Here is a 113,488-nt window from a genome sequence, read left to right as displayed (position 1 = left end):
GTATTTTTTACTTTACTTTTATGTACTGTATATCTTATTTTTCCCCTGCTGAACTGACATCCTGTTTGCTGCTGAAATCACGTTTGTTCACTGATGGTAAGAGCAGACAAATGCTGCCCTCTGCAGGCTAAAATCAACAAATTGTAGACTTTAGTACATATTGCAACGGCAAGGACAACACAAAAACTTCAAAATCTTGTGTTTCTTGGTGTTTCTGATTTACACTGTTAGTAATTCCAAGACCAGACCAGTCACAGCAAGTCAAACTCCTGTTGGAAGTTGGTGTGCGTCAGTGAGTTTGATCCGTATGGTTCATTTACACAACCAGCAGCCCATGACAACATGATCAACTCAAATAAATTAGGTGTCAGTTCTTGATATAATCAATTAAAGCCTTGATGCTTTGATTTTCCTCTTTGGAAGACAAATGTCTCACTGTCCAAATTCACTGTAATATTACAAAGCAAGCTCTGTTTCAAACGTTTGTTACATTTGTTCATGTTATCAACACGGTGGCATGCAAAAGAGTGAGACTGTCACCTGTTCTAAGTGTGTGGCTGCCTGGGTGTGTATGTGGGTCAGACACAAAGAGAAAAGAGAGAAGCAGCTATATAAAGGAGATCACATCCAGGACACAGCTCCATCTCCATTATCCAGTAATGATGGCAGGGCCCCCCAGGGTGGCACAGAGAGTTGACTCACTTCCAGGTAGACAGACATAGAGGAGGCAGCGAGTTAAAGCTTCAACTGGAAAACATTACCTCACCTCACTCACTATCAGAATCTTTCTTGTATTAAAATGTGTTTTAGAGGGGCAGAGTGAACAAACTCTCTCTCTCTCTCTCTCTCTCTCTCTCTCTCTCTCTCTCTCTCTCTCTCTCTCTCTCTCTCTCTCTCTCTCTCTCTCTCTCTCTCTCTCTCTCTCTCTCTCTCTCTCTCTCTCTCTCTCTCTCTCTCTCTCTCTCTCTCTCTCTCTGCCCTTCATCAGCCAAACCTTTCATCCATTCCTGTTAGAGTCAGCCTCACCATTGACCCCCAGGGGCCTCACTGTGACTGTGTATGCATGAGTTTGAAGTAAATAACAGGACTAATCCACAAGTTAATGACTAGTGTTGAGCAGTTGTACCCTGCTATGCATTAAAACATGCTTGTCGAGCAGGCTATATCCAAGGCTGGTGATGGAATGGAAGAAAAACAGAATGAACAGAGAATGACATGAGTGAACACAAGATTAAAGAGGCACTACGCAGCAATTACAACAGGAGGCCCAATAAACAGTGGCCTTTTAAAACGGCTCAGTAAATTAACTAAATTAACTCAAAACTCATCTAACGAATGCTGGGCTTTTTAATCCAGCGGGAAACACTGAATATTTCATCAACAACAGGGGGAAAACTTTTTATGCTGAGTTGAATCAGTTCCGTGTAAATACACACAAGAATGTGTTTGTTCTGTAAATTAGTGGAAGGACTTCCATCTGTTTGATTTAACAAATGTATTTACACAGCGTAAGTTAGTAAGTTGTGGTATTATAAACAGTCAGAATAGTGGAAAAAAAGGGTTATGTTCACTCAGTTTACCAAAGGAGATGCTTTACCAACATCTTTTTTTTTTATCAAAAGAGGCCTGGCCTAGAAGGCCTGATCCACCAGCATCCTCAGACTTTGCTCTCCTCAAACTGAGAAGCACCTGATTCAGCTGCAAGCCTCAGACTAATCACAGCTCTCAAAATTATATCAAACACATTTGATCTTTATGACTTGAATCTAGATATGTCTGAATAACATCCTGTAGCCTGTGATGGTGGACAATGTACCGTGCAGTTAGCTTGTCTTCAGTGAAAGTGTTAGCAGTTGTACCTGGGAGGCTGTGTCCTCGGTCTTTTCATTTTGTGTTGGTTTTCTTTTAGACTGAACTTAGAAATGTGAGATTGAAAACTTTATGTAGTATTTCTTACATTTACAATAATATTAAATATTCCAACTGCTCAGACGTGACACACTTCCCAGAAACATGTGATCCGACTGACATTCCTGATCTGGCCCCTGCAGAGGCAACATTACAATCAATGGCTGTGAATTCCTAAACGAGGTGTTAGTTTTGTTCGGGGGGACAGCAGATCATGATGGAACTTTTTCTTTGCCTGGCCCTAATCATTGGACACACAGGCTAATCCTGTATGAACAAAGTAAAACTACCATGAAGGAGGAAAACCTCGCTCTCATTTGGACCTGAATAACAAGCCTTGAGGCTGAAGCAGGGGGGCTCATTATTACTGTTACAGAACAATCCAAACGCATGCAGGTGATTGAATGGAATTCAACTGGAGAGTCCAAAGAGAGTAATAACAAAAACCTTTTAACACAAGAACCCAAAACTTATTTACACTTCATTCTCCTACATCATTTCTACATAATCTGCACCACTTTATTTTCCCCCGTTGACCTTATTACTTGACCTACAAGCCAGCGATGCCTTCTGTTAAAGGATAACTTTCGTTTTTTACAACCTGGACCTTATTTGTAGCATTAAATACGCCCATTTACTCACCCAGACAACTTTGGTGGCATTTGGAGTCATTTTGAAGAAATTAGCCCCAGAGGAGCGGCGCGTATATCCGTATAATGCGAGTACTCGGGGCATCCATGCGCAGCCTCTATATAACGCATAATCTGCGGCGACACTCGTTCATATTCCAATATTTTGTTCTGATATGCTGGTGCTATTCCCCTCACCGGGATTCGGCTAGTTTAGCTGTAGTTTGGCACAGCTATGGTTCGTTATTGCGTATTCGTAGCCGACCGCCGCAGAGTCAGCCGTGTTGTGGCTGGCTGCTCACAGCGCCCGGCGTTCGGTAATGACATCATCCACGTCAGAGGTAGTTGCCTAGAGACGCCGGATATCGATAACATGCCACCACGGGCTCAGAGGGGAATAGCAGCAGCATATCACAACAAAATATCGGAATATGAACAAGTTTCGCCGCAGATTATGCGTTATATAGAGGCTGTGCATGGATGCCCCGAGTACTCGCATTATACGGATATACACGCCACTCCTCTGGGGCTAATTTCTTCAAAACGACTCCAAATGCCACCAAAGTTGTCTGGGTGAGTAAACGGGCGTATTTAATGCTACAAATAAGGTCCAGGTTGTAAAAACAAAAGTACTGCTCAGTTTTTCATCAGTTAAAAAAACATCCATTAGATTGGGTGAACATAAACAAAAATACATTGCTGAATTCTCACAAGCTTTCACTTCATTTCTGACTGCATAGTGGAAAAGTTTAAACTAAACCTTTTGACAAGTTAAATTCATGAATTTAAAAACTAATTGCTTCTATATACAGTAGTTGAACATAGATGTACACAATATTCTAAGCTCAGGTACGTGGTACATGGTACATTTTTTGAGTTGCATACATGTGACCGAACAAAATAAATCCTTTGCATAGGAGCTATAGTGAGAACAGTGAGCTACATTATCTTATATGCTCCATTCTCACGGCCACTAAGCAGGACAAAAGGGTGAGCTTACATCAGCTGAAGCTGAGAAATACAGCATCCTCTCTACAAATATTGTTTCAGAAAGTCCAGGCACTTAAATGAGCTATCATTGGGTTTTACCTTGTGAGCTTCTTCACTGCTTCTGTCTATCATAACTGCAGCAGCAGAACAGTCCAAACATGGCCAGCTCTGCAATGACAGAGCAACAACACCCAATCAGGCTTCAGAATCATCCACCTGACTGGAGGACCAGAACTTCAGCCAAAGGATATCGCCGACACAACAGCTTACTAGACGATTTCAAATGGAAACAGTGTAGAAATTATTCAGCTAATGAAAGTCCACTGATTCCCTATTTCACAATTAAACAATGTTCATCACTCAGATTTTGAAGAAAATCTATCTGCTGAATTGATTTAGATATGAACCCATTTGATAATTAATTTATGATGTAGAAGAACACAAGCTCTGTGCTGATGGTGTTTTGTTTCAGCCGGGCTCACAGCCAACCAGGGAGCATGTTAACAGGCAGGAGGCGGCAGGCTCACCTTTCCTTCATAGAAACACTGGCAGAGCGTCATCGCTGCATCACATTACACTGCATCACATTACGGTAACACACACTAATACAGAGCTGCTATCACTGCACACACATTTCTAAAATCAGACAACCAACATGACACACACATAGGAATAATGTCACAAGCACTGAGAGCAAGAGAGAGCAATACACACGTGTTGCTAAAACAGAAGTGTATGGAGGGCAGCAGTCCTATTAGCCTACTGCATCACAAACACAAAGGACACCTCCAATTCAGCAGCAGTGGTTGCCATAGAAATAAACAGACTGCTTAGTCATTGTATGAAAAGTTAAATGCAACTGTGTGACTTAATAACCAGCTTGTGTCAATCTGCCATTAGGATTTGTGTATATTAACATTGGGTGAGGTCATAACAGGACATGTGACACTGGTGACAGGGTGTGTGTGTGTCTGTGTGTTCAGAACAGACACACACACACACACACACAGAGCTGGATGGGCTGGCTACCAGTCCAATCAGGACTGATCCTGAGGTTATGCAGCGTAGTGTGGATTGAGCGGTTACATAAGCAGCAAGCTCTGCAGCTCTGACACCACAACTATCTTAACAGATCAATACCTGGATACATGATCGTCCATGAGGATTAATTTGCATTGCGTTGCATTGCCTAATTAGCGGTGATATACTACAGTGGTAAATATACCGTACAAGAGGATGTGTAAAGTAGTACAGCATTTATTTCTACCTAGAATATAAACAAAAATTGCGCATTTCCAATACAGCATAGTAGAAAAAGAGAGTGAAGACGGGTAAGTCATTCTCCATGTCCCTGATTATTATGTCACATCACTAACTAGTGAAGGGAATAAAGTGTTTTCCATCACTGAAATACAGGACCTGTACCTCTGATCTCTCCATCTATGGTTAATAATGTTGACAAATTCTAAGATATACAATGGTTTTACTTTGTAAACCACAGTTCCTGAAAAAAGCAGCAATGTACCGGGGAACTCACTCAACCCCTCTGCTCAACCTCAACCGGCAGTTCTGTTTTACCAAGTGATACAGTTGGTGGGTGTAGTGAGGATGTGGAGTTTTTTGTCTCATAACATTACAAGAGCTCATCATGACTACCATCCATCGACTACCTCACCAACAGGCCACAGTATGTGAGGCTTCAGGACTGTGTGTCGGATTTGGCAGTTTGCAGCACCAGGGCTCCGCAGGGTACTGTGCTCTCTCCTTTCCACTTCACCCTCTACACATCAGACTTCAGACACAACACAACCAGCTGCCACCTCCAGAAGTTCCATTCCAAGCCAATGTTGGATGTGTATCACAGGGGAACGATTTGGAATACAGGGAAGTCATCGCTAACTTTGTCGACTGGTGTGGCCTAAACCACCTGCACATCAATGCTGGCAAGACCAAGGAGATGGTGATAGACTTCTGCAGGAAAGCACCACAGACTACACCGTGAACATCCAGGGTTTGGACATTGATCGTGAAGGAGTACAAATACCTGGGTGTACACCTCAACAATAAACTTGACTGGTCCACTAGCACTGATGCCCTGTACAGGAAGGGCCAAAGTTGTCTTCATCTGCTGAGAAGACTGAGGTCCTTTGGAGTATGTAGGACATTACTGAGGACTTTCTATGGCTCTGTGGTTGCATCTGCAGTCTTTTATGCAATGGTCTGCTGGGGCTGTGGAAGCTCTGAGAGGGACAGAAAGAGACTCAATAAACTGGTCAGGAGAGCTGGCTCTGTCCTGGACTGCCCTCTGGACACCACTGAGGATGTAGGTGAGAGGAGGATGTTAGCCAAGCTGACAGTGATCATGGACAACCCCTCCAACTCCTGCATGACACAATGGGGGCCCTTAGCAGCTCCTTTAGTAACAGACTGCTGCATCCAGTGTGTAAGAAGGAACGCTACCGCAGGTCCTTCATTCCATCAGATGTCAGATTATTCAACTCCAGCATCACATAAGACTGTGTTGATGTTGTCTCCCATACATATCTGTTGTTTTTTTTGTAATTTATGCCAACATACACTCATATCCTTTACATAGTGTGCATTTTTTTACTGTTTTGTATTTTTCTTCTTCTGTGCAATTCTGTGCAGTATTAGTATCTGAAGGCAGCATACAGTTTGTACTCTTGTGGCAGCAGCATTCTCATACTCTTTGTATAGAATGTGCATACACATAGCTGACTGTCTATTCTATTATTATTCAATTATTCTGTATACCTTTTGGTCTTCCTATGCCTATATTTTATTGTTTGCTGAATGTAACAATTTAATTTCTTTATAAAGTTTTTTTTTTATCTTATCTTATCTTATCATCCATCATAGGTCTCATAAGTTTCATACAGTCACATGATAAAACTTAAAAACATTCCATTTTAAATGCATGTCTATCAGCTATATAAGCAAATGAAATGGCTTCAACATTAAAATGCATTTTATTGTTGTTGGGACCTCACCAACTGGATGAACTAAGAAAGGCCACATGTAAAACTAAAAGCCTGGACAAAGAACTCAGGACAGAGAACAAAGAAATAGTGGCAATAACCTGTCAGGCCTTGCAAATCCCACCTGAGTCTTAGTGCTAGTTTGAATCCAAATCCTGGTTCCCCATTGCACGAGACTCACTGGAAGTCAGAGGAATCCCACCCGACACATAGTGCCGTGCCCCACTCCACCTCGCCTTTCCACTGCGACATGAAGTTGTACTTTAAGCAGCCTAGGCAACAGTCCTGTGTAGGAAGCAATCAGACTTTGACTGCAGAAAAAGTTTCAGAGTTATTGTACTGCCAACGTAAGATGACTCTCGGCTGTTTCCTCTGCTGCCTATGGGGACCAGCCTGGCACTAAACCACCGAGCGATACAACGAAGAAACATCACCAGACCCATCAGATGGACTGAAATGCATGTTAATCAGTCCCAAAGGCTTCTCAAGTCAGAGGGTATTGTCTGGGCAGAGTCAGGTTAATGATGTGTTACTGTAAGCTTCATTGTTGCATAAGCTTTACTGTATTGTTGTGAAATTAACAGACCCTGAGTCCTGTCGGTGCTGGTTGAGATACATCATCATCACTGGCATTATCTTGTTATTCTTCAAATAAAAACCCAATTACGGTTTTGTTATTATGATAAAATGTACAGGAATTTGTCCTGGACTTAACATTAACTTGGAGGATTCTCAGCACATACTGAAACATGGCAAGTCTATGCTATAGGCGAAGGTTTGAATACTTACAAAAAAGACCCCTAAATGTAGTCACATTTACAACACTGATTGATTATAAATGAAATTAGTTGCATATAATAATAAATAAAGCCCCCTGGCTGGAAAGGATCTACCATGAGTAGTTAATGTTAAGCGATTTGTTCTGCATGAGCCAACATCTCAAACTGCACGGACCATTTGCTCTCCAAAAGACCTATGGCCCAGAATGTGCACGCACACACACACACACACACGCCGAAAACACAAATGAAGTGGAAAACACACACAAAGGGCCTACACACAGAGATCTTGTGCATAACTGTTGCCATAGCCATAACTTACTCTTCTGTTTCCTTCTCAGGCTCACAAAAGGCACATCCAGCCAAAGAAATTGTGCTCGCTCAGCTCGCTCACACTCCTCGCTTCAGACCGGCATTCACTTAGCTGGCTGTCCTCACACATTCGATCCTCCTCCTCACACACAGCCCTTGCTGTACTGCACTGCACGTTTATGTGTCGTATCCTATCCCACCACTGCTGTGTGTAAGTGTGTGTTAGCACAAGTGAGGGAGCACTACGCAGGCTGTGACGGTGGTTGAGAGAGGGAGGGAGGAGATGGGGAGAGGAAGGGGGGGAGAGAGAGCGAGAGAGAGAAAAAGGGAGATACACCTTCCCTTTTTGGTTCTGAAACACAAGCATGCTGCTCAGTGCTGCAGTAACAAGGAACTGTGTGTGTGTCAGACTTAGTCAACGGCAAAAAGGAAACAACATTCCTCAACTAAATCACACACACCTCCGTCAAGGTCTAATATGGGAGGGAATAGTCAGCCCCATGTCTGTTTACAGAGAGCTGCAATGTGTGTGATGGCCTGTCAGGTAACCTTACCCTGGTCAGCCAAAAGAGTTGGCTGCTGCTAAGCTGCGTCGGGCCGCCTCCCTGTTACTGGCTGCAGGAGTCTGAAGGGAGAACACGGTGTGAGGTTTTGGACCGAAGACGAAAGAGGCAGTGAGAGTAATGGAAAAGCAACCCATGTTGGACAGCAGGAGGCGAAGGAAGAGCTGAAAAGGCACTGCTGAGCCAATAACAGAACAATCCAAGTAAGATTACAAACTGGCCTTGCATGTCCTGCCAATAGACTGAATAATAACAAAACAAGTGAATTAGCAAAGGCATTGATCCAAGAACTACAGTGCTACTGGTGCTTTTTTCATGCACATATTCTGCATTTTACAGCTCTTCAATTTTATGGCCTCAAACTCAGGTTTTCACAAGGACGAAGGAAATATTGTCATGCACTCACACACAGACTCACACTGGCCCTGATTCCTGTACTAATTCTGTCACTCTAATAGTGTGAGGAGCTGTAACCATTCTGCAGAGAAGAAGTGCAGTCATAAATAAACCTATTGACCTTTGACAAGGCTGTGGGCATAACGTTGGAATTATTATTATTATTATATATTAAACTGGACAGGATGGATCAGTTTGGCTCCATTTTGGGGCAATTTTATGTGACATCTGAAATGTCAATATATCAACCGGACACACTTTTGTTAGTTTGGTTAGCTTACTGTATTAGCCTTCCTGAAGAAAAAAAGTGGCAACCGGTAAATGACACCACTTGCATTAACTGGCCGGTGTACAACGCAAAAACATTTTGATTTACAACTACTACATTTTTTTCAACAGGAAAAAATGCTTCTTGCTTGTTTTCTGGTCTTTGTAGCTATAAAGTGATAGATTGGTTGTCTGTAGCACCAACCTCCATCACTGAGGATTTCAAAAGTTTAGTGTGGGTGGAGGAGGAGTTGAAAGAAGTCTTGAGACTCCAGTGGGTGGGGTGTTTTTGTTCCACACCAGGGTGCAGGCTGGAACTTAAGCAATAAAAGCCCCAGTTGTCTGGACAAGATAAGGTTGAGTCACTCCTATGATCAATTATGAAATATTATGACAATATGGTCATTTCATTTTATGGGGTGGTGAAGAGTCCAAGAAGCTCTGTTCTATTGATGTCACTACTCCCCAAATCTCAGGGATCATGTTTGAGAGTAAAGTTTTATCACATTTAATAGAAGTGATGGACAAAATACTAATACCCACAACCAGACAAGAATAAGATCTGAGTTGTAAAACAAAAGTTATTTCCTTTAATGATAAAGAACAGTATCATAACATCCAAACATTACACTATAATTACACTTGTATACATAAGAAATTACTGAAGTGGCAGCAGATCACCAACTTAGATGAGTATGTCCCTCCCTACTAACAGTCAAACTGCATATTTCACCTGGGCATTCATGCCACTGAGACTCTGAAGCCAAAACTCTGGTTTGAAAATGACCATATCCAACCTGATTGAACAGTCCACTGGTCCAGTAAAGCTAATATGATGACTTCAGGTCATTCAGCCTGATTTGTGAAGGAAAGAATGACGCAGACTAAAAAATGATCAATTTGGTGGAGTAATGCAGTAATATGACCAACAGTAGCTGATGATAACTCACCCTAAAAACCACTTCCTGAAACATTTTTCTAATGGATGCGACTTATTTGGATGTTGCGAGTTGATTCAATTACTGCAAATCATCTGTACTTTACAAGGTAAACTTGTTTTAAATGCTAGTTTGATGCTAACACTTAACAAAGCCACTCTGCATAATGTCAACGGGTTACTAATTGTGCTGAAATGATTAAGAATTGTTTTTAATGTTACACCACATTTACTGCATAGTTCTCTGCAGTGGTGGAAGAAGTGCTCATATCCTACTTAAATACAAGTAACAACATGACAGTGTAGAAACACTCGGTCACAAGTGAACGTCTTGTGAAAGCATTACCAGAAAAATGAATTTAAAGTAAAAGTACTCACTACTTATTATTCTGGCAATGGACTTAAACTGGTCATTATGAAGTAAATGTCTACTGCATGATGTAATGGCTACAGCGTAATGACACCATCAGCATTTAGATGGTTCCCTGAGCCTCGTTTTCACTCTGCAAATGTTGTCTGCCAATAGAATTCAATTGAAAGCTGCTTGGTCATCCAGGCCAACTGGCACTGCTTCTGGCTGCTTTCATGACCATTTTCTCGCAATGTTTTCTTCTACTCCCCCTGCACCCCAATGCCAACCCCTGCTGTAGTTACTCATAAGAGTAAAACAATAATCAACCTAAATTATCACTCAATATAAAATTATGCCATTTTCACTTAACATCATTTCAGTAAACATGCTTCTTGCAGTGTATCCTGTGTTTTTGGTAGCTGCTGGGCTCGGAGGAAAACGTACAGCGACCCACTTGTCTATTTCCACTTTAAGATCATTTGTACACACAAATTGTTATCGGGTGCTACAAGTTGAAAATATTTTTTTTCCAGGATTTCAGGCCTTCACCTGTTTGCCTCCACAGTTTTCCAACCTGTGAAGGATGCATCAGCATCATAATTAAAAACACCTGCGAGGTTATGTAATCTAAAATGATGTCTCATATTTAATTAGTTGATCATTAGCTTTGTATGAAAAAAATAATCAACATAACTGGAGCAGTTAAGTAAATGTAGTGAAATTAAATGTACACCATTTCCCTCTGTAATGTAGTGCAGTATAAGTATATAGTAGCATTCATACAACCTACTTAGGTACATTTTTGAGGTACTTAATTTCCACCTTAGTCTCAAAGCTCCCATAAAAACTGTGGGTTAAATTTTCCATTGACAAACCCCTGTGCACCCTGCATGCTAAGCTGCTTAGCACCAAACAGCAGACAAACTTAGCAACAAGTAGTTTGTAAATGAAACATGATCCAAAATGAATGTTAAAGTTGCTCTGTGGCTGCTGGATGTGACTGGAAGCTAACACATTTCCCATAACAGAGTCATATCTATGTTGCCTGGGTCTCTCAGTATGTTCTCCACACTTGTATATATGGCACATAATGGGAACACAACAAAGCGTTTGATGGGTTAGGTTTAGAGTTAGGGTTTTGACCTGAACATAATAGGAGGGTTAATGTGTGCTAGCAGAAAATGGGGGGAACAGAAGACCCTGGGAACATCGGCACGCTCCCAGCCATAACTGTATTAAGAGATGAGGTTGGATTGGATTAACGCAGCTTTAGAATTCAGTTGAACAGAAAAATAGTTCAGAGAAATAAAATAATGAGATGAAAAGCTATAAGGGCTGCAGTTTGGATCATCGTTTGGCTAATGAGCCACAGCCGGTGTCAGGTATAGTACATACACACCAACAGTACTCATTAATGGTGACAGAGATACCAACCCTACTGCGGATTCATTTAAAGGGTCATAAATAATTCTGAATTGGATGCACAGGGTTCATGAAAGCTGGTGTACGTAATTGTGTCTAAGATTATTTGGCTTGGCATAAAACGGCTTCACATCACATCATGCTCCAGTGGTGGCCCAAACCAGCCATCTTTCTTGACCTGGAAATACGACAGTTTTACAGAGCTGCTCACTGAGTTATACTGCATCATAATATCTTACTGTCATTTATTTTTTCAATAGGCCATTGAAGCAACAAGCACAACAAACATCTGTGAGGACTCATGAACAATAGAGAATATTGAGGTGAGTTAAATCCCAGCAATCATGTTACATCTTAATGAAGAAAACTGTGAAAACCTTTAACTTCACTGTGCATGTGAGCAGACAGCAGCTGGGTAGGCTTAATCACGTGCACAAGCCATGCAGGTTCCATGTGACTTTACATTATGAATATATAAATGTCTCAGCATTTTCTCAGAGAGCAGAGCACAGGAATGAATTAACAACAGAATAATGTGATTAACTTCTGATCTTCACAAAAGGCCTTGAAGTGCTCTACAAGGGAAGCTGACAAGGTCACATGAGCTGAATTTTTAAGCTTTCAAAGCATGCAAAGGCTCAGGGGACAATACATATGTGTATACGTAGCCATGCAGCACACAAACATTTAGCAGATTAGGTTGAGAATGGGAATATTCTACAGTCTGACATAGCTAAGGTCATCCTTTGTTCAAGTAGACTGCTGCCAGACCAGCCTAACATCACTGAAAAACTAACTTCAACACAGGTCAGTTCCGCATGGACAACAAGGGCAGAGAAGCAGACTTGGTTTGGGAGTTTCAGGTGAACTCATGGAAGCCATTGCTGTATGTTAGGTGCGTGGTCATGACAGAGGTTACAGAGTGGACCTCGGGTTGAAAAAAAAAATCAGAAGAATGTCACTGAAAAACATTAAAATATTTAAAAAATCTAAATAAAATAAGTTTTAATGTCTCTGTTTTAATTTTCATTTTTTCAGTGCCAGTACTTGCTACTAAAGAATGTAAATAAAAAGATCTCTGACCTTAAGGAGGATATCTGACAGCTTTGTGATGAACTGCAGAAGAATTACTCTTACTTACTTCAACCAGTTTCTTGGGCATGGCTTCTGGGTAGTCCAAAACTGATTGCAAAACTGATTTTCCACACCTTACTGCTGTCCAGGTCTCCTGCTCAACACCAAACCATCAGTCATCCTGGGCCACAGCGGTGGTCCGTGGTTGCGAAGTCCGTGGTTTAGTACCTGTGAACGTTTTTATTCCTGGTCCTGCACTGGATGTGGGGCAGGGGTTTCAGCAGAATCCTCAGTCTCCATACCTGGCTCCAGTCTACCTGCACTCACAATATGTTTTTTAATTGATAATTTTAATCTGTTTTGAGATTGTTTTTCCCTCTTAAAGACTGATGGAGTCCACCCCAACAGGCTGGGGAGCCTTATGTTAGCAGCTAACTTGCAGCATGCTGTACAGTCCTCTCCATGTGACTGACTGTTTACATCCCACATTCCCTCAGTGGAATCTCCACCTCCACCTATAGTGGCTCCTCAGACTACTGTTTTAACCACTCGCCTACCCAACTGACTCATCTGTCATTTACCCTCTCACTGGGAATTTTCCCCATGCAGACCGTCATCAGGTACAGGACCTCCTGTTAGTAAATGGCACGTAGAGTATAATGTACTAAGTCCACTTGCAAAATCAGCTGTAAAGACAAACACAACCTTTCATACAAACACATACAACACCCGATCTATCAAATCCATCCGATCAACGACTTCACCACAGACCACAAACTGGACTATTTAGGTCTGATGGAAACCTGGCAGCCAGAGAATGACTTTCTGCAGCTAAATTTAGCAGCTCCACCACAATTTCTTTACATGTACAAACACTGCTCTTTGGACAGGGGAGGCCTAATCCATAATCAGGAACATTCATTCCTTTAACACAGCCACTCACTGCTCCTCTGAAGCCATGGTCCTTGTGGGAGTGTAAAGCTAATACCACTCTCTCTGCTGTCTGTTAAGCTCTGTGGACCTTCACCCTCTGTTATTGCTGTTTTAACCACCCATAGTGCACTGTCTCCTACTATGATCCTAAAGGGGGAATTTAAAATTCATTTTGATAACACTGACAACAACTAACATCATGACAACTTCAGAACCCACACCAATGGCCATATCCTTAGCTTGCTGTTAGCATCTCATCATTATAACGTCATCTATGCTGAACTACTCATCTGAAACCATAAAGCTGTGTTTTCCAACACCAACCCACCGCTCGTTAAATGAAGGGTTCATTACAGAATATAGTCCCGCAATCTCAGACATGTTAAACCAGAAGAGCTCATCAGCTTAATTACCTCAACACCGTTCCTGCTCCTACCCCCACACTCATGGACTACTACAGTAACAGTAATCTATTGCACTTGATACTGAACCCCCTTTAAAAAACACAGGTTGTCTTATTTGTCCATTCTGCTCCTTGGTACACACCTGAACTATGTCAGCTCAAGACTTTAGGTTCTTTACCAAGACTGGACCAACTGTTCATAAACAAAAATATTGTGATCATGGACTCCAGTAGAATCCTACAACTCTTTCTCCACTGTGAAAAGGCTGCTCAAACAACGGGCCAACATCACACAGACCACTTGTGGGGGACTTCAGTCTTCCAACAGAAAATAACATTTTTAAACTTGTTTTTTTAAACACCTCTACATGTCACCTGCAACCAATTCTCACAACGCTAGTTAAGACATACTTGTCTTCTCATCATTTCCCTGATAACTTCCATTACCAACTCCTCTCTGTTCACTAGTATAATTCCCTATTCACTGAAAACCTGTCACAACATGGTGAGGTTTGTCTCGTCTTGGCTTTTCTGTCTTCTCATTTGCTGTTTTATTTTGAAAGACTAACTCTCCTCTCGTTTCAGAGCACTTGCCCTTCCCCATGTGTCACTCGTGCATCTGCCCTGATTACCTGTTGTCTCCACCTGTTCCCCATTACCCTCCATGTGTTAAATAGTCTTGTCTCCCTTGTCTTGTGCCAGAGTGTCTTTGTCTGTTGGTCGAGTCACCTGAGCCTCAGGTTGGGGTAGTGGTGTCTTTTATAGTACCGTTTTTGTGTCTTAGATTTGAACATATTAATCCTAATTCAGTTTAACAGAAAATATTATTCTTTAATTGTTGTTTCTGTGAGTAATCATATTGAGTGGCATCATACCAGTTCATAGTATCTGATCCCATTTTCATGGTAAAAACTCAGAAAACAGATTTTTTCTCATTAAGACCATTTAGTTATCCAAGTTTGATAAGATTCTAAGGGCTTCATAATGCTCGGATGGAAAATTTCATCCTACACTTAGAGTAATTCTTATATCTTTCTTTAAAGTTTCTTATTCATTGACATCAAACTACCAGTCTGACCTGTGAAGACAAGCAGTATTATCAGCAGCAGCAGCAAGAAGTAATGCAAGACATACAAGCCTCTATAGGTGAACAAGGAACTGCTACAGTAGAGTATCATATTAATACTGAGACGTATATCACCATGCTAAATACTATAAAGATAGAATCTACTTTGTCATTTGGGATATAAATTACTATTCAACATAGGGCAGGTACATCCTCATAAGATACACAAAGCACTCTACCATGCCAAGGGGAAACACTGAGTCTGTATTTAATCCTAGGCAGCCCTGCAGGATGATGAGGACAACCTGTTATGTAACCCTCAGAATGCTGCTGCAGCAGAAATGTCCATTACACACCGACACACTTTACTGCATGGACACTCACAATGGACACACAATGCCACAAGCAGTACCGTGGACATACCTTCACAATGCCATTCATAAATGGCAGCAGACTTCCATCTACATTTGTGCTTGTCCTGAACAGCCACACAGAAACATACATTTACAGTGCACAGCCTGTGATGCAATTGCACTTGTTAAATTAAAGAGCCATCATATACAGTCCACCTGTACACACAACTGCAGCCTGCATGCACACACAGATATGCTCTCCCGAAGGACACAACACATAATCTACAATCCCTGACAGATCTGTTACTGACAGTATAATGTTTACATGAATAGCAACATAAAGACATATTCCAATCTCAAGTAAGATCTTCTTGACATTATAGAGGGAGTGTGACTCTGCTGCCTGAGATTAAAACCCCACTTTCTTGCTGAAACCTTTAAGAAGAAAATGTTTACTCCCAAAGCTTGTTATTTAAAAAAAAAAAGTAAAAAAAAAAAAAAAAAAATCGTATCAGATTCGTGCCAACTTGATGCCCGGTTATAGAAGAAAACCGCAGGAGTCACCTTTCCTCAAAATACGGTAATTTGCTGCAATGGCCAGGAAGTGACGCCAAACTCCGTTCATAAATGTCTCAGTTTAATATGGTTTTCCCTGCAGAGATAATATATGGTAGAACACCGGATTTAAGATACTCTACAACACTAAGAGCTCCGTCTCTGTTTCATCCTGCAGCCAACAGAATAAAGCACCACTTATTGCGATGAAATCTTAATTTTTTAAGATTTTAAACCTTGCCACACTGCTGCTGCAGTGCCACGGCAGGCAATATCAAGCAACACGAATACATCTAAAAGTTGAAACTGTGATACTTCTTGTATCATATGTATGCCGAATTTGCCATCAGAGTCTGTCGACTTCAGTGAAGTGTTCAGTCACCTTTAATGAGATACCTTCCTCCCCGGCGAATGAGCCAACATTACACTGTCACATTTTTAATGGAGTTCGTCTCTACCTACCATCGGACAAAACAGCATATTTCAGGCTAGTAAAGCACTCGTCGTTCATATACCAGGACAGATAGGGTATCAAACAGTATAAAGTCACATGCACAAAACTGTAAGTAATAATAGTATCTACTATCTGTCACTTCACCTACCGTCGCAGCCCTGCGCAGGGTATGAGCAATCTGCTGTCTGCAGCTGTCACCTGGGTACAGCCCGACCACACCATGCATGCATTTATATCCATCGCAGACTGACCAATTTCCACTTCCAATTCCGTCTTCCTCTGTGGTCGGAAGTGCAATGGTCCAACTGTGTCCCTTTTACATGATCAATGAGCGCAGCAGTCCTCGAGTCTGATCAGCTGAGTCACGAGTGAGCCTCCCCCCTACACACACACACACACTCACACACACACTTGTGGATTATCAGTTAAGGGATCATATTAATAATCACACCTCCAGCCTCCTCACATGTTCAGGGACTAAACTGGTAGGCGGTGGAATAACGTTTCGTAAAAAGAAGTTTTCTCAGACATTGCAGTGGTGATACTTTCTTTTAATGTAAGCAGTGAGTCATTCAGCCCCATGCTTGTTGTTATCCTCTGCAAACATTTTAGGCATTATGCTTGTCCGATTATATCCTTTTGCATTCCATCATTTAATTCATTTTTTTTAATAGATGCCAAACTTCCGCGTTGTGCTACATTTTACTGCAGGTAAAGAAACAAACAGCACAGATCAACTCACCTGCCTTGAAAATGGACACTTTCATTTCTAACGCTGGCATGGCCAAATTCAGATACCAGATAAGTGGAAATAATGGAACAGGAACAGTTTCAGATTGAAATAATTTAAAATATAATTTACCAACTTATCAGGATTATCTCTCATCTCTATGCATAACATATTTGCTATGTTGTATCACATACATACATAGATACATACGCATACATATATAACAATCTGTATGTGTACTGTTCTCCACTGCACTGTACATACTGTAAGGTATGTAAAATTACTTATGCTGTAGTAAGAACTTATGCCTGCACCTATCTGTAAATAATACTATCCTTTTTGCGATTCTGGTTAGATGCTAACTGCATGTCATTGGCTTTGTATCTGTACTCAATGACAATAAAGTTGAATCTAACCTGATCTAAACACGCATACATATGAAATGATACATATGTCAGATACTGAGTCTGTCCAAGTAAACACCTTTGCAATGTTAAGAAACTTAATTTAGAAATATTTTGATAAAGTGCCTCACTGCCAATAAAGTGTAAAGTATATATTTATAAAACAGTGAAAAACTAATAAGTGAACACCAACATGACACAAAGTATGAAACGAGACACAACCGTCAAAAAGTTAGTTTATCACAGAGTTTTAAGATGTGATGTACAGTAGGAAATGAAATGGCAAAATCAAAATTCTGATTCTCATGCATGTACCTGTGCAGAGGTATATATGATGTGTAAGTGCGTTCAAAGACAAGTCAGAGAGAGTGGAACTGCGCACGTGCAGTTGCAGGTGATCCTTGGAGCTCACTGGCACGCTCTTGGCACGAGCTGTAAACCAGTATCAAGTGTGCGAAAATAAATGATTTGACGTTAAGTCCTAATTTTCAAAATAAAGAAAACGTTTTAAATTGATACAGGATATTAGTAACAAAATATTAGAATATTCTGTTTTTACGTAAAAACGTTCTGAGCAGTTGGCTGTGGTTAGCCATATACACGCTTGTGAAAATGGGGCTTTAGTTATGACATGTAACATATCGGAATTCCATTTCTGTTAAGGCTCAAGAACATTTCCCTCCCAATGCACTAGGTTTTATTTTGAAAGGTACATCCGGAGGCCGTGTGTTTTACTACCATTAACTTGATAGTGGTGTACGCAGCACCGCAACTGTTAACGGCGTCACCATCACCCGGGGACAGAGGGAGCTCGGCCGCCGTTCATGACTGGCAGTGGTGCTGTTGAGTCCTTTCCTTTCACTTTACCCAAACAAAGCCGGGAAACAGGGGCACGGACATCATGGAAAATATTCCAGGGCAGATCCGGAACAGCAACCACGAAGAATACACCTCATTTGCTGACGTGAAACAAGGAATATAACCGCTGACGGTAAAAACCACAAACCACGTCGGGCTCCTCTTTCTTCATCTCCACCATTTTGGTTGTCAGTGATGGAGCACATCCGGACGCCCAAGGTAACGTGAACAACAGCCTGCATTTCCATGTGCATCTCTGCATCCCACCTCTGTCTGTGCCCGTTACTCGCCACAGTTTGGATCCACGTATGTGAGGCATCTGTGAGGAAGACGCTCTTTGATATCACTGACATCGGACATCATGTTAGCAGTATGTGGCGGGCAGGCAGTGCCGGCCAGTTTGTCTTTTGATGGACAAAAACTTGTCCAATTTATTCAAGAAACATAAAACCTCTGAAGCTAACGTCATGTCTTCGATAGTAGATCCCTGATAGTCTACGAACACACCTGTGCACGAGGCAGTAAGATGCTCATGTGCTCCATAGACGTTCAGTTATTATTTTTTAATTACAAATGAAATGTTAATACTGGTGTGTAATATAATCGAGATATTCTGCCCTTTCACATCTGCCCAACCATGACGTAGCATTGTGCTGGTAACCACCATTTTCCTCCTGTCTGCCAGGGCTCACAGGCCTCACATGGACCCAGTCCTCATTTCCTCATCATCCTCATCTGGTCTGAGATAATAGGACATGAAGAGTATCTAGAGTCTATAATGATGCATGCATTACAGTAACAGATCCTCATGGCCTTCGCTTACGTGCAAACACTTGACAGAAGCATACACGCTTGTTGTTCCATACAAACACATCCCATACAGGAGCATTAGTTGCTGAGTGACCTTGATGTTCAGACACACTTTAATTTGAGCTCAGTGAACAATGTAATCTGTTGAGTCATGCCAGAGGATATTGTGAGCTGTTATGGCAATTAAATAATCTGTGTTGTGTTTACGTGCATGTGTTGCAGAGTGAAGAACATGCTGTATGTTATCTTCCGACGTCTTTGTCATGTTTGATCTGTGTATTTTTCCTACTCTGATATTTTGTCTGTGACACCGGTAGGTGGAAAATGTGCGTCTTCTGGACCGCTCGTCAGGCCAGAGAAAGGCCAGCATTGGGACTCTCTACCTTTCTGCCACGCACACCATCTTTGTAGAGAACAATCCTGAGACACGCAAGGAGACGTGGGTAAGCTGTGTTTTGGTTACCTTAGAACGAGCGCTTTGTATTTATGGAGGAGCGACTCCACTTCCATGGACCCTGACATGTTGCACTGTCGTGTTTCTACAGTAGTCCAGAATGGACAAACCAAACACTGGCTCTCGAGAGGGCCTTTTGGAGAGGGGTGAGGCAAGGGGTATTCAGTTGGGTGCATTGTGCAACCTCACCACTAGATACCAAATGCTAGACCATGTCCTTTAATTAATGGTTTTCTCCTGCTTGAGATCTCGAATAGCTTCCCCTCTAGTGAAGCTTGGCTTTTTTCTCGATTTGCTAACTAATACTACTAATAATACTAACACTAACACCCCAGTGTTACTCTTGATTGTTGTTCCTATGACACTGAATAACCTGCTTTCCAATATTCTCCAGCCATATATCTACCAGAAACAGAATATCTGCCTATTTCTTGACATACTCATAAATGTTTTAAACAGGACAGGACAAAATACATTTTTACCTTACATTTAGTGATGTGCACCAACAGCAGTATCTCCTAAGGCTGCAAAGCAGAGACTGTAGACCAGGCATATCTGGCTGCAGGCTGCAGGTTTTCATTCCAACCAAGGAGGAGCACAGCAGGCTGGACTCAGCTGATAGTTAGGTGACCTCTTGACTGGTTGGAACAAAACCTGCAGCCACACAGCCCTTCATGGAATAGATTGGACGTGCCTGCTATAGACCCATAATCCTGCTCCATCTGGAGTGTGTTGACACTATTGGTCCAATACTGACCCAAATGGCTGGGTCAATCTTGCACAAATCCCCCATTTTTTTAACTCCCAAAGAACAACAAAGTATAGGGAGCAGATCATTGTGCATTAATGGTTCAAGCACAGGCCTTTCCTTGGGAGCCAGGGCTTCATGTCCCATGTAGAACCTACTGTTATGTTGTTGACTTATGATTTTCAGTTTTCTATTGCAGTTTGGTTTTTCTATTGCAGCAGTGCATCAGTATCAAATTGTGCCAAAACTGGGGCCATGAAATATACCAGTCACCTCACTAATGGTTAAAAGTATAAACCAGCATAAAAATGACAGATACTAACATAAACCACCATGTTGTCAACAGATTAGATTAGATAAAACGTTTTAATGTCACAATGGAGAAATTCACTAGACTAGACAGAGACGTTACAAACACTAACAAAAAACAAGGCAGTATGGGAAATGAGGCCCATCACTAACACAAGGTATCCATGCCTGTCCTGAAGGTGATGACCATGTCTCTGTGGTCCTACTATCTTCCCCTATACTATACCCCCCACCCCGACCCTGTCTACCTCTATCTCTGCTTTCCATATACCAAGCATGATGATGGCAGCGATGAACAACTTCCTTTTACCAGCCAGAAACCTTGAGCAGAACCAGACTGTAGGTACAGTATACCCTTGTTTTTCACGTGGGTTACATTCCAAAAAGAACCCGTGATAGGCAAAATCTGTGAAGTAGAAACCTTTATTTTTTTTACAATTATTATACAATTAAATACTCTATTATACATTGAAAAGAAAGAACAAACCATTTTACAGGCTCAAGCATTTGTTTCACAAATAAAAGTACTTTAGAAACGTTTTTTTCAACAAATAACTTCTGTACTGTACTGTCAAATAATAATTTTAATCATCGATGTGAACAGAAGGCTTCAAATTGTGGAGATTAGCACCGCCCACCGCGACCCGAGTAATTGGATTAAACGGGAGAAAATTAAAAATGATTATGAAAAAAATACAAAGTACAGTCGGACAAATAGTGACTCAGGTGTATTTCACTGCTCTTCAGACTGAGCCGCTGCATCCTGACTCCGCTCTGCAGTGTTTTCTTCTTTGGAAGCCCGCGGTGCAGGTGTGTTTGTTCGGGAGAAGAGATAGGCAAAACTCGAAATTGCAAGAGAATTTGCACGTACGTAATGTAAATTTGGCAAGCTGTTTTACGTACGTGTACATATTAAACTGCAACGTTATTGACGCACAGGTAGAGAAGAAGCGGAGTGACTTTTTAGCCAATCAGAATGCAGAACACAATGCATGATGCAAATCCGTGAAGTAGCGAAACCGTGAAAAGTAAACTGTGTTATAGCGAGGGATCACTGTATATGATAGTATAAGTAAATATTAATTTACAGGCTGTTTTAGACCACCAAGAAAGTTGGGGAAGGTTCATTTTTTTATGTTGAAAGAAAAGATTAGATAAAAGCTTATTAATCCCCAGTCGGGAAAATTCGGGTGTTACAGGCAGCAGGCAGTAGAAGTAGGAAACATAACAACAGAGTAGAAAACACAAAATACAAAATAAAAGTTGACTATATGTACATTTTATACAAAAAATGAAGACTATAAATTAAAAAATATATATATATATATATATATATAAGTAGTATATTGCCACAAAAGAATTATAAGAGCTATTGCCATAAAAATATCCTGCCAAAAATTTAAGGAGATTTGCAGAGTTTGGAGAGAAATTACACATGGATTGAAACTGCACATGGTGGGTTTGGATTAAGTACAGTGTTTACTCTATTGCACAGCACAGTAGAATAAAAATATATATGCATAGGTTGAGTTTTTAAAGAGAGTGAGAATGTAATATTGCACAAGGTATTTCATGTATGTGATAGCAGGCTAAAGTAAACAAAAAAACACATTAGTGCAAAAACAGTCTGAATATCTTCCCAGTAAATGGACTGTGTTTATATAGCGCTTTTTCTAATCTGACAAACACACAAGGCACTTCTACAGCACAAGCCTGCGTTCACCCATTTACGCAACGGGTGCTAGGCCATCGGCCCATTGAGGGCATTAACACACTCACACAGGGGTTCAGTATCCCAAGGAGGATGGCCCCCCTTTCATGCAGGAGGTGGTGGAGGACACTGCTTCATCCTTCTTGACCTGACAAGATAAAACAGACGTCCAGGGCTGTCAGATTACACCCAAGAGACTGGATTTACAGGAAGAAAGAACAATTAACGTCTACTTCTCCTTCACCACAACCACACAGCATGTGTTATGAGAGGAGCTCAGGAGCTTCCCCATAAAGTGATGTTGACATCCCTTCCTGTATATTTGAAATCACAAGGCAAGTTACACAATATGACACATGGTAATGCTGGTTTTGGTTTTTAATTGCCAACTTCTGCACTTGCACTATGATTTAATGGAAAATGGAGCATTGTGTGTGTTTTGTGTGTTCAGTTCAGGTTGGATAAAGAATACCCAAAGTCTCTTATTAATAATTTTTTTTACTCTTCACTTGTACTGAAAGTCGTTCTGGTCAACATCTTGCTGACAGTCCCAAAGCTCTTATTTCACTCTGAGAGATCTCTTGAGGAGCCATGAGTGAGGATACACATGGCTGACACACCCCCCACACCCCTTAGTTATTGATTGGACGCTGCAGCTGATTGAACTGATCTGATACATCACGACATCACTGGAGTTTCATACCAAAGTGAAGACCGATAACTAAAACTCACATGTATCTCTCCAAAGTTTTCATTTTTTATTTTTTTTCTGATTCACCATCTAGTTACAAATCTGTTGCTAAGATAAGATAAAACTTTATTGATCCCCTGCCGGGGACATTTGGGTGTTACAGGCAGCAGGCAATAGTTGTAGGAATAAAAACAGAATAAAAAATATAAAATAAAAGTTGACTACACACACACACACTCACTGGCCACTTTATTAGGTACACCTTGCTAGTACTGGGGTGGACCCCCTTTTGCCTTCAAAACTGCCTTAATCCCTCACGGCATAGATTCAACAAGGTACTGGAAACATTCCTCAGAGAGTTTGGTCCATATTGACATGACAGCATCACGCAGTTGCTGCAGATTTGTCGGCTGCACATCCATGATGCGAATCTCCCGTTCCACCACATCCCAAAGGTGCTCTATTGGATTGATATCTAGTGACTGTGGACTCATTGTCATGTTCAAGAAACCAATCTGAGATGATTCGAGCTTTATGACATGGTGTGTTATCCTGCTGGAAGTAGCCATCAGAAGATGGTTCACTGTGGTCACAAAGGGATGGACATGGTCAACAACAATACTCAGGTCGGCTGTGGCATTGAAACAATGCTCAATTGGTACTAAAGGGCACAAAGTGTGCCAAGAAAACATCCCCCACACCATTACACCACCATCACCAGCCTGAACCGCTGATACAAGGCAGGATGGATCCATGCTTTCATGTTGTTGACGCCAAATTCTGAGCCTACCATCTGAGTGTCGCAGCAGAAATGGAGACTCATCAGACCAGGCCACGTTTTTACGTTGTACATCTTCTATTGTCCAATTTTGGTGAACCTGTGTGAATTGTAGCCTCAGTTTCCTGTTCTTAGCTGACAGGAGTGGCACGCGGTGTGGTCTTCTGCTGCTGTAGCCCATTTGCCTCAAGGTTGGACGTGTTGTGTGTTCAGAGATGCTCTTCTGCAGACCTCGGTTGTAACGAGTGGTTATTTGAGTTACTGTTGCCTTTCTATCAGCTCGAATCAGTCTGGCCATTCTCCTCTGACCTCTGGCATCAACAAGGCATTTTCACCTACAGAACTGCCGCTCACTAGATATTTTCTCTTTTTCGGACCATTCTCTGTAAACCCTAGAGGTGGTTGTGCATGAAAATCCCAGTAGATCAGACCAGCCTGTCACAACCATGCCACGTTCAAAGTCATTTAAATCACCTTTCTTCCCCATTCTGATGCTCAGTTTGATCTGCAGTAGGTGCATTGAGTTGCTGCCATGTGATTGGCTGATTAGAAATTTGTGTTAACGAGCAGTTGGACAGGTGTACCTAATAAAGTGGCCAGTAAGTGTATATGTACATTTTGTACAAAAGAACTATGAAAAATATTGCCATAAAAAATATACTGCCAAAAAATTGAGGAGAATTGCAGTTTGAGAGAAATTGCACATGGTGGGTACGGATCCATTTTTTAAATTTTGGCCCTTCCCTGGATGTTCACCTGTGTAGTTTGTGGTCCTTTCACTTTCACTTTTCACCATCTCCTTAGTCTTGCTGGCAATAATGTGCAGGTGGTTTAGTCCACACCAGTCAACAAAGGTAATGATGACTACCCTGTATTCCAAATCGTTGCCCTGTGATGCACATCCAACGATGGCTGTATCGTAAAAAAACATAAACCTCACAGTGCTGTCCAGGTGGGAAAGAGTGATCGAGCAGGTAGATGACTGCATCTTCCACACCAATGCGAGGTCGATATGCGAACTGTAGGGGGGCCAGCTCGCTGCTCTCCAGGTGACAAAGATGGTTAGGTATAATCCTCTCCAGGGTCTTCATCAGGTGGGAACTTAAGGCTACCGACCTGAAGTGGTTGGGCTCTCTAGGATGCACAGTATTTGGCACTGGAACCACACAGGAAGTTTTCCAAAGGGCAGGAACTCTCTCCAGGCTGAGGCTCATGTTGAAGACGTGCTGAACAACTCCACAGAGCTGATCTGCACAGTCCCTGAGCAGTCTGGCGCTGATGCCATCAGGGCCAGTAGCCTTCCTCGCTCTCATCCTCCTGAGCTCCTTCCCCAGGGGGCTCCTGTTGAGTGAGGTTGGGGGAGGGGTCAGTGGTCTGTAATGTGGAGTGGGTGAAGTGGTGCGATGAGGGAGCTGCCGGTGTCAGGGATTCTCCAGGGGGGAGGGAGGGGGTGCAGAGAGGTAACGCCATCTGGTCTGGACACTGGTGGGTGGGGGAGGGAACAGGAGTAGAGTCAAACCCTCTTCTTCCCATTCAATAGGGCTTTGAGTAGAAACAGACCCTCATGGTAGGCACAGTGTTGTCCACACAGAAATTGATGTGTCCATGATGCATGTTGTCCCACTGTCCATGTCCTCCCTGTGTGGACTGAAAGCAGTCCCTCAGTGTCATACAGGACTCCTCTGACCATGTCTTCACATGCCTAATGGTTGGCTGTTGTTTAATCTCCAAAGTTATGTAGGCAGGTAGTAGATGAACCAGGTTGTGGTTAGAATGGCCCAGTGGGGGGAGGGCTGTAAGCAGCCAAGGTAAGTCCAGTGTTTTATTATTTCTGATGTGACATTTGACATACTGGGTGAACTTGGAGAGAGGTGAAGACAGGGAAGCATTATTGAAATCTCCAGAGATGAGGAGGAGGGCCTGGGGGGCACACAGTTATTGCGATGATAATATGGCCAAATGCTAACAGCTAGCAGCTCTATGTCTCTCGTGCAATGCTGCTCCTTTACACTGATGTGCCCTGGGTTACATTGCTATGCCCCCATCCTTCCTCTTACCGGTCTCCATCACTCGCCTGTCCACTCTCAGCAGATGAAATCCGTTCATCATCATCTCCGTGAGGCATGTGATGCTACACTCTGGTACTCCCGCTACAGTCTGGTTGGTGGTTGTTCTTCTTAATACAAATATTAATTATAGGTCTGATCAACAAAACAACAACAAACAACGTTCTTCTGTTATGAGAAAGATTTTTCTTTACATGATCTGTCATTTCCCACATTGACTTTTATTGTGGATACAATTAAAGTCAGAGAGAGCACAGGACTTGGTCAGTCAGTCAGCAAGAAACATTTCTCTTCATTTCCATTCTGTCACATGTGAAGCTGATGAGTGTTGGGGGTATGAGTGACATAAATTAATGTACCTGAAACATGTAGCCTAATAAATAATTTCGTGTTTAAAAGACACCATAATCATATTCTGGAATATTAAATAATGATTTCCTCCTTAGAAAATCAGCCATCACATATGCAAAAAAACAAATGATATAAATACATTCTAGCCATATAAATTCTTCCTGTGCTTGTGATCAGCTGCCATTGTCATCAGAAAGCAGTTTCACATGACATTTTAGAGAAAAGGACATTTAATTTCTCTAAAAACGTATTTCCTCATTTCTTCTCTCCTCACGTGGTTTCCTCATGTGTCGGTGTGCATCCTGGGTGGGCGGGACTAAGAGGCAAGGAAAAGGCACAAGTGAGGGAAACATGGTGTACATACCAATTCTCTGAAATTGCCTGTGTCTTTTCCATGCCTCTTTGTCCCGCCCACTGAGGATGCATGGAGAGACGAAGGAAACCACGCAAGGAGAGAGGAAAAATCTTTCCTCTGAAGCGTCACGTGAAGCGTTGTCTGTTTCTGATGATGCGGCACAGCTGGAACTGCTGCATTTACCGTTATATTCACACCCCCACCACCCCCCGCCTTCAATACACTGCTTAGACACATTCACTTATATTGACATTAGTAGAAAAAAAGTCTCCAGCACTAGAAAATAAGTATGTATCAATTCTTCAAGATTCAAGATTCTTTATTGTCATTGAGCATGACATGTCAATGAAGATAATAAGAAAGAAAGATTCTAAAATAAAATTAAGATACTAGAATAAAATAAACCAACATGCACTAAAAATATTCGTAAATGCAATTAAAAATATACCAGAATGAAAATATACTAAACAATAAAATATACCAGTGAAATGTGCCAACAGCAGCTGATATATACTAAAATGTATATACTGAATGCAAATGGCTGACCATTTAGTTACGTTTGTGTGTACTTAAATGTTAAGTGCACAGAAGGTGGAGGTGTAGGTGTAAAGTGCGGTGTGTAGTGGTTCACAGTTCTCAAAGTCTCTCACTGCAGTGGGGGGCTGCTGGGGGTGATAGCTCTGACAGCTCTGGGGAAGAAGCTGTCCCTCAGTCTGTTAGTGGTGGTGCGGATGTTTCTGTACTGCTTTCCTGATGGTAGAGGTACAAACAGTCTGTGGCCCGGATGGCTGGGGTCCGTGGCGATGGATCCTGACCCGGCATCATATATAGAGTCTAGGTCAGGAAGGGGGCAGCCCACGATGCCCTGTGCAGTATTAACCACCCGTGCCAGTTGTTTTCTCTCCTGTGCTGTCCACCACCTCCTTCAAATGTACCGGCTGTGGGGGCGGAGTCTTCATATTGTTCAGCTGAAAGACTTCCGGGAAGGATGCACTCATGTATCGTCGCTCATGGCTCATCCGAGATCCCTCCTCGCTCCCCGATCCCCGCACCTCTGAGCAGACATAAGAGCTTTGGGACGGCCAGCAAGATGGCGGACCACGAGTACTTCTGGTTCAAGCAAGAAGCGAGGAAACAACAATTAAGAGAATTGACATGCCCCTATAGATGCAATTTAAAAGATTTGGAATGTGACCTTTGTGCATTTCAGGTGCTGCACAGCATGGTGAGCAGTGTGGAGAGGCCACCCACCATCCCTGCGGGAAGTCAGCTGATCTTGCGTTGTAAGGACTTCCGGATCTTCCAAATCCTTATTCCACAGGAGAGAGACTGCTTTGACATCCATACCTCATTGGTCAGGCTGTCAAGACCAGGTGTGTGTGTATTCATGTGTGCGAATGCCTAAATGTGTGTTCAAGTTTTTTAATGTACATCAACACTTGTCTGGAAGGGTGACATGAAAAGGTGTGTTAACACACTGACTTTCTCTCTCCTCTCCTCTCTCAGAGAAGTACAGTGAGCTGTACTGCCTGTCCTTTAATCCCAGTGTGAACAAAGAGGAGAGAGAGGAGTCCTGGAACTTCATAGATCTCATGGCCGACTACAAGAGGATGGGAGTTCCTAATAACCTGTGGGTCGCTACAGCGGCCAACAGTGAATTCAGGGTCAGTCTAATTGTGACTTGTGCATCTGGTGTAGAAATAAGAGTCAGGCATCGAAGTGTTTTTAGGAAGAGCAGGACAATGAGCCAGTTGGGGAGTTTAAATGTTTTTTTAAGAGATAAGGAATAACTTTATGCTGGGTGGTAGTTTTAGAGATGAAAGCTACTTCTTGCATAAAACACAGTTGAAGTCAAGTTCTACCTCTGTAGACCACATGGGTGGGAAGCCCAAATGCTGTTATCACCACATTAATGTTGCAGTGCTGTGTTCTAGGTCTTATTTGACAAATCATTGTTAATATGTTGTTGTACCTTGAAAAATGGCTAGATGTCCCTCTGGATTTTCACCATCCAGTTTCATTTCAGTTGCTGATCAATCAGGAAGCAGTGAAATGGTAAGGATTTGTCACATTCCCTACGTTTATATGACTTGCAACCCGCAACACAGCAGTATGACATTATACTTGGAAAACAGCATTGAAGCTTCCCACCCTGAGGGTGACGTTAAAATTGCCACTGTGCCAATGTGGTCTATTACAGCTGGTGCTCTAATGTACTCTGCGGTCTGTAGCTGTCTACATTTTTTTTCCTGTTAAGTGCAATAGTTTGGCATATAATCTCCTGCAAAGCAGCATTGTTTACACAAATGACATGAAGCAGTGAGCTCTAGAGATGCTCATAGATAAACTGTGTTAACTTTTGACAGAACTAAGCTAGCCGTTTCCCTGTTGAGTTTTTTGTGCTAACATACGATTGCTATCTTATATTTAATGTACAGATATGAGAGTGTTATCAATCTTCTCATCTAACTCTCTGCAAAATAGCCAGTAAGCATGTTTCCAGAGTGTTTGTCAGACTTGTCCCTCAAAGTGTTTTCATTGCAACCACACATGATAGCAGTTGATTCCACTATCATTTTCTCCTCTCTGCTTCAAACACACGAGTTTGAACAGAGAGGAGAAACTGATGCTGTTTGGAGTTATTGTTTGGTTTAAATCAGGAGTAAACGGGCCCAAATGCTGAAACGTCAGACACAGACACAGAGGCAGGAGCATGTGAAGAGTCAATGGGTTTAATGAAAGTTCCAGAAACGTTCAACAGGGGAATCTGGGAGATCCACACACTGAAGCTGATGAGTAGGCGGAGGGTGAACAGATTGAGAGGGAATCCAGTTCCAGACTACTCACAGTTCAAAGTGACAGGGCGTAGGCACCTGAGCACAGGGAACAGAAGTCAGGGAAGAGGACAGGCAGGCAAAGCAAGCAAAAGGTACGTGGAAGAGCTCGAGAGTCACAACTGTCGCCACTTCAGTAAAGAGACAATTCAACAAATACTGGTTGGAAAGCCTGTGCTTATATCCTGTGGCAGCAGGTGGGTCTTGATTGAATGATTGGTGTCAGGTGTGCTCAGAAGAGGGGGAGGGCCAGACCTGCAGCCACACCCTGTTAGTTAGTTAGTTAGTTAGTTAGTTAGTTAGTTAGTTAGTTAGTCACTTCCAATCCGAGCGAGGACACGACAATTAAGAGAAATGAGATGCACCCATGGAGAGACAGAGGGGGGAGGAAAGACAAAGACACAAAAGGACAAAAAGGAGGGGAAACTGCAGATCCAGAGAACAGTTACGGCTTAAAGGCTTTTAACATGATGATGCATGTGGCTATCCATTGCTCTTTTTTTTTTTTTTTTTTTTCCTGTAAGTGGAGAGTGATTAAATAATATAAAGTCAGATATATTTGCCTGATATCAGGCAGAATTGTCAGTTGAACTTCCATCTGAAGAATCAGTCCGCTGTACTTGGTGGAGTGGGCAGATTAAAAAGTCCTAACCCAGCCAACAGAAATGTCCTCAATTAGAGATGCACCAGTACCACTTCTTTTCAGACCAAGTACAAGTACTGCACATTTGGGTACTTGCCAATACCGAGTACAGGTACGACACCTTTTAGTAAATAGATTTCTCTGATGTGGCAGTGGCTGGGATTCCCACATCAGTACTCTGAGAAGAGGAAGAAATCCCGTTTAACTACAACTCACAATGGCTGGTCATGAAGAGCAATGTAGTGAGTGAGAGCTTCTGTTATTCTTAGCTCCCGTGGGTTGTCTCTGGACATTTTTACTCTCTTCTCCAGCGTTTGCTGCAGAGTTCACCACAGTACTACAGTGTATTACATTACTCAGAAGGGTTAGGGGGTTAGGGTTAGGGTTAACCCTCCTGTTACATTCGTTTCTCAGGAACAGCTATGATGTTCCTGGGTCAGTTTGACCCATGGCTTGTTTAATTATCCAAAAGTGTCAGAAACCAAAAAATTCCAGTCAACATTGTTTATATCTCATTATTAACTCCATTACAAACCATTTCAATCAATATTTAGTGCAATGGTGTTCTTTACCTCTCACAGATGCCATTAGCCTTTCATCCACTGTGACATTAGGGCCTGGGTTATAGAGTAGTGGAAGTTGCTCTACCCACTTGTCCCACACTGTCCTAACAGCTGCCAGCTTGTCTCTCGATTATCAAAGCGGATTACTCTGGAGAAAATATGAAAAGTCTCCAGACATTGTGGCACAAAATACAGCCCTGCCTGTCTCTGGCTGTTGATTCATCCTTTGACTTACAGACCCCAGCCAGGACGAGGACCCCCAATTATGCATGTATATGCATTTTATCCAGCTCCTTCCACTTCTCCCCCAAAACATGGCTTCCTTCTAGATTAGTCATTTTGAGAATGACTTTCTGTATTGAGTTGGGCATGACCAGCTCTAAAGCTGCCTTGACGTCTGAGTCACTGCCATCCTAGCGGGCCCTGGCACTGTCTTCATCATGTTTTCTGCAGACAGGTTTGCCTGACATATATTTGGGGATGAAGACCACTGTGTTTTACCATTTTTAAATGAATACGAAGAGCAGTTTCCTCATTTGGTTCATAATCAGAATCACCAGACTCAGTACTGACCTCAAGATGGTCTTCATCTTCAGAAACATCCTCCTCTGTTTCACTGTCATGATCAAAGATGAGTTCAGAGCCTCCAGGGCTGTCATCTGCTTACATCTGCTCTGTCTGCTGACAAAGAGTATATCATATGTAGCTTGTAATGACTTTGTTAATGAATAATTTGGTAATACTTGGTAGTACTCTACTACTAGTATTTTGTTACTGTCAACAAATCCCATGAAAAGACCAAAATCAGTGAGGCATAGAGACCCTACTAACAGTTATGTATGTGTTTAAAAGAACAGTATATATTTATATGCTCTGTGCTGTTGACCTCCATTGTCAGTGAACCACATTGTTGCATTGGGTGGCATGTTCCTCTTCAGCCTTGTTCTTTAACACAGTGCTTTATTTTACTGTCATCTGCATTACTTCCACACATACGGGGTGGACAGGAACTCACATGTATGGAGAAATAAACCAGGACAGGATGACATAGAAGCCCAACGCGAAGCCTCTCACTGTGTGCAGGCCGGCAGGCAGGAAAACTTATTTCTTTACAGTTATTCAGAGAAATCATGTCAAATGCTGAGAAGTGACGGGACATCCCAGAGCTGAGAGAGACGTAGCTGGAGACAGAGTTTGGTTTCTATTATTTTGTACTGATGGATAAAAGACCCGCAGCAGCTGATTTCTGCGTTCAGCCTCATACATTAAAACATCTGTCTCCAGTTTTGTCTCCACTCAGCAGTCAATCAGGTTGATCGTCCATCCTGTGTTTTTCTTGGTGTTTTTTTCATGTCTGCCTGCTACAATCTGGTCAATCTCTGAGTCCCCATGTCTCTTGTGCTTTAATATTGCTCCTTGTGTTGGTCCAGCGTTGTTCTTTACTTTTCTTGTCTTTTTTGCTGTGGACGTCATTCCCCAGCCACACGTCAAGTGTTTTGTCCTCTCCAAACAAATTAAAAGTAATGTCCAGAAAATGCTCCATATTATGCCCCTCAAATCAGCTGGTGATTAGTTATTGAGCTTGGTACATTAAGGGATTGCCCCTTTAGTCTCTGACTGAGGAATTCCTGAGCAGGCGGTCGTCTGTTGAGAAATAAACACCGCTGAATTTTGTCGATTGACCAATCAGAATTGAGTATTTAAGAGTGCCCTGTTCTAATGTGAACTAATGCGTCTCTAACTTGGGGTCACTAATGTTACAGTGTGTGTGTGTCCTCCCAGGTGTGTGATACGTACCCATCAGAGCTGTTTGTTCCAAAGTCGGCCACACCTGCCATCATCGTGGGCAGCTCGAGGTTTAGGAGTCGAGGACGATTTCCTGCTCTGTCCTACTTCCACCAGGACACACTGGTCAGTGTGACGCACAAGCACACATGCAGAGGAAGACTAATGGGAATATGTATTTTTTAGAAAACTGGAATGTTAACTTATCCTTTAAATAGGAGTTGCGTAGACAACAAAATTGTTCACATCATCAAAATGATATGGTGGAAAGAAATGAATAGTAATAGCAAGTTTTTGTTTTTTTTTTTGCTTTGCTTTTTAGTTTTCTACTAATGCAAATCAAGAGAATCTTGACTGTCTGTACTATTAAAATGTGTAATGTGATAGTGATGATAATGTTTCATATAGGCAGCAGTGTGCCGGTGTAGTCAGCCACTGTCAGGCTTCAGTGGACGCTGTCAGGAGGATGAGATGATGCTGCAGACTGTGATGAAGTCCAACCCTGGCAGTGACTACATCTATGTGGTAGACACCAGGCCCAAGGTAACACACACACACATACACACACACACACTCACACTTATATGTGCACTAAATAATAGAAATACACAAATATATGTTATAATACTATTTCATACATAGTGTGTGTGTGCATGTGTGTTTGTGTCCAGCTGAATGCCATGGCAAATCGAGCAGCAGGTAAAGGCTACGAGAACGAGGACCACTACACCAACATCAAGCTGCAGTTCATTGGCATCGAAAACATTCACGTAATGAGGAGCAGCCAGCAGAAAATCATCGATGGTAAGAAGTGTGTGCGTGTGTGTGCGTGTGTATGTGTATGTGCAGAGAAAATTATATGAAGTCACAACCTGAGATGGAGACGGGGACACACTGAGTTATCACACAGAGCCGCTATCAGTAAATGCACAGACTTCCTGTGATAGTACTTTTTTCCTTGGAGTGTATGTGTTGTTTGTAAACCTCTCTCTTCCATGCAGTGGGTGACATGAGATCTCCATCCATGACTGACTTCCTGTGGGGGCTGGAGAACTCTGGTTGGCTCAAACACATTAAAGCCATATTGGATGCTGGGGTCTTCATTTCCAGGGTCTGTACAGATGGACACAAACACACACACAGGCAGGCATTCAGATGGACACACACTCCCACAGCAATACAAATTGCAGTGCTGATACAGATTGGCTTATACCCCATTTCCAAAAATGTTGGGACACAGTGCAAAATGTAAATAGGAAGAGAATGTGATGATTTGCAAAACACAGAAACCCCATATTTAATTGACAATAGCATAAAGACAACATATCAAATGTTGAAACTGAGAAATGTAATTTTTTTTCAAAATTATTTCCAGTGCACATGTATAATAAGCTTCTGAGATGCTGCCCAATCATTAGTGACCCTCCTCCCCTCCCCATGTGTGCCACCACTGTGAAAAATATTTGGGGGCACCACTGAGAATGGCCACCAAGTGAATGTATAAAAATTAAAATGGAAAGTTCCCCACCCCTGCTCCATAAATAACTCAAATGATTATTGTGGAAGTAGCAGTTGAAAACCTTTTAAAATGTGGAACATTTCTTTATGGCAAGAAGTGGAGATCGCTATCCAAACTAGAAGCTATACCAGAAAGGTGAAAAGTATTCCCTCACTCCCTCCCTCTCTCTCTTTCTTTCTCCAGGCGGTTGCTGATGAAGGTGTCAGTGTGTTGGTTCACTGTTCAGATGGCTGGGACAGGACAGCCCAGGCCTGCTCTGTGGCCAGTATACTGTTGGATCCATTTTATAGAACCATTAAAGGAGTCATGGTAACACACACAATACTGACAATCTCTTGTTCTCATCCTGAGACCACCTCAGTTCTTATCGCTGATGTGTTCTTCCTCTTCCTCTCTATCTCCTCACTCCCTTCCTCCTTTTCCTCTTTGTCCTGCCCTCCTTCCTATTTCCACCTTTTCCTCCCCTCCCTTCTAGGTGCTGATAGAGAGAGATTGGGTTTCCTTTGGACACAAGTTCTCCCACAGGTCAGTAACTGGGTCTGAGTGAGGCTGACAGTGTCTGCAGAGCAATATTGTTACAATGATTTTGTGTATTTTACATAGTAAGAAATAGCTGACTGCTATTCTCCAACAGTTCAACCTTGCACTTACATATTTTTTCATGCATTTTTGAATTTCTTGATGGAAGATGAAAGGAAATATAAAACTATGAGGGAGCAACTTTGTATTTTACTTTTTTCAAAAGGATCACACCAGTTAAAATAATCTTTTCAAAACTACAGAAAAAAAGGTTTTGGGCAGTGGATAAGCAGGACTTCCTCTTAAACTCATTGAAATACTGTTATTATTGTAATTAATGTTTTAGACCAGCTAATCATTTGAGCTCAGATACAAGTAGAATCTACATGTTTCTTATATATTCCTGAAGCTTTCTTTCATTTTTCCATTTTTATGCTCTTTTGTGTTCCTCATTCCTATACTTAGGAACATTAGCATTGCTTTTTGTAGGAGGAACTTTACAACACTGAAACATGACTTTCTTATTTCTTTAGAATTGGGATTGCTTAATTTTTTTTTTTGTCTGTCCTTCTGTGTGCATATTTTATCTCAGTTTGGTCTTATCAAAACTGAATAAATTATTGGTCTCACAAAAACTTGGATTTTTTTGAGGAGTGTGATGGACAGGTTGGTTGAGAGAGAGTTATGTCCCTGCAGGTACGCTCACCTGGATGGAGATCCAAAAGAGGTGTCTCCTGTCATCGATCAGTTCCTCGAGTGTGTGTGGCAGCTGTCCGAGCAGTTCCCATGTGCCTTTGAGTTCAACGAACGCTTCCTCATCGCCATACATGCACACGTCTACTCCTGTCAGTTTGGGACCTTCCTGGGTAACTGCCAGAAGGAACGCAGGGATATGAGGTAGGACTGACTTAACACATACAGTCTATACACGCTCATAAAAATTTCACTCGAAGCAGCCATGTATGGGGAAATCAGTTATAGACAGCCAAACCTTTTTTTCTACCAGTCTGTAAACATGTTTATTCCTGCTATAAAGTTGGGCATTTTAATATGGGGGTCTATGGGGATTGACTCACTTTTGAAACCAGCCTCAAGTGGCCATTTGAGGAACTGCAGCCTTTTGAACTTTGAGTTAGCTTCATTTTTCAGCCCTGGAGGTTGCTGCCTGAGTATAACCATCATTGATGAGGTGATGTGGGGTGGCTATGGCTCAGGAGGCAGATCAGGTCCACTAATCAGAAGGTCTGTAGTTTGTTCCCCAGCTCCTCCGTGTCAGAAGACCACACAGTGTTTAGTTGCTTGTACTTATCACAAAACATGGCACGACAAGGTTCAGTTGTAGGACTCTTTGATTTGTACATAGCTGGCCCCAGGCAGTGTCATGAATCTTTTTCACAGCTATGTTGATGACACTCAGCTCTATGTGGCTATGTCTCCTGAGGACACAGAACCAAATAACTCACTTGTTAGGGGCCAGAAAGCTCTGCTGCCAGATGCTCTTGTATTTGCCAATCATCTTCTTCTTACCACAAAGTCTGCCTTCCCATGCATGAAAATAAAAGAAAATTTACACATCGGTCCAGTCCTATGCCAAACTTCCTCAACTGGTATTGGGGGCTAATAGTCTTGATGGTTGTGCTACAGAGACTTAAGTCTCAAGTCAAAAACTTTGGACATTCATAAGAAATCAGTCATATGTACTGTGACTTTGCAACTTTCACCAAAGAGTAGGCCCAGTGTACCGAAATGTTCAAATTATTTGAGCTGGCAGGAATTACCCCTTCCCACATTTTTTGTTCAATTGACACCAAAATCGCTACACTGTATCTTCAGATCCTCCACAAAGGATCTGCCAGATTTTCTTGAATCATCAAAAACTGAGCCCTTAGTGCATCAGAGTGTTTTACTGTTAATACTACTGTAAACAGCTGCTGCAAATTCTCGCTAAATACATCTCCAGTATTCATGAAAATAAATGACACAATTTTGATGTCAGGTAGTGTGCTACATGTCAGAACTGTATCTTAAAAACTGAATTTTTGAGATTTTTTTAAATTCCATCCTCATTTGTACTATTGCAGTCAACAGAAATAGAGCATATTTAAACATCAGTTTGTCACTTAATGGAGCAATCAATCTTTGTAAAAATAAATTACAGACTATCTCTCAATGTTGTGGAGATGAAGCACAGAAATTCACAGTATTTGGTTTTATAACTTCATTTTTTACACTGATTTGAAATCTGTTGCTACCTGCAACCCTGGTGAGCAGCCTTGCCATCACTGGCTATGGTTTTTGACTTGGCAGACTTCCTCTGCTTTCTCCTTTTCCTCTTTTTTCTTCTTCTTCTCATTATCCCCTTCTTCTTCTTTACTGAGTGACCTTTCTGCACACTTCTCTATAGGTTCGTTCTGTGTAGCTAAAAGGTTAATGCTTAGGGCCTCACCAGCCCAATAGTTTTGCTTTGGAGTATTGTCCAAATGTTTCTCCCACCCTCTTGTAGTTGGAAAATGGTTGGTGAGGCTTTAAGCTAGATCAGGCCCGGCTATTCTTGCAGTTAGCAGTTGCAGTGCTACTCTTTCTTCATCTTTTTCTTTGTTTTTCTTTTTCTTTGTGAATATCGGAGTCTATGGTCACTTGAACCATTTACCCATAACCTAAAGTGCATACCATCATTACGCCAGCTCTTATGTTGTCTTATCCTTTATTTAAGTGTGTAAATCACATGGCCATCTTCCATAATCACATTTTCTCAGGGTTGCTCAACTTAATTACAATGTGCCATTGGTGGCAAAGGTTGATGCAGAACAAACCTCTTATACCTACTCAGACATTGTGCTGTGTGAATTAGAGACATATGACTTCATAATTTGATGGTAATTGTGTTCCAGAGAGTTTTGCTAATGGTATTTCCCATTTGTTTTCCTCCTCTTTCTTTTTTCATTTTCCTCCTCTTCCTCCTTCATCTTCCTCCTAAAGTGTCCGACCCAGACTCATTGGTACGCAGCAACTATAATTAACTGTACTGTAAATATAAAGGCTTGGAAGTCACAAAATGTTTTACAGCTCAGTAGCAGTAGTAGTACTGATCATTGGTTCAAAGGCTCAGAGAGAGAAACTGGTCTCCAAAGTATATACACTAAGGCTCAACCCAAACCAAGAAGCAAGAAGTGTAGAAGGGATTTTTGACTCTTTTTAACTTTAACATGTTTGAATGTCATGGCTCATGTGCGAGGTGTCACAAAAACAGAATTTTATCATTTGAAGAACATCTCCTAAGTGAGGCCATTTCTGTTTCTGAGCAGTACAGGAAGACTGATGCAGGCTTTTCTAACTGTAGTGCTCTCTTTTCTGGTTTCCCAAGGAATACAATACAGCTGCAATTAATTCCATTTTTCTGCTGCATGAGTGCTGACTAACACCAAAAAGGGAGCACACATTATGCTTGTTTTAAATTCTTTACACTGGTTACCTGACTGCATTGTCGGTTGTTGTGTGTATGTTGTTTGACTACAGGCTTCGAGAGCGGAGTCATTCTGTGTGGCCTCAGCTGTGGAAGGACAGAATTGAGTACACTAATCCTTTGTACAAGGCTGAGCTGAGCCAGAGTCAGGGTGTCCTGAGACCCAACACCACCCCCTACTGCTTCAAGTGAGTCACTGCAGGAAACACAGCCACATGACTGTAATTTGCCACAGAAAGCTAGATGTATTCAGAAGTGTTTAATAAATATGCAGTGGTACATAGGCTAGAAATTTTGTTAAAATTAAAATGTGTGTTTAATCATGTCGTTTGACCATTAAAAGGCAAAGTATATTAATTTATTGCCTTTCTAAAATACAGTAATATAGCATATTGTCTATCTGTATATCATGTTTTTTACTCTGGAAATTCTAAAATGATTTTCCCGATACTGCAAATACCCAATACCAAACCCAAATTTTGTTCAAAAAACATTACAAAAAAATTGTATCATTCCTTTATTTTCTTCCCTCTTCTGGTCTCCAGAATGTGGAAGGGTCTTTATAACCACATGGAGAAGTCGACGCCTTCTCGCCAGTCCCCTGCCGACTTCCTGTCTGCCGTGAGGGAGGAGTCTCAGCAGCTGGAGGAGGAGCTGACCAATCATCAGGAGGTACCGCCAGGAGGAACCGTCCACCACCACCACCACCCGGGCTCCAAACAAGGCATACCACACACAAAGACACCCCCTGTTACGACACCACCATAACCCTTATTCCACATCCTTCTCTCGTAAATGAATCTGAAGCTCTCTGAGGTTTAAATGAGAGCTTAAATACGATTGTCAAAAGTATAACTGAAATCAATGTAGTTTTTCCATTTTTGCCCTAATTAAACTCTGTGAAAAGATAGCAGTGTGTTAGGACACTAAACAGAAAACCATGCAGGCCTTTGGCAACTTCATTTCCTCATGCTGCAGGATTTGGAGGTGTTGCATTCAAGTATTTCCCAGTTGTGAACTGGAATTCTCCAAAGTCAATTTGAACTTTTATTTTTTCTAAATATTGATAATGTACATCAATTATCTTGTATGTAATGTATGTACATAAGGCAGGATAAGAACAAAATAGAAACTTCAGTCTGAGGAATAGAAATATGTTGTTTTGTACAAAAACAATCTTGCAACCACAGATTTGTTGAAGTATTCATTACTGAATTTCTATGTTCTATATTCTATATTTTCTAGGTTCACTTTTGTTGAGTCCTCTGACACTCTTAATGTGACAGCACTTAGAAGTGGGTTCAACTTATCCTTTTGTACCCTTAGTCTTAACTTTATAAGTAAAAGATTTTATTCATTGGACTTTTGGATCTTAAGTAAACTAGAAGGAGAGAGGCTACTACTACTGCTACCGCTACTGCATCAAGGCCAGATTTCTGCACTAGGCCCCCGTTTCAGTATGTTTCATCCCCTGAGGCTTTTCATCAGTGCATTAATACCACTACTAAACCAGATCATAGTCGTGGGCACCTAACTGTGAGCCACCTATAACTTCAGCTGCTCTGTAAAGTCTACAATAACAATAATAATTACAGTTCTCATTCCACCCACTCCAACAACAAAGTCAGAACATTATCAGCTCAACATCAGTTACACCTTGCAGCTTACCCACTCAGTGTAAAGGCCGGAGATCCCCGTGGAGATAAGAGACGGAGAAGGGGATGCAGAGCTGGAGCAAAGTGACGGGACAAGAAGAGGCGGTATAAACCATCCATTATACACTTTTATTAAGGGGAACGTGAGATCTCTCCCTAAAAACATGGAAGAGCTAATGGTGCTTACCAGACTGCAGAGGGAGTAGCACGAGTGCTGCATTAGTTTAACACAATCACATACCAGCAGGATTTGTGACATCACAACTAGTTTGGAAGCCACTATCCAATTTACAGCTTAGACTAGTCTGATGTGGAAACTTAATCGTTGTATCGTATGTTTTTATTTCAAAACGAATAGGAAAAACTAAAAAACATCAGTTTTTCTGTTTTTATCAAACTACCAGCGAGCGTGCTCATGAAACACTCAAACTGTTACCCCACGACACGTGTTACTGTCTGTGGAAGTGTCGCGACTCACTTTTTCTTTTACTTGTGTCCAGCTGTTAAACTTGACCTGAAATCAAATTGTCAGGGTACTTTTATATCTTAGTATATTAGTAAAGAAATGCACTCCAGTGCTTCCAGACTGGCATCTTTTTGCAGAATTGAGGACTAATCAAATGTGTTAATATTTGTGGTTCCTCATTAGAAGTTTTTAAACATGTAATTTGATTTTACACAACAAATAAATGTCAGTTGATCCTGATGAGAATGACTGAGTTCTGTCTCTGATCACCGGTGTCCCACATCATAACACACTCACAGTGAGAGAAGAGTTTGTTAACATCGCTGATAAATGAATGGAAGACCTCTCAGCCAGTTAAAGGAAGTGTATTTTTGTCCTCTCTCTCTCTCTGCAGAGGATAGCAGCCCTGATAGGGAAGCCAATCACGTGGGAGAAGAGCAAGGTTAAGAGGAACAGGACTATCGACCTGCGGCAGAGACACTGCGGGCCTGACCCGCCCACCATTTACACAGACGCAATCACCAGCCCTGCACAGGACAATGGACATACACACTCCTCTGCACCAGCCAATCGGAAGGCTCAGACCAAGAACCCCGCTCTCACCCTGCCTCTTGGGCCGCACACCCATCTCAAGTGTCACGACCCCGATGACCTTTCCACCTGCAGTGACCTGGAGTCAGGCGTGGCCGACCTCAGCAGCCGCTCGTCCAGTGGCGGGGATGACAAAAAGGACGTGGACTCAGATGAGGCTGCTTTTACTACTGCCTGACAGGAAAAGGGAACCCTGCCACGTGGCTGGGAGGTGAAAAAGGAAATCACCAATCTTACCATAGATCCCCAAAATATTTATTGGAACACCTGGAGGGGAGGGGAGGAGTTCAAGATGGCTACTGACTGACCGAAAGGCAGTTGGATTTTATTCCTGTTTTCTTATTGACTAAAAGGGAGTCACAGTGAATTTGGGAGGAAATTTACTGGCTGTTTAACCTTTTTGACGAAGGCACTGAAAGACGCCATTTTAGTGTTTTAATTTGACTTTTTTTTAATTCCACATTTTGTTACAGATGTTGCAGCTGTTTTTTTATATGTGGATGTTGTTTTTAGGTCGGCTCAATTCCTGTCATTTGCACTTAGTTTAAAGAATGCACTGTTTCTACTGTTAGATGGACAAATTACAAGCTGCATGAAGCCAGCCTTATACTGTACGACGCAGGCTTGATGAGGGGTTTAGATTTTCAGAGAGTTCAGCAAACACAGTTACTTGACAAACCTTAGCTTGGGTCCATGCTTTTGTGTTAAATAGTTTGCGACATTGTGGAAGATTTGCTGAGTGATTTTCTTACACTCAGTGTTCCCTCTTCACTGTAAAATAATATGCATTATGATCCTAGTAATAATAGTTTTTCCTCCGAGGTATTTCTTTGTAGGGCCAGCAGACATCTGAACTTCACACTGGAAGCAGCAGAGAGTTGTGCTCCAAAACCAGCCTGCTGTCTGAGACGTCATATCTTCTTGAGATGTAGCATACAGGTTCAACAGTTTGCATCAAGTTAGGTCTGAGGGGCCACTAGTAAAGTACGCTAACACAGTAATATAATATATAGTATGTATAGGATTAGAAGCTGATTCAGTCACATGAACATTATTTCACTGGAAAATGATCATGTTCATGTAGAGGAAAGCAGATCAATGTTTGCAGTGAGTTTGAGGGGTTTTAAATGTGGACGGTCTTTAGCCTGACCCTGGATCAGCCCTTCATTATCTCATTTGGAGCTTTAGTGCTGAATGAAGAACAGAAATGGAGTTGCTGCTTGGGAAACTGTGAAATGTTCCATGAAGTAGTCTAAACACTGGGGGGGCCAATGAGCCGACAGCCTAAATGGGTTCAGTTTGTCAGTTTGTCTGTCTGAACTTACATGATGCCTTGTCTTTGGTTGCACTCAAGTCTTCAATTATTTCTTCCCTTGTAACTTGTCCAAAACCTTATCACTCTATTCAACACAAATCTGCCACGAGGGCTCTAGTGTTTAGGTTCTGAGAGTTTGAATAAAACATATACATTTTGTTTAGATTAGAAACCAGAGAGTTCAAAGATCATCCTCCAAAGGCTCTTTTTAAAAATAGTTTGCTCTCGCAGCTATAAAAGTATAACAGGAAGAGAATATGTCATAGATTGACAGTATCAAGTGAGATTGACATTGTTTGAATGACTGGTCATTAGGTTAGATTAGATGAAGATGGAACAGGAAACGACAAGAACAAAAATATTAATGTTTACAACAAATGCTGGAATACAGTGTTTTTTTGTCTTTCTGTGTGCAATATATTATTTTAAAGTCATTTTTTTTGTTGTTGTCACATTTCAGTATACTGTAGAGGACGTGATGTCCACCCTGACTGAATCCTCCACATGAGAAAGTGTACATCATGAAATCCAGTGAATGTTTCAGAAGTCATTATATAGCCTGTGTTTAATCGACGTGTGCTTTAACAACTTCAGAACTTGTAGGTTGTGTCCTTTCAGGTGATTACATTCCCACTTACATGAATTACCAACAGCAAGAACAAACCCTTGATTTAGTTTTCTGATCTCTGCGCTGTCCAGAGGGATCTCTGTGGTAAAGTGCATTCAATATTCAAACAAGCATATTTAGTGTTTATCATGGAAGAATGACTCATTGGAGCACAGTGTTATGTTAGTGTATTTAAAGCTGACAAAGAAAACCTGCTGTGGCTCCATGTACTGCTTCTTTAATGTGGGCGGACAGACCGTAAAGAAAACTGTGCACTGTAAACCAAACCCATCTGACTGAGTCGTGCATCTTAAAGCTACAGACAGTTGTGCTGAGCAGTGAGAACCACCTGTGGGATTGAAGAAAGAAGCAAAGAGCACAGATTATCATGTGGCTTCATTTTTAACCACACATTTGGAGAACATGGTCTTAGAAGTCATGTCATATGAGCAACTCAAACTCACCTCTTTCCATTGTTGCTATATTTTAAAAACCTTCCTAATTTAAAGCTGTAGAACAGTTTGGGTCATTGGTCCAGGCTGGTGTGGCAACATGCACATATAAGAAGGTGAAAGAACATCACCCAGTATATGATGACAAATGTCACCCTGCTGCTTGCTGTGTGTGACAACACTGACTGAATCTGAGGAGCTGTAAGACCTGGGATCTCCTCTCCCTCTTAACTTGTACATTTCACCGTAATCTGTGGTGCATACGTATGTTTGTGTGTTCTGTATCCATTGATGTGAATGACCAATAAATGCACTGTCAAAGGGAAAGAACTGCTATATACTGGGTCTGACACATTCTTCCTCATTCAGTTCAATGAAAAAACATTTTGAATTGTTAGAACGCTGGAATACTTAAAATGATTGTTTCATTGGTTCGTCACAGAGCCAATCAACATGAGACAGGGCTGATAGGCTGATAGATGAAGCCCTTGCTGATAAACAGTCTGTGGAAAAATGCAGAGGTTTTACCTGCAGATTTCATGACCAGATTTGATGAAGCTCATGAAACACGTGCAATTTTAAATTCTTTCAATCCATGTGAATGGTAAAGGCTTCTGGGCTCACAGTTTGCCTGGTGTGACTGAACGATGTGTTGTGATTCTCAGCACTGAGTCTTCCTTTGACAACAAGAACACCTCCACCTGGTTTGTTTGACTAACACATTTACATCCATATAGAATGCATATGATACATCAACAATTTTAGCTTTTTGCAGATACATCAATATCTATGCACTGGTCAATAAGTAACAAGATGTCAGTGCAGAAGTGCCAAAGATATGTGAGGCCATTTACAAAGTGTCACCATTATATACTGTGTCCACCAGAGAGCACTGACAAGATGATTTTTCAACTTTTTCTGTACATCCTGGTCACATTTTAAATGACCACATTAAAGGTATCCTCCTTTTCTTGTGGGGTTCAGTCAAAAAACTAAAAATCTGCCAACATATTTTTTAGACTCTCTAATATTGATAATAGCCTAAAAAGTCCAGAATCAGTGGGACATAAAACAAAAGCATTATTTGTAATCTCAACTGTGCCTCATATATTTTCATATATTATACTTTTCATCTTGGATTTAGACATCTTAAATTACAAAACAAACATGTCACCATGGATTCCCTTTTATTGCTCACTTCACATTTTTACAGCAGAATCTTCACACAAGTTGAGATTAATTCAAGTTCAAAGGTCATGTGTTAGGAACATCACACAACTGCAAGAAGCTCTACTCTGCACATAGTCTCACAGATTTCTACAGGTGAGGTAAAGGATGGCACGACAGGTGCCATGATAGAATGAGCTCTTCACACGGGATGATGTAGTCCTGCCGAGGACTGCCGCTGTGAATCTGCAGGGACCGCTGCGCAACATCACTGAAAAGAGGTTTGTTCTTTTTTCTGCTCTCTACTGATGGCCATTATTCATGAAACTTTTTTTTTAAATATGTTGTTCTATAACATCTAGGAGATCAGCAGAAAATCTGATAGTACATAGCAAGTGATGTGTACCGTGGTTCCAGTTTGTTTGGCAGTGATAGTAAACGTGGCTGAACATAGGCATGACTGAAACCTGCAAAGACTTCAACCTAAAATAAAAAGAAGACGACATCACAGCTGTGGCCACGTTTGACTGACAGATTAGCTCTGGGGAAAAAAGAGCTGCATTCCAGTCGGATACATTAACAGTGACATGTGACCAGCTGGAGTTTCAGTCAAAGCTTCCACTAACTGCTCTACACTACAAAATCACATGTGAAAACAAAGAAAACGCCCTCTGCATTCGCGTCACTGATGCAGATTGTCACAGCGTCACATGGGAATTGGGGTTTGATTAAAAGCAGATTCAGAATCTGATGGTAAAGCAGACAGATTTCCAGCTGACTTTTGTGTTCATAATGAGAAATTAAAAGCTGCATTAGTCCCTGTGAATGGAAGAATTAAGCCAGTAAGGGTTTTGGCTCAACATTTACCAGTGAGGTAATGCTGATTACATGAAACAAAATGTAACTGATTATTACAATTATTACATATTTAGACCTATGACCAAAATACCCAGAGATCCCTCCTCTCTTTGGTCCCTGACTCCTTCTTCTCCTTCCTTGACATTATCAAAGATGCCATCACACTTTCTGCAATCAATTTATTATTTTAGTGATTAAACCTCAAGGTCAGACCTTGACAAAAAAGAATTAAGAAGACGTCTGTTCGATGTCTCTCCTGTAAAAATGACAGGAACATACAGTAACAAATGTTAGGTATCCTCTTTCTCATGAGAAGAAAAGCTGCTGGCAAAGTTGTTGTGTTTCCTCTGGACAGGAGACTTCATGGCCGACAGTCCGAGGGTCGCTGTAGATCTCATAGTCATTTCCTCCCTGTGACCAGAAACACACAGACACAGAGGTTAGACTGAGATTACTAAAGCTCATATACAAACACACCCTGCTTCTTTGGGATATACAGTATTTGTGTGTCTTGATTTTCTTTCCTTTTGCAGGTGAACTGTTGGTTTGTTCTGCTGCTGTGGGTTGAAAACTACACCCGAGCAGCATTTGGTTCATGCTGGAGATGAGGATATGGGGTCTACATCCTTCCCAAACTTGTAGAAAATATTTCAACATGTTTTTTTTCTAACTATGAACACAGTCAAGGTATTTTAACCTGTTTGTTCTTATTAACATGCACATTGTGACATAGAAAGGGTACTTAGACAGCAGCCCAGGGAAGGTGTGAGCCACTGCTGAAAATAACAAGCTGTTCACATTGTAGGAGAGACCATTCATGTTATCACACAGTTCAAGAAGTAAAATACAACAGGGAAAAGAGGAGGCTGTATTAAAAAGAGAATTACTGTAGTTAAAATGTGTTTGAATCTATACTTTGAAATAAGAGTATTATTAGAAAAACACAGAATGGATGAAGCAGATACAGGTTCCCATTGAACAAAGCAGCAGAAATGGTTCAGGTACAGTTAGTTTAACTGGGAATCACATGACAGTGAGCCAAAAATGAGCTGCCAGTATTATCCAGACAAATGTTTCTTCTTCCTGCATACAATCCCTGGCTGCTTGAAGTATTCTACACAAGTGCGCACATTTTTGGTCAATGCAATAACTGATCAGTGTCGGCACTGCACGAGAAAACACACATTAAACACTGCATGAAATGTGCCCTGCCTGAGAAGGCCACATAACATCTGACTATGTGCAACACCTGACTGCCTTACAAAAAGCTATATTCCAACAGGTGACAGGTGCCACAGAGTGGAGAGCCAGCAAGGTCCCAGAAGAACCTGTTTTACCAGTGGATGAAAGTCTCTTTAGAACAAGCAAGTACGGAAACACAACCATGTACCTGCAGTGACACCAGACATGTGTGCATGAAGTGCTGTGAGTGGTGCGGCGTTGTGTTATTTAGTTGTATCTTGCTCCTCAGGGCACCAAGAGTCTGTCCTCAACGTTTCATTCAGTTTCATAAGAACTGTAAGGATTTGGTCTCAACTACTAAGGAGGAGAGCTCTTTAATACCACCAGTGGCAACAATGCCTAATAATATCACATCAACCAGAAGAAATGTTGACTGGCACTTCCAGCCTGAATTACTTTGTAAAAATAGATGACAACAATAGTGGACTTGGCAAAAAGAAAAAAAACTTCATGGCTAATTATGGTACATAATGTGCTGTGAAAACAACGAACAGTGTCACTGAAGTCATGACAACAATGTCTGGACCAGCCAATTACAGCCAGGCATTACTTTTTCTGGATTCTGTTATTCTACACTATCGTGTTTGTATTATTGGTATTATTGGTACACTTTATTTTCTACACACTGCCATTTGCTGTAGATATTCTTTTTTGTGCAATACTTCTTCATTTCTACTATTTACTATTTTATTATTATGTATATAATCTTTTTACTGCTCGCTATTTTGATATTTTATTATGTATAGTTGGCTCTTTATAGTCCTAATTCACAATTCACTTATTTCACTGTGTGTAATGCTGCTGCTGGACTGCAATTTCCCAGCTTGGGATAAATAAAGTCTGTCTGTCTGTCTGTTATCTGTTATTGAATAAAATACATTTTTCAAAATGTTTGGCCTGTTTTATGTACCAGGGTTTCTGTGTTCGCATGTTTTGTGTAATGGGAACATCCATTTTTGAAACCGATCCAGCAGCCAACACATAGACTCCTCCGGGCATTAGCTCACTAAAAGTGTTTCTTTTTGCCACTAACTGACTCGGATGGTTGTTCAAAGTGTCTGACAACATTATGGAAGAGATCCCTACAGAAACTGCCCCCTATGTTAAAGAGCATCCTTTTTGTTTAACTATATCACTCTTGGCATTATAAATCACACTTCAAACATTCATTCAAACTCAAGAGAAACAAAATCCAAATCCTTCTTGGTTCATCTTTCCACCAAATCATCAACTCTGGTAATTCAGGAGGTGTGAGAGGGAGGACAGATTCCAGACAAGCAGCAGGGGGGGGGGGGGGGCAGCGTGTAGTGCTGGAATATTTTCACATCTAACTCAGAAATTATTTTCAGTAGATGATTTTACCGGAGATTGAAATATTTCGCCTTTATTCATAGCCTACATCTAGCAAAAACAAGGAAAAATATCCACATCCCAAAACTGAAAACTAAACACCTGCTCTACAAATGAATATCCAAACGTCGAATATTCGGGTCCAGCCCTATTACACTGTCAGAAAAAAGTATTGGAGAGCTGACTAAGAATGCCACAAAAAAGATTTTTTTAAGCCAGCAATCTGACTCACACACTCCAACATACACTCCATGATTTTTTTAACAGTGCCCAGTTAAAATATCAGCAATGAGGTCCTACTCCTGTTCTTAAGACTGAAATGTTCGGCTCCATCTTGGTGCTCTGTTCAGGCTGAGTTGGGGCTGGGCGACTCATGAGATTTGATTTTCAATAATGATTTTGGCTTCAATGAGACAACAAGACACCTGACATAAAATGATAATTGTGCTGCATTCTGTTTTGCAATGATGCTCTCATTGTGTCTGCTGTTATAAATCCAGTGTGCCCCTTTTCCTTTACAGAGGGGCACTCTCCTTGCCCAAAGTCTCTGCCAGTTCGTGGAGTGTTTAGTTCAGCTCGATCCAAGCTGATGGACGAGAACCTTTGGTCAACAAGCAAGTGCACGTACACACACTCATACACAGTGAACTTCTGTTGGAAGAGCAGGCAGGGACGGTTATTACGCACTGTGGCAGTATCAAAACCTCATACAAAGAAGTCAGAAAGGAGCCTAAGCATATGACAGCTTGCAGCGCAGGTATCGACCCTCTACAACGACGACTGTGCAACATGTCCACAGCTGACAGTGTGTTGCTCATCACGCACACAGAACGGACTAAAAGGACAGGGGGAAGCCCATGATGCTGCTGTGCATATTCCATTTATTTTTATTTGTTTTTCAGTTGAATCATAGTTAACAGTTAAGTTAAAAAACAATAAATGCATGATGTTTGAATGTGAGTAATCACATTCAGCAATCGAGATCATAACAGTGACCGAAATAATCGTAATTAGGAAAATCATAATCATAATCATCATAATGTTGAAATGTTCTGCAGAGTGGATAAATCTGTTCATGTAGGTTCAGCGAGGCAGACAGTCAAAAACTAACAGATGTGTTTTGAAATGTAGCCAAGTTAGTGTAGAGTAACCTGAATGATTAAGGGCTAACTCAGCAAGTGAACTGTAAACTGTAGGTGTCAGCCATCCACACAACATAGACTTCCATTATCAAAAACAAACCATACGCTGACTCGATGTTCCAAGTGTGTAATCTCCATGGGTTATACCTTCTGGTCTTTATACCACTGGTTTTACCTGCCAGTTCTATTAATATGATATTGATATTGTCTTTGAAAGAATCGACATGCACTCAGCTATTATTTTGCTGTCCTGCAGTACTGAACATACTCACTGGTTTGGTCTTGTCTCCAAAGAAGTGAATGGTTGAGTAGTTGTCCTTCTCAACAATCCCCAGACAGTATCTTTTATCCCAACCATCAGGAAACACATCAAAGCTGATCTGGCCTCCTGCAGAGGAACAAGGAGCCAGAGGCAGGAAGAGATGATGAGGAAGATTTACATCAAACTGACAAAGTGACCTGCTGTCTCATTCTGTCTCAATCTGCAATCGTTTTTTTATTTGTTAGCTTAAAGCACACACATCTGAAGCTGCTACTGATGCTGCGTTCTCAACAGATTTAAATGGACCTGCACTGCTTTTGAAAACAGATTCACTGTAAATACAAACTGTATAAGTGGCATGAATGCAGTTGACTCACCGATTGAAAAGGACAATCCTTTTCCTTTGAACTCCTCCTTTAATATGGACACAAACTTCTCTCTGATTTTCTCTTTCTGTAAGAAGCAAAGAGGAAATAAAAATCCCAGCCCTGCACATTTCTGTTATTGTTGTCTTCACTTCTGGGTGATGGTGTAATAAGCAAAGCTAAAGAGAAAAACACCATTTGACATGTACACTCTATCACAGTCTTGCTATCCTATAAAAGACTGACACACACTGCGAAGATACGCAAAGTTACAGCTGCATTAACTGATGTTCTGGTTGCTGGGTGCAGCAAAACAAGCTCAACATGACATTTGATATGTTAGCACATTGAAAAGATGTTTTGTCAAACATGATAACAAACAGTTAACAGTTAACTGATTACATAGTCATCAGCCATTTAATTTATTTATTCAGTTACTGGTCACATCCAATATTCACTGTCCTGGTCTCCATGCTCCACTATTTTCACCATGTCAGACAGTGGGTTTAGCAGAGGTTTTGGGGTGGAAATGAGTTGAGAGCAGTGAAAATGAGCCAGAACAGTACATTTACGTGCCATAAACCCAAAACCATGACCTGAAAGAAAAACAAATGATGCCTTTCCTGAGTGTGGCAATGAGTGTGCTACCTGATCCAGCTCGTAGAACTCTTTCCTCTCTTCCTGTGTACAGCTGCGTCCAATAGGGGAGACGTTCAACATGCCATTACGGAATTCAATGAATGTCCCCCTGTAAAACAATCCATGTTATAATTTGGTGGAAATTATACCATCGCTATCTGTAGCCCATCCATGGCGATCTATACCTCTTCTTAGGGAGTTTGATCTTGGCCATGTAGTTGAGACAGAAGTTGATGAATTCTTGCAGCAGCTCTTCTCCCATATGGGCCTGGATGGACTAATAACAGCAAGCAGACAAAGTAAAGTTCCTGTAACATAGGGTAACATCATAATATGCATACAGGCTAACTTTGTATTTTTTTGTTCATAAAACCAAGATTTGGATGGTAATTCACCCGAATCTGCCAAACAAAGACTGATAGAACAGGCGTAAAAGCAAACTAAAAAAGGGTATGCTTTGGACACAGAAGGTACGGCTACATCCACGCTAACACAGCTTTGTTCTATTCAATTTATTTTGTGCCAAATCACAACCAAAGTGGGTGGGCAGCCATCTGCCTCGTCTGGTTGGGTGAGAGGGTGAGAGGGTGAGAGGGAGAGAGGGTGAGAGGGAGAGAGAGAGAGAGAGAGAGACAGAGAGAGAGACAGAGAGAGAGACAGAGAGAGAGACAGAGAGAGAGAGAGAGGGTGAGAGACAGAGAGAGAGAGAGGGAGAGAGAGGGTGAGAGACAGAAAGAGAGAGAGGGAGAGAGAGAGGGTGAGAGACAGAAAGAGAGAGAGGGAGAGAGAGAGGGTGAGAGACAGAGAGAGAGAGAGAGAGAGAGGGTGAGAGACAGAAAGAGAGAGAGAGAGAGACAGACAGACAGACAGACAGACAGACAGACAGGCGGGGGATGGACAGAACTGTAATCACAGCAGCATTGACAGTTCTAATAGAGTTGTAGCTGTATGAAGTACATATGGCACGGTATATACATATGTGATGTATTTACATATCAACAGCAGATAGTATATGAACGTAATGCAGCACTATTGATCTAATATTAATGGTAGTATAGCTAACAACCACAATACTCTGATATTTTATAACCACTAAAGGGGAGACTTTCGGAAACACGGCTGACAGTTTTTGAGTTTGAAAACTTCAGGACTGTGTTGTGATTGTGTAGTCTGGCCCGGTGGACACGAGGATGCGGACACCCACGTTCGCTTCTTGACTGAGTCTTGTCAGTCACGAAGTGCCAGAACTTATCAACAGTGAGGTAAAAGTCATTTGAAAGTCTGCCAGGAACTCTATTCGCAAATGCAGCTGTGCCAACAGTACAGGAAACCAAAATCTGAGTGCAGCTTCATAATTCGATGATCACAAAAAAAAAAAAAAAACCTCTCTCTTTGATGTTACAACTAGGCTTGAGGCTCCTGTAGGTTTAAAAAGAGACTTGGTTAATAAACAACCTTTTAGGTTACGGTTTTGCTTGCTTATCAAAAAAGCGACAAGACGACTCAATGTGAGTGACGAGAACGCGCATCAGGCACTAATGGTGCATTCCATTTACCTCGGAAGTCGAATGACATCACACACGAGTTGACCGCGTTCCAGTACAACAAGTCAGAAAACCAAGATGGACGCCTCCAGGAAAACAAGGACAACAACGCATTACGTTGTATTTTGCACATAGAAATATGTCCACATACAGAGTCTGGATGGAGATTGTTTCTGATACAGTGCTGAAACGCTCATCTGAACGGGGAAAGTTTTCATTTTCAAACACCATTTTAAAATGAGAACATAGCCTTAATCTCACCTGGACAGAGAGAAGCTGCCCATTCTTATAGGCTACAAGACCATTCTCAGCAAACACATAGTCCACTTTCTGGATCACTGCACACAAAAACAAAGAGAACAACACAGAGTCAAACTGATGACATACTTGCAGGATAGATGTATAGAATTGGTCTACTATAGAGGTATAGATTTGTGTGTCTCACCATCATCTCCCAGCTGCTCTTTGATCTTGCAGAGGTCCGACCCTCCTACCACTCCGACTCGAACCCGAGTCTTGAGTTTGTCAAGGAACTCTGCCATATCTGGAGTCACACACTGAAAATGCACACAGAAGTTACATACTGACATGAGGGATAAACAACAGCAACAAAATGAATATAGAACAGTCATCATCATAACAGTCACTCAGCTTTTGCATAATTAAGTATAATAACGAAATGAAAATCTGCTTGCATTTCAGTTGTCAGATTCATATAAACTTTTACACATCCCAGCTGAAAAAGCCTGTGCTCATTTTTTCTTAAGCATTTTACAGTTGATTGATTGTTTATAATTAGTCACAGGATAATCACCTTTTCAGATTTTTGTATCAGTCTTCTGGTATTTCTATAAAATGTTTTAATGCAGTGATTGTACACACCTGCCTCTGGAAGCGCACGTCATCAAACAAAGACAAACAGTGGTCAGAAGCCATCTTTGTGGAAAAGCAGGTACTGTATGACTAATAGTAAATAACTAATTTGTCATAATAAAATACAATTGCTTGTTGATCATTTGTCCATTTTAAACAATAACATTAAACATATCTGGACGTGCACGCTCTCAATTCGCCACTTGCAGTTTGATTAAAACGAATATTTTGTGAAATTAGATAGCTTTGCTATCCCTATCCCTAAATATTACTATAACTTGCAAAATGTTATAGTAATATTTAGGGATACTCTGAATTATCCTGAAATAAAACAACCACGGTCATGTCAGGCAAGGCAAATCTTTGACGAGCTGAAACCGGTTATACTTGTTAGTAAAATGCCAAACATGATTAGCTTTAGCGTCCATTCATTTCGTGGACAAGACTGGTACGTGTTTGAATGTGGAAGATGACCAACAATGTCCATGTTTATCATGGTTTTACAGAATTTCTAGCAAACTTAAGTATTTAACGTTACAGCAAACTCAAACAAACAGTCAAAAAAACAAACAAAAAACAAACAAACACTTAGCTAGTAGGATTCTCTCGCTTTTGCGTTCAGCCGGGCACGTCCTGTTGAGGGATTGACGAGTGACCAAACTAATTTGCTCATATACGACGGTGTCCATACACTATTGTTTATTAATATTATACCAGTGAGTGCACTGACTGTCGCTCGTAGCAGCCTAAACACACATCAGCTGCTGTGAGGGTGGAACTATTTGTCCAAGTAAAGGTTTCTCCGGAACACAGTGTCGCTCGGAATAACAACGTGGAGCCGGATGTTGAACTGACATACCGTACTATCAAAAGATTGTATCGTTATTTTCACTCTCACACACTCACTCACTCACTCTCTCTCTCTCTCACACACACACACACACACACACACACACACACACTCTACCTGTCTCGCGGCCGTTAGCGTGCCATCAACATCGAAGAGACAGAGTGTACTCGAGTCCATAGCGTTGTCACTCATCTTGTCTGCTTCCAATATAGATGCGGTCTGTTCCTCACTGTAAACAGTGCTGCTGTTCTCTCCACAGTAGTATATAATCCAACTACAGAACTGCCGAGAACGACAACTAATACCAAAGACACTCTATCACAACATCACTGCCCATTCAGGAACTGAGACGCCTCACTGAACAGTCATTTCCGGTATTGTGTGACGTGGATGCTGACCCGTCCCTTGAGGAGGCTAGTGGCAGGTCCTGAGTCCATTCAATCCGCAGGGAAAAGTCAACGTGAGCCGATTTTTTCGCCCCTGAGTCAGCGAAGTAAATATTGGACCCATACTCTCATAATCCTCAGAGCATTCTGACACTAAAATGGCATTTTTCAGACAGACAAATAAGAAGAAAATTAACTTTGTCCGACACCTGTCTCTGATTCTCCAACCTGAGTTAGCTAAACATACAATGAATATTTGGGCAACAAACAAAGCTGTCCAATGTAACACTTAGGTAAAAAACATATAAGCAAAAGTGCCCTCTTAAATGCCTCTATGGTAGATAAAACATGATAAAGTTCTCTCTAGCAGCTCAATGTGCAAGAAAAATGTTCTCTGGGGAGCCTTACCAGTGCCCTACATGCTAGAAAATGAGTTTGCCTCTTCATGCCTGGAAATGGTTAAGAAGTTAATAGTTCCCTGTGTGTTACAGAGGTGTTGTAGTTATATGTATAACCTCTGTTATATGTACATCTGAGTCACATAAAAAAAAAAAAAAAAAATTTGAATTTTAACCAGGGTTTGGAACTGTCTCACCATAAATGCAAAACTTTCTGCACACTGGTACCCCACCACATGCAGATGGTGCCCTTTTTATCTGCCTGTCAGACAGCACGAGTCTGCAGCTGCAAACAGCCGGCTGTGGCACAGATAAATGTAATTGCTGAGCAAAGGCAAGGTGTTGTCACACCTCAAGGCTGTTAGAAACTGAATATAAAGATTCATGACACAATACAAGGCCACGGAGTGGGCATATTTTCAGAAGATGAGTGAAAAATTGATATCATGACCTTTGTGGTTGACATCATATCACATCACATCTTACTGATCTCAACTCAAAGCTACAAGGAAAGCATGACTCAGCATGTGATTTCATAGCAGCTGTCCAGTCTTCGAGGTGGATCTCCAGATAGACTTCACAGACTTTGCAGCTGTGAAACAACAAACCACAAACAACAAACATTTGGGAGAGAGGTTTCCACATACAAACAAACATTTATTTCCTTTTTGTTTGAGAATGCTGAAGGGAGTTATTTTATGCCATTTCTTTCAAAACTTCTTTCTGACTTCCATTTGGACCAGGTATTTAACAGATCAGTGCATTTGGTTTGTCTTTTTTAATCTCTTTTAGTGATTTTAATTGATGTCGATATTCTGCATTTGCCTGTTCGAAAGTTATTTTCAAAAATGTTAAAACGTGTTTTGAACGTCGTTTTACTACTAGGGGCTTTCTGTAAATGTTTGTATCATATTGGCTGTCTGAGGTGTGTGTTGTACCCCCAAGAAAACCTAAAGATCTTCAAGCTCTAGAGATAATGTACTTGATTTTTTCAGAAATTATGGATATACTAATAACTTTATGTAGCTCACTGAGGAATAACTGTCCACGTTTTTGTGTACATTAATTATTTTAGCGTTTTATTCTCACATTGTGCATGTTCCCCTTATGAAAGCACTGCTAATTTTGGTATTGTTCTACAACATGCTTTCCTCTGACAGAGGGTGTGTCTTATTACGAAAAGGCCTACATTTTGCCTTTTTTAGTTTGTACATCACGTAGTCTTTGCACTGCATAGCAGCTATTGATTCAGTGGTTTTCCAGTATGTAAACAATGTGTCTGTGTCTATGTATGCATGTATATTCAGTGAAAATGTTAAATTTTAGTAGTTTTCATATTCAGTTTGGCGTCTCACTTATTCGACAGATGCATGTATAATTACCCACTGACATTGTGTTTTGAAGCGAAATGCGGAAGTTTTATTTTCATTTTCTGGCCAGTTCAGCAGTCGCCTGAGTCCGTTAGAACCACACGAGTTTTGTTTTTGACTTGACCTAAGACTGGCACTTTGAGTTGTGTCTTTGTAATGTAACTTGTTGAATTAAACGAAATAGAAACGGGCATATGGTTGTTTCTGGCTGTTAAAATGCACCCCGACCACACATAACATCAACAGATAAACATATCCCGACTCCGAGCAAACAAAGGACAATTCGCGCCGTATGTTTAAAAGTCCGGGTCAACCAATCAGCGTGTTGACTAAGCGTACAAACTTGCTGCCCTGATCGCATACAGCACAGCCAATCGCAGCACAGTATGTTTCTTCTATCATAAATTTAAATTTAAATACTCAAAGCTGACCAATCCGCTGATGGCGGGGAGGAGTTGTAAAAGTACTTGTAGTTAAGTTTGTTCGGCCTCGCAGGCAGTGACAAAACAGTTGCGCTTTCTTCCTCATTCAGTCATTTACAACTTGTCTTTCCGAGAACAGGTAAGGTTTCGCTGTTTTTTCGTAGTTGTGATTTGCTGTTTTTGTTTTTTTTTTTTTTAAATAAAACTCACCAGGATTTTCTTTGGTGGTTTGGTGTATTGTCTACGACGACACAATTCCGTACTTATGTACGTTTACCAGTTAAAGACCATTAGTGAATAAAGTAGTATGTTCGCTAAACCTGAAGTCACAACGTTGTCTTATAATGTCTCTGAAGAAAATCATCCGTCGTTCTGCTTTATCCACATAACAGCGGTACGGTTTGTTTCGACACTGAAACAAGCAATGCGCTCTGTGCGCGACATGCAGTTCAAACGCCATTTGGTTTGGTAACTTAACCTGCTTCGCGAAGAAGGCTCCTACAGTTAAAGTTTGAATTCAGTCGCCATTTGGTTTAGACTCAGCCTCGTGGTTAGTTGAGCTCTAGTTAAAAGCAGAAGAGCAGTCGGGTGAAATTAAAGTAGTCGCTTTAATGTTACTTTGTAAGCTTTTGGCGCAGTTTAGTTTAGGCGGGAAGATACAAAATGGAGGCAAGTCTTTTTGTCACAGTGAAGCAGAAATCCGATTAGAGCCTTAAAACGCCCTTGGGCGTCTGCGAGCTCGGTTTGTGTATATTAACGTTACTTGCAATACTCGAATAATGGCGGCAAATGTTAAGCTGTTTGTTCGAGTCGATGTTCACCACGGTAAGCTAAAAGTTAGTATCTTAAGTTGTGCATGGGCAACGCACAATCGCTTAACATTAACATTACGTTACTGCCTGCCCTGATGCTTTGCCACTCCTCGCTGTTCATCGTGTTTCATGTGATCCATTTTGCAATGATTTCTAGATCAACCGCAGCCATGAGAAAGGACCCAAATAAACCAAGAGGGAAAATGACCTCCTATGCTTACTTTGTGGCGACATGCCGTGAAGAGCACAAAAAGAAACACCCAGGGACCACTGTAAGCTTTGCAGAGTTTTCCAAGAAATGCTCCGAGAGATGGAAGGTAAGTTAACGTCTTTAAATTTTATAGGTCTTGTGATTCATTACCAAGAAACTTATTTGGGATGGATATTTATTTTCCCAAATCAAACCAGCCAAGGCAAAACTATTGGAACAGTAGAAGCCTAAGACTATTGTAGAAGTGCCACAGAAGCAGAGATTTAATTTGCATCAGAGGCTATATTTATTTTATTGGTTATTTGCCTCCCTCTGCATGGCCCTTTTCCCTCCACAGTTGGATGAATCAGGCATAGATACTTAACAGAAGATGTCCTCCATGTTAGGCATACGTGCTTAAAGAGATAAAATTCTGCAACTATTCTCGAATGTGGCAAATCACAGCTCTTGTATAGAAAAGCATTCTGGAAGTATACAATATTTTTAGGACAACCAGAATTTTGAGAAATGTATGGTTTCCTTTTTGTAGACCATGTCACCCAAGGAGAAGGTGAAGTTCGAGGATATGGCTAAGAATGACAAGATCCGCTACGACCAAGAGATGAAATCGTACGTCCCCCCTAAAGGTGCCAAGCAGGGCAAGAAGAAGAAGGACCCCAACGCGCCCAAGAGGCCACCGTAAGTCTCCACACTGCCCCTTGCAGGGTTTAAAAGACAAATGAATCAGACTAGAGGAGAAGGTTGTTAGATTTAACCTCTACATTCAGGCAGGAATGCAGTCCGGTGCTTTGTGACATTAACCCATTCCCTCTTTCTCCAGTTCTGCTTTCTTCGTCTTCTGCTCTGATCACCGTCCCAGGATCAAGGAGGAGAACCCTGGTATTTCTATCGGTGAAATTGCCAAGAAGCTTGGCGAGTTGTGGGCTGCACAGAGTCCTAAAGACAAGGCACCCTATGCAGCCAAGGCTGCCAAACTGAAGGAGAAGTATGAGAAGGTATGCACCAGCTGCCAAATGTTTGTGTTGTTCCAGCAGGGTAAAGCAACGTAGTATTGAAATAGAGGTCTGACACGTCCTATGAACAGACCCGACTGACTGAAATGGTATCAACACTTATTTCAGTGTCTATGTGGTCTGGAGAAGTTACTTAAATCTTCCCTCTTTTCCACAATAGGATGTTGCTGCCTACAGAGCCAGAGGTGGTTCAGGGAAGAGTGATGCTGGTAAGAAGAGTGGCCCAGGCAGGCCCGCTGCCAAGAAAGCAGAGCCAGTTGATGATGATGACGATGATGATGATGATGACGAGGATGATGAGGAGGAGGAAGATGAAGATGAGGATGACGACGATGATGATGACTAAGCAGTTTGTGTTGTAGGGTGTGAATTTTGCAATGCATTGTTCAGCGTAACTCCTGTTTTGTGTGGATGATTCCAACAGTATAGCCTGCTGTCCCTGTTGGTCTGCCTCTGTAGGATATCGACGTTTTCCTTATTCAAATTCAGGGATTAGTTTTTATTTTGGTAGTCCCCTTGTGATTTTTTTTTTTTACGTTTTTCTGCTGAACTTGGGTTTGTTTCATCTCAATCCATGTCGTTATCTAAATAGGCATCCAGATAATGAATCCTGTGGTAATGCAAAGAACTGAAATTCCTGTACAGGCAGTGGACAGCAGCAAATCAGTGAAGTTTTAAATGTATGTTTCTTAAAGCACTGCTTATGTTTTCTGTTTAGTGGTGCTGTTTCTTCACTGTTATTTTACTACCAGGGGTTATGTGTAGTTTGATTAAAGAGGTTTGCAGCCATTTTTAATGTGGAACTTTGGAAACTTTAATGTAGAATGAATTTTTTTTTTTTGTAATAAAATTTTGTATATTGATTAGAATTGTGTAGACTCTTAATTAGTAAATATTGAATGAACTTTATTTGTAGAGCGCTTTTACAACGCAAGCCAGCATTCACCCGTTCACACAGTGGACATTATGAGCATCAACAGCCTCCCCAATACTAAACTCAGAATCTTAACTGGGCTACAGACGTAGATATTTAAGTGTTTCATTAGTAAACTAGCAACTAGTTGAGGTCCAAAGTCCTGTATTTCTTTCTTGGTGCTTCAGTGATACAGGTGGAACTGATCATGTTCATGAAAATGTAGATATATTAGCAATATTTACTAATGCAAGGATTGTTATCAAATGAATTTTAAAGGGTTTAATGAGCATGGTCACAGTGACCTTGCTGACAGTAATATACGCCCCTGTTCTCCAGAGTTTGCCATGGTGTTCAAGGCGTAGGACAAAGCCTGGGCTCCAGCCAGGCATACAGGTGAAGCAGCCCACTGACTGACTTTGACAACACAGAAATAAATGCACACTCTCCTTGAGAAAAGCAAAGGCCAGTTATTGCATCAAATTAATCTATGTCTTTTACGATCCTGTCAACATTTTGGAAAGCAGTAAATGTAAATAAAAATGTCTATTCCTTCTGATGTTACAGTTAATGGCCTCTTACTGACAATAAACAAGGCATCAGAGTTGTTATGCTTTCAACACACATTTTGCTGCTCCTGGGAACCAGTTTGTTATGGTGTGCCCAGGATCTGCTCTTCAGAGTCAGACATTGGCCCAGGTCCCCTCCTCAAACTGTACACCCTCAGTTCAGCCCACAGGCCTTCACTTCTGCTGATTGGGAGGCACTTCAAGCTACTGATTGCAGGAAAGCAACTGAGGAAGATAAACTAGACCCTTATTTGTTAAAGCTCTTTGCATTCTGTCATTCACTGATGAACAAACTGCACATCTATTCAATCTATTTCTATACTGGAATTATTCCTGAGATGTGGAAATCTCCACATGTATTCCCACTACATATGGGTGGTGACAAAAATGGTCTGAACAACTATTGGCCAATTTCCAAACTGTCACTTCTTGCTAAAATCCTGTAGTCATTGGTAAATAATCATCTCGAATCATTCCTCTCAAGAAAGTCTGTTCATACCAGTCTGGCTTTTGAGCTAAATGCAGAACTGTCACTGCTATTACTTTGGTTACAAGTGAAATTGTATTTGCTGTTGATAAAGGGAATCATTTTACTGTCCTCTTTGTAGATTTGGGAAAGAAGCATTTGATACTGTTGCTCATGCTATGCTCGACAGAGGCTGTGTGATATTGCTTCTGACTCCTGTAAATGGTCCAGGTTTACCTGTCCCACAGACAGTACGAAAAATGAGCACAATTGTACCAGTAGGTCTATTAAAACCATGATTACAAACTACGCCGTTCTTAAATGTAGCTTAACTGTGTTCTGTTGTTGTTGGTTTTCTCATTTATTATTTTTGTGTGTATTTATTCTCTGTTAATGAGAAATGATGGAAATGAGGGCATGCCCTCAATGATTTTTCAAGATTTTAAATAAAGGTTGAATGAATGAATGAATATTTTTGTCTATTATTCGTCATGGTACAATCACCTTTACTTGAGTATGCCCATGTTCTGCAACTGCAGAGAGCATCTCTGCTACACTCCATTTCAGAGGGAAATAGTGTACTTTTTACTGCACTACATGTAAAACACACGATGAGCTTCTAAAATCCATTCACAGTCACCTCAGCCAACAAAACAACTCCAGCTCACATTGTTATAATAATCCAATAACAAGTAAGACAGCAAGTAGCACTATGAAACGAGTCATTGGAAATAATGAGTGGTTTTACTTTAGTTACCTTGAAAGTGTTTTATGTTATTATGTTTTTGTACTTTTTCATTGATATTTTAATGTATTTTTTTTTTTTAATCAATATGGAGCTGGTTTTCCCTGAGTGCACGAGGATGCAGGTGAGCATGCGTTTGACTGGAGGGCTCTTCTTCTCATTCCTCTATTTTGTGCCTCCTCGTCTCCTCACTCCTACGCCTCAGAGCGCCATCTTGCAGCGTGTCTGCAGGAGAGGAGTGAGGAGAGAGGAGACTACACCCAATTCAACTGCTGTTATCATGGCCTTATGTTCACAGCTGCAAACAGCTGCTAACTCAAATTATTCTATCAACAAAAACGCATTCTGCACTAATTTCATGTATTTCATGTTGTCATCCAAAGTGTAGTGAGCTGAGTAACCAGTTACTCAACTAAATGCAGCTTCACTTCACTTGAGCTATCCCTGGAGAAATGTAGCAAGTTAAGATACAGCAACATGGCAAAAGTAGTTTTCCTTAAGTGCAACCAATAAAACTGTCAGTCAATCAGACAGGCAGGCAAACAATGTTAAGTTCAGTTGCTTATTAACAAGCAACTGAACTGAGCTGTGCTCTCTGCTCCAAAACCAATATGGCAACAAACTTTCCTTCATGTAAACTAAGCTTGCATGTCCATATTCCCCTGCAGCAGAGATGTTGTTGGCATCAGCCTGATGATTGGTAAGTGATGTCACTGTCATATGGCAGTGTTTCTGTCGACTACACACACACGTCCGTGTATGACGGTGGCGTCACTTACTGATCCTTAACAGTTTTATTTCAGACTGCAGCAGAAAGCACCGCTGCGTTTGAGCTCCAGAAATGCTTGGCGAAATTTAGCTTGTGTGGACACTACTGCATATGACAAATAAAAGAGCGAAGCTAGTGTGTGTGTGTGTGTGTGTGTGTGGCTCAGCAGGTTTGCATATATAACGCATTCCCTCAGTTGAGAACCTATAAGGCTCATGGAGAATAACGTCAGTAGGAGAATGGATGGAAGGATGGATGATTTAAATCTGACACTGTGAACAGCCTTCTCCAGCAGGTTAGATGTGCAGCATAAATGACCAGGCACCCCCTGTCTCCTTTAATATGCCGATGACACAGAAATTTTAAGTGTCATTGCAAAAAGCGATGAAAAAGTGTGGATAGTCCTGATCCAAACACGGTGCTGACTCAGGGAAGCGAACCCTGGATTACACTAATATAATCATACATCATGCTGGACACAGAGGAGACACACGCACGCGCTGATGGTCTTACTGACACTCTGGATAGCCAATATCTGATCAAGATGATTATTTCCACGGACCAATCACTGCCGTCGTGACGCCCCACCTGACGCGGAGGACGGTGAGCTGGGGGCGTTTCAGCACCTGGGAGCTGTCCATTGTGCACGAGCCAACCGACAACTGACGGTAAGAAGAAAAACGCACACACACACAAGCTGCCCGCTGGAATATAACTGAACAGCCACGGCACACAAAACATCGAGGTAACATTTAATGACTGCACGTTTTCACCGAGCGGCTGCTCCGTGAGATCAGCCGGACCACAGCTGCGATGCTCGACTGTCTGAATAACAGACTGTTTCCACCCGGATTAGTTTGTGCTGCAGAAACCTGTTGATGATCTACATGTTCTGATCGGTAAGAGACAGAAACGAGGCACCAAACCGCGTCTGGTGACGGCTGGTGGAGCAGTTTAGGCTGAAACGGCTCGTAGCCTACACACAGGGTTAGCCTATTATCAAACACGTAACTGTTCAACGCCTTTTTCTCATTACTGTCATGTCTGGAACGACGTATTTCTGTTAATATTTGATTCGTGCTAAGTGAATGCCTCTTCTGTACCAGCACTGAGTGAGCACAGTTTTGGTGATTTGCATGTGAAGAATATGTCTGGCGCCTGGGTTGAGCTCAAATAAATCACTGAAATGCGGTGGAAACAAGCGGTTATGTAACGGAGACGTGTACCACAACTTTCACCCTTCAGTCAAATGTTGTATGTGTGTGATACACCCATGTCATCTGCAAATGACACAATCCGTGCTCATCGAAAACTAGGCCTAAATGAACTTTACCCGAGGAGAGGACCCCTGTCAGGTCTGCAGGGCTGTTTGCTCTTGATGCCATCAGAGGCTGATGGGAGCATATTAGTTTGGCTGTATTTGGTAATAAACCAAAGTATTGGACCAGCTGAAAGTTTGATGTGATGATGGCACCAGAAAAGTGAAGGAATCACTGAAAGTGAAACTCATGGTGGCACCAGAAGAAAAGTCAGGGAATCATTCTCAGGAAGCCACAAATGTTTGCTCCAAGTGTGATTGAAATCCATCCAATTGTTGTTGAAATATTTCAGTTTTACCAAAGTGACAGACGAATAAGTGATTATGTGACTGTGTTAAGTTCAGTTGTGACTACAGACAGCACAAACTTAATACTACAAAAGTCACCAGCTGTATCTGCAACCACTGCAATATGCATTTTGACCATCATTTTAATAAGGTAAATTTATTTAAGAATGCTGTGTGTATTTATTACCGTTAAATAAATCCACCAAGTTGAGTTCAGCCTCCTCTCCTCTCTGTGTGTTGTTGTGAGAGCAGTCTCTCCATGTGACCACAGTAGAAGTGTCATTCAATGAATCTGGATTTCAGATTGCAAGACTAAAATCTCTCAGCAACAATCGATCTTACAGGTGATGAGAAAAACTGAATGCACGGAGGCATTTGGGAACCAAGACAACAGCAGTTGTTGAATGTTAGATAAGATTATCGTTTATTCATCCCCGGCACGGAAATTTGTCGTGTTGCTCTGGGGTCAGCTTTGGCAGTTTTGTTCACTTTGTAATGTGCCACACATTGTCAGTGGGACGCAGGCCACACACTCACTGCCACAGAGCCTCACGGTTTCGTGTTTTTTTTGTGCAGAATGTGGTTTGGCTTTGTATTGTTAGAATAAGCAGGGATGTCCCTGAAAGAGATCTTGGCAGCATATCTTGCTCTAACACCTGTATAGAGGTACCTTTAGCATTAATGGTGCCTTCACAGATTTACAAGTTGTCCATGCCATGGCCACTAACACCCCCCCATACCATTACAGATGCTGCCTTTTGCACAGGTAACAATCTGGATGGTTGTTTTCCTCCTCACCCCACAGGACATGATGTCCATAATTTCCAAAAACAACTTGAAAAGTGAACTCGTCAGACCACAGCACACTTTTCCACTTTGTGTCAGTCCACTTCAGATGAGCTCGGGTTCAGAGAAGTTGGTGACCTTTCTGGATCATGTTGATCTATGACTTTCAATTTGCTTTTTACAGTCTTAATTCGTATAGATGCAGGTAGGAACTGTGTTCATCAACAATAGTTTTCTGAGTGAATTTCTGAGCCCATAATATCCTTTATACCTGGCCTCCTCAAAGTAAGGACCTCAAACAGCAAGTCAATCTGAACCCAACCCATAAATCACGACCAACCACTGGTGACCATATCTGTCCTCACAGAATATGAAGGAATTCAGAAAATGCACACATGTGACGTTATTCACCAGCGGAAGAGGTTCAGTCCGTCCTGAGAGTGATCGTTGGTTAGCTTGCCAACCCTGGCAACAAGCCAGAAAATCCAAATTTATAGTTCACCTGTTGTGTAGAATTGGATTATTCTCCGACAGCAGTGCGCTGGACTACAGGAGGTAACACTGGAGGTGCCTGAGAATCACTGAGCCTGGGTTTATTTTAGTTGACCAAATGATTTAATTGAATCTTTAACTGAGTGTTTCTCTTTGCTTCCTGGGATCCCATCCTTGCTTGGAATGACTGAGCCTTTCCAGGATGCCCCTTTCATATGCAGTCATGATACTAATAATAATAATAATAATACATTTTATTTGTTAAAAGCGCCTTCAGGACACTCAAGGACACTGTACATCACAAGAAATATCAAACAACAACAATACGATAACATACAATAAAAACAAGTGATAAAACGAATTAGTGTAAAATCAGAGTGACCAGTTGACCTCATGTAGGATAAGCAAGTCTGAACAGGTGTGTTTTGAGTGTGGATTTAAAACGGGAAAATGAATCAATGTTTTTAATTTCGGGTGCTGTTAGCAGTCAGCCTGTTTACCTGTGAAATTTTCCAGACAGCAGCTTTTTGAGCATTTCACAACTTTCCCAGTCTTTTGTTGCTACTGCCCCAACTTTTTGGAACGTGTTGCTGCATCAAATCCAGAATGAGTGTATATATACAAAAAACAATAGGTTATCAGTTAGAACATTGAATGTGTCTTTGTACTGCATTCAGTTAAATATAGCTCGAAAAGGATTTGCAAATTGTCACAGTCTGTTTTTATTTCCGATTTACACAGCGTCCGACCTTTTTTGGAGTCAGGGTTGTATGAAGTTTCACTGTCCTAAAACAGCAGTTAGACCTGCTTACAACCATAGACAGCATCTATGGTTTGAAAAGACTGATGAATTGAATTTAGATAAACTTGTCAGATTTAATGTTCTGTACATTGGAAACACACAGCAGCATAGTAGATATATTTGGTGTGCTTAAAGTGATCATACTTTTTTTTTTTTTGCAAAGATATAACTTAATGTACACTCTGACGTGAATATCAGTATGAGAAACTAAATTTAGCCTTTAATCAGTCTGGCATCCTTCAGCCTCAAGTGAAGGAGTGAGTGAAGAGTCAAGTGAACTGGTGACACTAAATAGGAATCTATAAATAATTGCTGTCAATCTTGTCAGCAAGTTAATACTCCTGTGTAAGACGTCTCTTCTGTGCCTTAAATATTCTAGCAGAGCAGAGGAAGAAGAACTAAAGAGACGCAGGAAATCAGGATAGTGGTATTTTGTGACATTAGAGGAAGTAGAAGTAATACCCGCATCTTGTTTGGAAGACATTAGCTTGCTTACTAATACATGTAGAATGAAATTATCGGATGCCCAGAGAGGTCCACTTATGGCATAACACGTTCCTTCATCAAAGTGCTGTGTAACACTAGTGTGACAACTCCTCATCATTACTGTTTAGATGACTGCACCATTATCTAATCAAAAAGAGAATGGTCGGGGAGAAATGGAGATGCAAATTATTCAATTTGCACCTTACAGGAGGAGGTCATGGGCTAACTCGTCAACAGGTTTTTGAAGATTACCTTTGATATAAAATCCCTGCTTGCCTGTTTCCCTTCTTTCGGTTCTTTGCTCCTCTGTGATTTGGGTGAGCAAGCCCATTAGAGGTAACCACTAATGATGTCTCCAAACCCTTATACACTATCCCTTGGAACCAACTAATAAACCAAGTATGACACAGTTCACAGTTCTTCGTGCAGGTTTATGGACTTAGACGCTCTTACAGTTGTGTGGATGGGTAGGAGATACTCACTAATCTGTTATCATTTCTTCGAGCATCTTTAGTGAAGATGCTTTTCAGAAACACCCTGAACAAGGAATTGGTTTAATGATCGCCAGAGCTGAGGAACATTTTGGGTTATTTTGGTTTGATCACAAGACAACTAACTTACAAAAGAAACTGTGTTTTCAAGAGGTTCTTTTTAGGGCTCTTGATGTGAGGATGTATAGCTGCTCATGCAGTTGAATACCACCAAACTGTACATTCATTAGTCAGTTCCTTACAGTAACAGTATTCAATCAGTAGATAAGCAGCAGTCTTAGCCAATCACAGCAGAGATTAATTCAATCCTCTCTGCATGTCTCTTTCTCTTTAAGCATCTAATCCTCTTCAACCTGTGGATCTTTGCAGTATATTAGTGTGTTGTAAGTGTTGCTATGGTTGTAATAAAACCGTACCCTGCAATTCAATCCATGATGAATGAATCAATTTATCTGATGACTTAAAGCACAGCCAATATTGCACTGCAGTCATTACACAATCCAGAATAAAAATTGTTTAGAGAGGTGTTGATGTAATTTTAACAATGCAATGCAATGTAAACACATCCCACAGTCTCTCAGCTGACAGATGATTTTAGACACTGTTCAAAATACATTTTAGTCGTGATAATCAAAATTTGCTTATCACTGCTATTACGTTCTTTGTTTCCATCTGAAATAAATGCCTGCTTGTCTACGAAGTCATGGCCACTAATAAACATTAAACAGAATTTAAAAATACACAGTATATATACATAAAACGACTTATCTGTAGATTTGTAAAATGACTTATATATAACATAATTGGTGTCTGCATGTGTTTGTGTGTCTCCAGGTGAGGATGGCCAAAGTGAAGCAGGTGGGCTTGCTGGCAGCAGGCTGTCAGCCCTGGAATAAAGATGTGTGTGCTGCTAGTGGAGACCGCTTTGCCTACTGTGCTACTTTGGCAATATACATCTACCAGGTGAACAGTGTGTGTGTACGTGTGTTCGTGAGGGTGGTGAATGTTTACAATCTAAAATGCATTATATACACTGCTGGGGCAGCTCCTGGGAAATGTGGGGTCACTGACAAAATATGAATGGTTGACCTAATACAGCATACAGATTCACACTGTGTCCATAGGCAATAAACCAAAATTCCTGTTTTCTGGGTACTGCCTTATACAACATGATTGTACACAGTGCAGTCTATCCAAACCTTCAAACTGAATTATACACACATTCAAACAAAATACACTGCAACCTATTTGAGCCATGTCATTTTTAATAGTCATTTTGTTTGGAGTGTCTGCAGTTCTACACAGCTCTGAATTACTGAACTGAACCTCCAAAATCTTTTGAGAAACTGTCAACAATCATGTGTCTCTGGCTGCAGAGAGGTTTCATAAAATCATGTCACCACACAATTTAGCCCACCATAGCACAACATCTGTTCAGAACTGTTTAGGTCAATTTTTAAAAATTCCTCTTAAAAATTTCTCTGTCTTCTTGTTGTAGTTGGACCAGCAGTATAATGAATTTAAGTTGAGGTCCATCATGTCAGAGCACAAGAAGACCATCACAGCCATCAGCTGGTGTCCAGACAACCCTGATCTCTTTGTGTCAGCCTCTGCTGATAACCTACTCATCATATGGAATGTAGCAGAACAAAAAGCTGTAGCAAGACTGGACAACACTAAAGGTCAGTGGATGATCTACACCAGGCTTTATTGGCACACTTTAAAGTTAGATTACTGTAAAGTCCTCTCCACCAATAAAGTATCACAGCATCTCCTCTTCCTTCTCAGGTGTCCCTACATCAGTCAGTTGGTGCTGGAACTCAACTGATGGAGTGGCATTTGTCTCCCAGCGCGGTCCACTGTATATCTGGGTTTATGGAGGTCCTGACCCCAGAGTTACAGTGCATAAAGAAGCCCACTCCTTCCTGTCTGATATCTGTCTCTTCAGATGGCACCCCACCAAAAAGGGCAAACTGGTGTTCGGACACACAGACGGAAGTTTGTCAATTTTTCAGCCAGGTACAGATGTCCTTAACTCATTAAAAATAAAATAAAACACATTCTTCCACAGGTATTTGTATAGCTCTTGGGACATTCCTTTGACTTAAAGTCTTTGCCTGGAGGCATATACTCTGAACTTAACTGTATGACATGTCTAACGCTACTCTCCTGTTTAGTTTCTATTAGCAGAGACATGAGGCCTGTAAACACACACATCTTCAATAATGAGTTTTTCCTCTCTTGTTTTAGGGAGTAAAAGCCAAAAGCATGTGTTGCGTCCTGAGTCGTTAGAGGGGACAGATGAAGAGGACCCAGTCAGTGCTCTGGAATGGGACCTTTTGTCAACTGACTATTTACTAGGTTGGACAAAATATTAACAGCATCAGCAGGACTTTGTTAGATTTAGATTTGAATTTAAAAAGAGACGAAAGACATAAAAAGACAGAATAAAACAATTAAGTTGCTGTTTTATTTCATGGTATATTTATTGTCAGTTTGAGGAATTACAAGTTCAAACCATAAAATAACATGCCAGTAATCAAAACACTTTGTCCTGTCTATTCATGTAACCATTCAGCTATCATTTATTACAAAAATCTCTGTAACTATAATTGCAACCACAGATGCTAAATGATGAACACATTCTCTCTCTCACAGTCTCCAATCTCCATAATGGTATCAGGCTAGTGGACAGTGAGGCCTTGGCTTGTATCACGTCCTTCTGCTTCCCCTCATCTGCTGCATCCGTTCAGTGTTTGGCTTGGGTCCCCTCTGCACCAGGCATGTTCATCACTGGAGGTAAAGACCTGTATATCGCTGGGGGATATGTGTATGATCTGGCTTCCCTTCTGCCAGGACGTTTTTACTGCTACAGGTTAGACTTGCCTTTCAACCTCCAACCTAGCAGCCAGCTGGTATATGGGACCAGTTGTTGTACCTGTCTATGTAGCGATACATCCTACCGGCATATTCATACCTGTCAAAATTGGTATATGGAAATAAGGGAAATTTTCCAGTGCCCTGCCCTGGGCTAAAATCACCACCAGGCAACCACTTGCCTTGAAATATCAGAGGATCAAGGATTGAGTTAACTAGTCCCTACATTAAGTGACAGCAGTCAGGTGGTCAGAATCAGATACCTGGTTGAAGGTGAAGTGCTGTGAACATCCCTGCTTTATATCAGTGAGAACACTAAAGGGCAGATACATTCAGCACGTTTATTTCTGTATTACTTGAAGGATATATACACAACACTTTAACATGATGCTTCAGTTGTGACTTTGAGAGGCTGCTGGGGAGAGAGACAGTAGGAGAGGGTGGATATGAAAACGGATGGTAGATATTATAAATGCAGTAATGCACCCATTTGCATTATGGAAGAAAACTTTGATATGTTTAAACTGACTTTGTGTTTGTTTGTCTGTCAGACTCCCAGGTTGGAGTGTTGAGAGTATGGAATGTGTCTCGTGCCACTCCTTTGGACAGTTTTAAACTGAAAAAGACTGGATTTCATGCTTTGCATGTCCTCAACTCCCCTCTTGCCAAGAAAGGTAAAATTAAGAATAAAGCCATTTGGATTTACAAATGTGATCAATGCAACACAACAGTTACAAGGTACAAGAGTTCTATTTTCAGGTTGGTACCAAAGTCTTATCGCAAAATACATTCTTTCAAGTGGAAGATTTACACAGTTTATTTCAAGAACAGCTGTGTGTGTGTCAGCCACCAAAGCACAACAGAAGAGATTAAAAATCTTGTTTTTTCTTAAATGTAAGTTGTCGAGGTAGAAAGCAGCCATTGCAGCCACTGACCAGTAGTACCTCTCCTGTAAGGCTGCATTTGATTAGCTCAGCAGCACTTTGTCCCTGAAACAATCTTGAGACTAAATGTAGAAATGTAAGGATTATGTTCTGCAAGATTTCCTACTCCTGTCTTCAACCCCCTCTACTCTCCCTACAGCTCAGAGTTCCTGTTCTCCCAGTAAAAGTCAGCACACCAGTTCCACCAGCGAGGCAGTACCTCCCCCAACCCTGTCACAGAACCGGTCCTTCTCTCTGCCTCCGGGCCATGCTGTGTGCTGTTTCATGGATGGAGGGGTGGGACTCTATGACATGGGGGCCAAGAAGTGGGACTTCCTGCGAGACTTGGTATTTATTGATTTGTACTCAATAGCCTACAGGTTACACATTACTAAAGAAGCAAACCAATAAAAGAAAATTCTTTGTACTGATTTTCTTTGATCTTTCTGTATTTGTGTTGTTTCTAGGGTCATGTAGAGACTATCTTCGACTGTAAATTTAAGCCAGATGATCCAAACTTGCTGGCCACAGCTAGCTTTGATGGAACTATCAAAATCTGGGACACAAACACACTAACAGCTGTTTACACCTCCCCTGGCAACGAAGGAGTAGTCTACTCCCTGTCCTGGGCTCCAGGTACATTAACTTCACCTCCAAACATCCAGTGCGCAAGCACATGCATGCATACAGCACGCGCAAAAATGTGTGTGTGTGAAACCAGAAAGAACTGAGCACTGACTTACATACCTGACATACATGAATACAACACAAACACAGCTTTAACATCCCCCAACTGACCTGTAACTATGTTACACCAGCAGCATCACCTCAGTAAAATGTATCATCTGATGTTCATGTCAAAGCTGGTGACCTTTCTGTTTGTTGTGTTTTGAAGGAGACCTGAACTGCATTGCAGGGGCGACGTCTCGTAATGGAGCATTCATCTGGGATGTCAGGAAAGGAAAGATCATCACTCGCTTTAATGAGGTAACTTAGACTCTCTCTTAAAACTGAATCTGTTTTATTAATGTATGAAAACCACCAGTAGATCAGTTACGAAACTTCTACTTCAGTACATTTAAAGTGCACTTCACTCAGAGAGTGTCGGTACAAGTCAGTAAAAAATAACAGAAAAGAAAAATATAATGTTACATTAAAGGTACACACACACACACACACACACACACACACACACAGGTAATACACAGGTAATAATGTTAAAATGACAACAAAGTCAATTCAGAGCCATCAACCCTCAAGTGTGTAACATCCCTCCCCTCATAGAAAAGCAAAACGTGTGATACCTGCCATTTTGGTATGTTGTATTGTTGTATTTTTTTGGTCCCCTTTTCTTCCTTTTTTAAAATTCCCACTTCACTGTTATTTACAAAGATGTTTCTACTCAATTTGCTTAAACATCTGTTGCTATGACAGAGCTATCATAATTTGCCATCTACCACTCTGGAAAGAAACCACCACAACAGTGTGCAAACTAAACCAGAAACTGACTAGATGGATCCTCAGATAGATATGGGTATATGGGACAGTGCATCTGCCAAGATGTTGTCCTTTCCAGCCACATGCTGGACATCTGGACTGGATTGTAAAACTACTGCTCACCTGAACACTCTTGAGTTAGATGTTTTGAACTTGGCTAAGAAGGTCAGTGGATTGTCATCCATGTACACCTCAACCTCTCAAACTGAGTGAGACACATTTCACACACTTCAAAATGCTTGACCACCAAGACAAGGCACAAGGCTTTCTTTCTTCACAGCTGAATAAGCCTTACAATGTTTGTTTAGCTTATCAGACAAATTAGCTAATGGCCTATCTTGTCCAACTTCATGTGCTTGCAAGAGTCCCATCCCACTCCAATGTTACAAGCATCCACCACAAGCTTCAAAGGTACATCAAAATTGGGAGCAGGCAACACAGGTTCACACACCAATATGGACTTCACCCGTCCAAAAACATGCTCACAGGCTTCTCTCCAAATGCCCAAGGTAGGTTATTTGCCCTTTCTCAAGTAACATTCACATTTAGGTAAATTTTAAACAAGACCTGCCTCTCGTAATGTCTCAAAGAGCTGCTGCAGATTTATAAGCATTGATGGGTGGAAAACTGAAAATCTATTCTTAAGTAAAAGCACAGTTACTCCCAAAAGAAATTACTCAAGTAAAAGTGATGGGAAATGTGGGCTGTCATCATAGCTCTAGCTTTCAGCAAAATTGGTGTACGTGTGTGTGTGTAGCTGTCTCTGTCCAGAGACCAGCAAACTCTGCTCCACCTTGGATGCAAAATGTATATAAGTAGATTTATACAGTGCCTATGTTATGCACAAACCTGATGAGCCCTGTGCTTCACGGAGACGTGATGGAATGAACTCACGCTTGATTCACATGTCGCTTTGGACAGATTTCACCTTCTGAGAGCGAACAGGCGAGTGACGGAGTGTGGTAAGAGTAAAGGTGGGGGCATAGCGATGTTTGTGAACATTCGACCATATTACCTCATCGCAATAACGATGTACATCCCCCTCAGCCAATGCTGCAGCAGCATGTGAGCTCCTGCACGCTGTAGCTTCACAGCTGCAGGCATCGCACCCCCAGGCCCTCCACCTCATCTCTGGAGATTTCAACCACGCTTCCCTGTCTTCAGCTCTCCCCACATTCACCCAGTATGTCAAATGTCACACCAGAGAATATAAAACACTGGACTTACTGTATGCAAATACAAAGGATGCTTACAGCTCTTCACCCCTTGTCCACACTGGGCCATTCTAACCACAACCTGGTTCATTTATTACCTGCCTACATAACTTTGGAGATTAAACAACAGCCAACCATTAGGCATGTGAGTCCTGCATGGCACTGAGGGACTGCTTGCAGTCCACACAGGGAGGACATCAATTTCTGTGTGGACAACACTGTGCCTACCATGAGGGTCTGTTTCTACTCAAAGCCCTATTGAATGGGAAGAAGAGGGCTTGACTCTACTCCCGTTCCCTCCCCCACCCACCAGTGTCCAGACCAGGTGGCGTGCCTCTCTACACACCCCCCTGAGCATCCCTTACACCGGCATCTCCCCCGTCAGACCATTTCACCCCCCTCCACTCCACATTACAGACCACTGACCCCTCCCCCAACCTCACTCAACAGGAGCCACACAATCCAGCCATCAGGGCTGAGGGGGAAGCTGGAAGGAGCTGGAGTAGACTGTCACCTGGTTGCGTGGACTATTGCGACAGACCACAGTATGTGTGGCTTAGGGACTGTGTTGGATGCGATAGTTTGCAGCACGGGGGCTCCGCACCGCCAATACAGATACCCTGTACAGGATGGGCAAAAGTTGTCTCCATCTACTGAGAAGACTGAGGTCCTTTGAAGTATGTAGGACATTACTGAGGACTTTCTACGACTCTGTGGTTGCATCTGCAAAGAAAGAGACAAAGAGATAAACTGGTCAGGAGAGCTGGCTCTGTCCTGGACTGCCCTCTGGACACCATGGATGACATATCATTGATCATTGGATCATTGACAACCCCTCTGCATGACACAGTGGGGGCCCTAGGCAGCTCCTTCAGTGACAGACTGCTGCCTCCAGTGTGTAAGAAGGAACACTACCGCAGGTCCTTTATACCAACAGCTGTCAGGTTATTCAACTCAGGTCTTGACATGTTTTGAGACAAGCACTCCTCTCACTTTAGCCAAATTCTTTGGCCCTGATACTCAACATATAAGACAACTCCTTCCCCGAACTCTGCAGTTGAGAGGATGCTAGCCTATATAGGTGTTGTTTGACTGCCTACACCCATATCATGGACAGCTGGAGACTTGCACCCTGGGACATCCTGAAAAAGAGGGGAGAACCCCATGATCAGGGCTTTAAACTCAGACTGCAACTCTGCTAAATCAGATCATCAAGTCTCAGACTGACCTCCTCCGGCTGAGCCCAACACTTTCCACTTCTATGCTAACATCTTCTTCAGATATCTGCCCCATAGGCAGCAGACAGCGCATGTGAAAGACCCTCAGGAGTGCTGATCATGTCATTTCTCTCCCCTATGTAAAAAAACCCAAACAAACAGTGTAGGGACCACAAAATGATAAGGGATTTAAGGGATTCAGTTACACCTATGCCAGGTGCAATGATGAAGTATGTTGCTGAGTTTAAAGATCCAAATTGTTAGGTCACCAGGGATGTATCAATACATATACATATACATATACATATGTATTATGTAAATTCTATATGTATTAAGGCTATATATATATATACTTGAAAATGCTTGACCACCTACAAAAACCCGCAGGAATAAGGAATACACCTTCTGATGTTTGTTTAGCTTTTCAGAGAAATAAGCTACCTGTCTATCTAGTGTAGCTACATCTGCTTGTTACATTCTACAGTCATCCACTGCAAGTTACTGCTTAACTGAGTTCCACGACTAGCTTGGTCGGACCAGGTGACCTTTCAGTCTTCCTCAGGAGCTGCTCCGTCAGGCCAGTGGGCCAGCCTTTCTGACGTTTGTGGATGTTCAGTTTAAAATGTGTGTATATGCAGTTCGAGGTGGTGTGTGAGACAAACCCTCCAAAGCCTCCAAAATATATTGCCTTCAGTGTCTTCCTGGTGGCATGTCCAAAGTTTCTCTCCAACAGGTGAAACTCCAGGGTGCTAAATGAGTCAGGGCCATCACTTGACAGTATGACAGTGACAAGAGGGGGAGAAGTTTGGTTATTTTACGGGGGTGGCAGAAGGCAGTTCATATTGTACACTTGATGTGTGGCTCAAATGTAAGCGAATGACTAAAAGCTATCCTCAGATTCTTAAATGAATGGGTCTGAGAGATTGTGCAGCCATCAAGGTTAATGGAAAAATCTGTAGAGGGCAATGGCAATCTAGCTGGATCAACAGGCATGATGATTTGTGTGCATTCAAATGCACGAAATTAATGCACATCCAGTGATAACAAGGGCATTTCAAATTGTACCCGCTTCGAGGAATCACTGACTGCTTCAGGAAATGTGTCCCAAGGGCAGCAAGTAAACACAAAATAAGTTTCATAATAAGTTTCACCAGCTGATGACAGGTGTCAGGCTTGGTGGAGATGTAAAGATGAGTATCATCTGCATGGAGATGAGACCCAAGTCTGTAACAATTGATTAATGTACCAAGGGTCAACATGTAGATAGAAAACGGAATAGGACCGAGTACAGATCCCTGTGGTACACCATGACTGACCTGACATATGCTCTGATTAACAGCTGTTACGTAAAACGATGTGAGATCTGTCAAAAAAATATGATTGAACCATTAGGGAGCAGATTAGTGAAACATCTTATTAAAAATGATAGCTGGTATAAACATGTCTGCTGTCTGCAATGACACCTCTCTGTCTTCCTCCAGCATGGTAAGAATGGTATATTTTGTATATCATGGAGCCATAAGGATTCGAAAAGGATCGCTACCTGTAGTGGAGATGGATTCTGGTAAGTCCTTATCTTCCCTGGCAGACCTGTATTCTGAGAAGAGTTTTTCCATAATGAATATAATGAAGCATAATATGTGTCCTTCAGAGAGAGTCTTGTATGTTTTATGTTGTTTGGACAACAGTATCATCCGGACTATCGATGGAAAAATCCTCCATAAGTACAAACATCCTGCTGCTGTATTTGGATGTGACTGGAGCCAGAACAACAAGTAAGACCTCTATTTATCTGGCATCTTTCTCAGTGAGGAAAGTAAGCATTAGACAGTTACCACATGCTGAAACTGGCTACGTGGCAGACCTATTAATTAGTTTTACTGTTTTCTTTATTTCACTTATTTGAATTGACGGAACAAGCAAAATTCTTTTCAAATAAACAGCACATTAAAATACAATCACAAGATATTACGAGATAAGCAAACCATTATCTTAAAAAAAGTCAAGAAGAGGGCTAATAGAAGTGAAGTAAAATAAATAAAACAAACAAAAAACAAGTAAAATAGGTACAAATGTGTTCAGCGCCTCTGTCTTTTGTTGAATTGCAACAAATTTGTCTTTGAGAGAAAAAAGGACCTACTTGTACGTTTAGTATGAGTGCACCACAGACAAAATTACTGTCAATTCAAAATCAGACCAGTTCCAAGCCTTGTCTACATTGATGTTAAAGACCATTCATACTGTCAATAATAGAGGTTCTGTGTCATCTGGTATTCGTGAACACAGTTTTATACATATCATCCTGCATTTTTCTCTCTCTTTGTAGGGACATGATAGCAACAGGCTGTGAGGATAAAAATGTCCGTGTGTACTACCTGGCCACCAGCTCCGATCAACCTCTGAAGGTCTTCACTGGGCACTTGGCGAAAGTATTCCATGTTCGCTGGTCTCCACTGAGAGAGGGGATACTCTGTTCTGGATCAGATGACGGGTGAGTGCAGACCCTGAGAGCTAGGGGTAATATAGACATTTCAAAATGTTTTTCTTGGATGGGACGGCCATTTAATGGAGAATCTGTTTCACTGCAGCAGCAGATGATAAGGTACAAAAACAAGAACAAGGAATCAAATAATAATATTGAGCATAAAGCATGAAGAGTACATGTGTGAATTACAAAAATGTGGACACTGTGTTTTTACAGCTCGGAGGTATTGATTGGCAAATATAAACCACATGAATTAATGTGTCTTCTTAAAACCCTGACTGGCATGGGAGCCACAAATTAAAAAAAAGAAAGTCTCACAATGTGGAGGATGCAGTCCCATTGCTAACAGATACAGGCATGATTTTTGTAGAGGTTTTGTGAAGTTGACACAAAAAAATTTGCCTGACAGTATTTATCATTGTAAATCAATGCTTTCATCTGAGATCATCATCCAGAGATCTTTGTGATGTGATGGCTTGTGCATAACAATAACTGAATTATCCCTGATCCAAAAGTGCCACCCCACCGCTAAAATTCAAAACACCCGATTAGAACCTGCTATCACTCTCTAAATTGATTGACACGTCTTTTACAGAGACTAACTTTCGACAACAACCAACTCTAAGTTATTACATTATTTCAAATGCTGTTAAAGGTTTTCATTTCAAATGAATTAAAAAGAATTTCTTGTGTATCTGTTTTTGTAGTACTGTTCGTATATGGGACTACACACAGGATGTGTGTATCAATGTGCTGAGTGGTCATAAAGCTCCAGTCAGAGGCTTGATGTGGAACACAGAGATTCCTTACCTTCTCATTTCAGGTACTGTCACTAAAAGCATTGTTTGATTTTCCATTCATCTTCTTTTATACTAACTGTTTTGTGATCAGTATGTTATCATAGTCTACTATATGTGACAGAGAAGAATTCCATTTATATGTTTACCTTCTCTTTAAAAAAAATTGGGCACAAGAAAATGTCTTGTAAAATTTAAAATTGTAAAATGCTGATACATGTGATGGTACAGCCAGCTGACATTTCCTACGTCACATCATTAATAACAATAATTAGCTTATGTGGCTAATGATAATGTTATGGCACAGGTAATTTACCAACCCAACAAATATAATATAATCTCTCCATGTAGTATTTCAAAGTTCAAAGCTCCTTCCATCATTTTAAACTTTGCCTGTCTAAAAATCTTGAAATCTCTGAACCCATTTTGTTAACGGTTTTGTACGGAAGTAAACTGGCCCAAATGCTAAGACTCAGAGTTGGAGACAGGGCTGTGTAATGTAATGCAATCATATGTGTGATGGGACTATGCTGTCAGAGTGGGTTGCATTTAAATTGTAAAATGCGACATTTGACATTTTTTGTAGGTTCTTGGGATTATACAATCAGAGTGTGGGACACAAGAGATGGCACATGTCTAGATACAGTCTATGACCATGGAGCCGATGTCTATGGTAAGAGAGAACCACACCCTACAAGAATATTAACACTGCAGATACATGATGGGCGTCAAGTACAGTATGAGGTGTCTGATGAATGAGGTCCTTCATTGAAAAGGAAATAAAACTATTGGTTACATTAAAAGAAGTTGATCAAATTAGATAAACATAGAATAAACAAAAGTTTTTGTTGGTTTTAGAAGGGTGTGGTATATGAAAGTGAGTTATTTTGCCCATTATTTCTGTTTTCAGTATTTACCAATCTGTGTATGTGTCTGTAGGTTTAACATGTCATCAGAGTCGTCCCTTTACCATGGCCAGCTGTAGCAGAGACAGTACAGTGAGGCTGTGGTCTCTCACACCCCTCATCTCTCCACTGCTGCTGAACATCCTTACTGACCAGCCATGGGAAAAGATCATAGGAAACACAGGTGAGAACAGACTCCACATGGGTCTACTACAAAGTTTTCAGTATCACATAGGTGTCTGTCTTTTAACCTATGCTGCACACCCCAGAGGATATGTTCAGCTTTTCATATTTAAATCAACCATAAAATGTTTTCAATGAGCCATGTAGATTCTCAGATGAGGGAATGTGTTGAACTTGCTGAGCTGTATTACTATAATGTCACCAAATTAAGTCATGTTATTACAGCAAAACCCCCTGAACTATTCTGTTTAATGGTGTTGTGTTCTGAAACCTCACTGAAGCATGCGAATTGTGTGTCTCTGCAGACACTGCTATGGTTCCCAGCTCACCACCGCTGCTCTGTGGTAAAGTGTCTCGAGACATTAAGCAGGAGTTGGATAAACTGACCTTAGACACCAGGGCCAAGAAGCTACGCTGGTTTTCTGAAAGCTTTTCGGTAACAACATTCTGAATGCTCATATATCATTGGTGTTGATGACACCTTCAGTCATTTGACACAGTTTCACCCATGTTTGCTTTTTCAGTGGTTCATTTCACAGTATGCAACACACAGCTAGGAAAAGATTTTGCCTCAAATTAGTTGTGCACATATGTAGTATGTTTCTGCTAGTGAATGTGTGTACAGTTTACATTGGAAGCTCACAACCAAATACATTTATTGCAGACTACCATATTCTGTGCCCAGTTGATGTTCATTTAGAACTGCAGTTCTAGAAATCAGTGCACAAATGCAGCTATAAAACTAAAATATATCTGAATGTCTTGTTTGCAAACTTTTCCTTAAGGTTCTCACTGTTGCTGTCACTATATATTTTATACCAGCTGGTTAATTAATCGATCTGAGGCAGCAGGACAGTGAGGAAATAAGGGAACATTATTAGCACTCAAAGTTTATTCCAAATAGCTTTGATACCTTTTCAGTGCAACCTCAGGCTTTTATTTTACATTTGTTATATTTACAAAAGCCTGTAAAAGCTTGCAGGTATCTGATTAAATAGTGATGAGCGACTTTCTTAATGTTGTGTATGTACTTGAGTTCAGAGAGGTTAACTGACATCCTTCCTATGGTTTAACCATAAGTGCAGCATTGTTGATTCCACAACATGAGGCTTATTTTAACTGTTGCAAAAATGGAAATGCAAATCAAACATAGAGATTAGAAGTGACAATGCCTTGATAGAGCTTCTCTTTAAGAAAAGAGAAAATATCAAAATACAGTCTGAATATATATGAATGATAAATACGCAGCAAATTTGTACAAGTCTATTTCCAACCACTTTTTCCAATTTATTTTGTGTCATTAATCAATAATAATCTAATATCTCCACATCCTATAAAACACTCAACAGCAGACACATAATTTGATACATTGTTACATACAAATTTAAAATACTGCTAGAAAAAATCGCTGAAATGCTGGGAAACATGGCAACATATAAACAACTGCACTGAACATAGTTTTGCATCAATAAATCAATGTTTCTTATTTGTTTTCTTTGTGTGAGGGGGCATGTTTCTGAATACATCTGTGTGTACTTCATCCTGTGCCAGCCTCCAGGTGGCAGCAGTAACCTGTGGGACTTGGTGTCAGTCATTAACGGCCAGGACGACTCACTGCTCCCAGCCAGCTACAGCAAAGGAGTGATGCACATGAAACACCTGCTCAAGTTTAAAACGGTACCGAGCTCTAATTTCCTGTTAAAATACAAAGGTTCCCCTGTGTGCAGAGACCCAGAGAGACCACGCTGTGAAGGAACAGTTTGTTATAAGCCCTGCCCCAAATGAACGTTTGCAAAAGACAACCAATCAAATAACTGAATGGATGAACGCAGAGAAGTGTGCTTCAAGTAAATAAATTCCTGATTCCTCCATCTAAACAGGGAGATAAGCACTATTGGCCTGCTTGTTGTTTATCCCAATAATGATTTATACAGTCAAGTACAAGCAGCTGCACCAACACAAATACTTGTCTCCTGACAACGCTCTTGAAGAGAATCCTAGCCAGAAATAAGGAAAAGCACAGTGAATGCAAAAGTAACAGAACATTCATCGAATAAAAATAATGAAAGCTTAGGATAACTAATACAGAACTACACTTAGTTCACACTGTTCAGAACACAGATGATTCAAATGGAAATCTACTGATTCCATTCATGTCTACCTCTCAAAAAAAGCATGCTGACTGTTTATTAATAAGCACTGAAACCTGCCCAGCAACTGCAGATGGAATTTGGCTTTCCTGCCCAGCCTTATCCATACACTAACTCATCCATTGTATTTACACACTACGTGAGTACTAATGTCAGTCTGTTCAACTGAAGTCCATTTAAAATGGTTCAAACAGACATTTATCTGGGTTTCCACAGTGTCCTTTATTTCACTTCACCTTTGTTCTATTTTTTTTTTCAGTCTGAAGCGCAGGAGCTCACTATAGTCAAGATGTCTAAATTTGGAGGAGGTATTGGAGCTCCAAGTAAAGAGGAAAGGCTGAAAGAAGCAGCAGACATCCATCTGAGACTGGGACAGATTCAGCGATACTGTGAATTAATGGTGGAGCTAGGGCAGGTATGGAAAGTGTGTGTGTGTGCATGTGCAAGCGTTTGTGTATTCATTTTCGTCTCAAGAAAGCACATGACTCAGACTCTAGTGAGACTTGGACCATCAGTGGCTGGCTCCACCTTAGTGCCATTGGTAACATTTCATACAGTGTCAAATGCAAGGGAAAGTTTATTATACTGTAAACAAAGGCTGTAGACCAACAAAAGGTCCCCAGCAATCATCAGAACACTGGTGTTCACCCCCATTTGTGCCTCTGCCATTGTAGAGCCAATGAAGCCAGCAAAATGCTTTGCTTGTCATTCTGGAGCCTGCAAGTGAAAACTGGAAGTGAAAGAAGTTGAAAAGAGATGGGCTGGTTTTAGGACTCCTTCCTTAGTGGTGGGTTACAGCAGTGGCAGAGGGGCTTTGTTAAATAGGGTCTAACAAACCACTCAGTTCTTAGCTTTAAGTATATTTGATCACAGCCACTGCAATTCTGCTTCTATTATCAGAAAAAGACAGAAAGAAAAAGAAAGAGAAGCTGCAAACCAGTCAACATGTTGACATTCTGAGCCAGGAGTACTTCACACACACACACACACCTCCCCCCTCCACACACACACACACACACACACACACACACACACACACACACACACGCACACACACACACAGACATGCACACACCCACACCCACACACCCACACAACCCCCCCTCCACACACACACACACACACGCACACACACACACACAACCCCCCCTCCATACACACACACACACACACACACACACACGCACACACACACACGCAACCCCCCCTCCACACACACACACACACACACACGCACACACACACACACACACACACACACACACACACACGCACACACACACACACACAACCCCCCCTCCACACACACACACACACACACACACACAAACACACACACACACACACACACAAAACAATAGCAGCCGTGTTGTTGCAGCTGGTAATGTTCACAGTAGTCATTATACTGACAATGTAACTTAATCTAATGGAGAATGAGTATTATTATGTCTCTTTCAGTGGGAGAAAGCATTATCTGTGGCACCAGGAGTCTCCATGAAGTACTGGAAGAAACTCATGCAGAGGTAAGCCATGTTTAAGAGTTGAATCAAACCCTCCCTGACACAGTCTCAACAAAACACATGTTCCACTCTTTAGAAAGGGTAGTATTTATTCTCGAGCTGCATTAGGATGCATGATGTTGTTGCTTTTATAAGCCTTTTGATTCAGCATAGCAGGAAAAGCACAGGTGTTATTGATAACATCAGCGATGTGCTCCACTAAGCAGAACCAGTGAAACTGGCAGAGTATAGCCTTGATTAATGCTATTATGTTACCTGTACTTTTCCTGCTATGACTTGTCAAAATGTCTTTTGTATCCACCCAATAATTTTCTCCATGTGGACTTAAGTGTAGCTCTTGTTTGGGTATTACGTTAATGTAAGGCTTGTTATTTGGGGGTTTTCCCATGTTTTTTTAAATCGAAAATTCTGTTAGGTTGAAATTTCTCTGCAATTTGTTTTTTGTGTACATAAAAATGCTCCCCTAGAGCCGTGTTTTCTCTAACGCTCAGAATATGCTTTACAGTATATTGAGAGACAGAAGGGGAAGTGCATAAAAAACGGTTGCTGATTATTCAGCAGATCAGGAAGAGGCCCCTAAATAATTTTAGATTCTAAAGAATCTCATAAAATGTCAAAAAGAATATATTCTATATATGTGTGTTGTGAATAGTGTACTGCAGAGTCATATACCAGCAGCCCACATGAACAGTTGTGTGTTTCTGGAGCCTTTCATAAGACACAAAGCTCCACCACTGTTAGTATTGTTACAGTTTCACTCTGATTATTCATTTTGTTGTCTTAATTTTACTCGTTTCAATTTATTTGTGTGTTTCATTATGTTTATGTGCAGGTATATGAATATAATAATTCTATAATTAGAATTAAATAGTAATAATTATTTGTATATGTAATTTAAATATGCTCATGTCACAGGAGAGCTGACCAGCTGATGGCTGAGGATAATGATGACGCTATCCCATACTGCATCGCCACAGGAGAAATAAAAAAACTTGTAACTTTCTTCACTGGCAGAGGACAGCTGCTAGAAGCCTTAATAATAGCACAGGTATGAAGGGGGGGTTAAAGACACAGATGGAGTAATGAGGCGACAGGTAACAGAGGTTTTCTTTATGGGGAGATGAATGGTACATCCTGAATGAATACAGTAGTTACAGATGGGTGCATGAGGAGATGTGGATAAATGAGTCAGGAGATAAAGACAGAGAGGTGAGGAAATGCTTGAACAGTAATTTTGATAGATGTGATAATATTGATCAGAAATAATGAAATGATCATTTTCTTTACTTTTAGGGAGCATGTGAAGGCAACATTCGGACACCTCAAAGCTCCCCAGTCAACCACACAACTAATGATGTGGACAACAGACAACAATACCAGAGGTTTAGCACACACACACACACACACACACACACACACACACACACACACACACACACTCATGTGTGCACGCACATGCACAGCCACATGCACATGCACACCGTCGTATTTCTATAACTTCAGAGAACAATACATAAATTTACATTAATTTCACTGAGACCTACTCTACATACTGTAATAATATCATTCTGTTATTGATTCACCTTTGTTGTGTAACTTGGCCTGAGCTTAAAACATTGAACCAAAATTTGCAGCACAAATCTGACACATCTGATACAGGTACGTTCAGATAGAAGCTGCTCTGCGCTAACATACAGTGTTGTTATCCAGTGCAAATGTCAAATGTGAAAAAATCTGAACATTCAAATCTGAACATTCAAACACTTCTTTAAATTTGACTTTTTTATGAACAATATTGTTAATATAATTTGGTAAAATAATTATTTTCAGCATGGAAAAACATTGCAGCATTAAGGCGGTCATGAGGAACTAAGATTCATTTGAAAACTGTACTATGAAATTATTTTCCAATCAAAATCCAAAATCAAGTTTGTAGCATGCTCATTCAAGACCAGAGGCTGCAGTGAGCTTGGATTCATCTCATTTCTAATATATTCCAACAATCATCAGGTTTCAGAGTGAAAAATATCAAAATGTCCATATTAAATGACTCCTGCAGCAAAATCTATTTCTCTTTTGCACATCCACATGTCCTGACACTCAATATGCTGTTTTCATTCCAATCCTCACTATAAGTAGATCATGTTTAATATTTATAACCTAATATTTGTGTGACAATGTTCCCATGTGAGCAATCTGAATGAATAAAAAAGTCATAGAAAAATGCATCACATACAGTATCAAACAGAGACTCATACCTAGACTCTAGCAATCACAGGAATTTATTTGTCATTTTACAACACGTGGCTACATGAAATGTAAGTTGTAGCTCCTTCATGCTACACACACATAGAACATATATACAACTATTTTAATGTAGAATAGCAAAAAAATAAATGAAAAAACAAAAATGAAAAACAAATATGAAACAAACTGCACCTTGTCCCTCAGTCTTATAGAAAATAAACTGAGCCTGGCGTCCTTGCTAGGATATTGTAGGTTCATTTAACTGCTCTCTGAAGTGAATCCAGAGACTTTGTGAGCTGGTGTCTTTTGATCACAGTCCCTGGCTTTATTTCTTTTTCTGTCCAGTCTCCTCCATAAGGTATGTAAGGAACTAGCTGAGTGGTACTTCCAGGACGGCTGCTCTGTCCTGGCAGCATGCTGCCACCTAGCTGTGGACAATGTCAAGGTACAAACCAGAGTCTGCACAAGTCGCCCTTAGTTACATACAGTATATTTACGTATGTTTGTATACACATTGTGCTCTGCTTTAAGAGTATTGTGTGAGGATTCACATGCCTGTTCCTTATCATGACTGATCATTAATGTTAATAAGAAAAAAACTAATTTTAAAAAATGTGCCTGAAATGTGTCTGTATGTGTGTGTTGTGTTTTTAGTTAGCCATGTCTAGTTTGATCCGAGGTAATGAGTTGGAGTTGGCTGCATGTGTGGGTCTCGTCCTAGGAGAGGTTGCCAATCAGAGCACTGCATACTGCCTTGAACTCTTGGCCAGGAAGTACATGACTGCACCTACATGGTATGTTCAGTATGTCCAAATAGGGAATGCTTCATCATTCATATACAGCTAGCTAACTTCCTGTGATGAGTTAAATGAGACTGCCATTATATGGTTTGCTGTTAAGCCAAATGTAAAAATTCTTTTACATGCTATGTTTGACATTATGACACTTGCTGGTTTTGAAAGCAGTGCATTGAAACCTGGGGTGGAACAGTGATGGTGACTATAGGCAGTACACTTGTCTCTGTGGAGCAGGACACTGAATTTTACTTACGTGTAGCCAGGCAGTGAGGATGAGTGCCAGCCTATTTCAGCTTGGATTTTATTAATCAACCAATATTCACCTCAGCTTTACAATGCACAACTACACATCTACAGTGGTTGCTTCTAAGGCGAAGTCTCTGCAAAGCATTTCTATCTTCTCCGTGCTTACCTTTAGGGAGCGCTCAGCTGACCTGCTGCAAATGATTCCTGAGAACCACATTTTATTGGCTAAGCTGTGTGCATTTTACCCAGGAAGTGCTGCTGAAATCAACCAATTACATGAAAGGGTGAGTTGGGAAACATTAAATTAAATGAAATACATATTTTGGATGAAATGGAATGGAAGCACCACATCTGATGTTGATGATATTAACATTTATGATGATTATAGTGACTATGATTATGTGTTTTGTGTCATTCAAGTGCGGTCTCCCTTCATTAGAGGAGTGCAAGGCCTTGGCAGAAGCAGCTATGTGTGAAGGAGATTTGTTTTCAGCAGTTAAATTCCACCTGCTGAGCTCTGAACCTGAGAACGCCCTTCAGATAGGGATAGATCACATTAAAGGTATTGTGTGTTGTTACCTAGCTTACATCTGTCAAATGACCTCTACTATGAAACAATTGGCAATATTTCTATATCATAATTTATATATATATTGCATTTGACATGGTAGCTTTGAGTTAAAAGAGGAAACAAGCCGAAATACTGGACCTGATGACACTCACTAGCACTGCCTCCATTTTTCCCTTTGCTTGTTCACTCTGTCCTAAAAGTAAGATTCAGACATGCCATAGTTTTGGTATGAGTGAAAAAATGTGTGTGTGCTTTTTTTCCAATGCTGTTGTCACTTTTGATTTATAAGTGAGGCAATATCATATTTTATCATGAGTTTAGCCATTTGACGATTCGCCCACATGCTGGTGCTGTTGCAGCTGTAATCTGTGAATTACCAATTTTCAAATCAATCTTTATGAAGAACGTAAAGCTCTGTGGTTTTCGATTGATATGATGAAAAATACAGTGAACTACAATCAAAACATTCGTCAAAGTTGTTGACTACAAAGATATACGCTTATCTGAGTTACCAAGTTAGTTACAACAACAACTTATTGCTTACTAGTACAATTCAAGCTGTATCAAACTGAAGACAATTCACAAATTTCTGTTTTAATAAAGCTAATTAAAGCTCTCTTTAATTTTCCTCCTCACCAGAACAGCTGACAGGATCTGACTGGACAGTGGACAGTGTTCAGCCAATCCTAGACCTGATGAGTTACGTCAGAACTGACCGCCTTATCATGGCCAGACTGACTGAGTAAGAACAGTTATTCTCTTATTGTTAGCATTAATAGTTATTTTAATTATGTTCAGTATGCTTACTTCCCATTCTTTGTCTGACTTGATCAACATCCAGGTCTTTGTTAATGTGTATGTGTGTGTGTGTGTGTGTGTGTGTGTGTGTGTGCAGATCCCGCAGTGAGCTGCTGATCCTGTGTGGTTATATTGGAGGTCTGCTGGCCATTAGAAGACAGTACTTCAGCATCGTACCTGCACTCTATGAATACACCAGGTAGACACATGTGTTTTTATATGTGCATGTGTGTGTGTGTGTGTTAATATTGTTTTATTAAACATGGTTTCATTTAAACTCTGAAATATGATCTTTTCTGAGGTGTTTTGCATGTGCTGGGTAAATATAGTGCATTTTAAACCTCCTCATAAGCTTTGTGATGCAGTTTCATCTGACTGAGCTGTGGTTTGATCCACTTTCTGTTTCAGGCTGGTGGTAGTTTGTAGAGTTATTTAATCTGTTCTGAGGTCACATCACTGATGACTGTAATTATATATCTAAGACAGATCATTGACAACTTTTGACACTGTAATTAGCAACATAAGTAGCTCTAACTGTGTAGCCTTCAATGCAATTGCTTCTCATCTCAGTGCTTCAGAAACACTGAATATATGCTCTCTAAATAAAATCCTGTCGACTGTTTTTCATTCTTGAGTTTTTTTCAGTCTGCAGGAACATACTGACTGAAAACAGTCCTGTTCTTGGACTGAAAGTTGTTACAGGACAAGTGTTTTTAAAATAAGTGGGGCATACAGCGATAACAGGCTCTGCATTTTGCACTGATAATTTCATGCCTGACGTCAAGCTGCTCATTCAGTACTTCTTTAGTTCCACAGCTGGTCAGGTTGAAATTGGATGAACAATTTGTAAGTCAGTCCAACGACCATGTTTTTCTTTCTTTTTCTCAGTCAGTTGTTAAAGCGGAGGGAGGTGTGGGTTCCTTTGAAGATTGAGCAGCTGTCTGTGGAGCTGGATGCCTGGCGGGCCTGCACACAAAGTAACAGCAAGTACGTTACACAGACACGCACGCACGCACACACACACACACACACACAAAGATTATGTTACAATTGAATGTTAATAATAACACCATGAAGTACAACATTGTAAAAAAAAAACCATACAAATAATACCAATCAGGCCAGCATTGTGGCCAATTGTGGACACCACTGCTGCAAAAGTGGCTGATCTATGTCTACACTACCATATATTTAAATTCACTGCATAGCTCCACCAGCAGTGACTGTTAACACTATAATATATGTACATATGTGCATGTGCACAGCATCACTATTGTATCTCTTGTCTGTTTTCAATAGTCCTCCATCAGATTATCAAAGAGAGGAGTTCAGCTGCCTCGAGAGGAGAATCCAGCCGGCAGACTCTGGTGAAACATTTCTGTTGGCTATTGTGTGTGCAAGTGGCTCTCTGATTGATTTGAGTGTGGTGTAGAGGGAGAAATGAAGCAGAATTAAGCATTATCCTGCTAGGCTCCATAAATAATAATAGACCATCAATTCAGTTGGCGAGTCTTGGACAAATAATTGTTGCAACGTGATGATAATGAATACATTTAAAAATATTTGTAATCATTCACTAGTGAAACCTATTTCCTCTCTCATAGCTGCGTTAGTCTTGTGTGGTGCTGATTATGTGACAGGATCCAATCTGCCAAGCCACTCAGATGTTCAGCTATCGTGTTTCACTGGACACAGAATACAGGTGTGTGTTTCTATATTGCATGAGTTTGTCTGTCTCCACACTGATACATCTTTATACCTTGTGCCTGTTGTAATGGTATTCTTCTTTTCAATGTGCAGGGTCCAGTGTTTTTGCTAGAGGATGGTAAATCAGCGATATCCCTTAATGATGCTCTAATGTGGGCAAAAGTTAACCCGTTTTCCCCTCTGGGAACAGGACTCCGCATCAATCCCTTCTAACACACACACACACGCACACACACACACAAACACAAGCGCACACACACACACACACACATACACTCACACACACACATTCCATCACTTCAGAGGACATCACATAGACACATAGGGTACATCCCACATCTCTTATTTGATATTTCCTTGCTTCGTGCTCCTCACTTGAACTGGAAGTTGTTCCAAAGCTCGGATTTGTACTGTGAGGAACAAGGAGGGATCGCTGAGGAGCAATGAGCAAGGATACAGGAGAGCAGCCTTCACAGAAGTCTTTTACTGGCCAACATGTCCCTTTATTGGATATCCGTTATTGATTGGACACTGCAGCTGATTGAACTGATCTGATACATCACAACATCACTGGAGTTTCATACAAGAGTGAAGACAGATAACTAATTAAACTCATGTGTATTGCTCCAAAGTTTTCATATTTTATTTGTTTTCTGATTCATCATCCAGTTACAAATCTGTTGTTCTTCTTAATACAAATATTAATTGTAGGTCTGAACAACAAAACAAAACCAAACTGTTATGAAGAAGATTTTTTTCTTTACATGATCTGTCATTTCCCACATTGACTTTTATTGTGGACAGAAAGTCAGAGAGAGCACAGGACTCTGTCAGTCAGTCAGCAAGAATCATTTCTCTTCATTTCCATTCTGTCACATGTGAAGCTGATGAGTGTTGGGGGTATGAGTGACATAAATTAATGTGCCTGAAACGTGTAGCCCAATAAATCATTTCCAGTGTTAAAAAGACACCATAATCATTAAATCAATTCATTGTCAGAATATCAATAAATACATGTAAATAATGAATAAATAATCCAAACACATTCTGCCAATAGAAATGGTTCATGTGAAGGCAACGCTGCTGTGGCACTGATAACTGTGTGCCTTTATTAGCATTAGCACAGTGCGCACAGACACAAATTCATCACCAGTCTCTACAGCTCTGAAGGCTGCCTTTGTCATCAGAAATAGAGACAGCTTCACGTGATGTTTCAGAGGAAAGGACATTTAATTTCACTAAAAACATATTTCCTCATTTCCTCTCTCCTCACATACTTGGTCTCACCATGCATCCCAGGTGGAAAGTTAACATGCATGCAATTTTAGAGACTGGGGTGTATCCACTGACTTACATTCATTTCCTGGAGACGTACCCCAACCTTAACCCTAACCACTACTTGCCTAACCCCAACCATTACCCTGACCTTAACTCATGTCTTCATCATGTGTTTTGTCCTCAAAACGCAAGTCCCCAAGCAAGTGAAACCATGTCCACACACACACACACACACACACACACACACACACATAGGACATTCCAAGGGAAGGGTAAACATATTGGAACAAAGAAAGAAACAAAAGCCAGAGAGTGAAATGTAGTAATGGAATAGAAAAATGAAAATTAATAATAACTGTTTTGTTTTTCAGCTAAGTGGCCAACTCCATTGTATAATTTACTCAGCCAACATATGTAGTTACATCAATGAATAATACCTTTGTGTCTGAGGATCGTTCTGTTTCAAACAAGGGCATGGTTTTGGTAGATTTTGATATTGGCTAGCTTAGCTGTCACTTGATGAAAAATTAGCTGACATCGTGCTTTATTTGTGAAGAGGGATTCTTATTGAATAAGATATGTGATTTATTTGGTCTTTTCTCCAGCTAGCAATTTCTCAAAATGTGAGCATGTATATGCAGGGTATAAATCTGAATTACTGTTTTCAGTTGTTGTATAAAAGAAAATACTGCAATAAAGCGAGCACTGCAGCTTTATATGAGACTTGACTTTATTGTGCTCCACCCATAATGCTACAGAAAACAGCATACAGATAGAAAAAAACTCAAAAATGCTACAGTATAGAAGCAAACAACAAGACACCAGTAAAAGAAAAAAGCAACAAGCAGTGACAGCGAGCAGAATGTGCAAAGCACACAAAAGATACAGAGACAATGCTGAGCCTACAGATACAGAGAGTGTCTGTGACACATAGAGCATGTGTTGAGCCTGACGGTTTATCAGATATTGAAGTGTTGATGTTGTTCCAGCAACATCATTAATAACATTCTTTCAGGATCATCATTACAACTGAACAAAAGCAACAAAGTCTGCACAGGGAGCAGGTTGTGGTGGATGAACGGGTCAAGTGCACCTGGGAGACTGGGCTCAAGTCAAAGGCTCAGGTGAAGAGAAACATTTTAGCTTTCTTTTGAAAATATTCAGTGAGATGACTTCCTGTAGGTTGTGTGTTCCAGAGCTTTGGGGTGTAATGGACAAAGGCTGCATCTCCAATTTTGTTTGCTGGAAACCTCCAATAAACCAGCAGCAGATGATCGAAGTGTTCTTGAGGGCAAATAATAAACGAGAGAGTTAAAAGTGGTTTATTTCCATATTTCCATAACCATTAAAACGACAAAACTACATGAACAAAAAGCAGTCTCGTAATATTCCTTCCAAGAATTAATTTTGGGACATTCAGTGCATTTGTCAGAGAGTGTTTCTAATTTCCCATTGTTAGCATGTTTATGCATTCCCATTATTTCTACAGGTTCAGCTGGACAGCCTCCAGTATTTTCAAGTATTTATTATTCTTATTTTAGTTTAACAAGAATAGGCCTCTCTGCAGAGGAGATGACATCACCTCTGTCTGCATCATCCCCATAATGTTCCCACAGGCATTGAGAAGTCGTTATAGGATAGTTAGAGTCTGGCCTGTATTAATCTCCTATCTCCTATTTTATAGTACAGCCCCCTCCTGTGCTTCAATACGAGCATGGGATCGGTCATGATGGCCTGCCTGCTCATGCAAGGACAGGACCTGGAAAGTTTAGAATGATTCATTTTTCAAGTTATTTCCCAAAAATGTCATTTAATACATTTTACAGTTTCTAAACCTCTGAGTCACGACCTTTAATATATCTTGGTAGCATTGTTGATTTCTCCAGATAAATTCTAATTTAGCTAAATTACTACTCAATTAAACAATTCAGAATATGGATTTAGTGGCATTACAGAGCAATGTACATTTACTTTACCTCACATAATTCAAAGATTATGACACAATATTTGTGGGTTTTGCGTTCATTTTACTAAATTTGAAGCACTTCTTTTAAATGATCAGAGTTTTCATGATTAGTCCGACCAAACGAAAACACACAAAGTGAACTGAAAACAGAATTGTCACAGGCCGGATACTAATGATGATTTTGGTTTCATATATATATATATATATGTTTATCTTTTTTGGGGGCATTTTCCTCGTTTTCCTGGACTGCACTTAGTACAGAGAGACCAAAAAAAAAAACGGAGAGACCTGGAGGGGGAGACATGTGTTGCAGTCATGGCATCACTGAAGACCTGTGCTCGCCAGCTGTCTCCTGTACTGGAACATCTGTTCAACCTGAGCCTGAGTCAGGAGAAAGTCCCGAAGCTGTGGAAGGTGTCCTGCCTGGTTCCAGTCCCCAAGAAGCCAAGGCCATCTGACCCAGTCGCCCTCACATCCCATGTGAGGAAAGTCCTGGAGAGATTGGTCCTAGCCTAGCTGAGTCCACAGGTGAAGACATTTATGGACCCCCTGGAGTTTGCCTATCAGCCCCATTTAGGAGTCGAAGACGCTGTCATTTACCTGCTGCAATGAGCCCATATGCATCTTGATGGTGGAGGAGGCACTGTAAGGATTACATTCTTTGATTTCTCCAGTGCTTTCAACACCATTCAACCTCTGCTATTGGGGGAGAAGCTGCGGGGGATGGGCGTTAATGACTCACTGATCTCCTGGATTGCTGACTATTGACAGGCCGGCCACAGTTTGTCCGTCTGGGCAGCGGGCTGTCTGATGTGGTGGTCAGTGATACAGGAGCTCCACAGCTCCTCTTCACCTTATGCACCACTGACTTTAAGTACAACTCTGAGTCATGTCGCCTGCAGAAGTTCTCTGATGACTCAGCTGCTGAGGAGGGGGAGTACAGGACACTGATAGACAACTTTGTTGAGTGGTCCGAACAGAACCACCTGAGGCTGAACATCAGCAAGACCAGAGAGATGGTGATCGACGTCAGGAGGAAGAAGATGCCTTCACAGCCACTACGGATCAGAGGGGAGGTGCTGGAGGAGGTGGAGGACTACAAATGCCTCGGAGTGGTGATTGACAACAGACTGGACTGGAAATCCAACACAGACACTGTGTACAAGAAGGGGATGAGCGGGCTCTACATCCCCGAGGAAACTGAGATCCTTCAACGATGGTGATGCTGATTTTGAGGAGTGGACATATCAGTTTCTTGTCACAGGGACGAGAAAACTAGAACTTGCCAACACAATTCAATTTCTCTCATTGGATCCCAACAAAATGCTGCTTTTTACCACCTTCACTTAGTTTTTGCATCCGAAATTCTTAATTCTAATGCTTAACTCTGCACGTGGAAGTTTTTTTGACCTTTTAGAGAGAGGGTTTTACAACTCAGTATCCGCAAACCACACAGATGCCCACACATAAAAGACTCGCTTACGCTTTAAAAATGGAAGCTGTCCAGCCCTCTTCAACAGAAGTGACAACATGCACATCATCAGCATGGTGAGTATTCTGGGTAACAGTGTTCTGTATATGTTGAAGATGCCAAAGCCAGAGACAGAGGTGATGATATGTGCTCTTTAATGATGTTTGATAAAAATAACAACAATAATAATTCTTCAAATTATCAACAGATGAATCAGTCAAGATTTTGAACAGTATTTTCTTTTCACATTTAATGATAAGAAAACATTACAGAAACAAAGAAACAGAATCTATATGAGTGAAGGGAATATAGTTTATAGTTCATACTGGAAAACTGAGTGAAACTTTATAACTCATGAACTTTATTATTGTCTTACAGCTGGTGCCAGTACTGTCTGTTTGGTTTTAACACATGGAGACATTAAAAAAAAAAAAAAAAAAATCACATCTTCAGTGGAACAGCTCTAATTTAGGCTCACCTCTGTCCACAAATTAATACTAAGGCCTTAATGTGAACCTCTGAGTCTCTAGTGGATGCTGGACAGTCATTGTCATATATCTATTCTGTTGGCACATTTCACTGGCATATTTTATTGTTTATTGTTCAGTATATTTTATTGCCATAGTATATTTTCATTCTGGTATATTTTTAATTGAATTTAAGAACATTTTTATTGCAGGTTGGTTTATTTTATTGTAGTTATCTTAATTTTATTCTTTCTAATCTTTCTTATCTTTCTTATTATCTGTTTCTTACATGGGGGTTGCAATGAAAATTTCATTGACATGTCATGCTCAATGACAATAAACTATCTATGATTCATCAGGACGATTGACTACTATCAAGGCATCACAAAACAATTACAAATTTTTAATCAATATTTGTTATCTGTAATGACAACATATTATATTATCAGCACTTCAAGGGGTCTGCCCTGCTGCCCCTAGTCTTTATGCAAACTAGGGTAATCACCTGATGAAAACTTTATCCTTAACTTATCCTTTGCACTAAGAGGACACCGGTTAAAGTTTAGCCTGAGAGTGACATCGAAACAGAGCTTAAAACCTTCGACCAATTCAGATGACTTTTTGTATGTATGCATTGAATGTTTTGTTTATTTTTATTAAATGACAGATTCCAAGAGAGATGGTCATTTGTGTTTGTTATGTATGAGGGACATGATGAGACAGAAAGGCATATCTACTACTACTTAAGCCCTTTGAAAAGTGTAATTTCAAAAGACTCTATTATTCAGAAAACACACTGTATGAAATGGAAAGAGTGTAATTTTCCCCCACAACACAGTAAATGCAAATACTGAGCAGCAGTTAAATGTTAATGGGGTAGGAGTGGCATCTATTATACATTTCAATAGCAGAAGCTTTGACACTGAAGTGCTCAGGCTGGCTGACACTGCGTCACAGCACACCTCTCACTAGGGTTTGTACTGAGAAACATTACATTTGACACGGGGCGGCTGTGGCTCAGGAGGTAGAGCGGTCGTCCACTTATCAGGTTCAATTTCTGACCTCGGCAGTCTTCATGTCGATGCCCCTGATGCTGTGTCATTGGTGTGTGAGTGTGTGGGAATGGTTAAAAGCTTCTAATGAGTGTGTAAGCAGGTGGTCTGGCTAACACAAGAATGTGTGTGAAAGGGTGGATGCAGACTTGTGTTGTACAGGTGCTTTGAGATCAGATCAATGATGGATGTTGTAGATGAGTTGGAAGTGAGAATGTGTTGGTCACACACCTCTGGGCCCAAGTTTTTCATGAAAAACAACCAGTTCTCTCTTTCTGGTTTAATGCCCAGTGGAACTTCCTTCCAATGCTTGTACTGGCACTGCTGCATATGCAAGTCATTCATGGACAGATGCAATGTAATGTCACTGACTTTGGTTCACTATTAACATTTCTGTAGGAAAAGGGTTTAATTGAAGCATCATCTGAATCAGTGAAAAAGCATTGATAGAACACACTACAATAAAGCCACCTCTTAAACCCAAAATATACATATTAATACTGACCGTTTAATAATAATAACATTATTTTAAAGGTAGAGTGGTAGAGTACAGATCATCTCTTCATTAAACTGTAATCAGTCTAATTGCATCATAATACATAGTGACTACTGGCCAAATTCTCATGAAATGGTCATTCAAGATCATTGTTTCTTGTGACCCCCCTGAGCTTTCCTCTGGCATCATCATTAGGCCAGAATTTCCATGTGCACACTTAAATTTATCAAGACAGACACTTTGACATGTCACAGAAAAGTACATGCTCATACTGAGTACATTCAAATCCTCCAAAGTGTACACTCTTTGCATTTTGCATGAGGATTTTTCTGGCGGCACTCTGAACGCTGAACATTTTTAGCTTGTACTGGCAGTGGTATTAGAACAGCAACATTCCCACTATGTTGTTTTATTCCTGCCATTAGTTTTACATTGCCATATGCCATGAACTGCAAGGCTGCACGTTTAGAGTACATCCACATTAAGGTGGTCAAATTTGTAAACATTTTTCTCTTTTCTCAGTTTCACACCTGTCTCTGTGATGGTTCATTTGAAATGCCAACATAGCCAAATGCACATCAGAGCTGCTTATGGGCCATGATTGCATTTCCTACTTGTTCAGGTGTCTGACAGCAGAAGCAGAAAACTATGTAAATGAGAAACAAAATAGTGAATTGGACTGCATTAAAACACACTATAGGTGACCACAGAGAGCAGAAAGAAACAAGAAGGTAAGCAGGCTGTCACTCTGCAGAGTAACAGGCTGTGTGTGGAGTGTGGTCACAGGCAGGGGTGTGTAGCTGATTACACAGCACTTATGTGGTCATTAATCTTTATTTATGTCGATTTGTCACGAGATATCCCAACCATGAAATACTGATTTGGTTCTGTTCTGCCAACTGAACAAAGAGTGAAGATAAAGAGATTTAGGTATTGTTATGTTGGTCAGGGGTTTCACTGTGAACACAGGTCTACAAAAATGACCTGGAAACTCTAATGAGAACAAAAAATCATTTTCACATGGAAACTTTGTTTAAAAATGTTGACGGCTTAATTCAGGCATAGTGGCCTCATTCTGAAATAAATAATAATAAATAAGTCCCTTATCTCCAATATATAACTATCTCACTAAAATTTATTTGATTTTTTGACAATTCATATAAACCAGCTGTTAAATAATAACTGTTACATTTGCTATGATAACACTGTTAAATCAAAGAAACTGCATAATCACTGATCTGAGGTGGATGATGATGGAAGGATTGTCCTCTAACACATAGAAACCTAACTGAAAATGACATTTGTATAACTATGGTTTGCCAAAGGATGAAATTTTTGGCTGGCAGTGAAAACACTGGACTTTCTACATTAATTTTGATACTTGAAAACATTATTTCATTAACATAATTATTAAAATCAGACAGACAGTATATTATTTTGACAGGGAATGAGACAATGATTTGTATAGCATTCATTTGAAACAGGTGTATATACTGCACATGATCAGGCATGTTCAGGTTAGTTTTTCCAGCTCTGATATTAACTTCAATGACAGCCACAAGTAGTTTTGAACCAGTTTCTGATGTGTTGCAGTCAGTTGGACAGGATTTTCCTCAGCAGCACCACAGAGTCCAGTTTGTCACGGCTCAAGCTGACATGGGTTCATAGGTGTGGAAGTGGATTCCCTTGGAGCAAGTTATCTTCATCACTGCTCCATTCAGACTGGTGTCCATGATCAACCTCATCATGCCCTCTGCTATCAATGATGGCCTGGTGATAAACACGGCAAGAAAAAGAGACATTAAATGAGAATACAGTTAGAAAAGAGAGGTGTCCACACACACACACACACACACACACACACACACACACACACGCAAATTAGTGATGTGTTTCCTGTGCAGACTCTCAGTCTAAATATACAACACACCTGTAATACTGCATTTACTTAGACAGACCGTGTTCATGTGTATGATCATTAAGACAATTGGCCTCATCTTCCTCTGTCCCTAAATGCTTCCCTCAGTCTGCCTGTGTGACCACAATTTGAAGTGTTGTAGAAGCCTTCTCCAGAGTCATAAATAAACATAGTTTGGTCACTACAGTATGGAGCATGAACAGATCTTATCATCTCTCATTACTAACCCCCTTACTGAAGTGAGGGAGGGTCTTGGCACATATTTCATCTGATTCTCTCAAAGCTGTGTTGTAGAACAAGAGCATGTGTGTCTCCTCTTTGTTTATGTGAGGCTGCTCTGAGTGGGACTGAACCAGATAAAGTATCTTGTGACTGCCAAGCTGCCACTTGAGTGAAATCAGAATGCAATCAGAGCAAAGGGTCAGTAAGAAGCTGAGTGCTTCTTTTCAGGAGCACATGTTTAACTGTAGCTGTTTGGAAAGAGCCGAATGGAAAATCAGTTCACACACTCACAAAATCACTAACTCTGACACATAAGTGAGAGCAATTTGTTAGCACATTAGCAGAATAGCTTAGCCCAAGAGTTTATTGAATATCCTCTGGCTCACACAAGTGCTTCTCTGGCGTGGTTGACCGGTTACTTTGCCCAGTAACTGCAAGTACTAGTGAAACATTAATCAATCTAATTATTCACAATACCTGTATACACATAACACATTCCAAATTCAAAAGCATTATTCTTCAAGCAGTATTTTCACAAAACCAGTGCCCATGTGGTGAACTTGTTCCTATACATATCGTCATTTGTTACAGCCAGATAAGTGGCACTCACTATATCCTACATACGGTAACAACATAACAAAATGCTAAATGTAAAATGTATCATTGATGTATAAATAAGGTGCTTACTTAAACATTTTCTATTGGATTTCGATGCAAAGTAATTTACATTCAGTCCCATTTCGCTCATTTAGTTGATTCTGTTTGATGTTCTTCTTGGTTGAAATAAATGCTAACTGTCTGGACATATTTTCAGAAAATTGCCAAGGGTGGATCAGGTATCAAAAGATTCTTTCCCAGGTTGATTGAGGACAGGACATAAAGTGTGATGTGGCTCAGAACTTGTAGCCAAATGACAGTTCCTGCTTTCCTCGACCAGCTCACTTGGACCAGGACGCCTCTATCGACATTGGATGTTTGGTTTAAAAGGAGTTTATATACAGTTCATGGTGGTGTGTGAGACAAACTCCATTTTCTTACTCTCTTGTTGTCTCCAAAATGTCTTACCCTTGTTGTCTTCTTCATGGCATGTCCGAATCAACTAAACCCCAAAAGGTGAAATTTCTGGTGGCTAATGAGTCAGAGCCATCTTCCTCCAAGTATGATATCAGCCATGACCCTACTTCCTTCAGCCTGCCTAAACCACGCCTACTTCTATAAGAACTGAATACATTGCATGAAAATTTTTTACTTTTTTAAATGTACGCTTTGCATCGCTGAATGACCTGAGGTTTACTCGTTGCACACATTGTTATTCCCAAACCTACCTAAACTTGAATCAACTTTATTCATAAAATTATAAGTTGTATTCTTGCTCAGCTGTTTCTGTACCGCACTCCCAGCAGGTGGAGATGATCTGTCTCACCTCCTCACATCGATGCAGAGGTGCCACTTGCCAGAATTTTATCAATAAGAATAAAAGTCCAGAAATGCAGCAGTTTGCTAGTTTTCATTTACTTATCTCACCAATAAATTCACAGTGCGTGGAACTGACACGACTGGCAAAGAAGGAGAATTTTAAAAAGAGCTAACGACCAGTCAGATGTATGTGAGTTAACTTACTGTAAAACTCCAAACTTGCTCATGCTGCGTTTGAAATCGTCCTTGAACTTGACAAACTTGCCCATGTTGTCCTCGTGTTCCACTGAGTGCAGCAGAGGAGTGTCGACAAAGGCCGGACACAGCGCGTTGATGCGAACGCCGTAGTTGCCCTGAGAGGACGCGTCCTGCAGGGACATGTACAGAGCTGCTGAGTGCTGGCCGTTCTACAAAGGTGAAAAATGACCCTTTCTACTGTGTTATTTACTGCCTATGTGTGTCTTACCGCCATTGCTCTAGTGAAGCCAATGACCCCATGTTTGGTAGCAGTGTAGACAGGCTGATGAGGAGAATGCAAGAAGGCTGAATTGTAAAGAACAAGAGGAGACAAGAGAACAAACATGTTACCAACAGCAATGCAGAGCAAAAATCAATCAGTAACCCTTTTTCATGAATGAGTGGAATTCAACTTCCAGATTCCTTGCCTGGAGACTCATGGTATCCCTAACCCTCACCCTACCCCTAAACATTTACTTTAATCTTAACCACTGAGCCCCAAATCACATTCTCCCCAGTTGGGGAAAGCTGATAAAGCAATATGCTAGAAAATGATTGACCATGTTTGGTCAAAGTCCATGTTTGTTATGGGATTGGCAAGTACACACACACACACACACACACACACACACACACACACACACACACAAACTGATGTTATCATGAGTGTGATAAGTGAAAAATTGTTCCCATATGTCTGCTGTTACTGCTGTAGTTCTACAAGATGACGTATCCGACTCCAAGAACCAAGAACATCCTCTGGAATCTTACAACAACACACACAGCTCTAAAATAAGTACACAAATATAAATAATTCCCAGATTGCAGTATCTAGACCAAATGTCATTATCGAAACTCCATTAAACCAGAGAGCTAAGCAAAAGAGTTAAAGGGGTGGTATTGGCTATTCTTATATTCACAGCGGATTTAATGATGTAATGTGAAACCAGGTGCTCATTGTGACAAACCTCACAGAAAATTATCACCCTACATTGCAGAGGTGTTTTGCCTCCTTTAGCTCTTTGTTAGTTATATGGCCAGCAAACCCCAGTTTCACCCCCCTCATTTCTGACAGCAGCTCTTTACTGTGAACACACTGCGCACTACCTGCCCTGCACCAATGACACGCAAAGTTAGCTCCTAGCTGGTGAACACAGTGAAATCTTTAGCTGCTAAAGAGCCAAGTACTGTTTCTCAGGGGTTGGTGGGGATCAAGACAGATCTAAAAGGAGAGGGAATATTGCAATACGTTCAATAGGTAGACAGAAACACAACTCCAAAAAATGCTAATGTCTTTCCATGTTTGTTGTGAGGTTTCACCAAGTTTCTAACTTTGTCTGTCTGCTAGTGTTGGGAGGGCAGTGACACTGCAGGGTTGGTTAATCAGATTCTATGTGAGTGTGTCACAATCAGCAGTATCTTTTATATTAGTTGTCTGAATGTTAATCTCAAAAACACTGAGTAGTGCAAAGATTCTGATGAGAACTGTCAGGCAGTGTCAGAAAACTTTAAAATGTTCCCTTTTTTTATGCATCTTTTTGGTATGTCAATATCATGGATGAATACACCTGTCACAGACTGAAAATGCCTATACTGCTATGCAACACCACTGCAATAGCATCTGTCTCACTAATTTGGATACGCTTTCTTGTAGATTGTATTCTTCGGTTGACTGCATGAATTCGAACTTATTCCTGTGGTTTGATGGTGGGACAGACCCCTGGTCTAACAATACAAGGCAGCACTCTAGGATAAAATATGCACCTGAACTAAAAGAAAGTTCTACTCCAGCAGCATTGACTGAGTGTGTCCATGGTTGAAACATAGAAACACAAACCGTGGTCTACTAAATGTGGTGCTACATTTTAAGATGTTCTGCCAGTCAGTGCAGAGTGTCAGAGATGAGGCCAGTCAGACTACTGAGGGTTTCCCTTGATTTCCTGAACTGCACACAGTTCACATGATCTCTAAGAATAAGGACAGATCATCTTCACGGAGAACAGCTTGCACACACAAACACGTCAAAAACTACACTAAATGGACATTTTTACAGGGACGACTGCTCCTTAGTAGCAGCAGCTTCAGCTGCTTGTTTGAGAAACCCTGACCCCAAAATAACACCTGCTCGTGCCCCACTGCCCAGAGCCGCGGCCCCTCAGGAGAACAAAAACAAAATGGAAAAATGATAGCGTTGGGAAAAGTTTTCACAGAGGAGCTAACTTTAGACCTGAGAAAGTCAAGCATTATTCCAGGTCACAGCGGTAATGTTGCTTTCCAAGGAGTGAATTAGAGCCGCTAAGAGTCACCGCCATAAAATGAAGCTAACTGTCTCTGTAGTCAAACCAAACCGAAACAAACGAACAGCTCACTTATCTACTCATCCACTATGCATGGTTGATCACTTCAGTTAAAGACAGCATGCTATCTATAAATGAGAGGTATTTACATTTCAAGTATTTCCATTAACTCATAACTAACTACTTCCAGTGACAGGTTGTGTGTTGTATCATATATACATAATGCAGCTCGGTGCCTACACAGAGCGTCTCAGCTTCTGAAGGGTTTTGTCTGAGTTTAGAAAAGGATTACAGCTTTTACAGGCCTGGCTTGAGAAGTATTGGCCCATCAGGACAATATAAAAAAGTAAAAGGAATTACCTTGTAAAACGTGTGTGTGTGTGTGTGTGTGTGCAAGTGAGAGTGGGGCTGTGTATGTAGAGAGCAAAACACAAATGAAGAGAAATTTTTGGATGAGCGTGAGCTTTTTCCATGACGGAGACAGAGGAGCAGAATGATCCAGATCCAGTGGTTTCAGTTATAGTGGCTCTCTACCTAGCTTGTGTGTTTCCCACATAACACACACTCAAGGAAGAGTGGAACTGTTTTAACAAGTTAAGCCTCCGGAGGCTTTGAGAAATTTGTTATTCGGGACATTTTGACATATATAAACCTGTGTGTCTCTGTCTGTCAGCAAGGAGAATGTTAGGGAGTATTTAAGCCATGTGCGTCACTGAAGCTTTTGTCTCTGGAGACATTACTATCCTGCAAATTTATTGCACAAATGAAATTCTACAGAAGTCATTTTCTTTACTCTGTAATTTGAGACTATTCCAACGGCTCAAGGTCCCAGATCTTGACTCAGAGGGAAGTGAAAGCACATTTTCCATTCCACCATCTAACAAGGTCATTCTACAGTTATGTTTTTCTCTTACAGTTGGTCTTCCTCAGAACACTGTCGTATTACATAATCCACATTTCGGGAGAAGATCATTCCTAGTGACAACTTGAATACCAGGGGAGATTTTTCATGAATTGTAAGCCTTTCTACCACAAACTCTTATCGCCCCAATAGACACTTCACCTTACATGACTGTACAGTCTCCACATCTCACAACGTGTCACATTAACACACATACTTTGGACTATTATCTTTGTACATTGCACATATTCTTTACACCTCATACATTTAGACATTCTTTGGTCAATATTTTGCACATTCCTATGCAAACCGTACCATTCTTTCATTTTAAAGACATACACATTGTACATATTTTTCTAATTTTCCTTTTTAAAAAAGGCCATAACTGTTACAAAATACTTTCTCTTGTTTCCCCTCCCTTGTGTTTCTTGTGTGTTGTCAGAAGCAATCAACGCTCACAGTATATAAACCCCGGTCCTTCACCCCAGCCTTTGCCAGATTGCCAGCTGTCCCATGTAGTACTTTGTCTCAGCTTCTGTTCTGCTTTTACGAGTGTGCTTCATGCTCAGTGCTCCTGATCCCACATCTGTGTTTTGTGTCTTCTGCCTAGAAACCCCTCAGTCATTTTCCACCTGGATTTCCCTCCGTAAGACAGCCAAACTCTCCCTGCCTTGTCTCCCTGATCTTCCTTCTCTTGCCATTCCCCATGCCTGGATCAAGTTCCAGAGAACTGCAGATTCTGAACATTTGTATTGTATTAATAAACTGCTTGCACTAATTTCTGTCATGCCATCATTACAGTTCTCATCTCTGTCTCATCTTCCTTGGTAATGTTTTAGCACTTCCCAAACCTACCTATCAGCCAGTCAAATAGTAACATTACTATTTTTTGTAAATTGTGTAAACGTAATTATTGTGAAAATATTCAAGACTTTTTGATTTTCAAACACTTAAGTTTGGGTTCCCATAACATGTCCTACAAGTCAGAACAATGATTATATCATCAGTCTGACCAAAGTAAAATCTCTGTTGAAGTAACAAGGTTGATCTTTAGAATGAATTCATTATGAAAATATAGGCTTGAATAAATGAGTTCATAAACATGTGCATGTGTATGTGTTACCTGCCATAGAGGATACGTTGATAATAGTGCCTCCTTCCTTGCTGTACTCTTTACTCATGTGTTCCAGTGCCAAGTAGGTCCCTTTAATTACAGAGGTCTATAAAGATAAAGAAACAACATCGTCACTGTGGTAATCTTCAACAGGCAAGTGCAGCACATAAGCAGGAAGTGAAACTGAAAGAAAAGATTGTGCAAATCTTCTTATACATCCAGGTGTTCATTTGAGGCCATCTGTGCAGTCAGTTCTCACAAAGATCAGCACATTTTACTTTGGAGAATTTTAAGCCTAATTATATGGAAATCCAACAGAGATATGCTGCATAGTAAAATAATAGGTATGCTTTTGATACACTTCCATCCATTATACACTGTGCCACAATGAAAGCACCAGCTGCAAATACCTATTTTTCTTTTTTTCTTTTTTTTTTCAGTTCCAATAAATGATGTTGAATTTTGACATGATTATTTCAGGCCACACCACAAACTGAGGATCACTCCTGTTGAGTGGTGGGAGCTGCTGACTGACGATACTGACAAGAGAGTATGTATATTACTGATAGTTATGGTCTAGGAGTATACCCCAGTATTTCTGTGTCAAACAAATAGTTTACAAAAGTACACATTTTGGGCTGTTGGTGAAACAAGGGAAAAGGTTAGTGGTCCACCATAATAATTCTGAATCATCCTGATTCACATTTCATAGTGATTTGGTCTGTTGGTCTTACTCCAACTAACTGACAACACTATTCTTAGACCATGTCACTAGTAGGAACAAAACAGTACATCTGTGTTAGTAGAACGTGCTCAAAGTGCAGCAAGTAACTAAATCGGAGCATCAGAATGAGGAGGACTTAGCTATGCATCATATTACCAAGAGGGAGCATAAAAACCACTGCATTTTTTAAGGAAACTTGAAGAAGCCAAAATTCCTGTGCCAAGTCATTGTTAACAAAGAAGCAGTAAAAAGCATGCTGACTGGCAACTCTGAAGTAATCCTTGTGTTCTAAACCAATAGTACTCAGTCACTATACCCCTGCGATCACCTATGTTCCAAGGGGGCCCATGATAGTGTGCCCTCTACAATGACCCAGTATGCAAGAATCCATGCTAAAGTGCCCTCTGTGGCCCCCTTCCAGTGGAGAATGTGTGTTGCAGTTCCATAGAGGGTGCCAAACCATTGGAGAAAATGGCATAATTTGCCCTTTTATGTTTTTCCCCTGCCCCTCAGACAGCCTCAGTCTGCAACCGTTCCCAGGCCAATAACAGGGTGTCATCCACTTACTGTTGTCCTGTTTTCATTACATCTCTGACTTGACACGTCATTGCCCTTCTTATTTTATAGCGTAGCTGACAGCCCTGTCTCCTAGAAATTACATTTATAAACAACTAATTTGCAACAGCAAATACATTTTGAGGGAATCGTAATGCAGACTTAATTACATTTTCTACGACCTTAAAGAACAAATGTTAATTAACATACCTGGCAAGCCATAAAAATGTTGATACTGAATGTTCATTTACAACGCATTTCATTTTCACTGTGCCAAGTGAACTCTGCTTTTTGCTTTCAGAGTCATGGATTATCATCAGTGTGCATCGGGAGGCTGGACATGTTTTTCCACTTGTGGAGGTTGAGCTGCCTGCTGGGGTTCTCTTGGTCATGAAGGGCTGAGGCCTTCAGATCAGATGGAGGACTCTTAACAGCCAGAAGAGAAGTGGGGGTGTTGCAACCCAACTGGCAAAATGAATGTTGGCAAACTAGTTTCTACTGGTAGTTTGTAACTACTAATTTGTATAAACTTTTAATTTCTTCATGTTCAAAGTTTATAGGGATTTTAGGGATCAATTTTCAATCAGTCAGTCAGGTTAGGTTTAGGCAAACCCACTTGGTTAGTGGAAAAGATTATGTTTTGTCTAAAAATATGGTTTTGTCACTACAAACATGAATCAAACAGTAGTGTGGCAGCTTGGCAGTTGTCTTGCCTCACTGTTATACCACCACCATCCCCTCCTCCTCCTCCTGATGACAAACCTAGCTCATATACAGTACGTGTACCGTTAATCTGAACTACTACTACTGTCACTGGAATCAAACTTTTTGTAGAAATGTTAACATGATACGTATGAAATATACAAAATTAATTTATTAACATTTTGGAACTTCGCCATCACTCTCAACACTGAACTGGATCTACATTAGTCTTGCTTTCTGATGCCACAGAAGATGGTTTATATGAAAACTACAAGAGTAAACAGCAGTAAAACAGGCCCATTATTCAATCAATTCAAGTAACTGTGAACAGCACAACTGGGATGAAAGTATACTGCATTTTTTGGCCCCTTATCAACACAAAAAGTAGCCAACCAAAGTTCTGCCTCTGCTGTCTCCCTCAGTTTCCTGTCTTAGTCATGTCTCTCATCACAAGCGGAGGTCATGGATAGAAGAATGTGATGATTTAGGTTTTGAACATCTTGCCAAAGGACTGCAGTTAAAAATGAGCTTGCTGGCTAATACTGACACATATATGTATATTGTCCTTGTAAGTGAACTAACGAGGCTGGCACACAGGACATGCACACACTATTTCTGTCTTAATCTGCATAGGGCAACTACTGATCCTGGCCCTGTGTGTGATCCTGCAGTTGCAGCTTTTGTTGAGCAGAACCTGCCGAGACTCATTTTTGCTCTTTGCTTTGCACATCTGCACTGCTGTACCTTTTTATGCATTCTTTGTCTGGGTTTATTTCCCATCTCATCCATATTCTATTTTCATTTTTAGTTTATATGATTTTGATTATGATTATCATGTGAGTTTTATTCTCCATCTTATTCTCCATTAATTATGGCACTCTATCCCTGCTTTTATGTTCATTCTGTGTCTATTCTCATGTGAACATTTCTTAATTGTAGAGCACTTTGGGCTGCATTTCATGTATGAACAGTGCTCTAGAATTACGTTTAAACAATTATTATTATTATTATTATTATTATTGTTGTTGTTGTTGTTGTTGTTGTTATTATTATTATTATTATTATCTGTGTCAGTCCAAGGTGGCTCTGGCAAAGTAGTAAAAGTTAGCACTTCTTTGCAGGTCTCACACGGCATTAACCTGTGGGTTGTGACCTGTGATCCCATTTGGATCACATTCCAACCGAAGACTGTTTTGACTGCCTGTCTGCTTTGAGCTTTCAGCCAGTCTTGGCACTCCTTATCATGTGGACTCGAATCGAGATTCAATCTCTGACCTGCTGTTTCTCAGCGTAGTTCTGGAAATTTTTTGAGTAGATTTTGGAAGATTTTACACTGTTTTCCTGTCCACTTAATTTCAACAAATAGGGAGCACCATCTGGAAGCAATCAGCAACACTGATTTTCCTATAAACTTTTCAAATCTGTTGGTGACAATGAGCTATTTAATTTGAGCACATTGAACCACAGGCAAGGAACCTGACTGTGATCAACCTCTGATCTAAGTCTGTAGTTGCATGTCAGGAACTGTATTACCATGCAGTTGTTATCTATTACAAGTAAAATTGACCACTGAAATGTATTAAAATACAAATAAAACTATTAAAGTCATGGTTTTTACTGATTTAAATTATTTGTTTGTATGTTTGGTTGGCTGGCTGGCACGTGCTGGTGTTCATTCAGTAGGCAGATGAGACAGGGAGATTAAGCTATCACAGATGTGTGATTATTTTGGGCTACATAAATAAAACTGACTTGACCTGACTGAAAGTCCTGATTTCATCGTCTTACCAGGTTGACTTGTATGGTCTTCTCCCAGTTCTTTTCATTGTTGATGCCGGCGTTGTTGATAACGATGTCCAGACGACCAAACTTGTCTACCGTGCTCTGGAATGCGTCTATTCCATAGAGACAAAAACCCATCAGTGAATGACTTAAGGCACAGGATCTTAGAGCTGAATGAACACGTCTTTCAGGTTCAGCTGACCCCATGATCAAAACAGAATTGAAATACTACTTTCCCAAAGTGTCATTTCCTCAGTTAAAGTGCCCTGTGGTCCACTGAAGCACTCCTTCTCCATCTGATACTCCAAACACACCAAACTACGACCGTGACCTGCTGATGTTCAGGTTTATGCAGATAAGCTGAGTGTCTGTATATTGCAGACATTAACATAATCTTTGGCAAAAGTGGTTATAATGGTAATAACATCTATAACATGCCCTCTTTGCCCATTTTTAATTTTTTAATTGTATTTACTTTAGTAATCCCAAGACTGGGAAAATTGCTCTCTAAGTCACTGCAAAGTGTAAGCCCTCGTGTTTTGTTTCCTTGTGTTTGTGAACAAACTTACTTCTGACATGTTTGTTGAATTTCCACACACAGACAATGCAGACAATGTGAATAAGGGGCTATGCACTGGAGTTTTACACAATGAACCACCAGCAGATTGTTAATCTCCCCTGGTGAGCAGACAGATGTGGTTGAATAAACAGCTGAAGGGAGAAACCTGAGGTGGTAAAACCTGCATGTGTCATCACCTGCCACATTCCACACTTGGACACCCAACAATTAGAAACAAACATACCTGTTTTTAACAGACTAATCTGCATGACACACACACACACACACACACACACACACACACACACACACGCACAAATGCGCAAATGAGTGTCACAATCACTGCTGATGCATACACAAGAAACACACATATAAACCCAAACAATGACCCACCTTCCTAAGAAACCTACACACACACACACACACTGTCATTGGGTCCAGGCAGGATGTGTGTCCACATCAACAGTAGTTCTATCAGACAGTTAGGAGCAACACCAAACAGCATTCCACAGCCGTTAGCCTGCAGGGATTTACTTCTTCAATGTCAGACAATGAAACCTTGTTTCTCTCTCGAGCTCTCTCGCTCTAAGACACACTTATTCACTTACAGAGACTTTAATTCTCTGCTTCTTCTGTTTCTCACCCTGACATGCCCACACTCACACACACATATATATAAGCACAACAGCACAGACAGACCTGCTGCAGAAAGGGAGAAGCTATGTGAATAGTGCACAGCAGCATAATGCAATCGTGGAGCAGTGAACAGGCATGGTGAACTCAAAATTTAAATGCAGGATATAATATATGACCATGTGACTGCAAAGCAAGACTAGACAAGCTTAGCTTTAGCTGGTTCACAAGTGCAGCCTGTTGGAAAGATACACTAGAGTGACCAGAACTTGCTGTTTTCACGAGTATCACTGGTATTCTGTTACAGAGCTGTCAGAGAACAGTAACAGGAAAAAGGTTCGAATGCTTGCCAAAAATAGTCCCTTGGTTTGAGATTCTTTTTAAAGTCACTTCCTCATTCATCACGAGGAAGTTAAAAATGAGAAAGCAAAGAGCAAGGGCAGGTGAAATAAGCAGCATTACACAACAAACTGAACTTCCAATTATCCAATCATCTCTCTTCTTACAGTTCTACAGACAGTGTTTACCTCTCAGTGCATCTCCATTGGACACATCACACGAAATAAAGGTACAGTTGCCCTCTCCAAACTCGGCGTCCAGCTGTGCTTTGCATTCTTCCCCACAGGTCTTGTTCAGGTCGACCATAGCCACCTGAACCACAAAGCTCTGTTAGTAAGCTGGCCTTTTTGAAGAGACAGATTGTGGAACTGGAGGACATAAGGCTCTAAAGTCTGGATCCTTCTCTGCAGAAGCTCATACTGAATAAAGGAGATCATACTGGACACAGTGTACTGCTTACCTCTCACCATGTGTCTGTGGTAAGCATGGCTGTGAACAGCTCAGAGAGCGAACAAAAGTGCACAGCTAATGACATGTTCATCTTAGTGTTGCAGTGTGGTTAGCCCTGTTTCACAGGGTGTGAAGGGGGTTCTCAGAAACTAACTTCACTCTTTCAAAAGCCATTTCGTTTACTTTTCTTGCTTTTGAAATGCATGCTACCATCACTGTCTAATTACCAGTTTGAAAAAACAATGCCACTTTTCTAATGCCAAAACATTATTTTAATGGAGTGTATTTATACTATACGTTTTAGACTGTTACTGTAAGACATGCTAACACTGGCCCTGTTTCAACACATGTACTGACTTCATAAAACATTTAAAAGCAGGAAGACAGCAGTGGAAACAAGGAAAATGAAAGATTGTTGAATGAAACAAATGTGACAGAGCAGTAAAGTGTTCCTGAAACCTTAGTTAAAGTTAAGAACTTAAAGCAGTGTTAGTGTAGTCACTCCATTCAAGTTGAATCAATAAAACCTCAGCAAACAAGCAGACAGTTCCAGTCCACTGAAAGGCATTCTAGTGAAGTCAGAGCAGTGAGGTCAAAACAGGTTGCGTTTGACAACAGTCAAGTCAGTTGCACAAGAGTTTGAGCTGGTAATGCATACTTGGATCAGAAAAGATATGGCTGTAATTGAAACAAAATCAAAAGAAGTGAAGCTAAAGAATTTTGAGTTCATTTGAGTATTTTTAATGATGACATTTGTAAACTGATAAGGTAACTGTCAGAGCAGTAAAACTTTTGTTCTAGCCTTAAAGTTATGAAGCTAAAGCAGTAGAAATTCGGCAGGCTGAGCACGACTGACCTTGGCTGAACTCTGCAGTAGTGACTGGACCACAGCTCTTCCAATGCCCTGAGCACCCCCGGTCACCAGAGCCACCTTCCCATTCAGAGACATGATCCCAGCACAGCAGCAAAACCTGTTACAGTTCGTCTTCTCCTGTCTCTCAGACTTTATATTTCCTTTGTGCTCTCTCTCTCTCTCTCTCTCTCTCTCTCTCACTCACTCTCTCTCTCTCTCTGTCTCTCCCTTCTACGTCTCACGTTTTCTTCTGTCTTCTTTTTTTGTCCCCCGCTGTGTCTTTAAGCACCTAGCTGCTCTCCCTGTAAAACAATCATCGGCTTTCTCACCCCTGTGTGTGTTTTCACTGTTTCAGCTGGGCTGTTTTCCCTCCCTTCTCCCCCCTCAGCTTATCAGTCTATACAAACACTGCATGTGTGTCAGAGAGAGAGAGAGAGAGAGAGAGAGAGAGAGGGAGAGAGTCAAAGGCTAAGTAAACTCCGTAGGATAATTACAAGTTTTATCCAGCTTGTTGTACCTGCCCTCCTGTCTCCCCATACTTCCTTTACTCCTCCTTCTACACTCTGCCTCCTCCTACTCTTGTTTCATCTATACACCTGGCTCTTCTCAGTGATACATTACACCAAGGTCTCAAGGTTCAGGTCTCTGCATGTTGCTGTTCACACTGTGCTGAAATGAATAGAAATAGCTGTTAATTGCTAACCAAACATGTAAAAAATGTACTGGTTTGTTCCTTTAAGTAAAGCAAGATCATAGTGACATCAAATTATCATCTGCATTGTGATGTTTTCCGTGAGCTTCCTTAAAAATAATGCTAAATACATTTGGAAAGAACACGTTTCTTTCTATTATTAACCCCATTATTTATACTTTGCAGAACATTAGATTCAGGTCCCCCATCATTTACACCCCTCTTTCCCTTGTCCTTCTTATCTTTTGTCCTTCCTCCATCCTTGAACAAGAATCCAAAGACTCCCCCACTCAGGTTTCTGGGATCTGGGGGGTGGGGAGGTTCTACCTGCCATAGCAGTTGTTGATCTGTCATGTAATGTGTCACAGTCTGGACTGGACTGACCACCAAACATTACAAGAACGGGCTGCAAGACAGTAAGAACTGCAGAATTGCCATCGTGTTCAGAACAGTTAGCCATGTGATGTCTCTGTGCAGTTTCTCTCCAATAACCCAGCAAGAGTGCGTATATAATGCCCTTATGGTGGCACATATTAGCTAAGCTTTAGTTAAATGTTTTAACTTTTACCATTACTAAGGCAAGCACCAGGTATGTACTGTTGCTATGTCTGTCCAGCTTTAGTTTCTTGCAGTTTACAATGTCAAGATTTACCAGTCAAAATTCCTAGTAATACTTGTAATACGTGTGTGTTTTACTGCAGGACATGGCTGGCAGGTCTGGTCTGGCCTCCTCCTCTCCAGATCCCACCTGACCCATCTGCTGACACGGTATAAAAGTGCCAGCCCTCCACCCAGTCTTCGTGGAATCGTCGGTAGCACTGAAACTCCTGAGACTAGCTGGTATTGTTGCTATTTTGGCATTGTCTGCTTCCTGGCTTCCTGACTCCTGTCGTCTTGTGGCCAGGTGTCTACCCTCGTGCTCCAGCAATCTGCCCTGTCAGCCTGTTGTCATGAGCAATTTGGGCTGAACTGTAAAAGCCTCTATGCACTTATACCTTATAGCAACAACGGACACATGAGCAACAACAGACTGCCTCCCCACTCACATCACTGCTTATGCTCTGAACCCGTGGTTAAAAAACCATAACCCTCAAATAGACTGGTCTAATAATAAAGTGCATTGAGTCCGTTCTGTTTGTTCTGAGTCTCCTCCATCTCCAGTGAAGGAGTCCCTGGTAGCAGGTAATATTCATCCCTCCTCTTCAATTGTTGGTGCTGGGAAGATATGTGCCTTTGTCCCAGCATTGACAACTGTGGTCTTCACTCTGTCACTATTAAGAATAAACATCCTCTTCCTTTGGTCTTTTCTGTTTTTGAACCTTTGGGAAGCCACCACCTTTACAAACCTTGACCTACGGAATGATTACCATTTGGTTAGGATAAGAGAGGGGGGCGGCTGGAATATTCAACATACCACTGGGACACTTTGAGTATCTGGTGATGCCTTTTGGGCTCACCAACATCCCAGCTGACTTTTTGGACTGTTTCGTCATGATGTTCTGAGGAGGGGCACAAGGGGCATGTGAGGCAGGCATTGCAGAGACTACTTGCTGTCTGTCGGTGCAGAAAAATGTGAATTTCATGCTGCAACTGCTTTCTTGGCTTTGTCACTGAGAGTGGACAGGGCGGACCTGGAGAAGATAAAGGTATTAGAGGAATGGGCAGTCCCCGCAAATTGAGAGCAGTTCCAGCATTTCCTAGGATGCTAAAGTATGAACATTTATATTCCAAAAAGATGCTGAAAGACTGATTCATCTTTATTTCAAGACGACTTGATTATTGTAACTCATTATTTACTGGCCTTCTGAAAAAATACTGAGAGACTTCAGCTCATTCAAAACTCTGCAGCTCAGCTATTAACCAGAACCAAGAGAGCACATTAGTCCAGTTTGAGCTGCTCTGCACTGACTTCCTGTGACATTCAGAACTGATTTTAAAGTCCTCCTCCTTGTATACAAAGCTCTTAATGGACCAGGACCAAGCTACATTGCTAAATCCCTTGTTTGTTATTTACCTTCAAGAACACTGTGAACATCTGCTGCTGGTTTATTGGAGGTTTCCAGCAACAGTCGAACAAAAATTGGGGATGCAGCCCCAAAGCTCTGAAACACACGACCTATAGAGATCAAGGAAGCAAGATTGTTGAATATTTAAAAAGAAAGCAAAAAACTTCTATAGTGTTGGGTTTCCTCCAAAATGTGAATTGCTAATGCAAAACAGTTGCATATGAATGTTATTTTCAGGAAATGGGGCTGCTCAGAGACCCCAAACAATGAATTTTTCTTCCCTCTTTATCCTTTCAGAGTGTTAGACTTCCATACAAACAATACAGATTCTAACTTTTCTGAACTGGTAGAAAACAGATACAATGTGCTATATCAATACTCAGTTTAATTATGACACCAAAATCTCATCAAAAATTTAAATCTCAAACGGATCTGTAATTTTATTGCAACCATAGAGGCAACATGCATGGCAACATTTTTGAAAAACATATTTCTACCATAATCAGGACATTGTAATTACTGTAAAAGCAATTCTTGTAAGAAAGGTGCTATACAAAAAAGTATATATGAGAGCACTATACAAGAGTCTGAGTTGAAATCATTAATCTTGTTCATCAGCAATAAACTTGTAATAAACTACAGATGCAGTAGTTGTGCATTGTTTTAACCCCCTGTGGATACCAATTATATACACAGTCCCCATTTCAGCATACTGCCTTCAGTGACTTTCCTCATTTGCAAGTGTTGCAATGGTGGCAAATGTCAAAAAGGAAGAAGTGAACAAACAAAAATATGAGCATTATGCAAGAATGATACCATCCTTACAAAAACATCCACATCTGAGATGAAAAAGAGACTGGTGCAAAGAGAGATTATGCAAAGGCATGTGAGCTTCAAATAAACAGATGCCTACCAGTTAATGCGATCCCTGGCCTCGCTCTCCTCCGCTAAGCTCTATTATCAGGGGGTTGCACTTAGTCACTTTAAGTTCCACACAAGCTTCAGAGTGGTCAGTTGTCATACTACTGTGGGAGGGGATGAGCACGCTCTTTGTGTGCTAGAATATCTCCTCTTTTAGCTTATAGAGGAAAGCCTACTTCAGATATTTGCCATCAGTGAATGGTTTT

At 41.0% G+C, this 113,488-nt stretch overlaps 5 protein-coding genes across 6 annotated transcripts; 3 read left to right on the top strand and 2 right to left on the bottom strand.

Moving 5' to 3' along the window:
• The first annotated feature begins 18,345 nt into the window (after positions 1-18,345).
• Positions 18,346-43,398, top strand: LOC121627758 (myotubularin-related protein 7-like). 2 transcript variants are annotated; one of them, XM_041966804.1, is made up of 14 exons: positions 18,346-18,603; positions 19,512-19,637; positions 27,868-28,030; positions 28,164-28,321; positions 32,480-32,608; positions 32,891-33,025; positions 33,154-33,286; positions 33,484-33,593; positions 34,185-34,310; positions 34,477-34,526; positions 35,217-35,417; positions 38,037-38,171; positions 38,529-38,655; positions 40,499-43,398. In XM_041966804.1, exons 1-14 carry the CDS (start codon positions 18,580-18,582, stop codon positions 40,871-40,873), a joined length of 1,992 nt encoding a protein of 663 aa, XP_041822738.1. In that variant the 5' UTR covers positions 18,346-18,579; the 3' UTR covers positions 40,874-43,398. The 2 variants fall into 2 exon arrangements, with proteins under 2 accessions (XP_041822738.1, XP_041822740.1); XM_041966806.1 differs by having other exon boundaries at positions 38,529-38,707; positions 40,499-40,686.
• Positions 43,399-44,243: 845 nt separating this feature from the next.
• On the bottom strand, positions 44,244-53,718 carry pmm2 (phosphomannomutase 2). The gene is made up of 8 exons (XM_041966827.1): positions 53,479-53,718; positions 52,084-52,195; positions 51,900-51,976; positions 50,280-50,371; positions 50,104-50,203; positions 49,468-49,543; positions 49,101-49,216; positions 44,244-45,505 (listed from the first exon to the last, which is right to left on the bottom strand). The coding sequence occupies exons 1-8, from the start codon at positions 53,551-53,553 to the stop codon at positions 45,401-45,403; spliced, it is 753 nt and encodes a 250-aa protein (XP_041822761.1). The 5' UTR covers positions 53,554-53,718; the 3' UTR covers positions 44,244-45,400.
• Positions 53,719-55,962: 2,244 nt separating this feature from the next.
• Positions 55,963-58,836, top strand: hmgb2a (high mobility group box 2a). Its single transcript, XM_041966829.1, has 5 exons — positions 55,963-56,076; positions 56,907-57,066; positions 57,490-57,638; positions 57,781-57,955; positions 58,134-58,836. Exons 2-5 carry the CDS (start codon positions 56,920-56,922, stop codon positions 58,317-58,319), a joined length of 657 nt encoding a protein of 218 aa, XP_041822763.1. The 5' UTR covers positions 55,963-56,076; positions 56,907-56,919; the 3' UTR covers positions 58,320-58,836.
• An 8,102-nt stretch (positions 58,837-66,938) lies between these two features.
• Positions 66,939-90,142, top strand: wdr17 (WD repeat domain 17). Its single transcript, XM_041933366.1, has 31 exons — positions 66,939-67,061; positions 67,597-67,780; positions 67,887-68,117; positions 68,349-68,459; positions 68,757-68,897; positions 69,527-69,649; positions 70,059-70,246; positions 70,366-70,534; positions 70,794-70,885; positions 75,308-75,390; positions 75,515-75,601; positions 76,153-76,317; positions 77,019-77,134; positions 77,695-77,781; positions 78,048-78,197; positions 78,502-78,632; positions 79,748-79,873; positions 80,606-80,761; positions 81,805-81,869; positions 82,782-82,914; positions 83,160-83,248; positions 84,459-84,558; positions 84,768-84,907; positions 85,329-85,440; positions 85,577-85,718; positions 86,367-86,469; positions 86,623-86,724; positions 87,414-87,512; positions 87,825-87,892; positions 88,130-88,227; positions 88,326-90,142. Exons 1-31 carry the CDS (start codon positions 66,939-66,941, stop codon positions 88,443-88,445), a joined length of 3,834 nt encoding a protein of 1,277 aa, XP_041789300.1. The 3' UTR covers positions 88,446-90,142.
• A 5,937-nt stretch (positions 90,143-96,079) lies between these two features.
• Positions 96,080-110,099, bottom strand: hpgd (15-hydroxyprostaglandin dehydrogenase). Its single transcript, XM_041933952.1, has 7 exons — positions 109,668-110,099; positions 108,550-108,673; positions 106,837-106,943; positions 103,077-103,173; positions 98,985-99,061; positions 98,723-98,886; positions 96,080-96,732 (listed from the first exon to the last, which is right to left on the bottom strand). The coding sequence occupies exons 1-7, from the start codon at positions 109,758-109,760 to the stop codon at positions 96,609-96,611; spliced, it is 786 nt and encodes a 261-aa protein (XP_041789886.1). The 5' UTR covers positions 109,761-110,099; the 3' UTR covers positions 96,080-96,608.
• Between the last annotated feature and the right edge of the window lie 3,389 nt (positions 110,100-113,488).

This window comes from Chelmon rostratus, chromosome 3, assembly GCF_017976325.1.
Source record: "Chelmon rostratus isolate fCheRos1 chromosome 3, fCheRos1.pri, whole genome shotgun sequence".
Taxonomy (NCBI): domain Eukaryota; kingdom Metazoa; phylum Chordata; class Actinopteri; order Chaetodontiformes; family Chaetodontidae; genus Chelmon; species Chelmon rostratus.
Note: the sequence above shows the minus strand (reverse complement) of the source record. Positions and strands in the feature narration are given on the sequence as shown.

What these genes read in the sequence shown, in the direction of transcription:
- wdr17 (XM_041933366.1), top strand. Translation starts at nt 66,939, where the DNA reads ATGGCCAAAGTGAAGCAGGTGGGCTTGCTGGCAGCAGGCTGTCAGCCC. An exon ending in AAAGATCATAGGAAACACAG is followed by an intron (nt 78,198 to 78,501) that starts GTGAGAACAGAC and finishes GTGTCTCTGCAG; the next exon opens with ACACTGCTATGGTTCCCAGC. An exon ending in TCAACCAATTACATGAAAGG is followed by an intron (nt 85,441 to 85,576) that starts GTGAGTTGGGAA and finishes GTGTCATTCAAG; the next exon opens with TGCGGTCTCCCTTCATTAGA.
- pmm2 (XM_041966827.1), bottom strand. Translation starts at nt 53,553, where the DNA reads ATGAGTGACAACGCTATGGACTCGAGTACACTCTGTCTCTTCGATGTT. An exon ending in CGCTAACGGCCGCGAGACAG is followed by an intron (nt 52,196 to 53,478) that starts GTAGAGTGTGTG and finishes GTGCATTTTCAG; the next exon opens with TGTGTGACTCCAGATATGGC. An exon ending in ATCAAACTCCCTAAGAAGAG is followed by an intron (nt 50,204 to 50,279) that starts GTATAGATCGCC and finishes ATTGTTTTACAG; the next exon opens with GGGGACATTCATTGAATTCC.
- hpgd (XM_041933952.1), bottom strand. Translation starts at nt 109,760, where the DNA reads ATGTCTCTGAATGGGAAGGTGGCTCTGGTGACCGGGGGTGCTCAGGGC. An exon ending in TACTGCAGAGTTCAGCCAAG is followed by an intron (nt 108,674 to 109,667) that starts GTCAGTCGTGCT and finishes TTTGTGGTTCAG; the next exon opens with GTGGCTATGGTCGACCTGAA. An exon ending in CAATGGAGATGCACTGAGAG is followed by an intron (nt 106,944 to 108,549) that starts GTAAACACTGTC and finishes TCTATGGAATAG; the next exon opens with ACGCATTCCAGAGCACGGTA.
- hmgb2a (XM_041966829.1), top strand. Translation starts at nt 56,920, where the DNA reads ATGAGAAAGGACCCAAATAAACCAAGAGGGAAAATGACCTCCTATGCT. An exon ending in AATGCTCCGAGAGATGGAAG is followed by an intron (nt 57,067 to 57,489) that starts GTAAGTTAACGT and finishes TCCTTTTTGTAG; the next exon opens with ACCATGTCACCCAAGGAGAA. An exon ending in AACGCGCCCAAGAGGCCACC is followed by an intron (nt 57,639 to 57,780) that starts GTAAGTCTCCAC and finishes CTCTTTCTCCAG; the next exon opens with TTCTGCTTTCTTCGTCTTCT.
- LOC121627758 (XM_041966804.1), top strand. Translation starts at nt 18,580, where the DNA reads ATGGAGCACATCCGGACGCCCAAG. An exon ending in CGGCCAACAGTGAATTCAGG is followed by an intron (nt 28,322 to 32,479) that starts GTCAGTCTAATT and finishes GTGTCCTCCCAG; the next exon opens with GTGTGTGATACGTACCCATC. An exon ending in AGCTGACCAATCATCAGGAG is followed by an intron (nt 38,656 to 40,498) that starts GTACCGCCAGGA and finishes CTCTCTCTGCAG; the next exon opens with AGGATAGCAGCCCTGATAGG.